General features: G+C 32.1%; 7 protein-coding genes and 1 non-coding gene across 14 annotated transcripts; 4 read left to right on the top strand and 4 right to left on the bottom strand.

Annotated features, from left to right (window-relative positions):
* Window positions 1-14,467: 14,467 nt before the first annotated feature.
* Window positions 14,468-44,755, top strand: LOC148622071 (uncharacterized). Of its 2 annotated transcripts, none has more exons than XM_088571586.1 (23): window positions 14,468-14,833; window positions 16,418-16,684; window positions 17,906-18,059; window positions 18,913-19,049; window positions 20,579-20,738; window positions 22,004-22,131; window positions 22,657-22,798; window positions 24,708-24,841; window positions 27,963-28,086; window positions 28,831-28,976; window positions 29,661-29,784; window positions 31,269-31,402; window positions 31,841-31,994; window positions 32,450-32,651; window positions 33,291-33,433; window positions 35,487-35,702; window positions 36,565-36,791; window positions 37,213-37,444; window positions 38,116-38,389; window positions 39,093-39,352; window positions 39,643-39,880; window positions 40,258-40,364; window positions 40,735-44,755. In XM_088571586.1, the coding sequence occupies exons 2-23, from the start codon at window positions 16,434-16,436 to the stop codon at window positions 41,527-41,529; spliced, it is 4,482 nt and encodes a 1,493-aa protein (XP_088427712.1). In that variant the 5' UTR covers window positions 14,468-14,833; window positions 16,418-16,433; the 3' UTR covers window positions 41,530-44,755. The 2 variants fall into 2 exon arrangements, with proteins under 2 accessions (XP_088427712.1, XP_088427713.1); XM_088571587.1 differs by lacking the exon at window positions 14,468-14,833 and adding an exon at window positions 15,034-15,295.
* On the top strand, window positions 24,870-26,420 carry LOC148622072 (uncharacterized). Its single transcript, XM_088573849.1, has one exon. The coding sequence runs from the start codon at window positions 24,870-24,872 to the stop codon at window positions 26,418-26,420; it is 1,551 nt and encodes a 516-aa protein (XP_088429975.1).
* Window positions 30,290-30,412, bottom strand: LOC148622073 (U6atac minor spliceosomal RNA). Its single transcript, XR_015921280.1, has one exon. It is a non-coding gene; the product is annotated as a U6atac minor spliceosomal RNA (small nuclear RNA).
* A 204-nt stretch (window positions 44,756-44,959) lies between the features above and the next one.
* LOC148622074 (uncharacterized) lies at window positions 44,960-63,892 on the bottom strand. Its single transcript, XM_088571589.1, has 23 exons — window positions 63,800-63,892; window positions 61,786-62,058; window positions 61,175-61,331; window positions 60,633-60,772; window positions 59,409-59,580; window positions 58,041-58,168; window positions 57,521-57,662; window positions 56,448-56,581; window positions 56,050-56,173; window positions 55,688-55,827; window positions 55,268-55,391; window positions 54,238-54,371; window positions 53,679-53,832; window positions 53,319-53,520; window positions 52,862-53,010; window positions 52,386-52,604; window positions 51,568-51,794; window positions 51,009-51,240; window positions 50,436-50,709; window positions 49,914-50,173; window positions 49,465-49,702; window positions 48,779-48,864; window positions 44,960-48,478 (listed from the first exon to the last, which is right to left on the bottom strand). Exons 2-23 carry the CDS (start codon window positions 62,025-62,027, stop codon window positions 47,906-47,908), a joined length of 4,251 nt encoding a protein of 1,416 aa, XP_088427715.1. The 5' UTR covers window positions 62,028-62,058; window positions 63,800-63,892; the 3' UTR covers window positions 44,960-47,905.
* Window positions 63,893-63,946: 54 nt separating this feature from the next.
* Window positions 63,947-75,590, top strand: LOC148622075 (pentatricopeptide repeat-containing protein 2, mitochondrial-like). 5 transcript variants are annotated; one of them, XM_088571591.1, is made up of 9 exons: window positions 63,947-64,166; window positions 67,443-67,535; window positions 69,686-69,806; window positions 70,995-71,133; window positions 71,806-72,015; window positions 73,040-73,156; window positions 74,058-74,135; window positions 74,579-74,686; window positions 75,140-75,590. In XM_088571591.1, the coding sequence occupies exons 1-9, from the start codon at window positions 64,163-64,165 to the stop codon at window positions 75,515-75,517; spliced, it is 1,248 nt and encodes a 415-aa protein (XP_088427717.1). In that variant the 5' UTR covers window positions 63,947-64,162; the 3' UTR covers window positions 75,518-75,590. The 5 variants fall into 5 exon arrangements, with proteins under 5 accessions (XP_088427717.1, XP_088427718.1, XP_088427720.1 ...); XM_088571592.1 differs by having other exon boundaries at window positions 63,947-64,108; window positions 64,907-67,535; XM_088571594.1 differs by having other exon boundaries at window positions 63,947-64,108; window positions 64,907-67,535; window positions 69,699-69,806.
* Window positions 75,591-95,825: 20,235 nt separating this feature from the next.
* Window positions 95,826-106,862, bottom strand: LOC148622076 (neuronal acetylcholine receptor subunit alpha-9-like). Its single transcript, XM_088571595.1, has 7 exons — window positions 106,466-106,862; window positions 101,444-101,577; window positions 99,185-99,229; window positions 98,852-98,958; window positions 97,200-97,735; window positions 96,742-96,947; window positions 95,826-96,362 (listed from the first exon to the last, which is right to left on the bottom strand). The coding sequence occupies exons 1-7, from the start codon at window positions 106,521-106,523 to the stop codon at window positions 95,979-95,981; spliced, it is 1,470 nt and encodes a 489-aa protein (XP_088427721.1). The 5' UTR covers window positions 106,524-106,862; the 3' UTR covers window positions 95,826-95,978.
* A 5,753-nt stretch (window positions 106,863-112,615) lies between these two features.
* LOC148622077 (neuronal acetylcholine receptor subunit beta-3-like) lies at window positions 112,616-119,156 on the bottom strand. Its single transcript, XM_088571596.1, has 7 exons — window positions 119,005-119,156; window positions 118,101-118,240; window positions 117,625-117,669; window positions 117,106-117,215; window positions 116,311-116,840; window positions 114,815-115,008; window positions 112,616-114,451 (listed from the first exon to the last, which is right to left on the bottom strand). Exons 1-7 carry the CDS (start codon window positions 119,060-119,062, stop codon window positions 114,143-114,145), a joined length of 1,386 nt encoding a protein of 461 aa, XP_088427722.1. The 5' UTR covers window positions 119,063-119,156; the 3' UTR covers window positions 112,616-114,142.
* A 9,114-nt stretch (window positions 119,157-128,270) lies between these two features.
* LOC148622078 (neuronal acetylcholine receptor subunit alpha-9-like) lies at window positions 128,271-141,167 on the top strand. 2 transcript variants are annotated; one of them, XM_088571597.1, is made up of 8 exons: window positions 128,271-128,481; window positions 130,671-130,943; window positions 132,842-132,886; window positions 134,155-134,264; window positions 134,721-134,941; window positions 135,479-135,805; window positions 138,308-138,546; window positions 138,987-141,167. In XM_088571597.1, exons 2-8 carry the CDS (start codon window positions 130,740-130,742, stop codon window positions 139,302-139,304), a joined length of 1,464 nt encoding a protein of 487 aa, XP_088427723.1. In that variant the 5' UTR covers window positions 128,271-128,481; window positions 130,671-130,739; the 3' UTR covers window positions 139,305-141,167. The 2 variants fall into 2 exon arrangements, with proteins under 2 accessions (XP_088427723.1, XP_088427724.1); XM_088571598.1 differs by lacking the exon at window positions 128,271-128,481 and adding an exon at window positions 130,171-130,294.
* Window positions 141,168-144,179: the final 3,012 nt, after the last annotated feature.

A 144,179-nucleotide genomic window follows, 5' to 3' on the forward strand; every position in this document is an offset into this window, starting at 1 on the left:
TAACTTAGGAATTTTATTTTGCAACGATTCTCATAAACGATGAACAACAGGAACAAGACGGTTTTCTGTTTACGCAACCGAGGACTATTTTTATACACTATCTACGTATACGCTCTTCTTATAAAGATCCGTGCAATGATTGAAATTATGGAAAAAAATAAAAGCGTAATTCAGGATTAATCAGCAAGATCCCAAACCATTATTTAAAACTTTGATACACTTTTTACAAATTAATTTAGGAATTTTATTTTACAACGATTCTCACAAACGATGATCAACAGGAAAAAGACGGTTTTCTGTTTATTGAATTCGCATTATCTAAAATGTGTCCAGATGCGAATTCAATTCGCCTTCATTCGGATATTCGCCATACGGGTGTTTGTTTGTTTGTTGGGGTTTAACGTCCGAGCAGCAATATTTCAGCTATATTCAGAGGAAGTGACCTGTAAATGAATTAGAATTTGCATTGATATATAATGCGATTAAATTGATGCGCATTATTCAATGCAAATTCTAATTCAGTTAGACTGTGAGAACACACCATCAAATTTCTACGACTGTCCCCCAATATGATGTACACCGACACAGCTTTAAAAGATGGTTTGAACCAATGAAATGACTATAACCACAACCACCTTGTAGGATAAAAATAAAATAAAATAAAATTGTCTTTTCAAATAGCTAGATTGGTGGCAGTGTTAATGTTTTAAAAGAATTGTAAACATTTGACAATATTGGCAATGGTAAACTGACATAATACTTTTCTTTTCATAATGTGCAATTTACAGTACGGAGAAACAAATACTAAGCAGATCTGAAAAAGTCATCCTTCATCAGGCTACTAATAATCTTTCTCTATTATACGTGCCACTTCATTCCCCTTCCAAAAATGTTTCCATTTTAAAGGTAACAGTGAACCATGACTTATAAAATAGAGAAAACATCACACTATGGCATCAGGCGCGGATCCAAGGACTGGCGTACCGGGCGTACACCCCCCTAAATCGGTAAGAAAAAAAATCACCACTAGTTTCACCCCATAATATTTTTTGCCGTGCTTTGTACGGCATTTAATTCAATTAACGCCCCCTAAACTCATACCCTGGATCCGCCCTTGGGCATGACATAAGAAAATTAAACATTATAACATGAAGAAGAAAGTGCAAAACGAAAATGAAAGTAGAGAAATTGCTATTTTTAGTTCAAGCCCCCCCATTATGATGGCGGAAATTTTCTAAACATTCTTAGCACAGGGGCTTGGTCCCACTATTAAATTTGCAGCCCCACTAGTGTGGTAACCTATACAAGGGTGATCCCAGATTTAGGGGTGCCTTGCTTCAACTCAATTTAAAAAGATAAATCAAATACATCACTATTTACTGCTCAGCAATCACTTGACAAATGATGAATCTAATGAATGATTTTTAGACGGAGAAGTACTTAATTGCAATAACAGGAGGATGACAAATTTTCCCACTCTTTCTTTTGTGAGTCTAGCGATGTTAAGGTTGCAATAGTTTCACTTTCGGTCCCAGTGATTGTAGATATATGGAGTTTGAATGTTCAAATCATTGTGTTGATTTAATTAGAAGTATTTGATGACGATTCATGTGTTTATTCATTAGATTCATCATTTTTGAAGTGATTGCTAAGTAGTAAATAGTGATGTCATGGATTTTTTTTTTAAATTGAGTTGAAGTGAGGCACCCAAAAATCTGGGATTACCCTTGTGTTGGTTATTACACTAGTGGGACTGCCTATTTGACAGTGGGAGCAAGCTCCAGTGTTCTTAGTATAAAGTGTTACATGAGTAAAAGTTTTATTGAATAAAATTTTATATTTAAAAAAAAAAATTCTGAATTTATATGCGATTCACAACAGATGTCTGTTGGAAAATCAATACAAGACTGAGACCAGAATGATGCCACATGTTTCTCTGTGACTGAGGGTTCAAAGTATGAAAAACTACATGTATATTTTTTTGTTTTTTTATTGTGCCCTGTTAAAAAATTTCTCTTAAAACCAGCATATAAAAGATGATAACAAAAACTCATTTGAGATAATTCAGAGCAATATATATTCTTGGGGGTGTTAATTATCAGTGATCCAGGCTCCAGTAGAGTCTTTTTACTACAAGGACTGTGGTTATTCTTTACAAAGTCATTAAAAAGTAGGGTCAATAGGTTGTCATTTTCATTCTATTTTTTTTCATTTTAATTTTTTTGCCAGGTTTTACCATTACTTCAACCAAAATCATTAGTATTAGAGTCAAATTTAATGGCCCCCTTCCCCATGGTATTGTTTCTATATGCTTGAATTTTATTATATGTCTATAGGTCTCAGTATCGTATTAATTTTCCCATAGACTTCTATAGTGAAGTGCATATTTTTAGGATTTTTTAAAAAATATGTAAATTGATTCAATAAAACTTTCACTTATGTAGCATTTCTAAGGACATGTGAAAAAATAATTTCCCGCAAAGAAAATAGGGTGAGTCCACGAAGATTGGACAGAAAAGTTGTCTTGAACTATAAATAGCCATTTTCCCTACTTTCACTTTCGTTTTGCACTCACCAAACCGACCTTTTCAGTGGAACATTTTTATGATATTATGTTAGATTTTCTTTTAAAAAAGTTCTTCATCTTACAGTGTGATGTTTGCTCTATTTTTTAAGTCATTGTTCATGTCTTTTGACAAAACATTAGTTTGTAGAGAGGCAAAAAGAAAATGCACTATATTTTTATGGCATCCATGTTTTGACGTACACCCGCTCAGGGATATGCAATACGATACTGGTACCTATTACTAATAAACATTTCAATATAATCCTAAAAGTTGTTGTTTTTCTGCTAGAGTATTCATTTCCATACTGAAAATTCAGAATATCATTGCCCTGCTACAAACATGAGTTTTCTATTAAAATTCTTATATAGGTACCCTATTCCAGGCATAAGACTAATATCTCAATGTTAGCCAGAAAATATTACTTTTGATAAAAAGCTGCTGCATTAATCAAACTAAGCAACTTTGTGGTTTATTCTGACATGGTAGATACATGAGCTGTACTATGAGTTCCAAATCATTATTTAATCCCCACTTGTGAGTTCCATATATGGAAATATTAATATCCGAACCTCCTTTTTTGTCTTTAACTCAAGGGAGCCTCTTGTTTAAAGTAAAGTATGATGACCGGTACAACCAACTGTTTTAAACTATAGATATGGTCATTTCAATTATAATAAATCCAGAAAAAATTATACCAATATCATAGTTTTAAAAAAATATAGCTTTTCATATGCAGAAAATACAGATTTTAAGCCATCTTGGTACCCCAGGCAGATACAAATGGACCTCATTGTGACAGGGAAAAGACTTTTTCTTTAAAACAGCTAGCTATGATGCAAGAAATATAGTTTACTGGTATAAATATTATAATAACAATTGTCTGCTTTAGATACTTTTTGAAAAAATTCAGTTTTTATATGAAAAAACACCATTATTTTTCTTGCATCATTAGAATCTGTCCATTTGAACCACTAAAAAAAGTCCACTAAAAAATTGGCTGATGACTTTTGTGACATTTCTGTGTTTAAATCAACCACACAGTTATATGGCAACTCATTTTAGCTATTTATTTGAAAGAAAAACAAAAAATAAAAAAAATATTCATTTTTTCATATATAAGAGGCAATGTATGGAAAATGACTATTTTCAAGTCCTAACCACATACTTAAAATGTGTTGTAACTTGAAAACTATCCTTTATGCAGGAGTATTACTTGCTTTAGGTTACCTGAATATAGATATGCTCATCATAAATAGTCAAGATAATAATTTTATTGAACTGATATCCTACAAATTCATGAAAACAAAATGCATTTCCAAATTTGGTAAAGATTAACCATAAATGCAAAAAACCTGAGCTACCATGAAAAATCAGGTTCAAAAGTTGGCTAATTCATCTTAAAAGTGTTACCTGTATTGGGGTACTACTTTTTCAGCTGGTAAAGACCACTTGCTGAATATCCAACTTTACTTGAAAAACTGGCTTACTAGGTCTCAGTATCGTATTAATTTTCCCATAGACTTCTATAGTGAAGTGCATATTTTTAGGATTTTTTAAAAAATATGTAAATTGATTCAATAAAACTTTCACTTATGTAGCATTTCTAAGGACATGTGAAAAAATAATTTCCCGCAAAGAAAATAGGGTGAGTCCACGAAGATTGGACAGAAAAGTTGTCTTGAACTATAAATAGCCATTTTCCCTACTTTCACTTTCGTTTTGCACTCACCAAACCGACCTTTTCAGTGGAACATTTTTATGATATTATGTTAGATTTTCTTTTAAAAAAGTTCTTCATCTTACAGTGTGATGTTTGCTCTATTTTTTAAGTCATTGTTCATGTCTTTTGACAAAACATTAGTTTGTAGAGAGGCAAAAAGAAAGTGCACTATATTTTTATGGCATCCATGTTTTGACGTACACCCGCTCAGGGATATGCAATACGATACTGGTACCTATAGCATTTGCTGTCATAATGACAAATTTGCTTTGATGATCAGGAAACTCAGTTTACTTAAATGCTCGATGAAATTAGTTGAAATGCACCTCTGTTTATATACCCTGCCACATATTTTTAATGTGATACCCCCTCCCCCCCCAAATATTATAGTTGTATGTACATTTGTCCGTCCCTTGAAGGTTTCCAGATGATAAATTTGATTGACAACAAGGATCTTTTTACACTAAATAAATAGAATAGTTATGGTATATATGTCAAAGATACAACACCCCATTGGAATGAAAATGTTTTATAGTATTGAGGATCATAAAATACAGATCAATTTCAAATTTCAGTTTATTCATAATATTAGCACCAAAGTTATGGCCATTACCCTAAATATTTTGATGTTATTTTGCGTTATCTTTCTTTGAATATTAAAGAATTGTGAAAGCAATTTCTTCTGGATATGATGGAGTCTATATATAATTCAAATTTCATTTTCAGATCGTTTTTCCACCCTAAATTTTCTTTTTCAATGGATTGGAGATCTTTGATAAAATATGAATAGATGAAGTTAAGTTTTTTTTTATTTATTGGAGTGATTTTTTCTTGAAATGCTTGTAAAAATGAAAAGAAATTTAATATAGAATTTGGAAAAAGTTTGAATATGAGTTTAATTTGTTGTTCTTAAGTGATGATTTGTAATTAAGCATGTGTCTATGGAAATTTGATACAGGAAAATTTGGTGGGGTATCACTTGTTTCTTTTTAACACGACAAAAAGTAATTTTTTTGTCAGTGAGGCGCTCCTTAGGAAAACAAAATATTTGGCTCTGCTGATTACCTTCCATATTATTTTATATAATAAAGTACAACTATTTCAACTGTTTCAACAATTATATCTTAAATACGTGTATATATAATTATAATAAGAAATGATATTTTTAATCAGAAAACTAAATTTGAACTGCATTTACAAATAAACAAATCAACAGAATAGTGTCATGACGTCACGTCATGTGACGTAGATATTGGTCATTTAATTGTGGTGGAAATGCCACGCTAGGTCTTTTAGATTAGTCTAATAAAATATTTGAATTACAGTCCACTGAAACATGTATCATTCTTTGTGAATGACATTTCAATGTTGATATGCCAGTGTTATCATGTCCTTCAATGCATCATCGAAAATTGCTGTGGCCAAAACTGTCATGTAGCCAACTTGTATTTTGGATGTGTTCATTGCCAGTGGTATTATATGGTTCTCAATTTGGTTCTTCTTTATAGTAAATTGTTTTTTTAATTTAAAACCTGGAAATTCATAATTAAATCAATCTTCAACAGTGGTACCAGTAATTAACCCATATGTATTTGCTTACTTATGCAAACAACACATTTTGCCTTTATGGGGGGGGGGGGGTCGATATTTTAGCCTAACATTTGACCAAAACATTAGGTATTTCTATGTGTTCTCGTGTAGTACTCTAAGATTGTAGTAGAATAGAGGCATCTTCTAAGAAGTATTATTGACTTTGTTGCTTCCATAATTAGTAAACAATTACAATCAATGAATACAATAAAAAGTGACTTGTTCATTACAGTTATTGCCCAGGTGCAAGCAGGGTTTTATCCTATTTAGAGACTTTCCTTGTTTACATAGTGAATGTGTCACATCATGTTAGAAGTCATATTCTTTTTAATTGCAGTTTTCAGGAATGTGACCTAGGTTTGCCTGAAAAAAATAGGGTCAGTCGGGTAGCTGTAAACAGACATATTTTTACTTCACCTTACCCAAAGGGCATTGGAAAGCTATTGTCTCCACTTGTTGTCCATTATTATACCCCATACAACAAAGTTGCATAGGGTATAATGTTTTTGACCCTGTCCATCAGTTCGTCCGTCAGTCCATCATCAATTTTCCAGACTTTTTTCTAAACATTTGTGGATATTGACATGATTTTTGGTGTATAAATTCACCATGATATGTTACAGGTCAAGTTTAACTTTCATTCCGCTCCGATGATTTTTACCATAATTACGGGCCTTGAACTTAGCAAAATTAACAGAAAATAAGTTTTCCGGACTTTTTTTCCACAACACTTGCAGATATTGACATGATTTTTAGTACAGAAATTCAACATGATAAGTTACAGGACAAGTTTGTAGTTGGTTCCACTCTGATGATATTTACCAAAATTACGGGCCTTGAACTTAGCTAAATTCACAGAAATAAACGTTTCTTTGACTTTTTTTTTCTAAACACTTGCAGATTATGACATTATTTTTGGTATATAAGTTCACCATGATTAGTTACACGTCAAGTGTATGTTTTGTTCCGCTACGATATTTACTTTGGATTAACTAAAACTCAAAGAAATCACAGTCTGGAGTTTGAAACTACCATTCAGAGTAACAGAATTTAGTTAGAAGATAAAGCTCTAAAGCCTAAAAAACACTCTTATTCCTTTTTTTATCTAGGTCCTTCTACATGTGTATCTCTTACAAACAAGTTTACAACATGGGGACGTTTGGGGTATGTGAGCACGCTCACTAAGGTTCTTTAATTATCATCATCTTTGATATTGTAATCTGTAACCTTTTCTTTACACTTCTTTTTCTCTGAAATTTCTTGACAATTTTTAATATAATATTCTGCACAAAAATTGTGTTTGGATTTTTGATTCATTGAAAAAACACATATGGCCACCATTTCTATTTGTTGTTCATATGAGTGAAGCAGCTTACTTCATGGTTTATCTTAAGAGATAAGAGGGATAGAGAAAAATGAGTGTGACTTCGTATTTCCGCTTAAAGACCTGTAAAAAATTCTCCATTGGTTTGAGGCCTTATTAGAGTTATTGCCCTTGAATGATGAAAAATGACACTTTTTTACAGTTTTAGCCAAAAACTTGTAAATCATAGTAGATAGAAAACAAACTTTTTTTATTGAATTAAAACTGAAGTATGGGCTTATTATAAAAGTTAAATACATCATGGAACCTGAAATTGTAATTTCTAGTATAAGAACTTCCCTCATTTTAATGAATTTCTTAAAACAGGATACACACTGACAATCAATTTCCTGCAAAAAAGAATCATAAACATTTAATATGTGAATAACACACAGTGTATATATTACATGCACATACACAATTTGGTACTGATTCATAATGAGGGTTGGATGGAGAAGGTACTTGTGCCTTTATACACAAATAAAAAATTATTGTGCATGATATCTTGATAATTCACAAATACTACCCCCCCCCCCCCCAGCCCCAGATTTTCTTTCACTTTTGGGTGGTGGTGGTGATGAATCATATGTCCGAGCAAATTACTCAACATTGAAAACAATGTGAAACCCTAAATAAAATAAATATGGAGTTTATGATCCACATTTATACCCCTTTTACTTGCATAACTATTGTTCAGGGTTTACAGATCGTGACAGGGTACTGCGAGGGTACCAATTTTTTTTTTTATATTTTAAAATTTTCTACTGGTAAGATAAGAATGCTTCATTTACAAAAGTACAGGCATTTTAATGTTAAAAAATCTTGACTGAGTTATTGAAAGGCAAATAAAAATCGTCATGGCAGTTTATTCACCACCTTATTACCCGCTTTGTGTTACCCTATGCAGTACGAACTGCGTATAAATGTTATTGAGTGTTTTAATCAGGAATGCCTTAAATTTGCACATGGACAAATCTGTCAGATCAATTTGTCTCGGAAACTGTAATAGATAGAAAAATAAATTTTCATAGATGAAATGATCTTTATGTTAAAGCCTATGAAAGTCTCCATGGGTCAAAGTTGTAGGACGATGCCTTGTTAGAGTTATTACCCTTGAAAGGTGAACAATTACATTTTTAGGAGTTTTTATATGACCGCAAAATATTGCTGTCGTAACATATTATGATGTTTTTGTAGTTAATGTGGTCGCTGTTGTTAGAGTCATTGGATGTTCTGTTGGCTAACTTAGCTGTAGTGAACGAGATGTCATGAAATTTTGATATATTGTTATTCGCTACTTAAGGAAGCATGCTATATTAAATGGGGTTTGGCCCCTACTATTCTGTTAAAAAAGGGGCAAAAGAGGTGAAATAAATATTTATTTATAATTGATGTAGCAGGCTTATTTATCATTTAATTTTGACAATACTTTTTTAGCTCAGCTGTCCAGGGCCATGAGAGCTATTGCCATCACTTGGCGTCCATCATTGTTATCGTCTGTTGCTGTAGTTGACAATTTTTCAAAACTCTTCTCCTCTGACACTACTTACCAATTGGAACCAAACTTGGTACGAATGTTTTTTGGGGTATCCTGCATAGAACGGATCTGTTGAAAAACATGGTCACTGTTACTAAAAAAAAACATAGGGGTCAGACAGTAGTTTTTTGTATATATATCTCCAAAATTGTTAGATTTAGCCAAATTCTTTCAGTTGCTGAAATGATTTTTATTATAAGGCCTACAAAAGTCTTGAGGGATCAAAGTTATCAGATGTCTCCTTGTAATATTTATTGCCCTAGAAAGGCAAATTTTAACAATGTGAGTGATTCAGGCTCTTGAGAGCGTCTTGTTTTCTGTGTCATTTTATGGCGTCTTTAACAATTTTTTCAAATCTGTCTAGCCATGTTGGAGTTAATGCCCTTTTTCAACATTTCTTTCCTATTTTTTATGTTATTTCTTTCAAAAATCTTCTCCTTTGAAACTGCCTCACAAATTAGAACCAAACTTGGTATGAATATTTCTTAGGGTATTCTGCATACATTTGATGTGTGGATTTTTGATCTGTTGAAAAACATGGCTGCTGTTACTAAAACAGTTCTTTCCTTCAAAATTCTCAACAACTATAATAGAGGACTGTATAGCATTCAACTAGCTCAAAACAAGAAATGTACATATCATTTCACTAGCCTGAATTAATATTTAATAGCCCCAGGCTAGTGGATGAAGACGAGCACTGCTAAAAATAGAGTAGAGGGGTCAGTCAGAAGTTTTTCTCATATATCTCTAAAACTATTAGGTGAAGCCAAATTTTTTTAATTGCTGAAATGATCCTTATCATAAAGCCTACAAAAGGCTGCATTTGATCAAAGTTACAGTTATTGCCCTTGAAAGATAAAAAATGACATTTTTTTACTGTTTTCAGCCAATGTCTTGAGCACTATAATAAATAGAAAGAAACTTTCAATTGCTGAAATGATCCACATGATAAGGTCTACAAAAGTCTGAGAGGATCAAAGTTGTGGGACAACTCCTTGTTAGAGTTATTATCCTTGAAAGGCAAAAAATGATGTTGTTTTCAGCAGTATTCAACCAATATACTGAAAACAATAATAGATAGAAAGAAACTGTCCATTGATGAAATGATTCTTTTAATAAGTCGTTCCAAAGTCATCTTTGAGTAAAAATTTTCAGACGTCTCCTTGTTATAGTATTGCCCATGAAAGGCAAAAATTTAACCAGGAGAGTGATTCTGGCTCCTTGGAGCCTCTTGTTTATTTCTTGACTGATTATGAAATTTTCTTTTTTCATTGGAGTCCGCAACCCTACCTGCATTTTTCAATCGGTATTAGAATATCTCTTACATTTGAGTTACGAGGGATCAAAAATGTCGTTTATCGAAAGACTACTTCAAAAATTTTCATCTGATTCTATCGATTTTTTGTAAATTGTTTCTTTTTTACAAGAGCTTAAAAAGTATGATAGCGTATTTACTCTATCATTACCAGTTTTTGAGATAATGGGGGGGGGGGGGTACAAAGTGATCATTGAAAGCACCCTGAAAGCAGTACTTTTTACCTAAATTGAATTTTAAAATTATTGTGGAATATTATATCCAAAGCAGTTGTTGTGTCCGTAATGAACTGTATATTCTTTTCTTTAAGTGTGTCAAAAACCATTATTGTGTCCACACTTACCCCAAGTGAACATGCTGTGGCCGTCTCATTCTGCCCTTCATGAAGCTCTTTATTTGTCCCATGTTACAATGTGAAGAAAGGAATGCTATGCCCTCATCCATCCATCTGTTCTTCTGTCACTCAGTCTATCTGAACATTAAAAGTGCTATTACACCTTCATTTCTTTCTGATTTTTTTATTATATTTATACTAGTGGTTGCTACCACCAAAAGGGCTGATCAGTCATTTTTATAGGAGTTATTTCCCTTTGAACTTATAAATCAATTATTTAGATGTTGAGGAATGAGTCAGGTGTTTGATGTGTACAGTTTTGAGTTATTCAGTAAAAAAATAAGAGCAAAATGACCCTCGGGTAAATTGGTTGAACATATTAGTGTTTGGGACCTTTGACAGCATTTTTTGTTTCTGTGTATAACTTGAATCTCTATAAAATTATAGCTAAAGGTTTTATATCACATTCCTTAGGCACAGGTTGATTTTGGGAGTTATGACTCTAATTGTTTTGCAGTAAGGGCAAAAAAGTATTGGCCAGTTTCTATGGGGTTTCATTGCACCAGGGTTCACATTTCCTGTCACCCATGGCAAATGCATTTTTGTGTCTGTAGAATTTCTGAAGTTTGAAAAGGAAAATTGGGTTTTTGGAAAGTTAGTTTGTTTTTGGAGCTTTCCATGGAATAAAAAATCATAGACAGTAGGGTTCTATGGTGTGCTCAATCTAAATGTGTATGTAAATTTTTTTATGCTTCTTTTTTTTCAATTCATCCAAGTTACAATAAAAAATTAAACTGAGCAAGTTTTAAACAAACTTTGCGGAAATAATAAAAGTGAGGACTGCTTCTTTGTTACTGCTCTATTAAACAAAATGTCAACCAGAGACCATCTAAGCTTTTTGATGATCAACCACAGGTGCAATTGTTTTGAAGCTTGATGGGGTTGTTAATTGCCTTCTTCAAATAATCTACTTTTTTGTGGCTCAGGTGAATTACCCAACTTCAGCAGGATTAACACCAAATGTGTCTATAAACAGTTCTAGTTTAAAAAGAATTTGAATGCATTGGGCTCTTTGCTATTGTAAATTTGGTCATAATATTGATTCCCCACCATTGTTATCTTGTTGATACAATGTGGCTAATATAAAACTTATGGGAAATTTGACATTTTATAATCTACCACTGTACTTAAATTTTTGGTATAAAGTCATAAGAGGTGCAGTGAACTGTGTTTATTTTGTATTAAAAACTTGTCAAACATTTGACAAAAATACAAAATATCCCTGATTCTCATCCTCTCCTGACCTAATTTTTTCCCCAATTTAGGTAAATGTCTTTCAAATTGACAGCATTTTTCACGTAAATTGATTAAAAATAAAAAATGAAATTCACCCCAATTATGAAAAAAAATTTGGATGATAATCTAGAAATACATTTAATAAAATTTTTATTTGGAGCTGATTCAAGATTTAATGTTATGTGCATACAGGGTATGACCTCTGTAGTTCTATCAAGCAGCACCCTGAAAAGAATTTTATTACGTTTTTAATACATTTATTTATGTAATTGTAGGAAGAAAATACTTGACTGATTACCCAGATGGAAAGGGAGGTAATTACATTCAGTTTATAATTGTTTAGTGAGGTAAGATTCTGAGGCTTGAGTTAATATTGAGCTGGTCCATTAATAAATTGACAATGTGTGAAACAATGTAGGATGTTTGATTGGTTTCTTTTTTATCAAATACTTTGGTGAGATATTTGTTTTAGCAAGAAAATAACAAATTCAAATCAGTACAAATGTGCAAAGGTAATTTTTTTATATATGATATATAGTCCTCTGCAGGTTAAAGTTAAGGTAAATTCCAGAGAAGCCATTGAATAGAGTGAAATTAGCATTGAAGCTTACGGGAAGTGGCATTAGTGGTTCCTAGCCTTATTGGTTGTGTTTAGTTTAACATTGCACAGCTATTTGAACTTAAGGCTAAGAATATCAGTCTCATATTGCAATTGTGAAATAAAGTCATAATCTATGGTCTGTACGAAAAAAGGACCATGATAGTTATGCTTTAAAGTCATGATTGACTATATTTATCATAACACCACTACAATCAGTACATGTAAGCTCATATTAGTATCACTAAGTCATATGTGTTGTGCGAGAAAACCAATTGAGTTTTATAGCATAAACATTGATATCCTTAACTTTAGAGGTATCAATTCAGAATTGGCAATAATAAAAATTTTGTCTATTGAAAAATAACAAATTTTCCATGTGCAAATTGTTTATTGCGGGTTTATCAGTAGACCAAATTCTTATAAATTAATTTTAAAACATATTTTTATATTTAAACATGAGAAAAGTAGCTCTGAATATAACTGAATAGGGACGTGTCAATATTTTTTTTATCCATTGAGATATTAAAAAATTATTTTAACCAATCAGATTACAGTATTTATCTCAAATTAATTTATTCAAAGATGTATAGAACACACAAAGATGACACAAAGGGTTCTTCTTTCGACCACCATTTCTTAGAATGTTATACCATTACAACAATTTGGATACTGCCATTAGAATGATGGAAAACAAAGTTTTACATGATTAACAATTTAATAAATTGTAAGGGTGTGTATACAAATATATGTTTTAATAATAGTAAGGATATGATTTAAAAGCAAGATAAGTATTCTTTTGAATGTCAATGTTAGGAGGAAGATACAAGCAGTAATATACTTTGCTTAAACATCAACAGTTAAATTGTTATGCTGATAACAAATACCACAGGAATTAGTTGAGAACTTCACTTCACCAAAGAAGTAAAAACATTATCTTTTGTAGATGAACTGAAAAAATAGGTGACTATTACTAAAAATACTGCTGGGTCTAGGGTAAGATAGTAATTTTTTGAACAACATAGTATTAATTTTACTTTTTTCAAGCAAACTGTGTCGAAGCTTGACAACTTGTTTTGACTGAATATATCTGTTCTTAATAGAAACAAGTGTAAAATAACAACAATCCCACTGGAATGAAAAATGTCAGCTTAAGGCCACCCATAGGTCTTCAATGAACAATTAAGAAACCCTCACACCACAGGGCTGGCTGCAGTTGGCCCCAAAACATCATTATACATAGGTACAGCAAAACAGTTGCTCTATATTAACTCCAGCAACATAAAAGTAAACTGGAAGTGAAAAGAAAACAAGACATACAGTCTTACAGAGGCCAGAAATTCCTGACTTTGGACAGACACAAAAATTGTGGATGGATTAAAGTACTCCAGCATGATCACAGCCCTCCACCTTTTAAATCTTGCCATTGTGGAAAAATATTACACAATTTAACACACCTAAAAATCTTTTCAAAGGGTCTGAGTCCCTTGTTTAAAAAAGGAATAAAGAAACAGATGATATGTTACATAAATGGACAAACTGTATAATGAAGAACTGCATGTGTCTACAATTTACCCTGGTAAATGAAGATGCCATAGACCTGGTTTGTCAATAGTAGTTAGCAAGCTGTAGTGATCCTGCCCAACAACAGGAGGGATTAGGGTACTTGTCAGTGATAGCAAGCTGTAGTGATCCTGCCCAACAACAGGAGGGATTAGGGTACTTGTCAGTGATAGCAAACTATAGTGTGTCTGTCCACAACAGGGATTAGTGATGTGTGTAGTGTGGTGGTCCCAGAACAGGAATTAGGGTATTTGTCAGTGATATCAGGCTGTAGTGTGTCTGCCCACAACAGGGATTAAGGTACTTGTCAGGGATAATAAGCTGTAGTGTGTCTGTCACATAACAGGAATATGGGTATTTGTCAGTGATAGCAGGCTGTTGTTTGTCTGTGATTAAATTGAACTACATGTGTATTTGATATTTGTGGGTTTTTATGACAAGGTATAACAAAAAAAAGTTATTTTCTCTAAAATCTAAAAACGTCTAGTTGGTTTGGTATCATGGATGAATATAGCATTTTATAAGTTTGATTTAGAGATTTTATTAGATCACACTGCCTGGATGTTATGTGTAGTGGTTTTTAAATGCTAAGTCAACATTTATTCCATTCTAACAAATATATATGTGTGGATCTTCTATACAGGAATGGGAAAACCATTGACTGAATTTCCTATTATAATGATTATGCTATTTTAAACGTGTTAAGGCTTATTTTTAATGATTTAGTTTATTTAAAGCTTTAGCCTATAAACGGAGACAACCAAGGACTCACTATTATTTTAAGTTTACCTTGAGCAATTTATATAATTTCATCTGAATCTAATGAAGTGTTGAGCTTCTATCATGTTTTCCAAATAATTTTATTTATTGATTTTTAATTGAATGGAAGTTTTTGACTTCATTATTTTGTGAATGAATATTTGAAGGAGATACAGTCTTACACTTAAAAGGTAAATATAAAATAGTATACATGTAGTTACATTTATTAAATTTATTTTTTAATAAATTTGTAAACATGCATTTAGAATTAATATTGTGTACAATGTTGAACAGATTGATTGAACAAGTACAGATGTTTTAAAAAAATAGTCGGAATTTCAAGAAAGTTATTGTGAATTCACTTGTGATGCTTAATATTGGTCAGTTTTATACATGTATGGAACTCTGTGATTTGTTATGAAGTTAACTATTTAAAGATAAACCCTTTTACCATATTTGTATTGACTATCAGTTACATATTTCTGATAAATCAATATCCTATTGAAGATATCACATAGAAACTGTTTTGTTGATTCATGACATAAATAGCAACATGTACTATATTGTACAGAAATAGATTTTTGCTGATTCCATTGATGCACATACCGGTGATAATTGTTCACATTTCTTGCTAGTTTAAAGGTAACACACAGGTAAAACATATTTTGTTGGTATAAGCAAGCTATCTGTACTGTACTTATTGTACAAAGTTATTGATTCCTATATTACCTATAGGTGTATAGAATACCAGAGGTATTGGCATTTAACATGTTTCATGTGACCTCCTTAGACTGAATTTTAAAAATCTTGAATAGATATTAATATTAGCATTTAATATATGTGTAGGTAAGCTAGTAAATAGTGTAGTTACAGTTAGATAAGTATAATCTACCCAATATTGAACTTTGGCAAAATGTCTGGCCGAAAAAAAAAAAATAACGAGGCCCAGATATAAGAAAGTTAACAATGCTTAAATAATAATTGTGACTTTTAAAGTTGCAACAATGTTATTTTCTTACAAATGCTAATTTAAATTGATGTTTGCTGGTTGTATGAAGTAGCTGTCTTTTGAATTGAATCAAGATTGAAAATCTGTATTCTTCAAAGGCATATAAGACACACTTTTCACACTTATACTTATGTGTTTCATAATTAGTAGAAGTTGAAAACAATGTATCCCAAAATATCAACTTCTATAATAGGCCAATATAAATGAAAATTCCTAGATTCTCATCCCCTCCTGACCCAAATATTTCACTCCCTGAAAAATTTTAATTAGATTTTTTTACCAATTTATGTCAATTTCCTTCAAATTTACACTTTTTTTACTTTAAATTTGCCAGGCTGCATGCCCACTCACCCCTAATTTTGAAAAATATTGGATGAGATTCTAGGATTTTTTTCAGATGGCCATAGTGATTCAATTTGAACATCAATACGTACAAGCTTTGGCTTCCTGTTTATTTTAACTTTCAGTGGCTTCCTGTTTATTTTAACTTTCAGTAGATATCAAATGCCTTTTCTAAAGTTATCGTATAGGTTTTTCAGAAATATTTGGTATGTTTTTTTAGATAAATTTAAAAAAAATTATTCAGTTAATTTCATTTATGGCATTTTTCATATTACATACTTTATTCCCCATATGTCAGCCCACAAGCCTGGTGGCTCTTATGTGCTAATACCAGTGACCTCAGGTATATAAAACATATTTGATGTTAATAATCTACATCTATGTATTAGAAATACTTACTCTGCTGTTTTGTTGGTAATTTCAGGGGCTAGTACTACAGAATGGATAAGATTATACAGAAATATGACTATGTTAAGGCCACAGAGGAAGACGAGCATGCTTTACAGGCAGAACTTAATGATCTTCCTACAGGGGACATTGCAGAGACAATCAATATTTCAGATGTGAAAAATATTATAAATATATTCGTACAGAAAATATGTAAGAAAGACTTCGTTGCTAAAGTACCAAGGTATTCCCCAGGGACATGGATGAGTAGCGGAACTGCTCAAATTCTTTTAGAGATAATTGAGTATGTATATATAAATGTATTTACCAGTTACTAATTAATTTAAGGTACTTTTGTACTTCCTGTGTCTATGTCTTTAGAAATCTGAGTATCATGCTTGTAATTGATAATAAAAACAAATGTATTTAACTTAACCTTGCAATTTTTTTTTATATTCTAGGCCATTTTCTACAGCTTCTTGGCCTTAGCTCTTCTTTGTAAGATTTTTCACTTGTATTAGTTTCATTATTTATGCATTTTACTATCTTATTAGCTCTTACAGAATAAGCTTTAGAATGTACATTGGTATGGTATTATTAAAATCAAAGACTGAAGTCTTAAAAGTCCCTAATTATTAAATATTCTATGCCACTGATTTTGACTTGCTTTCAACATCCAGGTGAATTTAGTGTTATACTAAACTTAGCTTCCAATTGATCTGTTATTTTCTCAATGCATAGACTTGGTTGAAAATTTAATAAATCACTAATTTTATTGAGTTGAAACTTGATGATTTTAGGTCAATTGATAATATACATTCATGTTCTTTTCCATTTCATATCTTTTGGCAAATTGGACATTTGTACATTTCTAGCAAAATAAGTGTATTCCTTTTTCCAAAGTGATTTATACTTGACATTTTAGAACGCTTCAAAGGTTACGTTGGTTTTAAAAGCTCATTAGAGCATAAGTTGTAATGTTTTATATGTATCAACTTTACTTTTGAGTTTTGAATATTTTTGTGTAACGCAACAGTTTGTCAATTGACTAAGATTGGGAAATTTCAAGTGAAGTTGCCATATGCTCTATTTAAAATTGGGTGACTCTCAATCAAAACAACTCAGAGACTAGGTGTTTCTCAGCTATATTACAATGCTAACTGTTACTAATTGACCATTTCATCTTTTAATGTAAACTTCCCACTCTCATACAAGTCACAAATACAATTAAAACATATGTACATGTATAGTATTTAAGAGGTACACTTTGATCTCGTATGAAGCTAGAAATGACGGTTCTATAGCACCGATCAGCAACATAATGTGGTGTAGTTATATATAATTATGCAAATCATATACGAATGTACAGTACTGAAATTATGACTGCAAGAAGTTGCTAACAATATTAGCAACTTAAAATGCCAGGAAATGATTCCAGTTAATATTTGCTGTATAAGTGGGGTATACCAAATATGACATCGCATGAAACTTCAAGTTTTCATCTGTTACTTTATTATCTTTTCAGCTATGCAGTAGATAATAACAGAATAACAGAATCTGAAGCATTAGATAGTATATTTGATTTATTAGTAGCTATAATTAGAACAACCCCAGGTACATCACATTATGAAACAATAGAGAAACTTGAGGAATATGGAGAAATGTCTAAATACCTAAAGGTAATTTATATAATGATTATAAAATACCACAAATTTGGAAATTAGGCCATCATAAAAAAATTCCTATATTCTCATCCAACATTTTTCAAAATTAGGGTCGGAAGGGCAAATTTTATTTTTTATCAATTAAAGTGAAAAATGCTGTCAATTGGGAAGAAATTGACCAAAATTGGGAAAAATAGGAAAATAAAATTTTTTGGGGAGGGTGAAAAAGTCCGGTCTGGAGTGGATGAGAATCTAGGAAATTTTTTATTTTGGCCTTATTGCAATGTTTTTACTGTCCCAAAAATGTGACTGAGTTTGAATTACAATGACTTTGAATTTTTAGATATTAAAAAATACTGACACCTGCTTGAGAAAAATCTGATAAGTCACGTTTTTGCCAAAAATGACAGTGGCATTAATTAATGCTTGCTATTTTTGTTTATTTTAACAATAGCGTGCATGTATAACAACCCCTTTTGAAATAATAATAATTTTTCAGAAAATGCTTCAATAATCTCATCAGCTTTCATATCATACATGATACATGGGAGTTGTTATTCTTTGAACGAACCATGATTAAAAAATGTTTCAAGAGAAACAAAAATCAAAATATCATTGGTTTGAAAAAATATATGGTTATAACATAATTATCTGATTAGAGTAATCAAGGGAACCAAGATTCTGGCGGAAATCAAAAGAAAAAGCCTTCAGTTTAAAATAGTAAAGGGACAATCATTTATAATATCATATTAACACAGTAATGGTGCTTAATCATTCACCAATATGTCTGGTTCCATGTATCCTTTCAAAGTGTTTATGGAGCAGGAACTAAAGTAAGTGAAATACCCCTTTGTTTTATGTATTTTAGAGTCTAACAGGTGAAAAACTAGAGCAATATGCATCAGCACTTAAGGCTCATGAATTTATCCAAGAAAACATGTCTTTGGAGGACTTATGTGGACTAATGAATTCTTACATGTCTCGACTCGTGGAATATATTGTCAGGTCAGTAAAATATTATGGTACATTATTCTGCTGATGTAATTTAACATGAGAAATAAGTTCAAAAAAAGGTGCCAAAGCTGTGTTATAGTTTAATCTAGCAATGCCAGAGGTTGACTGGTAAGCTATTTGCTGACTATATACCATCCTAACATTGGAATATGGATGAATGGAATTCCAATCTCTTCCAATGTAGGAAGATAAGTTGGTTCTGTTTTTTTGGTTTTTGATCCTTCTGGATCAAAATACCTTATGTTGTCAGTTCATCACTGGAACTTCCCTACTATTTCTGAACACTACACAAAAATATATAGGATGTAATTCCATTTATATCATTCAATACCTCCTTTATATCAAGTAAATATGTTTCTGGCAATTATTCAGCTTAATGATATTCTAATATTTCTGCAAATAAAATTAAGATCTAGTGTTCAAATCAACTGAAGATTTTAGGGACTCCTTTTTGGCCATGAAAGATATTTAGTAATAAATTTGCATTTAGGGAATTTAGTTCTTGCAGTAATGTGTCAAGAAGTATTAAGTACCAGTCCATATAAAATTCAGACAGTGTCATGATGAAGAAAAACCCAACAAACAAACAATGCTTTTCCAGTCTACATATGCTATATTTTTAAATAACAGTTGTCTTTTCCATATTCAGATCTGTACTTTTGAGATAATCATACATTTATTTCCCAATAAAATCAACCAAATTGAACAAAATCAAGCACGATAACTCTTGCAAAGTGCTAATTTTATGTACAATCGATATAAGTTTTATCTCAAAAGTACAACACCCAAATGAATAACATAATGACTGGTTATATGTTCTGTAACTGATTCTGAATAAGAAATAAAAGTGAATTTGATGGGGATTTGACATGCGTGAATCACCTCCTGTCTGTTTTTTTTTTTTAAAAGACTGCTACTTATATGTGTTGAGCCTATTCCATTTAACACATTTATCAGTAAAAATCTCCATTCTATCATTAATATTTACTAATTAATGAATAACAGTGATTTTAATCAAGTAAAATTGGTGGGAAAATTCAAATTGATAAAAAGTGTCTAATTTTTCAAAATCATATGTCAGAGACTTATAATTAAAGATATAAGAAACTTGTTAATTAGCCAGTTTATCATTAAAATTATCACACAGCGGGGAACAAGTTTTCCTGACCTTTCTACCTTTTTATCAAACTACTTTTTGCCCTTTTGATAAAATGATCTAAAATAATTGTAGCAGACACTCAAAAGACATAAAAATGGGAAACTGAAGATTTTATTCAATTATCTTTTAAAACAAAGAAGTTGCGATAGGTTAATGTGAAAATAATGAATTTAGTTTTGATTTATTTTCATTTTCGTAAAAATCTGGGGATAGGTAACACAAGCATATTTTCAGTTAAATAGTTTAGACAACAGGTTTAGCTATGAAAAGTCAAAACAAAAATGTTCTAAATCATTAGATATAGACTTACTAAGGGTTGAATTGATGGATTGTTTTGATTTGAAATCCTTTTTTTTTACAGGGATAGAGAAGATAGTAAAGATAAACACATATGGACAGTGTTTTTAGATCTTTATCTATTTTATATGCTACATACCAGTGATGTGCCAGATGAGCTGCATGAAGCTCTAGAATACTGTGGCAATGTGTTTTGGTACCACTATGACAGAAACCCATTTAAGGTACAAAAAGAGTTTTTATATGACTGCAAAAATCTTGCCATCATATATTGATATCATACTGTCATTATTGTCAGTGTCTTCATTGCTGTAGGGGTTTTCAGACAATAACTTAAAGCTGCATTAGCTGCCAAATTTGTTCAGTTTTGATTCTACCGAATTTTGCTGATTCAATGAAATAGGTTTGTAGTAATACAATTGAAGCAATAAATGTCGGTAATACCTACAGAATATTGTGAAAACAACGGTTTTTTAATCAGAGAAGATTGATAGCTCTGATCTAATTATTTTTCGCCATTACTTCCGAAGATTACCGACATGACGTCCACCTGGGTTAAATTTACTTTAACCTTGGTAAAAAAATAACAATAAAGGATACACAGGTAAGCATGTGTCTTGTTTTCAAATAAATAATGACCATATTTGTGCCACATTATATATCACAATACATAAATTTCAAAAGGATCCTTGAGTTACATTGGAACCTTTTTCTTTTACGGCTTATGTTTGTCGGTCTTCCTTGCCGTTGAATAACTACTTTCGTTTGCAATTAGATTTGTTATTAAAGAAGCGATCTTTATAGCACATGTGCGGATTAAGGTCACCAGAAGTCACATGCCTGCAAATTTATCTAGGTCAATTTTTTGTCTTGGAAGAAAATAAATATACAGACACCTATTTCATGTATTAAATGCATTTTAGTTGTGGATATCAAATAAAGTTATACAGAAAAAGTAAAATTTAGTAGAAATAATTCAAAATTAAGACATATTTCAACAGAAACAAAAAATTACGAAAATGACAGCTAATGCAGCTTTAAGAGACTTTTGATTCTGTCTTATTCTAGTTCTGTATTTTATGGCAATCAAAATTCAGAACTGTTTCAATCTTGCATGGTGTGTCCATACTTTTGCCTAACTGTTCAAGGTTCAACTTTTATGGTCATATCAAGCTGTGTTCTGTAAACCTTCTATTTTCAACCCGTTTTAAAAGCTGAGACATGAAAATATTCTACAAAAGAGCCATAAATTATATTTATCAGATATTGGAAAAAAACTCTTTTTTTTTATACATTAAATTTTATGACAAAGAATTCTTGATGAATGGTAACTTATGTTTCCTGTTTGCACATAATGTAATGTAAAAAAAGGAGGAGCTATAGATTTTTCATGATGGGTTATCAAAGAAAATTGATAAAAGAAAAATATTCAGTATTTAAGATATAAGGCTGCAATCGCCTATATGGTTAATTTATTTCTAATTTACAGGGTTATCCTGATACAAAAGTCTTAAGTCAACACATGGAGAAAATTGGCACTTTTATTATGGCTCCTGACTTTCCCAGGGGTAGACAACTCAGGGTTAAAGACTATATAGAATATCTTGTTGAAATAAAGTGAGTAGTTGCCCTTATATTTTACAATGAATTAGCCTCTTTAAAACAAAGAACTTTACATTAATTTTGATAAATACTGTTAAGGCTGATGTCTGGTTTTTGATGTTATTTTCTTTGCCAATCAAATTATTGCATGTCAGAACATATTTTTTCAAAACTGAGGTAATAAATTGTAAGACTATTAAAAGTCTATCGATTTCTTTTTGGATAACGATTTTCTTTACAATTTCTTGATCATATATGTTACCCCTGGTTTAAGATATACTTGGCGTGGATTTTTTTTCACTTTACTTCTGTCCTGACATTTATGATTTTTATACTATTGTATTGAGATAATTTGTTTGTACGTTTTTATTTTTCATAGTGAATTGTAATCCTGTCTTTTTATTTCAAATTGAGCTTAGACCACTCCAAAAAACCTATTTGTGGTCCTTTACCAAAATTTTAATGCAAAACTGTGAATATCTATACACAGATTTTTACTGCATTGGAAAGCAAAATTGGTAAAACATCCTCTTATTTCAGGAGTGACCAATTAATTGAAGTATTTCCTGAAATGATGGGTTTATTTAAATCCATTTGTTTGTCAAAAAAAGCCAAGGAGATGGAGAAAATCATAGGTACATTCAGACATATATTTGATAAATTGGATAAAAAGGCTTTGGAGGTGAGCTTAATTAAAGGTTTTAAGTTCTTTTTTTTTAGTTTTCAGACAATGACAGTAATAGTCCAGCTTTTAATAGCAAAAACTTATCATCTTTAATCATTTAGTTCAATAGTTAGAGTACTGTTAAAAAAGTAGTAGTTTAGGGTGTGTGGTCTGTAGGGAAATCTACTTGATTTGAAGCTCTGTTTAGGGATGTAATGATAAAATGTTTTTACATTACTCCATCATGAAATCATTGAAACTGCAATACTGAAATAGAGCTATTTTATGTGGGGTACAAATAATTATGGTTTTATTTAGCCAAAAATAAAAAAATACCAACAAATGGTAAAAAAATAATCCTATATAAACTGTGATGTCTATACAAAACCCATTAATTAAGGTTTTTTTTTAAAAAAAAAAAAGAAAAAAACACAATTGATACACACAAATATCTCTTCACAGTATTTCCTCACTTTTGAGACAAGGACATTCATATTTTTAGCCATACAGAGACTTTCTTATCTTACCCACAGGTGAGATGAAACACCAGATGTTTGTTAGGTCACAACAAAATGCTTTATTATGTCTTGTATATACAAATGAATAGTGGCAAGCATGGCCTTTTGAATTGGTGTACTTATCACAAAATTAATTTTTAGCTCACCTGGCTATAGTAGTAGTTATAGCAGTTTCTCCTATGAAACTACTGAATGGATTTGGATGAAACTTAAGATGATTGTACCATAGAGTATCCTGCACAAAAATGACCGTTTCGATTTTTGAGTTTATTCACCATCAGAAGATGGACCTTTGCCGAAATTTTCAAAATGATTTGTTGCCTGTTGTAGAAGTTGTGGCCCCTGAAACAGAATTCTGTTGTCGTTTTTCATGTGTACAACTCTATGAAACCCATTGCAACAAAATTTCATAAAAAGTTGGCATAATATTTTTTAAGGATTTCCTGCACAGCTAATCCTTCAAAATTTTTCGTCGGTCAGAAAACATAAAACACAAAAATAATAGAACTTATGGGTCAGACAGAAGTTTTTCACATGTATCTCCATAACTGTTATGTTAAGCCGAATTCTGACTGCTTAAAAGTGTTCAGTATGATAAGATCTGTCTAGTGAAATTTGTTTTAATCTGTTAAGCCATGTTGGAGTTATTATCCTTTTTTAATGTTTTTTTGATCTTTTAATGTTTTTTCTTTAAAAAATCTTCTCCTCTGACATAACTTGACCAATTAGAACCAAACTTGGTATGAAATTTCCTTAGGGTAACCTGAATAGAATGATGTGGGGATTTTTGATCCATCGAAAAACGTGGCTGTCTTCACAAAAAATAGAACATGACAGACAGAAGTTTTTCGCATACATATCCAAATCAGTTAGTTTATCCAAATTCTTTCAATTGCCAAAATGATCCTTATTATAAAGCCTACAGAAGTCTGCATTGGATCAAAGTTGTCGGAATGACTCCTTGTTAAAGTTTTTGCCCTTGAAAGTTGAAAAATGATGTTTTTAGCAGTTTTCAGCCGATATCTTGAAAACTATAATAGATAGAAAGAAGCAGTTTTCAAGATATTGGCTGAAAACTATAATAGATAGAAAGCAACTTTTAATTGAAGAAATGATCTTTATGATAAGTCCTACCTAAGTCTTTGTGAGTCAAAATTGTTGGACATCTCCTTGTTAGAGTTATTACCTTTGAAAGGCAAAAATTTAATCAGGTGAGCATTTTGTTAATTTTATGAAAAAGAATCAAAGACTAGTAAATTTCAGACACCATTTTAAAAGGTTTCAATGGTCACTTACTCAGTGGAGACTTGTCAGAGAATATGAAATCCGTGATTGTCTAGGATTTCTCTGAAGTGTTTGAGTCTTATATCACAGTTTGTGTTGTAATTACTTTGAATTTATACTTTTAGAAAAATCCAAAGATGTTTGAATCCTGGGCTACCAATATGATAGAAGTATTGGGGAAGATGAAGGATAAAATGTTACTGTGTAATGTTTTAGATAGGATGATTTCTGATATGATGGATACCTACAAACCTTCTAAGTAAGAATAATTATTCAAACTCGCAAGTATGGAAACACATACCAACCTTCTAAGTAAAGACAAACATTCAAACCTAACTAAAGACAAACATACAAACCTTCCAAGTAAAGACAAACATACAAACCTTCCAAGTCAAGACAAACATACCAACCTTCCAAGTCAAGACAAACATACAAACATTCTAACTAAAGATAAACATACAAACCTTTCAAGTAAAGACAAACATACAAACCTTCTAAGTCAAGACAAACATACAAACCTTCTAACTAAAGACAAACATACAAATATTCTAACTAAAGACAAACATACAAACCTTCTAACTAAAGACAAACATACAAACCTTCCAAGTCAAGACAAACATACCAACCTTCCAAGTCAAGACAAACATACGAACCTTCCAAGTCAAGACAAACATACAAACATTCTAACTAAAGACAAACATACAAACCTTTCAAGTAAAGACAAACATACCAACCTTCTAAGTCAAGACAAACATACAAACCTTCTAACTAAAGACAAACATACAAACCTTCCAAGTCAAGACAAACATACCAACCTTCCAAGTCAAGACAAACATACGAACCTTCCAAGTCAAGACAAACATACAAACATTCTAACTAAAGACAAACATACAAACCTTTCAAGTAAAGACAAACATACCAACCTTCTAAGTCAAGACAAACATACCAACCTTCCAAGTCAAGACAAACATTCCAACCTTCCAAGTCAAGACAAACATACCAACCTTCCAAGTCAAGACAAACATACGAACCTTCCAAGTCAAGACAAACATACAAACATTCTAACTAAAGACAAACATACAAACCTTTCAAGTAAAGACAAACATACCAACCTTCTAAGTCAAGACAAACATACAAACCTTCTAACTAAAGACAAACATACAAACCTTCCAAGTCAAGACAAACATACCAACCTTCCAAGTCAAGACAAACATACGAACCTTCCAAGTCAAGACAAACATACAAACATTCTAACTGAAGACAAACATACAAACCTTTCAAGTAAAGACAAACATACCAACCTTCCAAGTCAAGACAAATGTACAAACCTTCTAAGTAAAGACAAACATACCAACCTTCTAAGTCAAGACAAACATACCAACCTTCCAAGTCAAGACAAACATACCAACCTTCCAAGTCAAGACAAACATACAAACCTTCTAAGTAAAGACAAACATACCAACCTTCCAAGTCAAGACAAACATACAAACCTTCTAAGTAAAGACAAACATACCAACGTTCCAAGTCAAGACAAACATGCAAACCTTCTAACTAAAGACAAACATACCAACCTTCCAAGTAAAGACAAACATACCAACATTCCAAGTCAAGACAAACATACAAACCTTCTAAGTAAAGACAAACATACCAACCTTCCAAGTAAAGACAAACATACCAACGTTCCAAGTCAAGACAAACATACAAACCTTCTAACTAAAGACAAACATACAAACCTTCTAACTAAAGACAAACATACCAATGTTCCAAGTCAAGACAAACGTACAAACCTTCTAACCAAAGACAAACATACCAACCTTCCAAGTAAAGGCAAAGTGTAGTCAAGGGAACCAAGATTTTGGCAGGAATCAAAAGAATGTAATCCAGGGACAACGACCAGACATGGAAAACAGACAAAGAACATAAAATAACCAAAATGATACTTATAAAGTAACAAAAGTAAATGAGCAACTCTGACTCCGCTAAAAACTGGGAACATGGACCAGGTGCAACGGTAGTATAAGCCTCTTCTGCTTTTCTAGAAACACCCGCCAAGTTTCTCATAAAAAGACAAGTGCCAGGTAGAAGATAGAGGAAAAGAAAACTGACACATTGAACAAATCAGTTTTCACGATGCAGATGGATACGCCGTAACAATCCACCAGTTCATGATGACAACCATAAAACTTCTGTGGTGATTGTAAATAGGGTGATACAAAAAGTCTGTATAGTCAGGCAAGCTACATAAATACCTGCTTAGTAAGAGAAAAAAACATACTAACTTGCCAAGTAAAAAAAAAAAAAACATACAGACTTGCCAGGTAAGAATAAACATACAGACCTGCCTAGTAAGAATAATAGGATAATTAATTGGAAATAGTGAATAACCAAAATATGATCACTCATTCCACGCATGAGTTAAATCTTCATGTGTTCTTGACATGGGTGATCATGGTTCGTTTGTTTGTTAGTTGGGATTTAACGTCCGAGCAGCAATATTTCAGCTATATTCAGACGAGATCATGGTTTGGTTATTCACGATAACCAATTGATTATCCTATTTATTATAAAGATTTCCTCCATTATTCGTTGGTATTTTCATTATAATTTTATGAACAGCAGATTGATATTTGTGTAGTGATGTTTTTGGCAGGAGAAAGTGTGAGAGTGAAATTTCAGAATTTATCTAACAGTGTGAAATATCAATATTTTTTTCTCTTGAAACATTTGGTAAATCACTGCCATCTATATAATAATAAACATTTATCCTGCAATGAGTCATTAAAGGGCAAATAATGAGTGTCAGAATGGCTCAGAAGGGGAGTAACTGCTCGGCAGAGCCTTGCAGTTACTTCCCCTTCCTTAGCCTCATACAAATACTTTCTATATTTTTCTGTAATACTCTTATATTGTATACATATTTCTTTGACCAAAATGGGTAAAAATGCAGATTGTATTTTCACTTTGATTAAAAGAACACTACAAACAATATTATAACTATAATACCATTTTGTTAACATGGTACACCTGGAGGGTAGTGCTTCTGTCTCATGAATTTTTCACATCCTATATAGCAGAACTTATAAACTTGCGGAGTGTTACATAATAAATCAAAAAGCAGTGATAGGTCTGTGAAGGAGATAGGTTCAGTGTATGAAAAATGACTCTTGAAACAACTAAATTGCCGAACAATTAAGACATGTTCCAGAACAAATACCCATAGCAAGGAGAAACGAAAGAAAGAATTATATTAAAAAATCTAAAAAATGTTTATATCATATAGTATCTGCAAGAATGAGTCCTGTAATTGAAAACTTTAGAGAGTTGTGATTTAGAGTCCTGTAATTGAAAACTTTTAAAGGTTGTTTTTCCTGTGATTGTAGAGGAGACGAGAAGTACTGGTTTCCATTGGTAAGAGGTATGTTGGCCATACCAGATAAAAGTATACTTGGACGAGTCAAACATATCGTTGAAGAGAAAAAGTTAAGAAGAATGTGGAACTGGAAGGTAAATGAGAGATAACTATATATCTGGGTGAAACATCCCTGCTTGGATAATGGTATTTCTTTTCCCAATCTTTAAGTAAAAAAAATTAAGTCCTTTCCAGAGCTTGTGTCTTATTGTAAGATCCTGCTTTTATAATTTTTAATTCAACTGCATCAAATTCTTCCAAAACCTGCCTGTGGATTTGTGTTATATACTGAACTTCATGCATCCATTTGTGCAAGAGTTTGTTCAAGCAACAGACCCTTTTGTGGTAACTTTGGGATAGCTGATGAGCTTGCATGGAGCATGTCCAATATATGGTTCCATGAGAAAACTTTTGTTCTACCCAAGCCCTACCTTGTGAAGTGTTAACTTACCACAAAAGGATCAATATCAAGACCTTTACAGAGCATGCCAGGCCTTGGTATGGGTACCTGAGTGGCTTAAATATCAATATAAAGTCATAAATTGGTCATGTCAACATGTATGTATGATAATATAAGTACATGTAGATGGATAAATACTGGTAGCATATCAATTTTTGTGATGGACAGATAAGCCCAAGAAAAATTGACCCACAAAATTTATTTTTAACACTGTATAATGTCTCTTTTTTGATACGATGAAAATTGATACCTGCGAATGTGTCTGCGAAAATTTGCAATTGTGAAAATTAATAAGTTTACAGTATAATGTTTGATTTCTAAGTGATCTTAACTCCTAGCTGTCACTACAACAAGGTTTACAGAATAGTTTTTTCTTTAGGATAACATTGATGAAGCCAAGGCCTGGATAGCTGTGGTAGATAGATTAGACTTGCCAACAGAAGATACATGTGATGACTTTTGGCAAGTCAAGGATTGTGCTTCCAACTGTGGGGAAGTAATTAAAGAACTTATTGAAATGTTACAGTAAGAGTTTAGTCTGTAATTGAATGATATGTCTTAGACTTGACTTTGCTCTTACAATTATGTAGGGATTGTTCATTAAGATACACAACTTAGAAATGCATCATGCTATAGTAACCTGGAAGTCTCTGTAATATTTTCGTTCCATTAGTTTCTCTCAAATATAACCTCGGGTTGCCAGTGACTTCTTCTGTCTTTTGATTGGCTAAGCGAATATGACGTTATTTTATTTACTTTATACGTTCTAATATTCAAATTAAAAAAAAAATCTGTTTAAATATTTTTATCATCTTCCAATACAAATGCACAATAAATAAATTAATTAAGATAATTTCATCTTTGTTTATATTTTATTTCATAAGCGGCAGTTTACTCATATATTGTGCATATCCATCACAGGTGACCTGAGTCTATATTTTTGCGATCCTAGGGATATTGACGAGGGAACTAGATTAGATGCTATAGGAATAATGATGTGTATTGGTTATAGTACTTCTGTACTTTATAATTCATACAATCTGGGGGTTTGTTGATGAAATGTTTTGTCATCTTTTGACATCAAGTCTCATTTGCATTACTATATTGAAATACAAAAAAATAAAAAAAGCAAATGCGTTAGCAATATGCCAGAAAATATTTTTGAAGTATCACATTATTTTCAGCATTTTTTGTTGTTTTATTTTATAGGATAGTTAAACTAGAACATCTGATCATGCCAGAGATAGGAAGAATGACAATGAGCCACATGGAGAAGAAAATAGTTGAAAACAACAATATGGTAGATAGATACATTGGAAAAATAGATTTTGAGGTGAATATATAGTATTATTATTATAGGTAGCAGTTATTTATTGAATGTGCCCTGTGTAAAAAGAAGTCAATAATTCACCCTGTGAAATGAACATGGTAATTTCACTCTTGGACTTTCTGCCCCCAAAATGTCAACAGAAGAATATCAATCCGTTGTTCACAAAATTAAAAATTTACGTTGAAAATATCAGTAAATTATGGAGATAATCTATGTAATACATGGTATAATTAATTGGTTATCTTGAATAACCAAAATATAATCACTTGAACCAAGAACACAGGAAGACAAAACAGTTCTGCATGCTCATTAATTTTTGGCATTTTATGGCCCTTGTGATCATATTTTGGTTATTTACTCTTCCCAATTAATTATCCTATTTGTATTTGTTTGTTCTAATAGAACTATCAAGAGGAGAAAAAACCTATATAAAAAAATACCAGAAAAATGCTAGTTCTGTTTTTTCTCACAATGTGTTATGATATTTCTTCATTAACCACACTAATTAAAAAAAAATAAGTGCTTGCTTCCTAAGTAGGGAGGCAAGTGCCTTATATGTGTTGTATTGACCCTGGGGTCAGTTCCGTCCTTATCTAGGGGAGTGCTAACCTTCTCTCCTTTCTAACAACACATTCATTTGAGGAAGCTATTGATATATATACTGCTGAGGTTTGAAAACTGTTTTTGTTGAGGTTTTGAATTTAAAGTTATTCAACTAAAAAATGCACAAATTATTTTCAATAAGTATTTTATTAGTATTATATGATAGATTATAATCTGTTTATCATAATACTATTAAATTTGCAAGCTAATTAATTGTTGAATTGTTTATGAGTTACAATGATAGGATTTAAATCAAGGGAGATAATAACTTGAGAGTTGTTTTTATGAGATTTCTTATTGTAGTTGCATATTTACATAGATCAGTTTTCTGTTTATGGTCTTGTCAGTTGAATGTACTGTACTTCTTTAATATCTTAAGATTTTTTTTGGTTTTAAATCTCTGCACAGACCAATAAAACTTTAGTTCCTGTCCAATAATTCTAAATATGATTGTCCAATCTTGAAGGAATTTGTTTTATGTTTCAAAAATGAATACAAATTTTAATTCTAAAAAAACTATAATTTTTGCTGTCAGAACTTCCTTTTTAACTTTATTTGTGGACAGTACTTTTTACAATGTGCAGTTTGAATAAAGACTCATTAAAATCTCATTATGGAAGCAAAAATATTTTTTGTCCTCTTTATTTTTATAAAACATATAGACATTGTTGATTGGTATACCTCTTTTCCTGCCTTCACATGAATTCATACTTTGTTAAACCCTTTATAATAAGTTCATGATTGCATGTGCACTTTGAAAACAAAGGTTCATGAGTTTTACTCTTATTAAGTTTAATACATGTTTTGAATACAAACACTGTCAAGATTTTTAAAGTTAGACTGGGCAATGTCAATAAAAAAATGATTTTATTCTTTTTTTGTAGAAATGTACTGAGGTTGTTCCCGAGATTGCAAAGAGATTTGAGCCATTGTTAATGGATGAGGATTACCCATGGTTAGATATCACTGTGCGAATGAATGGCCTGCATTTGTTTGATTTATGTTTTGAACCATACAAGTAAGAGTTGTAAAAATATTACATGTATTTTTTGATAAAGTCATTGTTTTGTTTTAATTAAAAATGTGTGACGTTCTGTTTATTCTGGCAAAAACTTCAGAGAATTTATAATAATCAAAATCAGATACTGAAATGATTTCACTTTAAATCAGCGTTGGAGTAATTGTTAGGACTGTAAAAATTAATGAAAGTTTAATTGAGAAAGTGTATATTATACTCGGGACAGAAAGTCGAAATAAGTTTATAAGATACACAAATAAACTACTGGAGTTCATTATAACTGTATAAAGATGTCATGTAAAATAACTTTAGCCAACATTATAAATGTCTTCACAGTTATATGCTTTAGGTTCAGTGAAACATGGAGCTTTCATCACCAAATTGACAGTAATTACAAACATTAAATATTCATAATTTAATTACTGTGAGTTATTTCAGCAATTCAGAAGAAATTCCAAACGAAGTTAATGAGGTTGTTATGAAGATATTAGATTATTCAATGGACGATGACAGAGAATTCATCAATGTGGAAGATGGACAAGAAACTTTATTTGCATTGCTTATTGCTCATGCTGCTATTTTCATCACCATGGTATGATTTTAATTATTAGTTACGTTTTTTGCACAAGAAACAGAAACTTACCTACCATGCAGTATCTATAAAAGAATTTTTATGTAAAAGAAATCAACACTTGATTGATTTCAGTTTAAATGCACTTGTAATTTATCCCCCCCTCCTTATATTGAATGGATGGTATGTTGGAATCACCTTGTCTGTCTGTCTGTCCGTCCATCCAAATTTCTTTGCAATTATCTCTGCTGCTATTATATGGAGTCATTTCAAATTTGGTTGTGTCTTAAATATAGATGAGGCATGTGTTTTAAGCAATTTAGGATGCTGTCCGATATCAATTTTCTGTACGAGTGGGGGAACTCTTTGTTTATTTTTGTCACAACTTAAATGAGTGCGATACTGTTCATTACTTGATTATCTATTATCTTATCTATTATCTTACTTAATACATAATTTACTTCATATTTTCCTAGCATTGTTCTAAAGGGACAGGAAGATTAGTCATACCTGTTTTGAAGAAAATTTTAAAGTTTAGAAATTCTGATGAAGAATTTCTTCAAAAGGCTGCTCGTGATTCTTTAACTATTGCTGGAGCACTCAGTCCTGAAATTATGGTGGAAATACTTGATCCTCTGATAGATTGGTATATTGAGGATCAGCCATCAGAACTTTTGAGTTTGTATACAGAGTTCCTTTATATATATATTATGTGCAACTCCTTTGTTATACAATATTTTATTACATGCAACTGGAAAAATATTAACAACAGTTTCTTAGATGTAATTATTGTCTTCATTTATTTTTGTGAATTTGTTGATGTGGGGAAAAATGTGATTAACAATTAAAAAGATGCTTTTTCTCATTGCAATTACAATCCATTCAGTTCTCTTCTTAAACTGGGTTCAAAATAAATTTTTGATGGATTTATTGGTTTGTGTAAGTGCCTTGTAAATATTTGTCCAAAACTGAAATTGGTTTGTCTTTTTAAAAAACGGATGTAGGTCTGTTGTATGATAAACCTCTAGCAGATAGATTAAAAACGTTGTATGTACTGTATATTTGTTCTAATGTTCAAGGTAATATTTAAATAGCTACTTTTTGAGTATCATTTATGGGTAAATTATATACTGGTATGATTATAACTTATTGCTTCATAGAATACAGTAACTTATGGGAAATGATGTCAGTTGCATAAACTTTTCTTTTTTTAGAAAAAAAAGACATTTACAAAACATTCAGAATTTCGTGTTTCCATTCTGTTTTATTATGATTCCTAGGGACACTTTTTAATATTTATGATATGATTACTTTTAGGTATTTTCCCTAGGATTCTTGTTCTAAATCCTGAACCTGTAAAAAGAAAAATGGATGATTTCCTCACTGCTTGTAAAAAGGATTCTGAAAATTGTTCAAGTCATGTTACAACATTCTACACAATGGCAGAGAAACATCCTGAGGTAATAAAATCATAGGAATTCTGTTCTGATGGCATCCTCTTTTCTAATGCCCATAGATCAGTATCAATATCTATGGAAACCATAGTCAGATAAAGGGAGTTGGACATTGTGGTTGTGCCTTTGATTAAATATTCATTCTAGGAAATGGTATTTTAGTTGAGTCCAATCATGTTCTAATAACTACATATTATTTCTTTGACATAGTTTTTTATGGGGAGTTTGATCCTAGATTTCTAGATTTGAGTGTTATAGACAGGGGAGTATATAATATCATAATTAGGGAAGACAAAAAGGACACTTTGATAAGTAATTATTTTTAAATACAGAGCTGAAGTCTCTTTAAAAAGTGTCTCTTTTTACAGTTTGATTTGAACAGTAATACAGAGGTCACTATAAACAGTGGTTCTTTATAAAGAAGTCTCTCTTAACAGTGGTCCTGTTATACAGAGGACACTTTAAAAAGTGGTTCTAAATACAGAGGTGACTTATACACTCCTTGAAGTGTTCACATTTTCCATTTTAGTGTTAGTGCAATGTTTATGGTGCGTTTACACATCGTTTTGCGCTCGTTTAACTGCACGATAAACGCACACTAAAGGCACGATAGAAGTGTTTGTTTAAAGGCACGCTAGGAGCGTTCATTTAAATGCATAATTGAAGCATTCATTTATATGCAGGATATGAGCGTTTGTTTAAACACACGATAGAAGTGTTCGTTTATTTTTGTACTCTGATTTTTTCCTTGATTCAACAGTTATTTTTATATTTTTCGCTATTATTTGTCAATATTTTTATTTTTATATCGTTTGTCTATTGTGTGTTTAAACGCACACTATGAGCATTCATATATCATGCACTTAAACACACAATAGAAGCGTTTGTTTATGGTGTGTTTGGTGAGCATTTAGCATGCATTTAGGTATTGTGCGTGCTGGAAACCTAAACGTCTCAAGGAGTGTAACAGTGGTTCTCTGTACAAAGGCTGCTTTTAGATGTGGTTCTTAAAGAGTAATCAAGGGGACCAAGTTTATAGCGGTAATCAAAAGAATGTAATCCAGGGACAAAGACCAGACATGGAAAACAGACATACACAACAAAGAACATAAAGTAAATAAAATCATACATACATATTAACAAAAGCAAATGAGCAACTAGGACTCCAGTAAAATCTGGGAGCATGGACCAGGTGCACCAGTAGGGTAAGCGTCCTCTGCTTTTCTAGAAACAACCGCCGAGTTGTTCATAAAAAGTCAAGTTTGGGGGTAGACGAACGGGGAAAGGAAAACTATGACCTGTTGAATTAATCAGTTTTCATGGTGCAGATGGATACACCGTAACGATCCACAAGTTCATGATGATGACCATTAAACTTCTGTAGTGATGAATTCAATCTTGTAGCAACATAACCCTGTTCCAGAACCCTATTTGTTAGAGTTCTAGCTTGATACAAAAAGTTTGTGTAGTTGAACAGTGGTTCTATGTATAAAATCCACTTTTAGAAGTAGTTCCTTTATAGAGGTCACTTTTAGAAGTGGTTCTTATATACTGAAGTCACTTGTTAAAGTGTTTTTTAATACAGAGAACACTTTAAATAGTGGTTCTCTGTACAAAAGCCACTTTTTGGTACATTATACATTAGTCACTTTTAACAGGGGTTTCTTTTATACAGAGTTTACTTTAAAAGTTTTTTTTTAAATACAGAGGTCACTTTTAACAGTGGTTCTCTGTACAACGACTACCAATTGAAGTGGTTCTTTATACATAGGTCACTTTTAAGAGTGGTTCTTCATACAGAGGCAACTTTTACCTGTTTTTTTTTTGTTTTGTGCAGAGGTAATTTTTTACAGTGTTTCTCTATATAGAGGTCAACTTACTGCTAGAATGTAATTTATGGACCAAACTTCTATTGTCTTTTCTTTTTATAAACAGGTTTGACTGAACATTTAATTAAAAAATAAAAAAACAGATGTTTGGTTCATGTAGTTGTTTATTGGTGAAATTTTTTTATAAGAATGCAAATAATTTTTATTTTTTTTTTCAAATTTCTTCTTAGGTTGTAACAGCCAAAGTAATGGAATTTTTTATGACGGATTACTACAACAAACCTAACTGTAAACCCCAGATTCTGATGATAGTACATTTTGGTACCACAGTCCATCCAGAGTACTTTGAGCCTTACATTGACACAATTCTGAATGACAAGTCAATATCAAAGATGGAACAACACTGGGCAAACTTGGCCATTGTCAATGTGGCAAAAAATAACGAGGTATGTAATAAAGCTACATTCAAATAATTAAACCCATGGTCAGTTTTGCAAATAAATCCAAAAAAATGTGGAATGTCTTAGAACAAAACACAGGTACATTTCTGAACCAACAAAATAGTTAGATTTAAGGCATGTGGTCATGCCTTCCATTCCCAAAAAGTGCTACTGGAAAGTTAATGTGAGCTAATATCTTAGTTACTAATGTCCAGAATTATTCATATGATTCTTATATTGGATATATAAAAATTGCTTATAAGTGACATTGTATATCAGCACCTAATGTACTTTTTTCTTGTATGTTAGCTTTATATACATGTAATAAAATGGTTATTAACAGTTTATTGTACAATGTAGAAAATATTGTACTGGTTCATATTTAACTGTAAATCCATCCTGAAAACTAAATGCCTGCTGTAGCTTGTCCATAAAAAAACTCATTTTTTTTTAAACTGGTAAAGTTTAAAACCTGTAAATAGGGCTTGTAAATCTCCTTCTCGATCTATTTCTTGACCTGCTGTTGAAAGATTTCAAACTGAAGACTGATTGTCATTTAGTTAACTACTTATAGGTAGGTACCACATTACAATGCATAGTTATCAGAAAATCATATTTTATGGTATTATTTAACTCTTTGTGGTATATAAATAGGTTAAGCTTTATTTATTATCTTTTTATTTACACAAAGGTTTTGAATAGGAGTTTGGTACCCATTTTCATGAGTTCATGGGATCACATGATGAGACTTACATGACTCATAAGTTCATATATTACACAATTGATGGGAATTATAACACAAGATTGTTACATTTGTGTCGAACACTTTCTATCTTTGATTGTTTTTATTTGTGATATTTTTGTTCAGAAATTTAAACAACCTGTGTTTGACTACCTAATGAATGTGCTGAAGATAGCTAATGATGAGACTAGATATGCTGTAACACTAACAGCCTTACGAGATCTGTGTATAAGATATGGACCAGATATGTTCAGTCCACACAAGGAATATTTGATACAGAGACGTGATACAGAACAGAGTACAAATGTTCAACAAGGATTCGCTGCACTGATAGATCAAATAGAAGGAAGAAGGTAGGAAGTAGAATATCAGATGGAAAAATATATCAGAGGTTAAGTAAGAATCAAATTCCAACAACAACAAAAATAGACAGATAAAAATCAATTATAGTAGAGAATGTAGGACTGGAACAGATCAAGTAGACTATAGAAGGAAGAATAAAAATAATTGATATTTCTCATAGTGATTTCTCAATGAAAAGGTGAGGAATAGTGACATTACTGGCAAATAATGGTTACATGTCCACAAAATATTACATCTTCACAAGAGTGTTACAAGCGTTTCATAAATTGGTCAAACAGAAGGAAGAAAGTAGGGAGGTAGAAGATCAGATGGGAGATGGTAAACTTGTATCTTCATGTATATGTTAAGCTGTAACTTACATTTGTTGCTTTATTCTGTAACTTTATTAATACTGATGATTTTTTTTTACAGTTTGGAAACTGTAGAACAGGATGTGAAAGATACCAACATCGCAGTAGATAAGATAGACCAAAGGCTGACAGGAAATGAGGAAACTGTTGCTGTATTGTCTACCCAGGTGGAACAACAGGGTGCAGATATCCAGGAGTTAGGAGAGGGTCTAGATACAGTACAACAAAGAGTTGACCTAGCTGAGAAAGATATAGAGGAAACTAAAATCAAAGTTGAGGAAGTTGACATGAAGGTTAGTTTGTTTTTACACCCCTCTTAAAATTAGCATAAGCATATTGTTTAAATCCTTTTCAGTCCTTCCTTCATTTCATCATCCATTCACTATTCCATATTTTCATTCTGCAACAAACAGTGTATTTTCTGGATTTTTTTTCTGAACACAAATTGTTATAATATTGTGTTGAATTTTGGTGTCTGGTTATATCCTTATGTTTCTTTTTGTCCATGGACTTTGAAAATACATGTATCTTATTTAAACACCTTTCTGGACTTTTTTCTTGTCGATATTTAGATGACTTTCACATTTCAAGTTTTACATACCTCCATTAATGTAGGGGACATTTGTGTTACTCAGACACATGTAGTTGTTCTTAATATGATATCAACATGAAACAATTCTAAGGATTTAGAAGACAGAAAACAAGTCACTAAAATCAGAATAGCCAAACCTGATTAAATGGATACTTATGTATTTCTTTATTGATATTTTTTGTTAAATTAACAGAATGAAAAAGTTTTTTGTGAATGATAGATGATAGGTGCATCATCTGTTGCTTATATAAAAAGATGTAAGTTGAAAGATTTGAATTATTAAGATAATAATTTACAAGGATAACTTTGATTAAAGAAACAGGGTTTCATGTCATAAAAGAAATACTTTACCATTCAAACTCCTTATTTCAGACCATGACAAATGCACCAAGATGGTCAAGAGATCTTACTAAATTAATGAACCCCAAATCTGAACATGATTGGAGACTTTTAGCTCAGCGTTTGGGATACAGTAACGATGATATTCGAGCATGGGCATCCCAACATGATCCCTGTATGGCAGTACTCAGTGAATGGTATGCTACACATAAAACAAGGGAGGCAAACTTTGCTGTGCTAACTGCTCTACAGGAAATGAACAGACTTGATGGAGCTGCTATTGTGGAAAATGCTATGAAAGCTGTGGGTAAGATTTTTATTTGTTCAGGTTTAATTTGAAAATGTTTTGGCAAAATTTTGAGATTGTCAAAGTCAAGACAAGATTAAGTGGTGATATATATGCAGCATGCATAATTTTGAGTTTTCTATACAGGGAAAAACTGGTATAAAGATAAAATTAAACCTGTCTAGGTGACCACCTGAATCCAGAGATAACATGTCTTAAAAGATTAGTGGAAATAAGCATGCCAGTTAAAAACAAATCACTTAGTAAGGGAAGAAAATTTATTTCACTCTGAAGTGTTGGTATAAGTAATTTATTTGTAAATGTTAATGGATATACCTGATTGTTCTACTTCATGACTTTTTATCCTCCTCTCTTTAGTTGAATGTTAAGTCCTGTACTTTCTCCAACTGCGTACACTAGAACACATTTACTAATTCCTTACTTAGTAGTAAGCATTGCACATTAGTGTTACTGTTGTGATAATGTGTCAATTTGACAAATATTACTATAAATACTTTGAAACTACATTTTCTGTAAAAGGACTGTATTTGCTTTCAATGATTCTGATAGAAGGGAAAGACATTCACAGGTATTTTTAACAAGTTTCCTACATTAAGTCTTTACATCATGTTGTCAAAAATATTTTGTTCCTAGTCTATGTATGATATATATTAGAAATATGTTATTTTTCCTTTAATGTATCATTGCATTCATATTTCCACAGCTGATGTAGTAGAAGATGAGGAAGTTGATTATCCTTCTCCTCCTCCTGTGTTCTTAAGTTACCAGTGGGGTCACCAGAATGAGGTCAAACTGATACGGAATCATTTACACATGGCAGGATATGAATGTTGGATGGATATTGGACAGATGGGAGGAGGCGATAAATTATTTGAGAAGATTGACAATGGCATCAGAGGAGCTAAAGTTATCATTTGTTGTGTCTCCGAAAAATATGCTGCTTCTCCAAATTGTAACAGAGAGGTAAAGATTTAAATTACCCTTTAGTGAGGATCTTTGAGAAGGCCAACTCTTCAAAGGGTCCAATCCAATTATTGTTTGTTATTGAATGTGTTAAGACAAGTGATTGTAGAGTCTATTAGACCATCTTTTTTGAATTGCAATATCAAAACTTAAAATAAATTTTATACACTTTAGAAGAGTTTGAATCTATTCATATTATACAGAATTAGTACTCTGACTTCTGAACTGAATCCATCACAGTGAATCTTCGTAATTAATTATCAATATGTTGTTATATAAATTAATTTCAGGTAAACCTGTCAGTGAACCTGGGTAAACCTATGATACCACTTCTGATGGAGAAAATGAGCTGGCCACCAAAAGGATCTATGGGACCTATATTTAGCGAGTACCTCTTTGTAAGGTTTTTCCAGCGAGCGGGAGAAGAAACTGAAGATGATAGAATTTGGCCTGTCGCCAAGTTTCAGGAAATGTTGATGCAGCTGAATTGTTATAATATCAAACCTGATGAGAATCTAATTGATGACAGTGAGATTTTATTGTATAATTCATACATCTATACTTTAAATGTAGTTACCATAAAATCATTTAAATCTGGAATGACTGACAGTATGACAAAAAATTAATAAATGAATTCTTTATGTTACCAATCAATGGTAAAATGTATAACATGTAAATGAAAAAATGATATTTATCTACTTTATTGGTATTTAATATGATAGTTTTGCCATACCTAGAAAGGATGGAGCAAGGTCTCTTGCTGCTTTTTACATTATTCTTAGCATTATTCTAGTAGAAACAAATTTGAGACAATAAAATTTGTAGAATCTATTAAAAAAATAGAAATTTTGAACAAAATTTTTTTTTTAAGATTTGGAATATGACTTGTTTTGTCTCTGTTGTAGTGTACAAGAATTGGTGGATACCTGTACAGGAAATTATAGTTATTGACAAATCAAAGAATAATCAACAACAGGCCCAGATAAAACCCAAGCAGGAGGACTCAACTGAGGTATACACATCATTATATACTTTATTCTGTCCTATCAAAACATGATTGAGAATCATCAGGAGTATAAGACAGAAAACTCTTTCTGTAAACATAATGAATTGAAGATACCTTGAGATGCAACCAGTCTTGAATATATATTGGCAAGGTTTAAAGCATACTGGCCCAGGCACCACAAAACTAAAAAATAAATTACTTACTGAATTGTATGGACTGTTTGATGTAACTGATGATTGACGACTATGTTATGCTACAAAATGAATTAAAAGTTGGGAGATAAAGAAATGACATTTACATTAATTTTTCTTTAACAAAGAAACAATATTTGGTTGAATGAAGTCCTAAAAGTATTTTAATTGCATTCTATTTTTAGGAAAATAAATCCCCCGAAATATTTATATCCTACCAGTGGGGTAAACAGAAGCAAATAATAGCCCTGTATCAAAGATTGACAGGAATGGGTTTTAATTGTTGGTTGGACATTCATCAGATGGGAGGAGGAGACTCACTCTACGAAAAAATAGACTCAGGTGTGCGTGGATGTAAAGTGATCTTGACATGTATCACACAAAAGTACTCGTTGTCTGCCAATTGTCGGAGAGAGGTCAGTTTGGCTGATGCCTTAAAGAAACCCATGATTCCTCTTTTATTGGAGAAAATAGATTGGCCTCCCTCTGGACCTATGAGTATGGTCTTTACACAACTATTGTTTATAAACTTTTATCGTGATGAAGAAGTTCAGATGAGATGGGATGGTCCAAAATTTGATGAACTGCTACAGAAGATTGGAGAGCATGTGCCAATGATTCTTCCTGTAGATGAAGAGGGCCGAGTTGAAAAAGATGACAATATTGAAAAACAGACAGAAGAAAAAGGGGAAAGCAATGAAAATCCTGAGAATAATGAAGTTAAGCCAGTTAAAGAGGAGAAAAATGAAGAGAATGGTAATGAGAGAAAGACAAGTAATGCAGCAAGGCCTGTGAGTTCTAGAAACAGAAGAGGGGCCGGTGGTCCTCAGCCCACAGAAAATAGACCAACCTCTGTACTGCAGCCTAAACCTGTTTATACAGAACCTGTTGTGGCACAAAGTACTGAAAGGGCTCCAGAAACTGCTAGACAAGAACAACCGAGGGAAGCTAAAAAGTCCAAATCTTGTACAGTGCTGTAGAAGTACTGTTTGTAAATTCTTTTGTGCTCATTGCAAACTGGAAATTTTGTGTAGAGTTTAAGTAAGGAGAGTTTATAATATTGTCACTTGTCATTAGTGGATAATGGTTTCCAGCCATAAGTAACAACCTTGGTTCCCTTGATCACTCTTTCAAAACAATTAAGAACTACGTGGCAAGGTTTGTTTGTGTCCGCATAACTATTTATTAGCTAGTAACATACTAGGAATCTATGCAAAGTGATTGAGCATTTATTTGCTATTCAAAGAGTTTTACTACAGTAAAACATAACATCATTTCTTTTTTTTTCTATAACAATGAAAAATATCTTCTTTGATGCCAGTTGCCTTTTTGTATTATACAAAATTATATTAAAATCTTATTGTCAAAATGAATAAGGGTATGATCAGTTTCTAAAATGAGTGAACAAAATTAATACTTAACTAAAGGTTACACTTTATCCAAAAAGGTTAGCTTTAAAATCTGTTATTGTAATGTATATTGGTAGTCCATTATGATGCGTCCACCAATTACCTGTTTAGGTGACAACGAATCATTTATTTAAAAATAAAGAGCTTTTACAGTGCATACTAGGATGATTATCAGGGAACAGAGTTGGTCATCTCTTAATTGAATAACCATTATATGATGAAACATACTGCCCCTTCCCACAAAGTTTGGGAGTATATAGGAAACACCCTGTCTTGATGTCTTGTAAGCGCAACTCTTTGCAAACTGGCATTTTGATGAAATTTTATAGGAAGGTTGGACATTAGTTGAAGATGTTCATGAAGGGAAAAAATTTTGTTGAAAGGCTCCAGAGAAAGATTATCCAACTGAAGGGTTTTACATCTAAAACTTGACGATCAACATGAAGATTCTAACTTTCTATTGTACCATAAGTATTTTAATCTATACAATGTATCTAATAGAAAAATTAAATCTACTCGTCCGTTGTCCAGTTAATTACCCATGACCTTTTATCATGCATGCAGGTAATAATAATTCTGTCTAGGATCTTTGAAGTTAACTATTATATTTGTTGTAAGACAAGTTGACCAATAAGTTTTATTCAGTTAAATAAACAGTATTGTTCTAGATAAAAAAAATTACCTACTATGTTCATATTGCCAATTTCGATATGCTGTACACATGTTTCAAAGAGTAACATCTGATCAGCAGCAGAGGAATTACTTTAAATACTTAGTAAGTTCAAGGTATAGACGAGAAACGTTCTTAGTCAAAAATGATGTTTCTTAGGGGAGATAATCCTCTGTGTTCATGTCCATAGTCTGTGATATATTTAATAGTATATTCTTAGTCTTTTGTATATGATATTCTACATTTTATGTTTATTTAGGTATTTTTTTTATAAGCAAGGTATTAATACTGCCCCTTCCCACAAAGTTTGGGAGTATATAGGAAACACCCTGTCTTGATATCTTGCAAGGGTAACTCTTCGCAAACTGGCATTTTGATGAAATTTTATAGAAAGGTTTGACATTGATTAAAGATGTTCATAAAGGAAAAAATTTTGTTGAAAGGCTCCAGAGAAAGATAATGCAACTGAAGGGTTTTACATGTAAAACAAGCAAAACTACTCCTAAATCCCTTCAATAGATTTGATCAAACTTTATTTTGGCTTCCTATGTAGATGTGTATTAAGGAATATGAGTTTTGCCTGATTTATTCAAAGGGAGATTTTCCAACTGAAAAGTTTTCCATTAAGGATAACTTTGTGAGCATGACTCCTCTTTAACCTTGAAGGAATTTTTAATAAAGTTCCAAGACTGTGTGAAGATGTGCACATGAGGATTACAATTATTGTTCAATGCCTGCAAAGGAAAATATTCCTACTTGTAAATGTTTTAATACATAAACATGGAAGCAAAGAAGTAAGGTTGTTTTTGTGAGCTTGTAGGATAGGTTAAATAATACTTTTTTTGTGTTCATTTTTTTAAATTTCAAATAATTCTTGATTTAATTAATACTTTGTTTAAATTAATTTAAATGAAAAATCTGTGCCATGCATATGATATATTTTGCAATTCAAAGAGGAAATGTCTGTCTGTGATATTTTTTATTTATTTGTCTGAGGTTGTTTTATCTTGGTTATGGTCGTAATTACTATCAAATCAGAAATAACTGTAATTCATATGCTCCCCCTGTCAGGCTCTTCAGACTTTGGTAATTCATATGTTCCGCCAGTCAGGGTCTTCAGACTTTCTGGTCATTAGTTTTCTGATTACATCAGCTAAAAACATATATCACTAGGTCAATCATGTTTGGTATGCAATTTTATTAGTATCACTTCATCATAGCTCTGTTTGTTTTATGCAAATGCCCCTGCAGTCATGGTCTGTTTACTTTGAAATTTCTTTTGAAGATTTTAATGTAAAGTTATCTGATTAGGTCAGAATGGCACTGACAACCTTTGCTAGTTCAGTGGTTTTTAGTGTATAGTTACATTAGCATAACTACATTACAGTTCCATATCTATTTCATGCAATCACTATCTAATATTGAAGAATTGCAATGATGTGACACAGGTGAAACATTTCTCTGTGAAAACAGTTTATTTGTTTTTATATTTATATACATTGAAGCTTTTATCTACTTTTGACCTCATATGTCATCTACATCCAAACCATTTTTATATTTTTAGTATTCTTGCACTATGTACCAGTTTATAATTGTTTTATTAATTTGTGATTTGAGTGTCAACACATGTGAGAAGATTGTATCATTGCCATTGTAATGAATAGATAGTGCAATAAAAATAAATATCACAAATGAAAATTTTAATAAAAGTGGTAGAAATGTACTTCTTTGAACCCTCAATATTTTCTTGAAAGAGTAATAACCAGTTCCAAAAATGTATAATGTTTTAAGTGTTATGTTTAAATTATAGAGATTTAACACTTCTACAAGTGCATTAACTATTGTTCACCAGTATTTCACTTTAAAAAAAAATTATAAAAAAAATTGTAGATAAATTGATATGAACTTCTTACAAAGAAACAACTTACTGTAAGTTGATATAACTTCAAATGAGGAAAAACATACTACTAAGGGGGTGTTTAATGTCCTTGACTACCCTGTCAGGTCTTATACGGACGGCAGGACAGACATATTGTTATGTGCATTTATATATATCTTGACAGAGCAATGTCTGACAAATAATTTATTTTTGTGCATTAAAATAAAATTATATTTTTGATGATGTTATTTTGTTGTCTGTCTGTTGTGACTATTAAAGGTACATGTTTGGTAAGAATTAGGAAATACATGACATTCTAGTATTCTCTTAATCAGGCTGCCATAGATACGATAAACATCAGAATTCCTTAAGAACTTCGGCACTCACTTTACACTAACAGAAGTGTACACTGCATTCAGCACCCATCACATGCAAATCAAATATTGTAATATAAACAGAGAAATCTTTTAGGCAGATATCATTTATATCTAGCTTTTATTAAAATCTGCAAACAATTAAATAACTAACAAGTCAAACAAGCAAAAATAAGTATAAAATACAGGAAGACAATTTTCCTGCAGTCCTGAGACAATAATGTTGTAATCAAATACTTTGTATTATAAAGATGTTGTTAGTGATTATCACAGCATTAAGATAGTGCTATGTTTTAAGAGGTTCTGAGAAACTTGAATGGTTTGACCTCGGTCGATATATTTCGAGCAGGCAAAAAAAAGAACTGAAGTATAGTTTAAAATAATGTTAGCCCTAATTCAGCACCATCAAAAAATGGAAAGCAGCTATTCTCCCTCATTGGTAGTCTCACCGAGAGACCAGGAGGATTAACATCTCTGCCACGGCAGTTTTTTTTGTCTTGTGTAAAAAATCATTGGTTAATATATAAAATGCACTAAACTCCGGTAAAAACAAATATTCATTGCAGCTCATTAACTTAATGACAATATGAAATGTTTATTGGTAGTCATATTTTCCTATACGACCTTATAAAAGAGAGTACCATCATTTTTTTTTTAAAACAACAGTATTATTGTTTTGTTTACAAGCAATCAAAACATTATTAAATTGGATGTACTGTACAACAAGTGATTTTTTCCATGGTTTATCTTCATTCCATTTGGTGTATATATCCAGCAGTGAAAATTTGAATCTGAATGTTTCCATGCTTTAAGTACCAGTCATATATAATTCAGACATTCCCTATCGTAGAGGTGATACATGATGTAGAAAAACCCACCTAACAAATGATGCATTTTCAGTCTACATATGCTGTATTTTTTTGTAAAGATACTCCTTTCTGTATTGTATGTGTATTTTTGAGAAAATCATTCATTTATCTCCCACAAAAATAAAAAATCAACTGAATCAAACCAAATCAAGAACAATAACTCTTGCAAAATGCCAATTTTTCATCTCAAAAGTGCAACAACCAAATAACAAGCTAAGACTGATTATGTGGTCTGCTACTGTTTCTAAACTGGAAATAAAAGTAAGTTTGGTGGGTTTTTGACATGCATGAATCCATCCTGTCTAATTTTTAGCTCACCTGGCCTTACAGTTGTGTGAGCTATTGTTATCACTTTGTGTCCCTTGTCATTATCCATTAACTTTTTCAAACAACTTCTCCTCTTAAAACTACAAGACAGATTGTAACCAAACTTTGCATGAATGTTTCTTAGGGTATTTTCAACAATCCTTGTGTGGGAATTTTTTATCTTGGGAAAAGCATGGCTGTTGTTACTTAAAATAGACCATAGGGGTCAAATTGCTGAACTTTGCGAATAACTCAAAAACAGTTGGGTTTAGCTAAAATCTGGCAGGGAATTAAATTGCTCAGCATGATGGGATGGACCGTCCCGAAATTTTCAGAATGATCTATTGATGGATGAATGTTATGGGTCCTGAATTGGATTTTTACCAGAATTTGACATTTCCAACTTAGAAAATCTTCTCTTCTGAAACTACTGAATGGATTGAAACAAACTTAGCATAAATATTGAACATCTTTAGCAATCTGTGTGTGGGAATTTTTTATCTTGCAAAAAAAAACATGGCTGCCATTACTAAAAATACTACAAACCATGCTAATTGACTGATTGCTATGAAAGCTTTGACCCACTAGTATATAAAATAGATATTGTTTTAGACTGAAAACGCAGAAATCTTAAGAAACAACAACAGAAACAGACAATAACGGATGGCATACATATACATCACATTTTTTTGCCAAGTACGTTAAAGTACAACTCATAAATATAACATAAATACCTTAAAAATAAAAAAAAAAACAATATCTCTAACAAAAAATATGACAAAAATGTAACAAAACAATGTTATCACAGATATTTTGTATAAACGTAACTTCTATAAAAATACTATCAAATTATATGCAGGTAAAATATAATACAAACATTTATGGTAAACTTTTCAATGATCTCGACTATAAAGGAACTCTACAAAGAGTTGATTGTACCAGAAAAGTAATAAATAATATAAACATTTATGATAACTTTCAAAGATTTTGACTACAAAGGAATAGTCTGAAGATTTGATTCTTCCAGGAAACACTGTATTTTCTTCATATACAAATAGAACAATATAAATATAATTATTCCCCTTACACATCTTACAGAAAAGTAGTCAAAATGCAACTATCTATAATATCTATTCAGGCTAAAAGTTCCATCTTCAAACATGAATTAAGCCCAATTTAATGGGTTGAGGTATTAAATTTTGGTATAATACAAAAACATAATCATTTTGTGTGAGAAGAAGCAGGAAATTTTGCACCTTGCACAAAAATAAAACAATCCAGAGGTTTAATAAAAAAAGTTTTTATTATTCTTAAAATTTGAATGTATAAAATAAATGACTTTAATCTGAAAACTAGTGATGAATTCAATTTCAATTAATTATATATAAACATAAGTAAAGAACTCATCGTACTGTCTGTTTAAATAAAAATAAATGAATTATAATAAAAACATTGATAAAAAAACATGTGACCAAATAATCATATCCCAGTAAATGCAAAATGATGAATATTTTTAAATGGTTAATGAGGCTTTCAAAATTGAATATTTTTAAATGGTTAATGAGGCTTTCAAAATTGAACATTTTTAACAAGATTATTAACACAAAAAATTCCACAAGTGCATAGCTGGGCAATGAAATATCATGTTAAAACATTTTCAGAATAGAAGTACCACTAATACAACATATACACAAGGGGAGGTAATTCAAATATACCCTCAACTATAATGCCCTGGAATAAGGTGAATTTAGAAAGTATTCATTAACTAGATATTTTGTAAGCACCAATTTTAAACAAATGCATTTTAAAAGTCTGTCCTAATCACAATATACTACAAGATTTAGATGTTTTAGACTGGTCTATACCATCCTGACTTCTTCCTGACTTCTGAATTAGAACTTACTGAGCCACTATCAGTTTCACAGGCTTGGTTGGTCTTCTGTTCCTTCCTTTCTATTCTACTACTATCCCCATCTTGTTCATTAGTTATATTCAGTGGAATATGTTTCCTGATTTTCTGTAAAAGTTCTTCAAACTTCGCACCAGTACAATTAATCTGAAAATCATTATTACTAAAGCAGTCAATAAATGACTGTTGTGAGAAAATCCTATTCATAGGCCCAGAGGGAGGCCAGTCCATTGTCTCTAATAAAAGAGGAATCATTGGTTTCTTTAAGGTATCAGCCAAACTGACCTCTCTCCGACAGTTGGCTGACAAGGAGTACTTTTGTGTGATACATGTCAAGATCACTTTACATCCACGCACACCTGAGTCTATTTTTTCATAGAGTGAATCTCCTCCGCCCAACTGATGAATGTCCAGCCAACAATTAAAACCCATTCCCGTCAATCTTTGATACAGGGCTATTATCTGCTTCTGTTTACTCCACTGGTAGGATATAAAGATGTCAGCTGACTTTTCCTTAAGCAAAAATTAAGAAAAAAGTGAATAAACTGCTGATATAAAGCACATCATATAACTGTTCATCTTTTTTTCTGAAAGGTATGACTTTCTGTGGTATATATAATCATTGGGGTAAAGCTATTCATGCTGTAGAAACAAAAATAACCTCTTATATGTCCCTAAAAAATAATCAAGAAAAAAAATGCCCCTGATTACCTGCAGAATTTTTTTTTTCAAAAAGTTTCAAAGATACACTTAGAATACATTTTTCAAAGACAGGCATATAAAAAAAAGCTTACTTAATATATTCAAACCTACCAAGCTTTGTGACTTTATTTCAACTTTTGACCTTTGTCCTTTTACCATTGATTTATCTGTAATTGAAATCCACCAATTCTTGTACACTGTTGTAAAGAAGAAGAAAAAAGAATTAAATTCACTTTAACTCTCCTTGTCATGTTGCTCTTGGATGCAATCTAAAAGTTCAATCAAACAAATTTTTATTTTGATCAGATATAAATGAAAAGATAACTAAAACCAATATAACACATAACCACAGCACTGTCATGTACATGTGGCTTGTTAGATAACAAACAATACTGACAGCAAATAAGAATTAATGCATAAAGAGTAATCAAGGGAAATGAAAAGAATGTAATCCAGGGACAAAGAACAGACAGGAAAAAACAGACACACACTATAAAATAACCAAATTAATATGTACATAACAACAAAAGTAAATGAGCAACTCGGACTCCACTAAAAATTGGGTGCATGGACCAAGTGCAGCTGTAGGGTAAGCATCATCAAAATACACATTACATTTTTTGTGTATCAAAACAGCAATACTTATACACTAAGGACTTGCAATTAAAAATAAAAAAGGCATTTTAAAAAAGGCAATTTTAGAGGAGAAATGTGTTTTTCTGACTTACTAACATTTTTAATCAATATGGATTACAAGACAATATTTTAACCACAACTTCTGCAGTCTGAAGACTTACTGTCATCAATCAGACTTTCTTCAGGTTTGATGTTATAACAATTCAGCTGCATCAACATTTCCTGAAACTTGGAGACAGGCCAAATTCTATCATCTTCAGTCTCTTCTCCCGCTCGCTGGAAAAACCTTACGAAGAGGTACTCGCTAAATATAGGTCCCATAGATCCTTTTGGTGGCCAGCTCATTTTCTCCATCAGTAGTGGTATCATAGGTTTGCCTAGGTTCACTGATAGGTTTACCTGAAAATATCCAGATTATATAAATTAAATCCACATATGAAGAAAAGACTTTGTCCCTATCTTTTCAAACTATAATGCAAGTTCTATAATAAAGTCTTGTAAAAAACCTAAAAAGTAGAAATAAATTCAAAGTACTTATATCATTTTATAATTACTTCATAAAATGTAATTAAATGTTTAAACTTAATTAAATGATACCTGAAGTAATTACCTCTCTGTTGCAATTAGGAGAAGCAGCATATTTTTCAGAGACACAACAGATGACAACTTTAGCTTCTCTGATGCCATTATCAATCTTCTCAAACAATTTATCTCCTCCTCCCATTTGTCCAATATCCATCCAACATTCATATCCTGCCATCTGTAAATGGTCACGAATGCGTTTTACCTCATTCTGGTGACCCCACTGGTAACTTAAGAACACAGGAGGAGGAGAATTATAATCAACTTCCTCATTTTCTGCTACATCAGCTGTGGAAAAACAGAGAGTTCTATTTTGATCCACAAAAAAAAATCAATGAACTAGAACCTTTAATCATTGTTACAGGTTGTAATCTCAATAACCATCAGGTTTCAGTCAATGGTATTTATAAATCTAACAGAAAACAGTTGCAATCTTTAATAAATATATATCACAGTATTCAATAAATTTTTAACACAGACTTTTTTTATTTGAAAATCTTGTGCTTAAAGCCTATGTTCAAGATCAAAATTGTTGAAGAAAATGACATACAAGCAACTTTCATAGCATTTTCTACAATAACAGCTCCATCCAGCCTATCCATTTCCTGTAAAGCCATCAAAACAGCAAGATTTGCTGCCCTTGTTTTGTGTGTAGCATACCATTGGCTGAGTACTGCCAAACATGGATCATTTTTAGATGCCCATGCTTGGATGTCATCGTTACTGTACCCTAATCGCTGAGCAAGTAGCCTCCAATCATTTTCAGATTGAGGATTCATTATTTTGGTCAGATCTTTTGCCCATTTTGGTACATTGGTTATTGTCTGAAATAAACCAGGTATGTTAGGCAAAGTTTTCAAGGGTAAAAAGTGTGACTAAAAGCAGGAAATATACTTAAGTAAGAAGGTATAACTACAGACCTCCATATACCATGGCCTGATACTTTGAACAAATTAAACATGAATTTCTAGAAAAAACATAAACTCAAACTTCAATTGTCAAGACATATAGATTTTGTGCTTGCCCCATGAATTTAGGGTTGAATTCCAAGTTTCAAAAATCAGCATTTTAATTATATACCTTAATAAAAATGAATCATAAGATATCATTACAGAACACAAACCTTCTCATCCATTTCTTCTACTTCATTTTTAGTTTCTTTGATATCTTTCTCAGCCAGATCCACCCTCTGAGTGACAGTGTCTAAACCTCCTTCTAAATTCACAACATTTTTTTCTTGTTTCTTTACTTTTGTAGTCAGTGAGTCAACTGCAGCCTTATTACCAACCACTTTTTTCCCTACATTTTTCACACTTCCTTTTGTTTCCTTTACATTTTGTGTAACTCCACCCAAACTACAAGAAGACCACATGAATGACATAATCTATAAGAAACAAAATAATTTGTACATATACCAGTGAGATTTCAGGTCTATACCACAAAAATACAATCAGGAAGAATTTTGCTGAGCACGAGCTGTATTAAGTTATGTTTGCCAAAGGAAGTACCGTTATCTAAGACGGGCATCATCAAAGAGAAAAATGCTGTCGGTAATGAAGTGTTGTCTGTAAGAATTCAAATGAAGCATCATGAAAACTGCCAACAAAAAATCTATCACTAATGGTTGCAGTATTTTATAATTAATTAATTAATTTATGATCACACTGTGCATTTTTTAATACCTTCTTCCCTCCATAGCATCAACAAGAGCAACATAACATTGTTTGATATTAGAATTGGCTTCCACATCTCTCCTCTGTATGATGTAGTCTTTGTGAGGTTCTAACATGTCAGGACCGTAACATATACAGAGATCCCTGAGACCCGATAGAGTAACCATCATCTGTGTCTGATCATGTGACTTCTTCACTACCGCAAGGAGAAAATTCATCACCGGTATTTTGTATTTCTGTAAATGATAATGAAATAAAATTATAAAAAAATACAAAAAAGTTTGTTGGGCATCACAATATTTATCTACCATATTCAATTAAATCATTGAAGACATAAACCAGTCTATATCCATGTGGAATCACAACTTTCAATTTACTTCCATTATTTATCTTTATCACTTTTTCCAAGAAGTTTCGGTTTGATTGTGAATAGACTTTTACTGATTTTGCAGTATGAAGTGATCTCAACTGGATAGCAGTAAGATATGGTTTATGAAACATGACTAATGCATTTCTTTTTTCTCTTTTGGATGATGAATTCTCTCATTCTTACAGTATCATATGACAGTAGAAAAAATTACAGATATGGTGAAATGTAACAAATGCATTACCATATAACCTAAATACAAATAAGTAAAAAATCTTCAACAAGTGTAAACACACCTTAAAGTAAGCTATATGAAAGGTCAATATAATACTTGGAATAGACATTTTAATTGATAAGATACACACCTTTATTGATAGATCCAAGTCAGTTTACCATGGGGACAAAATGAAAAAAAAATCCTCTTTTTGTTTCTAGTTTATTTTCATTTCCTATTTATTACCTCAAACTTTTTAGCCACATTCACTAACACACCATTAATACCATACTGCTCCATTGGTGGTGCATTCTTACATTCCGTCAGAATCTTATCCATGTATTTGACAAATACATCAGGGTGTGTTTCTGTAACCTTCATTAGAATGTTAAATATCTGAACCCTTATAGCCATGTCATTGTATGGTCCTTTCATCATTAGATCTACAACCTTCTCTGTGAACAACTGAAATAAGAAAAAAAAACATTAAAAACCCAACTGATATAAAGTCTGTATCACACAAACAAGACCATATTATCAACATAAAAACAACAACAAGTAGATACTAGTGTAAACGTATTTCAGTATATGTAAAGGTATGAAAAATGGTACCCCTACAAAAGATGGCCACATGTACCTGAACTCATACTACAGCAATTCATCATATGAAATAGACTATTTGATTATTTTACAAATAAACCAAGTGCTATAGTAATAAGTACCTCAGGATTACTGCTAGCCATATTTAAATATATTGGAATCTGACAGCCATAGGTCATCTTGTCCTTGAGAGCAACTTCTGTAAATCTGGTCCATCGGTCTGTAATCTCATTAGAATTCTCTACTTTGTCAGCCACCAAATATAGAATACCTATAGCATACAAATGTATTACAATATAGTAATCATAATCTACACCAAAAATAATTAAGGCAGTTAAGTCTTCATTTTTCTTGTGTGCAATAGTTACAGTAATTCCAATTTTGAATGGATGATTGCATTCAGAAGAATTTATTAATTGAAAATAAACTAAAATTCAAAAGTAACTTTATATTTACATATTTCAAGGTATTAAACAATTCATTAATCAACCATTCAAAGGCAGGAAAGCCCCTGGTTACCAATAAGACTTTATTATCATCATTTTGAGGAAAACTAAAAATTATAATTATTGGACTCACTCATCAACTCCAGAGAAGGAGAATCAATGTACCAGTCCAATATTGGTCCAAATATGTGGGCACATATGTTGGGAGAATTTGCCCCTGCCCACTGTACAGTGTTTCTGACCACAGCTTGCATGTGATCATCATCAGAGTGACGGTACTTCACTAACAACAACCGTAACACAGGCACACAACCCTCAGTACAACTTTCACAATGCTAAAATATTGATCAGAATTTTAAAGTTAAATATAAAGTATTTCATCTAATATTTGATATTTTCAACTTATTTACTCATTTTACAATTTTGTATGGCATTTTGGTTCAATTGACAAAAATAAAGTAAATGAAAAACTGTACTAGTAAACAATACTTACTTTAAATACAAAAGTTGTACTATCTACACATAAGGCATGGTAAATAGTTTCTCCACCATCCTCTGGGCTAATTAGCTCTCTACAATCATCCATACAATATTCTATAATCCTTGTCACTGAATGGTTTACCTCATCTGGTATGTCTTTTCCACTCCTAATGATAAATCAACAACAGATATACAAGGATACATATACTTGACCAACTTCAAATATGATATTTGTGTTACCAGTATTCTAATTAATTAGTGATATTTGTGTTACCAGTATTCTAATTAATTAGTGATATTTGTGTTACCAGTATTCTAATTAATTAGTGATATTTGTGTTACCAGTATTCTAATTAATTAGTGATATTTTAAAAGCAAACTTTTCAAAAATTAGTACAATAGGTTATTACACCTTAATGGCTACTTTTTTGTAATATCTCAATTATCAAGATGCATGTTTTGTTTTGATATTTTCATATGCATCTATACACATTTATATTCAAATGCACTTCCTTTATTGGTCTTTAATATTTATGTGCGGCAAGTTACATAACAAATATCTTAAGACTTACTTGTATGCAGAAATAAACTGTTCAAACAAATGATGCCCAATCCTCATGCACTGAGCATTTATCCATGGATAATTTTTATCTAAAATTAGTACTTCAAACTTTTTGATCAACTCTGGCACAATTTCTTTCACTCTCTATAATGCAAAGCAAAGTGGAAATATTACAGAAATATTTGACACTTGCCACAAAAACAAATATTAAAACATCTATGGTAAACCACATAGTATGTCCCTCTTCCTTTGTATTTAAAGTCCCATGACGCTGAACTAAAGAAACAAAAAATTACACTTAACAAAGTTTCCTTCAATGAAGAAAACCAAAACAGTCATTAAAATACCTGACAATGTGTTTGAGTGATAGTAGGATGAGTGAACAGATGGACAGACAGAGAGACAATGGTATACCATAATATATTCCTCTATTCCTCTAGAGACAGCTGTGTATAAAAACATAAAGGTTAAATGACTTTTCTGCTACAAAATTATACTTTTACTACTATATACTCTTAGTAATGCAGAAATTAAAATGTCCATGAACTTATTTATTCTTTCGCCCCAAACGAGCTTACAAGTTACAAAACCACTTCAATTCAACCTTTTAATACATTTTTCATGTCGACTTACAATTGCAGTTATGGTATTCCATTGTTAAGCAGAAACCAAGTTCTGTCAGAGAAGTACGTACATACCATTTCCTGAACTATTTTGGATAGATTAAGTAAGTACAGGCAGCTTCAACGGAGTGTCTCTTAAACAGATTCCAGAAAACAAAAAGTAGGGTCACCCAAAAACCACCAAGAGTGAGACAATTGAGAAAGAAATGAAAGAGATGGGTATGACATGGAGCAAACTAGGAAATAAAGCAAAAGACAGAGAAGAGTGGCAAGGGCTGGTCCTTGTTTCATATGCCTCTAGGTGCAACAAAGACTTGGTAAATAGATAGGTAGCCCTGCAGATTACTTTTATGCCTGTCAATGGCCTAATTCACTGTCTCTGTATACATCTTCTCTTACAGAAAGATTTACCCTTACCTGGAGATTGATTTCTTTAATATACTGATCCACCATCAAGTTAATTAATTTTGATTTCTTTTCCATCTGTTTCAGGGTCATTTTACCAATGTCTTCCATGACAAGGTGATCTGCTTTAAATATTCTTCAAAGACAGGAACATCAAATGAAAGGATAAAATAAATATATATATTTTTTTATGGCAATATCATAATTTATACTGTAAATGTAATTGGTAGCTTAATTCATAGTTTGCATTCATAAGATTATTGAATGTAAATGGATAAATGACTTGATGTTTAGGATTTATTGATCAATCTGATATGAAAATTCTCAAATGTTTTCTCCCATTTACAATGTTGATTTTAGTTCCATAGAAATTAAGAATAGTCTTAAATTTAGACTTTCTTGAGACTTGATACTGCTTATAATAAGCCATACTGTAACTTCTTGATGAGTGCCTCCATACACTTGCCACAGTTTACATTACAATCCTTAGCATCATCATTGTTCACATCAGTCAATGGTAGATCTAGTTTGTCTATAATGCTGATTAGTTTTCTTGCTTCATCAATGTTTTCCTTCAAACATAATATATAGTGTCTTTATTTTTTAAGTGAATATCAGTACAGTTTATTATAACAGTTTGCTTTTACTACAAATTAAAGTAACTACATACACTCCTGGCTTAATTAGTGTGTGAAGTTTCATAGCTATATGGTTACATTCTGTGCTTTTATACCATATTCTTATATTTCACTTGATATCTATTTGTACAACTTGCTTGCAACAATTTACATTACCTTCCATGCCCACATCTTTTTGAACTTATTTCCAAGTAGAATACTCTTAGCACACTCTTGCATTTCCGAGTTGGGAACTGACACAATAATGTGCAGTAGCTGAAACCATTGCTCCATATCTTTACTTAAAAAAGGTAAAAAAAAGACAGAAATTTCAGCAACATTCTATAGCCATTTTTTAGCAGAGACTGCATAAAATGCCCAAACTATGGTATGTATAATTTAATCAATAAAGAAGAATTTTATACATATTTAAGAATAAAAACAAATATCTGATATTAATAAGTTTCATTTAAATCAATCAAATATTAGACATTGCATTACAAAAAGTAACAACCACTAGAGGAATATAAACAATATTTACATATTTATATGTAGCTATTTTGATAACAACTTACTCCTGTGGTTTGTATTTAGACAAGATATCAGACACCATTCCACAGACCACATGTCCTAATTCACTCTTGTTCTGGTTGTCTACCATACATTCTATAACTGCTGATGACCAGGCTGGGAAAAGGTTAGGATTTTTCTGTTCAGGAGGTACATAAAGTATAAATAAATAATTCTGTACACCTTTGAAAATGACTGCTTAAAGATTTATGTTCAAGTTAATCACTTCATTTTGGTGTGTTTAAGGCTAACATCGTTTTGCTATTTCCACCAGGAAAAATATGTAAGCAGTAACTGAATTAGTAATGTAGACGTAAGTTGTAAATAATTTGGTGATGTAGACGTAAGTTGCAAATAATTTGTAATGTAGTAAATTGTAAATAATTTGGTGATGAAGATGAAAGTTGTAAAAAATTTGGTGATGTAGATTAAGTTGTTATTGAATTAGTTATGTAGATGAAAAAAGTTGGAACTAAAGTGGTGATGTAGATTTAAACTGTAACTGAATTGGTGATCTAGATGTAAGTATTAACTGAATTGGTGATATAGATTAAGTAAGTATTAACTGAGTTGGTGATGTAGATTATGTAAGTATTAACTGAATTGGTGATATAGATTATGTAAGTATTAACTGAATTGGTGATGTAGATTATATAAGTATTAACTGAATTGGTGATGTAGATTATGTAAGTATTAACTGAATTGGTGATGTAGATTATGTAAGTATTAACTGAATTGGTAATATAAATGTAAGTTATAACTGAATTAATAATGTAGATGTTGTAAACTGTAACTACATTCAGATTATACAGTTGGTGAAAGTTCAATCTGAATTGGTAATATAGGTGTAAGTTGTTACTGAACTGGTGATGTAGATGAATTAAGTTGAAACTGAATTGGTGATGTACATATAGATATTGAAAGTTTCAACTAAATTGGTGATGTACATATAGATATTGAAAGTTTCAACTAAATTGATGATTTAGATTGGTGACATAGATGTAAGTTGGTGATCTAGATGTAAGTTGTAACCAAATTTGTGATTTAGATTAGTATCTATACAATTTTGCTCACTAACCTCATACTGTTTCCCAGTTAAGTTGCTTCCAATGGTAAAGAAAGATTTCACTATCTTCCTGTACTGGTTAGAGTACTTTGAAAGGCATAAAGATTTTAATAACAACATCAAATCTTGCCATACAGCTTCTTTCTCATCTCCGCTATAAAAATTAATGGAAAACTCATTAATACTTCATTAAGAAAAAATAAAAATAGCTGTTAATTTGTCTGGACAAAATAGTGAGTATTCTCATCACAGTAGAATACATGTACATGGAACAAATAATGTTACTTACATACATGTGAAACTATTGTTATGTTTGCTATGACTTATTATTTATATATTTTAAAACTTCATTTCTGTTAGTGAATAAAAATGTATTTATTTTGATCACCACATTTTTAAAAATTCAAATCAGAGTGATTAAGAACAAAATGGTTTTTCAACTAAATGTAATAGAAATATGTCAAGCTGCTAAAGAACCACACAGCACTAAATGAATATCATAAAGGAATTTTCAAGTGATTAACATTCTTACTTCATTAAGCACAAACTTTCCACCAAAAGACCAGTCCATCCTATTTGTGTTTCACTCAAAACATCAGTGGTTACCACCATTATTAACTTGGACACATGTTCCTTAATAATCTTTACATCAGAAAATCCCTTCAATACAATATAAATGTTCCATAACAATCTTTACATCAGAAAATCCCTTCAATACGACGTAAATGTTCCATAACAATCTTTACATCTGAAAATCCCTTCAATACAATATAAATGTTCCATAACAATCTTTACATCAGAAAATCCCTTCAATACAATGTAAATGTTCCATAACAATCTTTACATCAGAAAATCCCTTCAATACAATATAAATATTACTTAACAATCTTTACATCTGAAAATCCCTTCAATACAATATAAATATTACTTAACAATCTTTACATCTGAAAATCTCTTCAATACAATATAAAATGTTCCTTAATCTTTACATCTGAAATCCCTTCAATACAATATAAATATTCCATAACATATCTTTACATCAGAAAATCCCTTCCATACAATGTAAATGTACCTTAACCATCTTTACATCTGAAAATCCCTTCAATACAATATAAAATGTTCCATAACAATCTCTACATCAGAAAATCCCTTCAATACAATATAAATGTTCCATAACAATATTTACATCTGAAAATCCCTTCTACACTATGTAAATGTTCCTTAACAATCTTTACATCTGAAAATCCCTTCAATACAATATAAAATGTTCCTTAACAATCTTTAGCTCAGAAAATCCCTTCTATACAATGTAAATGTTCCTTAAAAATCTTTACATCAGAAAATCCCTTCAATATAATATAAAATGTTCCTTGACAATCTTTACATCTGAAAATCCCTTCAATGTTTCTTCGCTAATCCATAAAAATTGGTATCCATGAATTATTTTCACAATATATGGTGCTGAATTTGACTTCCTATTTCCATATTTTTGGTGCTTGGTACTTCTTGTTTATTATTTATTTTGGGTTTTATGTCTTCCATATGTATTTTATTCTAATGCTGCCAATGAGAGGTTTCCCATTGAAACACATGTACAACAAAAAAGAATTGTAATATCAGTATGATAGATATTCTTGTACTCACACAAGTAATATCCTTTCAATATAATATAATTATGGTTTATCACAATGAAGTATATGCAGATTGATCAACATGTTTTGGAAAATATCTTAAACTTACAGTTGAAAGAAGTTAAATAAAATGAAAATGTTAAATTATCAACATTCATCATCAATGTTTCTGAAAACAAACCATAATATGTATGTATTGAATTCAGTTACAATTCTTTTCCAATGATATTTAAATGCAAATGTTCACAACATCAATTATACTTACATACCTTATAAATATTCTTTTTATCATAAACTTCATAAAATACAGAAGCACAATTAAAAAGAACATCATGGAACTGCTGTGATACATCTTTGGTTTGAAGGAAGAAGAAAAATGACAAATCTAAATATGTAGACCATATCTCTGGGATCTTTATTGTTTTTGTATCTTCTTTGTCGCTAAAAAAAATGGCATTCAGATAAATGTATTTTTCTAAAGGTATAAAAAGGTACAGTCTGTACCAAATACACTGAAAATACTGCCATCTGTCGGCAATGATTATATATGGGACAGGAGCAAATTGTTTTTAACAATAAGAATGTATGAAGCCATGCAATAATCTATTTTTGTCTTTGAAATAAAAAAGTTGTATTAAAACCAAATTATTCTATCACAGATTTGTATTTAGCACAATGTACCTAAAACTTAAATTACACATTAACATTTCTATTTATAGTAACCTCTTCAATATTTTTATGAAATGACCCTTTTATTGACAGTTGAATGTACACTGAACTGTAACTTCACTAAAGTAAGAATGAAAAAAGAGAATGGCAATGCCAAAAGTAAATTCTCCACTTTGACAAATGAGTGTCATATTCCTTTTTCATAATCTCACCTTTGGCTTTTTTTAAAAGATTTTAAACTAAGGGGAGTAACTTTCTACACATTTGTCATCCGACAGACTGGTTTACTCTCAAACTGAGGCAATGGACAGCAGTAGACTTCAAATTAAAACATTCAATTTATTAGAGCCATGGTAAGTACTTGGCTTTTTAGATAACTTATTTAAAACTATTCAGGCCCCAGTGCCACAATACTTGAAAAATTACATAAGTATGAGAAAATTTATAACTGTTTTTGACATCATCAATTTCAAAGACTTTGATTGGCGTTGTCATGGAAGTTAAGAATGTTCTGAGACTTAAGTATTTTTTTAACATTTGTGGCACCAGGGCCAGGTCCTGACTGAAGTGAAAATAGTTTAAGTTTCCAAGAAAAATGTTAATTGTTTTCCCTTTCCCCAGTGAGACCGCCAAACAGGTTATAAGATGTTGGTAGGTTTTTTCCCTTTGAAAAGCTTGCTGTTTGAAAGTTATTCGACAGAGTTATTATTACTTAGTTTTTAAAGGGTAGTTTGTCATCCATGTTTTTGCTTATATACTTTTGGTTATCTTAATATACAAGTCTCTAAGTAGAGTGATACATATTCAAGTGGTAACATAATTACCAGACAAAAGTCTCAATAAATAATGGCATCTTTACTCTGGCAAAACTGGCAAATTCTTCCACAGTCCATCCACTTTCTTCTTTATATGTATACTGTTTGATTGCATTGGATAACTTTTTCAACTTTTCACCTTTAATGGCCTAATAAAAATTAAAAACATTTTTAATATAAAAAATATCTGTTAACATAAAGATGGATTTCATTGGTTGAATGCTTGAAATTTATAGTTATGTTTATTATGTTAACTCATATTCTCAATTCTTCAAACAAAAACACACAAAAGCATATAAAGGTTGTAAGAATTTACCACTAATTTGTTAATTCAATTTATTCATATGATTTATTCTAACAATAACAATACACTTTACACTTAAATTTATCACTTGTTTTATTTTTATAAGAAACACTGGGAATAATGGTGTAATGGAGCTTAGAGACAATTGCAAAAAACAATTCAATACACATTGTATTCCATGTAAGATATCATCTATAGATTTATCATCATAACTTGGGCTTTTTACACTTTTAAAATGATATTTTACCTTGACATAATCTTTCATGTTGACAGCATTGATCAAAGTTTCCATGGTATCATATAGTCCAGAACTGGGGCCAACACTGAACAAAGCTACCAGTAAATCAAACAGACAGTCCTGGCATGATGGTTCTGATACCTGTCTGTTGTTCTCTATACATTCACTAGAAATATACAGTTACATTGTACTGTAAAAAAACTATTAACATAAACAAAGAAAATTATAGCTTAATTTAGAACAGAATTACGTTGCATCACTATCAGTATACACAATGTATCTCTAGACATTTTCAACAAAAGGATAATGTGGATGAAGTATCAGTGCCGTCCTACATATACATGTAGATCCTCTGTCATAGCATGAATGGCTAAAAATCATTCTGTTGGAAGTGACGTATTTCAGAAGTGACCTACATTTAGGAGGTAATTGTTTGAACTTTCAATACAGATGTACATCATGTGTCACAGGAAATCTCCCATATTGCTGTTGGTCAAGACATCAGCAATATTTCAACATAATGTGTTAAAGTTAGATGTAATTTAAGTACAAAAAGCTTTGTCACATATAGGCAAAGCCTTAATTCATATTTCAAAATCAACTCATAAAAATGTAGTTACCTGAACATAATAGAAAGTCTTCCCATTGTTGCTGATGCCATCCATCCTCCTGGTGAATGCCATATTGGAAAACATTTGACACAGATCTTGCTTTTGAACACATTCACAATATTTTTCATTCCATTCAGGTCAAGGTTTTTAATTGAGTCATTCACGGACTGGGAGTTCAAATCTTTTCTTAATGCTTTCTCATCATCTACAGTGCCCTTGACAAAGTTGTACTTTGATAAAACTCCTTCCATTGTATATTGTTAAGCATGAAGCTACTTAAACCTGCATAATTAAAAGATTAATTCTACATGCAAAACTGGATAGTTTCGAAAGTAAAAGGAATTCTAAATTCAACTAAGAAGCTCTGGCTATGCATCCCAAATTTGGAACATTCAAAATTTTACATCAAATCAGTATGTAACATACACTGCAATACCTAGTATATTATCACTTGAGGATTTCTGTTCAAACCAACAGGATGGTTAGTGTACTTAGGTTTTGTTGGTAAGTAAAGATGTCCAGTCAATAAGGATCTAACAGTAGATACTTATTAGGGCTTGGAATACATGAAAAAATGTGGCAATTTGAAGAATCCTATCAATTAAGAAAGGATCTCTATAAAGATTAATGGTGTATGCACACACTTTCTCATGACCATCTGTTGATTGATCTCAACATCACAGGATAAAGACCTAGAAATTTATTTTGATAACATTTTATAACACTATTCCCTGTTGAACATTACACTAGTTTAATTGCTTTTCACAAGTAAATATTTTGGTTCAGTTGAACTTTAGAAAAGTAAGCCATTGGTCAGACTTAGAATTTTTAATGTTTTATTTATAATTTGCGGGAGGAGTATTTGGTGTGTTATATTCTGTGCATGTTTCATATCTTTAGTTAATTTAGTTTACCATCATGCTCTGCTCTTGTAACATCGAGTGTTACTTTTGTTAATTGTAAATTCTTGTACCATCTATATTATATCATAATAGACAATATATTTAGAACAGTGCATTAAATACTTGAAATAGTGGAATGCCCAGCTCCTGTTAATAATTTGGTTGACTTTTTCTGTCCCCACAAATGAATGGGTGTCTTTTTTCATTTTCAACATTAATAAATGGGGTTGGTCAAATCATTCCTGGACTATAAATAGGGGATTCAGTGTCAGAAGCTATTTTCTGATTTTGCCCTTACAAGTACCTTTCTTTCATACAAACACCAACATACACAGACACAAATTTACTTCTTACTATGTCAGAGTGCACAATATCATGTTGTTTTATACTCTGTTCCCATTATATCACAGGTTCCACTGTATTGTGGTATTGCTAGAACAAGAGCATGGAATGATGCATATATTCAGTTGTGTTTGAACTAGGGGCCATTTTTGTAAATTCTGGAAACACATATTTACAAAGTTCTCCTTAAGATAGGTAAATTTGAAGACAAAACTTACAATTTTGACATGATATTTGGCCATTTTCAAATTTTTCTATGGTCATGTTCAAAAATTTGCTGTCAATTTGAATGTAGATGAAATTGGGATTAAAAAGGTTACTATGATCCATTGAAAAGTTATTGAAGTGTGTCCCTACAAATTGTAATTGCAAGATTTTTTTTAATGAAGTGATTTAGAGAATTTTCTTTTTAATACAGAGATACAATGGAGATAACATCTTTTTCAGCAGATAATTTACCTTACTTTTTGCAAGCAATTACCACGATTTCAAGATGATCTATCAGAGAAAAAATAACTTAATAAGTTTAATTGATAGATTATATTTTGTACTAACTTCAGACAAAATAAAATTACACTTTCCAGGGGTCGCTTTTTTTGTTTGCTCAGCCTTGAAAACATACCATAATACAGTGAGACCCCAGTATAAATGCAAACATCTATATTGTTCTTAAAAGCCAGGGCCCATTATATCAATCAACTGATAGTCGTCTTAATGCGGGTAGAAAATAATGTTCTATAGAACCGGTTCAAATATTTTGTTAATCATATTTATTTTACCTCAGATTTTGCACATTAGAAACAAAAAATGTGACAGCGTCCATAGTTACTTCTTATCAGTCTACTTTCAATTACTGTAGTGGTACATCTTATAACCACATTCAATATTTTTGGTCTTTGGTCAAACCAATTCTATTTTCTATCGCTGCAGTCCCCATCATTTTTTCTCCTCAATGATCTGCACTGACCAGAATTATTTTTGCCAATCATTAGAGGAGTATACGTGGACGCTTCTCACAGTACTCAATATGATGATACTTAGACCATTGCTGAATCAACTGAAAATGAGTTATTGTACCAAACTTCAATGTAAATGAGTTACATTATTTTCCAATACTAGACCAGCTCAGACAGCTGAATACAATGAGTATATAATGTCATTATGATAGCAGGGGATGGGAAGGCAAGATTGTAAATATCCTTAAAAAATTCTGAAAATGGCCCCTTCTCTAAGTCTAAATTTCCTTCCCAACCACTGTCATAGTTTTTTAATTAATAAGATGTGAAACTGTAGTGCTAACCAACTGATTTTGAAATCTTTTGGCAGAGTGAGAATGCCAAAATCATGCGATACTAGCATTGTGTACATAATTTTATCACCAATAAGAGTAGTCTGAGATTGCTCTAAAGTCCAATGGCTGATTTGCGAGACAAGCTGGGGCCGTGGACATTAGAGCTCGTCCCATATAAAAATCAAGCACACCAACTTTGATGTGCACTTCGAGACTAAAATTTACTACTCTATTGGCTCTTGAAAAGTTACGACTAGGTATGTAATGAAAGTTTATACTATTAAGAATATTATGTTTATGCGTTTCTGTAGTACTTCATGTTATGAGAACAGAAATTGAAAATAATTAACAATTTAACAAGATATTGTGAAAAAAGATCATGTATTGACCAAATTGCTACCTTAAGATTCATTACAGAACAAATCATTGAATGGCAGACATCACTATAGCTTACATTTATTGATTTTGAGAAGGCATTTGATAGTATAGACCATCAAGTACTATGGAACATTCTCAGACACTATGGTATTCCAGAGAAAATTGTATACATCATTCGTTAGCTCTATGAAGGATTCATTTGTCAATTTTTCCACAGTGGGAACCTAACAGATCCTTTTCCAGTGTCTACAGGAGTTCGACAAGGATGTCTCCTCTCTCGTCTTCTCTTTTTGATGGTCATAGATTTGGTCAGCAAAACATCTTATAGTCAACCTATGAGAATTAAATGGACTTTACAATCATGTCTTGAAGACCTAGACTTTGCCGATGATATTTGCCAACTTTCACATCGCCACAAAGACTCGCAAGAACAGTCCTTCAACCTAGAATCAAATGCTAAAATTGTTGGACTATACATCAACCCAACAAAGACAAAATCTATGAGCATCAATGCTAAAAGTGAAAATAAAACCTAGATAAGAGGTTCTGAAATAGAAGATGTGGTACAATTTACCTATCTTGGTAGTGTCATTAGTACAAAAGGAGGGACAAATGAAGACATAGTAGCAAGGAAAAAGAAAGCACAACAAGCTTTTGCTATCCACAAGCCGATCTGGAGGAGCAAAAGACTAAGAACATCTACAAAGATTCGAATTTTCAACTCTAATGTTAAATTAGTGCTTTTATATGGATCAGAGACATGGTGATCAACAGTTGCATCTACCAAAATAGTACAAGTATTCATAAACAGGTGCCTAAGGAATATCCTTGGAATAAAGTGGCCAAATAAAATCAGCAATAACAACTTATGGCAAAGGACCAAACAAGAACCAGTCATGCCAACAATTACATCAAGAAAGTGGAGGTGGATTGGACACATGTTGAGAAAAGGAAGTACAAATGTTACGTCAGAGCAATCTTGGACTACAATTTGAAATGCATGAAAAGGAATAATATTCTTTGAAACTATTAATTTATGTTTGAATTGTGAACAAATTTTAGTTTTAAAATGATGATAAATGATTTATGGATAGTTTTTGCTTATTGCACTTAACTGAAAATTTAAAAAGGCAGTAAGGTTCATTTTCAAGTACATGCCAACCATAGATGTATTGCATGTCCATTCATTAACTTATGTATCATAAAACTTTTATACTCCTTGGTTTGAAGTCCACATTAAGTCATATGTTTGTCATAAGTGATCGAAGAAATAGTTCATTTTTACATTCATGAAAATGATGTTTTAATCTCCCAAAGATATATGTTTAAACTTATGTACGATGTACTGTCAGAAGGAAATGAAGTGTTTTGTACAATGTATCATCAGAAACAATATTTTTTTCCCTGGTCTGTGTTCTGTAAATATTTGGATAATATTATGATTGATATTTTGTGGCAACTTAATACCATGCTTGTGTTCAATATAACTTTTTCAACTATGAAAGAAACTTCATCATTTATGGTTGAAATTGCGGTAACAAAATTTGGATATTGGAAACTTGACAATTTTATGTCAATGTCACCAATGGTCCTTGAATGCAGGGGGTGTATGTTAAAGGAGATTCTGAGAAGACTACTGTGAAAGTACTTTCATTCATGGATACCAATTTTTGTGGATCAGGGAAGAAACACGAGTTAGTGGATTCTTGAATTATTGGTTTTGAAGTTTTCAGTATACACTTTAATGGGAATCTACTTTTCATTGGGAACCAAATTTCGTGGTTTGACTTACCAATGAAAATCACAAAAATTGGTACCCCACAAACAATAGTACTTTCACTTTTATTGTGCAAGTCATAAAGTCAAAACTAATCTCTTAAATGTTCATGAAAATTACAAATTTGTATTGAAAAGAAATAATTTCCTTTTCTTAACTAGTTAATCGTGATTCAAAATTAGAGATTTTCAATTGCCACGCCCATGGGCGCCACCATGATTGGTTGAGCTGTTTCATCTCAAAATCGATTTGTAAAGTGAAAGTAAGTAGGTAATTGATTATAATGTCAGAGGAAAGTGCTAATTTAGGACTTTTCCCCATAATTTCAACCTAAAATATAGAGAAGAGATTTAGGCACAACATGTCCGCAAATATCAGACAACATTCAGGAACAACTGGGTTGCTGCTAGAAGACTAGTATGTCTGAGGAAAATCTAATGCAGTAATGGCTACTTTATGTTGCTGGTAAAAAAAAATATTTGTGCAATCGTAAGCTTTTCAAGACAGCATGATTTGATGATTAAAAATACAAGATCGTAGAAATATTAACAGAATATTCTTTGTTTACGTATCAATATGCAGTACTTGTATCAGTACCAAATTGACTTAGTGATGTCACAAGCCAATCAGAATCTATCGGTAAAAATCAATAAAGTCTGCTTATTTTCTTCCTTCAGTTTAATGTTGACCAGTCATAATAAAGTAATTTTTTTTATATGTGAAGTACATGATATCCCCAACACATTGGTGTTAGGTAAAATTTGTAGACTTAGTTTAATTAGTGTTCCATACAGACTGTTTGGGAGGCAAGAACACCCTGCCCTTTTTCATGGATTTTATAACATGTTAGTGCCCTACCAATTTTTCTTAGATGTTTTACTTATGTGTACTTAGTGTGATCAGTGTTTTCTTAATGTTACAGACATTTGTAGTCTATAAATCATATCAGTAAAATTATTACACATTCTTTTTCCAGTCAGAAGATTGTTAATGTGTGATGAAACATTAGGATTAAAGAGATTCAGGAAAAGTTGTCAAAAGATGCAGGGAAAGCTATTTGCTTTAAATGGTAAGTTCTTCATACAAAATGTCACTTCATGTCATTTGTGTATAACCTAGAGGTATCACTAGAACAATGAAGCCTTTCACAGACAGTAACCATTCAGTGATTTTGTTATGTTGAATTTACCTTAGAATATAGGGTGTTTCTTCTAGCAAAACTATCTAAAAATCATGCAAAATCCCCCCTCCAAAATAAATGACTGTTTACTTCAAGTTTTTAGGTTCCAAATTGATTTTATTTTCTTCCAAATTCAGAAGGAGGGGTACTTTTGAAAAAGAATTACAAAGTCACTGCCATCATTCAGTACCAGGTGGTATCTATAGTGGTCATTCTTCACCATGAAGCAATAATATATCATGCTTCAAGGTGCTAGTAAGAAACCGAAATAGTTGTGTACATGTACAGTCAAAATGATGCACTTAATTAAGTGTAAATTCAGTCATACATGTACATGTAAGTCATGATGCCAATATAGAATTGCCTTGTTACTAGGACACTTGTGGTTGATTTTATGCTTTTGAATTTTTTGTTGATACCACCAGTAAGGATAAACAAGTTTTAATTAAAATAGTGTAGAAAACATACATACGATATTTAGGCCAGCTGCAGCCTGCTCTGTGGTATGAGGATTTTCTCATCATTCATTGAAGACCAATTGGTAGCCTTGTGCTAAAATTTTCATCCTGGTGGGTTGTCTCTTTGACACCATACATATTCTCATAATATATATAAAACTTCTACAGGGTATGACTTTAAAGGTTATCCTATTGCCTAAGACACATGAAACTTTCATTTCTAACACTGATAAGTCTTCCATTAAAGTTTTAGTGGTCTAGATATCATACTTCCATGGTTTGATGAATATCCATCAATTAACAATGTGTGTGACTGCTTATGGATCATTTTAGTAAAACTTCAAAGTGTGATGATCACTGGTCAGTATGGCACTCAGGTGCCAATTTATACATGTAATTTTAAAGACCAATATGGAAGTCATGTTTTACTGACCTGTTTACAAAAATTGAGTATGAGTGTCTAATTGAAACGCAGAGCGTCCATCTGTCTGTCGTACCGTCCGTCCCCATTTTTTGCACTTTTTTGTTATGCTTTTACCAAATAAGTTTGGTATGTAGCCTTATTATGAAAAAGTTACAGATTAAGTTCAACTTTGGTTACGGTTGAATGATTTTGACGGATGTTACGGCCCTTGGCCTCAGAAAATTTCAGTGAATTTACAGTTTTCTGCACACTTTTTTGTAATGCTTTAACCATTTGATTTTATATTTTGTATGTAGTCTAACTATGAGAATTTGCAGATTAAGTTTGACTTTGGTTACGGTTAATTGATTTTTATGGAAGTTACGTTCCTAGGACTTAGAAAATTTCAGTGAATTTACAGTTTTCCACTTTTTTTTGTAATGCTTTTACCAATTGATTTTATATTTTGTATGTAGTCTAACTATGAGAATTTACAGATTAAGTTTGACTTTGGTTACGGTTAATTGATTTTTATGGAAGTTACGTCCCTTGGACTTAGAAAATTTCAGTGAATTTACAGTTTTCTACTTTTTTTTGTAATGCTTTTACCAATTGATTTTATATTTTGTATGTAGTCTAACTATGAGAATTTACAGATTAAGTTTGACTTTGGTTACGGTTAATTGATTTTTATGGAAGTTACGTCCCTTGGACTTAGAAAATTTCAGTGAATTTAAAATGTTCCACACTTCTTTTTTTTTGCGGGAGACATGGAACGCTGTTTTTTTATTTTTATTTGGTGGAGTTTTAAAAAATTATGCCAAAAATGTTGATACATCGCCCAAATAAATTAGAACTTGATCAAGTTGTCAGTGAAATGCATCTTCCCTAACTTGTACCAAAATCAACAAAAAAAATGTAGAGTAAGAGTTTGAAATTAGGCTAGTACCAAAATGCATTATCTATATATATTTGATCAAATATGTTATTAAGTGAAGGTGTGAGAGCATTTACAATAATGTCACCTGCATACTTGCATGAACTTCCACATGGGGACAAAAACAGTTTTGTAAGTTTTGGTAATAAAAATGTGACGGTAATGTTCTCTTCATCGTTTTTTTTTTATTATAAACATAAAATCACATTTTATTGACTTAGATTTTGTATTATTTTTTTAGAAAATCTTTTTAGAAATATTGATGAAATAAAAGATGAAGACATTGGTTCAAGGGTGATAGATATGATATATGTAGCTCAAAATGATGACCAAGTCAAACAGTGTGTACAGCTATACAAGAGGTATCTTACTTGATATTATATAAGAGATTGCGATACTTTCCAAATTAATCTAGTAAAAAGTCTGTGGTATATTGTTGTAAATGTAAAAATTGTTGTGAGTAACGATATCACAAGTTTATTTTCTATCATGACATCTCATAAACTGCATAAACTCTCAAAGACTTTTTGTAGAATCAACAACAGTAATGCATAATTCAAGGCCTAAAAGATCAGTTGTATACTTCTCATAGACTTTTTGTAGAATCAACAACAGTAATGCATAAATTCAATGCCTTAAAGATCAGGTGTATACTTTTCATAGACATTTTGTAGAATCAACAACAGTAATGCATAAATTCAAGGCCTTAAAGATCAGGTGTATACTTTTCATAGACATTTTGTAGAATCAACAACAGTAATGCATAATTCAAGGCCTATAAGATCACTTGTATACTTTTCATAGACATTTTGTAGAATCAACAACAGTAATGCATAAATTCAAGGCCTTAAAGATCAGGTGTATATTTTTCATAGACATTTTGTAGAATCAACAACAGTAATGCATAATTCAAGGCCTATAAGATCAGTTGTATACTTTTCATAGACATTTTGTAGAATCAACAACAGTAATGCATAATTCAAGGCCTATAAGATCAGTTGTATACTTTTCATAGACATTTTGTAGAATCAACAACAGTAATGCATAAATTCAAGGCCTTAAAGATCAGTTGTATACTTTTCATAGACATTTTGTAGAATCAACAACAGTAATGCATAATTCAAGGCCTTAAAGATCAGTTGTATACTTCTCATAGACATTTTGTAGAATCAACAACAGTAATGCATAAATTCAAGGCCTTAAAGATCAGGTGTATACTTTAACTGTTCAATGGAACACGAAAGTATGAACATTATTATTGAATAATAAAAGTTAAAGCTAAATTCAGTTCAAATTTTTTGTGATATCAGGGAAAGATTTAATTTTGTAAAGTAAAATATAATTTCAGAATTTTCTTTGTTGTTTTTAAACCAAACATTTCTCACCATAATAAAGACATCACTTTCTTCAGTGAGCAAGTCTACTAACAGATTGATGGATAAGGTAGTCTTAACTAGCTGGACAAGGCTTACAACAAGATAGTCATACTTTCAATCTGTTCAGAACACCCCCTGAATGCCAATAGCCACAACTTCATCTTGTTCTTTCAGGTATCTTTCCACAAATAATAAAATGACCAATGAAAAGGGAAGTAATAAGGATAACCCATATCAGTTTGGACCATTGTTTATGAGGATGTTGCATAATTTACAAAAGAAAGATATTGCTATACAGCTGATGGAAGATAAGGTAAATATATAACACTATTTTATTAAAAAAAAACATCAACAGTAATAACAACCACTTTAAGAACAAACTAATTAAGTAAAAGACAATGAATAGTATGGTTGTATATAATGTTATGTGTAGTTTATATACCCTGGTTCTTATTTAATCTAAAGAAATGACTTTGCTTTGAAAAAATGTACTTGTATATTGATAAATAGCTTTCAACCACCTTCTTAGTCTCCTGGTAGCATGCTCGCTTCAAATGATACCATGTGTACTCAATCCCAAGTCACACAAAAGATAGTAGAATTAATAAACACTACATCTCTGTTAAAGACAAAGCATGTAGGAGATATGTCATAGGATATAAAACCACAATCAATCAATCAATCAATTCATTTGAATAGCTCTAAACAGATTTGTATCTTAAAAGGGCTAAAAATTAAAATTCCCAGTTTGACTTTCAAGTATGTAGTTTTTATTTAATTTGACTGAATGTCTTTCATCAGTTGCAAGTAAAGTGTGAAGTACCCTAACCACTTAGCCACCATAATCTATTAAACAAATATAGTTATAGTCTTTCCCTCCCTTGTTTTGAAACATACTAGAAGCATGAAGACAGACACAATATTATTAGTATGGAGGACCTTGAGATTTTTCTGAGTATGAAACATGGTTTATGTTTGTTTTAAGGAACTCATGGAAGATCTGCATAAACCAACTGCATCTTTGATTTACATGGACATGCTGTATAAAGCTGGGTTGTATGCCAAAGTGATGGAATTTTATGAGGAATCATTCTTAGATCTTTTCAACAAAGCAAGGAAAGAGAAGCTGAGGGTTGGCATGAAGTTATTTGACATGAATCATACAACATTAGTAATGGCTGCTCTGTATAAGATGGTAATGTAAATTTATTGTTATTACCCTGTTATACTATATGTTAATAAATATGTAATTTCATATTGGCCCTGTTATAGGTTTGAGGTCTGTCATATTGGTCAAGGCGGTTGTATTGGTCCCAAAATGGCGGTGCCAAACGACCGGAAGTTGTGATGCCGTATTGGCCCTGTTTTGATCCATATTGGCCTTGAATAGATGCCCGGTTTGAATTCATATCAATTGGTCAGTTTTTGAAATATTTCAACGTCTTTTGGTAGGTGGTTAATAATGGTCGATACATCCATATCATATTGTTTGATGAATACTGGTAGATACATCCGTATCATATTGTTTGATGACTACTGTTAGATACATCCATATCATATTGTTTGATGAATACTGGTAGATACATCCATATCATATTGTTTGCTTCCAAAAAATTGCAACATATATTTAGGACCAATATGGATACATTTGTCTTTGTGCTAATAATAGCACATGAAAACAAAATCAAACAAAAACTGTGTTCTTTTCATATATGATGTCATATGTGAAACATGTAAATACCATTTGATATCTTTTTTTCCATGTGTTACATGAATTAGCTCATTAGTCCCAGACATGTTTTTAATGTTGGTCCTGAAGAAATAAAAACATATGACAAATAAATGTTTTTTATGTGTTTTAGAAAATGCATGATAAACATATGTTGTAATTGTGTATTAATGTAAGATTAGAAAAACAGTTTGTGCAGAAAAAATAGAGGGCCTCCTTCGATAAAAAATCCTAGAACAAGGACATTGTGTAGATATATAAGCTCTACTGTAGGATCTATCATCAGTATGTGATCTATTTCATTTCTATTTTATGTATTATTTTCTTTTAGTGAATTTTTCCTTAGTCTGAGACTCTGGGGATATATGAGCTTCACCTTTTTGGTCATAGTGTAGTTTGGTTTCATTAGAACCTTTTCTTTATTGCACTATTTTAATAAGTAATTTACCTATATCAGTAAATAACACAGTTATTTTCCTTTCGTTTACAGAACACATCTGAATCTTTGAGTAAAGCAGTAGAATTAGTCAGAGAGAAACACCATAATGAAAATGAATCTTTGTCCAACAGAACAAGAGCCTATGCTGCTGCGTTAGCACTGAAACAGGTACCAGTACAATGTTATTTTATATACTAAATGTTTTAAGGTAATTATCATTTAAAAACTACAGAAGAAAAGAAGTAAAAGAAAACAGCATATAACTCTCATTTTTATCATTTTTGAAGAAAGTTTACTTGACCATCGTGCCATTTGGTTTCAGAATAATGTCTTTTTGTAGTTGTATGGAGTCAAAAGGAAAATGACAGAAAATTTGTAACTTTGCCAGCACTCCACAGTATTGTAGAACTGCCTAATTTTGGTCTTGTAATCTGATGCTTTGTAACATTTATCACTTTAAAAAACTGTCAAGCATCTGTAAATCTATATATCTAGAAATAGCTCAAGCCAAGGCCTTCAAGGTGCAGTGAAAATTTTCTGGAAAAAAATTACCCACAGCAAATAGGGTTACCATAGAAACCATGCAAAAATATGCAAAAATTTGCAAAAAAGTTCATAAAATCAGGTTTAAAATTATCAAATTTCCTGCAAAATATCTTAAATTTTTATTTCATGCCCTGAAACTCTCCAAACTTTTTCTTTCGAAAATCTCTTCCTCATAATGGCATCGCCAGTTAGAATTTGAGCTGTTTCACTTTGTAATCCACTTATTAAATTTAGCATGGTAAAACTAAACCATGGAGTGCTGGCTTTAATTGCATTCCCTGAAGAATGGTATTAGTTATTACTAAAAAATATGGAGAACACGTATTTGACTTGCATTACAGAGAGATTCAGGTGGAATGATATGTTTTGCATGGCTGAGGTCTATGTTGAAATGTGTACATACAAACTCTTGATAGTACCCAGTCCATTCTACATTAATGAGTCTAAATCTAATCAATACTCTACTTGGACACCTTCTTGACATCTAAATGTCACGACTTTCTTTTTTTTTTCATTAATGTAGGAGTCCCCAGCCATTGCTTTAGATATTTTAAATCTGGAATCAGAAGGACAGATGCCAGTTTTTAATATTAGTTTGAAGGTATGGAAATGATATTACTGTTGCAAAGTATGATATTGAAGTTAATAGAAGAAACAAAGATTTGGACAGCCCCTTAACAACTAACCAGAAATAGGAGGGATGTGTTTATATTTTTTACTCTTATCTTGCTAAAAAATGTAATGTTTATATTCAGAATAAAAACCAGTGTAAGTACTTTATTTTCTCAAAACTATGAAATCAGTACACTTATAATTATTTGTACCTTTGTTTACACTAGTTTTGAACTTCCTCATGTTAATTTGACTATGTGGTTATGACATTTGTTTTGCCTTTCCCTGTTGTGTGTTGAAGGTTTCTACTTGTGCTTTTGATTTTGAAACCTCTGTACCTTGTTTACAGTAACTATTAACATTGATGGTTTCATTGTTTCTGACAATCATTTTTTTTCAATTTCATATCATTTGATTCTTTGTCACCCACAGATAATTATATTGTCACACCTTGACAGACCAGATCAAGCAATGTCACTACTGGAGTTTTTTACATTAGATAGAGTGGAAGAAAGAGAAATGTTTGTTTGTCCAGATTGTGTAAGCAATTATTAAATACTTATACTTTGAATTATGTTTTTGAAAGCATGTTTCTTTGTGATTAAAATTATTTGCTTTAGTCCTGTTTAAACATCTTGAATAAAAAATGTCCTGTATCCATCAAGTCATAGATTTGATCTTTTTGAGAAGCTTGACGAAAGTACATTGTACAATTGTAATCATACAATTGTTTCATATTTCCATTAATTTTCTTGGTGGAATGAGTTACTTTAAGTTTATCGAGTGTACTATATCACATGATACATGTGTAATAATCTAGAGTACTAAGACCAATACAGTAAAACTGCTGAAATTACATTTATAATTTTATGTAATGGCACATTTTTAAAGTTAGATACCCATTTCTGACTGTTGACTATAGTTTTACTATCAACAAATATTGTTGTTTTTAATCTCCTGTGATGTACTTGACACACTTGTTTATTCTTTCAGCTTGAAGCTTTGAATGATTCTATTACAAGATCTGGATGCAATGAATTAAGAAAAACATATGAAGAATATTTGAAACATTTTAGAAAGAAATCGGTAATACGAAGTAAAACCTTATTTGACAATCTTGACGGGATCATGTATAATTCTCCAAAAGGAGCACGGCGGTATAGATATAAAAGACTAGATGACAATGTCTCTGGTCGAGACAATACAATTATCAAGAAAAAGACAGATAATGACGAACGTTTTAAAACAAGACAATCAATACATCAAATTAGACGTCTCAGGTTTCAACTCCTGGACATCAAACAAACTACCCAAGTGAAAAAGTTGCCCAGTTTAATGCCTAAGGTGCCCAGTTTAAAAGATAGCAGTTAAGTCAAAAGTCAATTTTGCTATATTTTAAATCCTGTCTTTTTTTATTAGATGATATAATTAAATTTTATTGATAGTTTTGTACATTTCTAAATCTTTTTTTGCCACATACAAGGTATCTTATAGCAATTGCTGTGAATAATTGGGTGTGATAAAAGAGTAAGTTAAGAAAAAACATTGATTTATGCCCATGTGAAATATTCTTATTTATAGAGAACAAAGTCTGTGTGAGTTTAGAATAAACCTTTGACCCCTTGAACAAATGCCATTTGACTCCTGTCTGAATGGAAGTAGAAAATCAGGAAATGTCCATATTTAAAAAAAAATAAAGTATGTTTCAGGACTTCATTTATTTGGCTCAATCTTAAGTAGTAGTTGTTCTAATCAAACACAATATGTTGTTCATAAGTATTTGAGACAAACACACATTATGACTTTCCTTACAGATTTCATATTCCCCATATTACTGCTGTAAACCTATCAGTAAATCATCTGTCCTTCAGAACAGATTTTTAGCATACAAACATAAGAGTGTGCTGACTAGAAATGAAAACAGTATTTAGATGAGGCTTAGAAAGGAGGTAAATGCATTTTTAGAAGTATTATGTAGTTGTATTCCTAGTATGTTAATTGTAATTGTCCTTACACTGCATTCGTAATCCTTTTTTAGCTCACCTGGCTGAAAGGCTATGTGAGCTATTGCCATCACTACCGTGGTATTTGTCTTCGTTGCCCATTAACTTTTTCAAACATCTTCTCCTCTGAAACTAATTGATAGAATGTAACCAAACTTTGCATGACTACTTCTTAGGGTATTTTTAACAATCCTGTTTGTAAGGATTTTTGATGTGGCAAAAAACATAGGTGCTGTTTCTATAAATAGACCATAGGGGTCAAATTGAAGAATTTTGGAAAAAACTCATTAAGAGTTGTGTTTAGCTATAACCTGGCAGTGGGTATAATTGTTAAGCATGATGAGATTTACCAATGCTAAAATTGTCAGAATGATCCGTTGACGAATGAATGAGTTACAATTCCTGCAATGGATTTTTTTCCTGAATTTTACATTTCCCACTTTGAAAATCTTCTCTTCTGAAACTATTAGATGGATTGAAACAAAACTTAGCATAATTGTTAATTAGAATATCTTTGACAATATCTAGGGAGTTAAATTGTTCAGCATGATTAGTTGAACCTATGCCAGAATTTCCAGAATGATCCATTGAAGGATGAATGAGTTGTGGGTCCTGAAATGGATTTTTTCCAGAATTTTGTATTTCCAACTTTGAAAATCTTTTCCTAAACTACTGGATGGATGGTAAGAAAACTTTGCATGAATGTACCTTACAATATCCTTAACAGTCTGTGTGTGAGGATTTATGATCTTGCAAAAACCATGGCCAATGTTACTAAAATAGACCATAGGGGGTCAGATGGAAATTTTTTGGAAATAACTTGTAAACAAATGAGTTGAGCTTATTTCTGACAGGGTAAAATTGATCAACATGGTGAGACTGACCTATGCCGAAAATTTCATAAAGATCAAAATTGTTGACCAATGTCAGAGTTCTTGCTCTTGAAAAGTAAAAAAAAATCAATGAGAGATTTGTTTTTTAATATTAAAACCAGGTAGATAACTATAATATATAATGTTCTCTATTGATTAAATGATTCTTGTGACAGTAGTACAATAAGGTCAAGAGTCCATCTTAAGAAAGCAAGAAAGACTATTTTTAACTAGATGAGCAATTCAGGCTCTCTAGAGCCTCTAATTTTTAAGAGGTTTGACGTGTGTTACTTTTCAACCTCTTTTGGTGGCCCCTGATATTGATGCTTATTTAAACAGGTTGTTTATACAGTGGTGGTAAAGTAGGTAGCTATTAGTTAATTAACAGTTCTGAATTTAACAATCAGTAGATAATTAAATTTAGATATGCACTGCTTAGGTCAGCATGAAATTGTACGATTGAAAAAATGTTACGCAATATTACAAACGGTTATAAACAGAAGGTAACCTCTGGTACATTGGATTTCCGTGTATAACTTCTGGTACAGTCAATTTCATTGTTTGTTTGTTTGTTGGGGTTTAACGCCCGAGCAGCAATATTTCAGCTATATTCAGGTGATGAACATGAAATGGGTGTTAAAATGAACATGAAATGATGATGATGGTGATGAAATGAAAAGATGGATGGGACACAAGGATAATAGGGTCGACAAATTTTGATTGCCACTAGAAAAAAGGAGGGAGTCAATTTCAATATATAACTTCTGCTACATTGGATTTCCATATATAACTTCTGGTACAGTCGATTTCAAAATATTACTTCCGGTACAGTCGATTTCCATATATAACTTCTGGTACAGTCGATTTCCATGTATAACCTCTGGTACACTGGATTTTCATAGACAACTTATCGTACGTTGGATTTCCATATATAACTTCTGGTACATAGGATTTCCATATATAACTTATGGTACAGTCGATTTCTATATATAACTTCTGGTACAGTCGATTTCCATATTTAACTTCTGGTATAGTCAATTTCCGTGTATAACTTCTGGTGCATTGGATTTTCATACACAACTTCTCGTACATTGGACTTCCATATATATAACTTCTGGTACATTGGATTTCCATATATAACTTATGGTACAGTCGGTTTCAATATATAACTTCTGGTACAATCGATTTCAAGATATTACTTCTGGTACAGTCGATTTCCATACATAACTTCTGGTATAGTCGCTTTCCATATATAACTTCTGGTACAGTCAATTTCCATGTATACTTCTGGTACATTGGATTTTCATACACAACTTCTCGTACATTGGACTTCCATACATAACTTCTGGTACAGTCGATTTCCATGTATAACTTCTGTTACATTGGATATGCATAGACAACTTCTCGTACATTGGATTTCCATATGTCACTTCTGGTACACGGGTGGATTTCCATATATAACTCCATAATAAAATGAATTATTTTTCTCAGTCTTATTCTGTCCTTTTATCCTTATGGTGAAACTAAAGAGATACAACTTGATACAGTAATATGCAAGTTTTTTAGTTTTTTTTAATTTATATACTTTTTAAAATGCTCCAATATTTAAGACAATTCATGAAGCCACATCAGAAGTAAATATTTTACTAAACTATGAATTTGAAATTGTGTATACATTTTAATGTACCTGTGGCTTATTCTTAGATTTCTCATGTATTTCAAAACCTAAAATGCTGGAAATTATCCTTCCAATTTGTCTGAAAGATTACAGCTAACGATCACCGTTTTTTATTGATGGTGTTTTTATGCCTCCCGATTTGAACCTGCTAAACCTTTTATGTAGTCTTTTTTTTACACTACTTAGTTCATTCCATACGTATCAAAACGAAAAAAGGTTTTATCCACTTTAATACGCATTTTGGTTAAGTTATATTAATTGATACGATCAGGTCTTGGTCGGAGATGAAATTAATGATTTGATGAAAACAGCGTGAAACTGAGTGCCATTGAATCTTATAACTTTATAATGTAATGTAAACCTGATTAGATTTTATCTGCAGACTTCAATATTCCAAAGGATGTTGGTTCTTTTGATTTCCAATTTCAATAGCCCATTAGGTAACTCTATTTGTATTAAATCTCATTAATTTTGAAAATTCCGATATTTGTAATAGGATATTAAGAATATTACTAATTATCAAAATGTGGTAGCGATCATATACCCATAAGATGAAGCATTCTATATTTGTACAAATGTACTTGGAGGATATAGAGGCAACTATTTTCTGTACCTGTCTATGATGTTGTTTTTGGGGCTAGCTGCAGCCTGCCTAGTGGGATGAGGGTTTCATCGTCGTTTATTGACGATCCATGGGTGGCCTTGAGCTGACATTTTTCCTCCCGCTCACGAGTGGGGTTGTTGTTTCTTTGGCTTATCCACCATATCCATTTTCCTTTTACTTGTATGTTTGAAGTGCAAGCTGCGAAGGCCACCGTACAGTGATATTGTTTGCTTTAAGTTACCTCCGAAATAAGGCTGTTTTCCCAGATGAAAGTTTCCCAATTTGTCCCAAAAAATGTTAAATAATAATCCCAAATGAGCTAAACAATTTCTCAATTGGTAGTCGAAGGGTAAGATATGGTATTTCTGTTCAAAATTACACTTAATATATTCGACTTGTGTTTTTTCTCTATGTAATCAGTTATTTTAACTACGAATTCAATGTTTTGTAAGGTTATTCGAAGTTTCCCTATTTGAAAAAAAATTACGCATATTTTTCTAATAAAAAAATAGATAGATTTGAAAAAGGCCAACAATATCACTGCTATAAATGATCATACATATCGGTTGTATTTGTATGTGTCTCAGTTTGCTTCAAGTATTGGCACAAGTTTATTACCGATGAGTTAGTTTCTTTCACAACGGTATAATTAGTATTAGTATTTTCAGTCACAGTGTGAATATAAACCGACGATTAATGGAACCGTGTTGTATTGATAGCAACATCTGCTTTATCATGTGTTGTCCTTTTGTGCAGTAAATTAATATGGCAATATCTTTTGATTTATTCGGTGTGCGAGTTGGCAATTGAATAACAGTTCAAGTGCCCAAAAAAGTATTGCTGGAATTTAGCTTTCACCACTCGGTACAAATGGGTTGTGTGCCCCAGGTGGTGGAATGGCGTGTTACATGCTGGGGTTGTCAGGCTATAATACAGAAAACCTGACCGCAAACCATAGTGGTGCACCGTTTTGAGAAAGATTCCACATTCCTCGCACGATACAGAACCCTACTGTGGTATTCTCCCGGAGTAGGAACCATTTGGCTGCGCCACAGGAGGCTAAATTGCCCGACCTTACCCACCTCTCCTTATTTCCAGTGGCAATCAAAATTTGTCGACCCCATTTTCCTTGTATCCAATCCAATTTTTCATTTCATCGTCATTTCTTGTTCATTTTATCTATCAGTGGCGGTTCGTGTCATATTAGGGATATTTCTATCGGCTTTCTTTTCAAAAGTATCGGCTTACTTTTCAAAAGTAAGCCGATACTTTTGATAAGTAAGCCGATACTTTTTTCATTCGTGTCATAATCAAACTGACCAATAAAAAAGGTCGTTATAAATTAATAGGAAAGTGATTCTACATAAGTCTAAATTCAGGTTACAGACCACCAATTCAACCAATGAGCATTTGGAACGTACGCAAAAATAGTCCTACGCAGAAATTACCCCTGTTCCTCATAGTGCTGTGAAAAAAGTTCTCATCTTATTTAAAAAATTTAAACAGTTTCTGAAAGGAAAAACATTTCTGTACATTTTATAGGTGCATTTTGCTTCTTGTGATGTGAAGCCTAATCTCCATAATGATTTTTAAATATACCCCTATCTTGTGAAAACACTGGGATTTCCCATGCTATTTATAGACCCTTCACTTCCGGTGACCAGTACTGCACTGCAAGTCTGCTAACCCCACATGCCATTCTGAGGGTTGTGAGCTGACATATGTAGAATCATGCTGATATATAGTCATCTGCAGGTTAAAGTTAAGGTAAAGTCCAGAGAAGCCATTGAATATTGTGAAATTAGCATAGAAGCCTATGGGAAGTGGAATTAGTGGTTTTTAGCCTTAAGATGAAGCCATGGCAAAATGAAAAGTTTCTTGAAATAGCTTTAAACTACTTGAAGATCTTGTTAACTTTGCCATGAGAGGAATACACTACAAAAATCCTTCAAAATATGCATTTTTTTAAGTTATAGGTCCAAATTATGGAAAATTGGTCTTTTTGGCTGATTTTTATGTCCTATCTTGTAAAAAGTGTAGAAAATTTAGTAAAAATATCAAATATTAAACTTTGAGGGCTATATTTACCTAAATATGGTAGTAATAAGCACTTGAAATCAAGTTTTGTGTAGATTTGAGCAAAAATTAGGTTAGAAATGAGGAAAAACTCACTTTCATTACTGCGGTTAAGGCCATATAAGCATTCCCCTATGGCAACATGGAAAATCCATTATTGAGCACTTTTTTTGCTTTAGGTGCCCTTTACTGGTCATGTTTTAATGTGAAAACACTGTATTTACAAATTTAATGCCAAATATATCACCTTTTGTGAAAATTTAAAGATTTAGGATTTTTGGCATGTGATCAAGAAAAAGGGGGAGGCATGTCAGAAATAAATTTTTAAAAATAGACCAATTTCTCAGAAAATGATTACTTATAAAACTATTTCTTCATTAATATTGTTAAAAAAACAAGTTGTGATTGATATTTTTTATTTGAAAAGTCAGAAAAAGTTCTTTGCAAATATTTAATGCATTTCAGTATGGTAGAATATTTTCACTTTTTTGCTGGCACAACTTGGTTACCCTATATTTAAAAATCAAATATTTAAAAAAGTGCTTGTCACATTTCACTGAAACTTTGCAAATGCATTCAGTATGTGTGTAGGAAGATACCTGTATAGTTATTTATTTTTTCTAAGACAAAAAGTGACTCTTTAGGTTACAGACCACCAATTCAACCAATGAGCATTTGGAACGTACGCAAAAATAGTCCTACGCAGAAATTACCCCTGTTCCTCATAGTGCTGTGAAAAAAGTTCTCATCTTATTTAAAAAATTTAAACAGTTTCTGAAAGGAAAAAAAAACATTTCTGTACATTTTATAGGTGCATTTTGCTTCTTGTGATGTGAAGCCTAATCTCCATAATGATTTTTAAATATACCTCTATCTTGTGAAAACACTGGGATTTCCCATGCTATTTATAGACCCTTCACTTCCGGTGACCAGTACTGCACTGCAAGTCTGCTAACCCCACATGCCATTCTGAGGGTTGTGAGCTGACATATGTAGAATCATGCTGATATATAGTCATCTGCAGGTTAAAGTTAAGGTAAAGTCCAGAGAAGCCATTGAATATTGTGAAATTAGCATAGAAGCCTATGGGAAGTGGAATTAGTGGTTTTTAGCCTTCAGTAGTAGATTCCGCAACCAGCAAACATCCCTTTGACCTTATTTTACTGTATCAAACCGATAAATTAATTAGATACATAATATGATAAAAGAGAAAAGTTCTCAATATTATCAAATCAAAAAGGTTATGAAGATCAAATGGCTTTTTGGTTGAGATCTGAAATTCAAAAATTTGAATGTATTGCAATGATTTTCGAGATGGTTTTCCCCGTGAGAGAACCGAAGATCTTTCGATTCATCGCCTATTTATTTATTCTTACATAATGATTATTTTGCTGTTTTTTCTTTCTTTCTATACCTCGTTATCCACCAGTTTCGATATTAGTACAGTTCTGAGTCAGCAGACTTTCTTAGTTGCTAAGCCTCGAAGAGACTCATTTTTTTTTTTTAGAAAACTTCGAGAAAACATTTTGTTTTGTAATTTCCTCAATTAAATTATTTCTGTGAATCAGTCACAATATATCTACATGTATATGTATATAAATTAGTATTGTATATTCGGATTAAAATGTGTATAATGTTTGCCTCTTGTTACAATATATATTACTGTCTAAGTGTATCTATTAATTATTGGATGTTAATTGACTGAGGGCTGATAAAACCATATAGTGACCATATTTAATGGATGAGATTTAATTAGTGGTGCATGTGGGTGATGAAAATGGAAAACAAACTAGAATTTGCAAGATTTACATAATCATATAATAACTGAACGACATATTTCTTGGTAACGTCCCCTTGATCCATAGAAATATTCCTAGCCAACCCTTCATCATCATTTCCGTTAAGTGAATTTTACTTGGATGCAATTCATGTAATATATGCAATACGAAGATATTGTTACGCAAGTAGATACAAAGCATATCAATTGACAGGTGGAACATTCAAGATCGTTAGGGGGATGGACCCCATTTAGATATACCGGTTCATTATGTAAGAGGATTTTTTCAGACTTCGTATCAATCGATTGCAAATAAATAGATGTATTTCCTATACAAATTATCAGGTTGGACGATTCTTGTGAGATTTACAGCACCCTGCCCACTTCGAGAGAAAACTTATGTTATGGGAACCCCTCCTTGACTCTCCGTGTACATTTCATAGACTGCAAATAATTCTACACGCTTTCCCATACAAAATGGTGGTTCTCAAACCAGGATGAATACCGTGAATCCTTACTTCCGATAAGAAGTAAAATGATCTTTAATTAGCGTAATAATATTCGTTCGAATATTGATACTCAATCGATTTATATAAATAACATTTAAGTAAGCACTTCGTTTGTGTGGGGGAAAATCACAAGATAAAAAAAAACAAAAACAAACAAAAACAAAAACAAAAACAAAAACAAACACAAATAAAGCTGAAGGAAAATTACAATGTGACTGAGAGAAAAAAAGGAATTGTCAATATTTATCGGCTGTGGGGATGGGTGCGATGCATATTCTCTTATAAAAAAAACCTTTTCCTATCTTTTAAAATTACGAAAAAGTTAATGTCCTTTTTATGTGCAATAAAAAGTGCGTACCCTATATCTTATATATTATAAATTACTTTTAGACGTGGTTTAAAGCATGGAATCAGTTAGTATTATTGTTAATAAAACAAGTAAATTGAATTAAAATTTGAGAAAAAAAACTTCTTAATTTAGGTGTTGTTTTTTTTTTTCATCAATACATTTGTAATACAAAAGTTAATAGCCCCGTGCAGGTCCGGGTGTTAAAAGAATAGGCCTGCAGCAGCGCTAAGCTTGTCGTAAAAGGCGACTAAATAGTGCTCAGAACCCTAGCCGGGGGCTAGGGCGCTCTGCCCACAGAGCAACTGGGATGTGTGCCCCAGGTGGTGGAATGGGGTATCCCTGGCGTGTTACATGCTGGGGTTGTCAGGCTATAATACGGAAAACCTGACCGCAAACCATAGTGGTGCACGTTAAAGAACCCTACTGTGGTATTCTCCCGGAGTAGGAACCATAGGGCTGCGCCACAGGAGGCTAAATTGCCCGACCCTACCCATCTCTCCCTATTTCCAGTGGCAATCAAAATTTGTCGACCTCATTGTCCTTGTGTCCCATCTCTTTTTCATTTCATCATCATTTCATGTTCATTTTATCATCAATTTCATGTTCATCGTCTGAATATAGCTGAAATATTGCTGCTCGGACGTTAAACCCCAACAAACAAACAAACAAAACAAAAGTTAATAAATGTTCTATCAGTGTTTAGCATGACAATACACTTGGAATCCTGTCAGAATGTACGGAGGAAAAGCATTTTGCATCAGAATCAAGGTTAACATTTATGCATGAAATAACCTAAGGCTTACATTCCCACTTACATTGTGATGCGATAAAGTGACCTGAAAAGGAATGTGGTGACACGTTTTTTTTTAAATTTATTTAGAAATCAGAAAAGAAAAATAAATAATCCTGTAAAACTTATGGAAGCGGATATTTTATTTATTGTCCCTCATTGATGTTTCTTAGTCGCCGTTCGAATCCCGGCTTCCTTGATTTTAATTTTATATGTGGTTAACTTGGCGTTTTGTTTAAAATGTTTTAGAACTGATGGTCTTGTAGTCCCGTTTTGATGCAGTGATAAAACTCAACTTTTAACCAGTTCTTACTGTGCTGTAACGAGATACCGTTATGCTCACCATCTAGAATCGATATCACCTGCCATATCTTTACGAACTAGACACCAACGTAGTTCATAACAAGGTTGTGAAAGCTATAGACTATATATTGACCAACAGCTTATTCTCAGTCACTTCTTTTGTGGTGTGACAAATTTCAAACTCTATTAAACCTTAGGGAAATATATCAACCCTGAACATTTTGTTATAAATTTCCATATTTTTCAAATATTCCACCAAAAAGAACTTTGTATTCACGTAGATTTAAGTGTCAGCAAACATATACCGGTAACTAGAAAGCAGGTTTTTGCGTCAAATAACCCAGAGGTTCTGAGTGCATATGGGCCCCATATCCCCGCTTAATTAACTGCTTCCTGTTTCATCGGGACATCGAACCTGAATATCACGCAAATCGGTGCACTGCTACCATGCATCATCAATTTGTGTGTGTGTGTTTTATATGTAATGTCCTTTGTAATCAGAATGGTGTATTCAAAAATATATCAGAGTTCAGTATTAATCATTTAAAGCAGTAATCTTGTTTTTAGATACGTTTGAATGAATTCGACCCCTGTACTTTCCTATTATCCCATATTTTTACAATCTGACGATTATTTGAGGCGTAAAATTTAAACAATGGATATAAATTTTTTTTATTTAGTTTTTTTTTTTGTGAGATAAAATACATCCAGGAGAGGCATAAATGATGCTCTAAAACGCTATCTCCGCGGAGCTTCGGGGGGCTTCGCCCCCCTGGACCTGTTGGGGGCCTTTAAATCCCATTTTTTTGCAATTTTTGATCAATTCTTTACTTTGAAAATAGACACAAGTCATCAAAAGAACCCCAGAAATATTAATTATGATAGTACTAAATAGAAAATACTAAATAAGTCAAAAGAACCCCAGAAGTATTAATTATGATAGTACTAAATAGAAAGTACTAAATAAGCCATTTTTACTGAAGTATAATTACTTAAGGGGTTTTAACACTGAAAAAAAAATGTGTCAATTTAAGCGATTTTTCGATGGGGTAGGTTGTACGTATTTTTTTAACTGCGACTTTTTGGTACCAATGGAAAATACATTTGGCTGTCTAACAAAGTGTACTTCGATTTGAAGAAAATAGAAGTTAGAACAATCCAAAAACAAAAATATTGGATTTTTGCCTCTAAGAGGTACAAAAAGTGCTAAAAAATACAAAAATACTTCAGTTTATTTTTGGCGATAAAATGATTTGTCTATGAAAGGTACACGGGTTCCTGAAAATCATGTTTTGGTTAATGAGTGGGGTGGACGGAGGTTATATCAGACCATGCACTATTAAAATTTGTATATGCATGTAGGTAGCTTCACAGTATATAACATCTAAGTCGGGTTGGTAGAACGCACCTCCATTTCATGAATATTATTTGGAGATCAATTTCCTACAGGATATTTCCAATGTTGGACAATATTCAGTGATATCTTTACACTAATTAAAAATTCAAAGCTGCATTTATTCAGCTTGAATTGTGTGTCCATATTTGCCCCGTCTGTCATGCAGGGTTCTACCTCTACGGGTGTATCTAGCTGCATTTCTTTTTATATTTCTGTAAGAATTTCTTGTAACTTTTTACTTTAGCTATAGACTACAAAAGACCAAAATGCATTTTTGATTATATATTGGAGTAAGTTCCAATGTGTTTCATTATCGCTCTCTTTAAATATTTTAAACCTGCATTCAGTAAAAGGTTCTTATTGTTTTCTATTAATGATTTCACTGTAATACATCATTACTTTAACATACGAGTCTCAGAAGTTTTCAAGTATGATTTTTCAAATGTCTAAATTTCGGTATCTACTTTTGAAAGTTTTTGAATGCACCAATACGTCTACACGGTTAATTATGCTCCCTAAACGTAGCGGGGTAACAAGTTGTTTTTGTTCCAACTTTACTTGGCATAGTCTGTTACTTTTGTCCGCGGAACTCCTCTGAAACGGCTGAATGAATTTAAACCAAACTTGGCACAGAAATAGGGACCATATATAAATGTTCCCAAACATTTTGAAATTTCAAACCTGGTCACCGTTTAAAGACATGAAAAATAATAAAAAAAAAAATGGAGAGAAAAAATGTAGAGACTTGATATTTGGTTTAAAAGAACTTCCGATCAGCAAAATTTAAAATTTTGAAAATGGCTGCAGGTCGAGAATTTTTTAAAGAAAAAAACAAACAAACAAACTAAATAATTCCTATAGCCGTAAAAAGCTGATTTTGGGATTCTCCTGTGACAATAGGATCTGTATTGGTGTCCAATACAATTAATACTATACTCGGCGTCACATAAATAACATACTGTTAAAATTTGAATAAAAATATTTTCTACGACTTTATTGACACCAACCGTCGTTTAAATTGTCTTAAATGACTTGCTCATTCGTTTAGCCAAACAGCTTCTCAAAAACAAGTCGCTTATAAGCTTAAATCATGTGTAACAAATCCTTACGGGAAAATCCCATACTAATATCCGCCATGTTGGTTTTTACGGGACGATTTGTTTACAAACGAAGTTCGTAAGTTCCCGTCGAACTCCGGTGACAATCGTCTGCTTGATCAACTTCTCGGTATTGTACGTTGTTCGCGTAAAATAAATCCGAGATATCCGAAATAACGCCGAAGTGCATTCTGGGTTCTTCGGTTTTTGGACAAACCATTTAAACGTAAACAACATCTCCTAGCAACCCGATCACTGTAAACATGGCCGACTTTTTACAATGTAAATATTGGCACCTAGAATTAAAATCTGACCGGAATTTAACGATTCAATGTTTAGGGAGAAGCCGTTTGGCTAAACGAATGAGCAAGTCATTTAAGACAATTTAAACGAGGTAGGTGTCAATAAAGTCGTAGAAAATATTTTTATTCAGATTTTAACAGTATGTTATTTATGTGACGCCGACTATAGTTTTCGTTCTGTTTCTGAACGTGGCGAATTATAGTCTCGCCTTTTATAAAGCCTTTGAATACAACATATGGGTGTGAGCTTGACCTTACAAGGTACTGGAAAGTCTCTTCTTTGTATATTGTTTTATATCTAAGATGTAGCTGAGGAAATCTGTCAAAAACAAGGATATTCGAGAACGACGAGCACAACTGACCAAAAAGCTGCATCTTATTTTAGTCCCTGCTCAAGTGTCAACATATGTATTTTAAAAAAGATCAGTTTTAAATGAAACTGTTGAAATAAACTTGGGATCTCTTGTAATTCGTCTTCCCAGTAAGGTAAGTTAAATGCAAATGTTACTTGAAAATCATGAATTCTGAATATGTAAAAGAGAATAAACTTAAAACCATTTAACGGAAATAAACGAAATCCCGAGGTATAACAAAATGTTTCCTTTCTATTAGTTCAGCTAAATGATCTACATTTTTATGCATTACATTATCTAACTGATCCAAACTCAAAAGATTAAGACATAGGCAAGATGTTATAATGTACTGACGGGATCGTGACGTGTAAGTAGAAACTTAGCTCTCCCTCACCATTGCAAATGTATATATAGAAAAAGAGGGGTAAAAAAATGAGGGACGATCAAGAAATCGTTTTTCTGTGTATCATTCCTTTATTCGATTGACGTAGGTATATCCCGATCAACAAAGGACTCAAAGTCCTTCGAAAAATAAATTCAAGAAGAAACCAAAACAAATAAGAACAACACTAATCGTTATAAAATTTGAAGTCTAAACACTCCCAGAATAACGTAATTTTTATTTCATTTAGAAAATTTTCTTGGAAGTCTGTTATCAACAATATTGTGACAGTGCAAAATGCAATTAGTTATGTTCATGTCAATGTATGCGGCATATATATTTATATGTTCTGCTTCAACATTCGTACAAAGAAATGACATTGATATATTGACGAAGCCATTTTCCGCTTAATGAAAGACCGAAGACTTCTATTCCTGTTTATATGTACCATGCATATGTTCACTCATTTTAAACATTTATGGAGATTTCAGTAGGTTTAGTAGTATTTCATGGTTGTTTTGGGCTTTGTTTCCCTGTCTATGCTTATAATAATTATTTTCTTGTCGTTATCTTTTGATTCTTTCCAAACCGAAGCTGTACTGACTATGATATCAGTTCTAAGAATGGTGAAATCGGCCACATCTTAGATAAAGGTTTGAAATATATAACGCTCGTACATTTTTTCTCAATTTTATACACCGTCTTTTGTTAAAGTCTAACCATGAAAGGAATCTCAGACATAAGGGCTATCTGATTAATCAGGAATTTAATATTGCATTAATATACTAGTACACTCCGTGGATTAATCCAACGAGAAAATGACCGCAGAAAGGTTATGAGAACTATTTTAGGTATATCTCCCCCGTCTCTTCTACGAAAACGCCTTCTATACCTGCAAGGTGCTTCGGGGTGTAGGGGGGGGGGCTTCGCCCCTGGGACCTAATGGGGGCACTAAGCAATCGCTATAACCCCTACCTTAAAAGGTGTCTAGATCCGCCACTTGTGAATATGTGTGTGTCCCAATTTGACTTGAAAAAAAAAACTTCTATTGTAAGTTGCCAATTATAGATGAAATTGAAGAAAATATGAAACTCTGAAAATTCCTCTTTTATGAAAAAATACGCACCTGAAATAGGAAGACGTGTGTGGAATACATCGATGATTAAAACAATAGTACCTAACATGTCTATTGTGTACCGTTTATATGCCAAAAATCAACATTGTAGTTCATATTGAGGCATTTTTATCAAGGGTAATGGTAGTAATTTTCCACCTAGCTTGACTTGGAAAAGTTCAAATATTTATTATTTGGGCTTCTCTTGAAGTTAAGACACTATATTAATGAACCATATCACACAAAAGCTTGTTTAAACTATAGTATTGTGAAAAAATGACAATATCGGGTGATATTGTAGAAAATTCGAAAGTTCTGAAAATTCCCATTTTTCCTATCCTTAAAGTACTGTCACTCCAAAAGGATAATCTACGCCTAAATTGATCAGATATATTAGGGACATCATTACCCTAATCATGAATGCCTAAAATGTAAGTTCTACAATATCAGTATGCTGTGAATTAGAATTCTGTTTGATACTGAGACCAGTTTTCTAGGTATAGGCGTATTATTTTTAACAATTTTTGAAAAGCCATTCTTAAAAATTACTTTTTCGTGGTTCATCTATGTAGAAAATTAAATTAATTATCAAATGATACCAATTTTTTAGACGTTTTAGTTGAGTAATAACTTGTAGAGTTGAATTTATGTGACTTCTGACCGAAAAATCGAAAATCTCATTTTTCGCATTTTTGATAAATTCTGACCACGAAAATCGCCAAAATTCATCAAAAGAACCCCAGAAGTATAAATTGTGATAAACTAAGCAGAAACTAGCAAAAAAAGCCATTTTTATTGAAGCATTAATACCCCAGGGGTTTTGAAATTGAAAAATATGTCAATTTAAGCGTTTTTTCGGCGGGGTGGGAGTACATTTTTTCCCTTTTACCACAAAACCGTAAGTGTTACTGAAATTTTCTTGGTACCATTGTAAAGCTGATACATTGGGCTATACGATTATTTCTAAATTTGTTTAGTTTGTTTATACATGCTAGGCCGGTAAACCGGTACTTTTGAAAAGTAAGCCGATACTTGTTGAAAGTAAGCCGATAGAAATATCCCTATTTTGACATGATCCGCCACTCATATTTATCATCCACTTCATGTTCATCGCCTGAATATAGCTGAAATACTGCTGCTCGGGCGGTAAACCCCAACAATCAATCAATCAATCAGTAACCTCTATTGAGAAGTAAAAAAAAAATAAAGACTGAAATCTTCAAAGTCGCTATATAGCTAATCGTCAAATATTCACTGCCGCTTATTTTTATTGCAAGCCGTTGTGGAATTTATTACCTATTTATTGATATCAATAAATAAATTATTGATATTTATGATAAATTATTGATATCAATAAATTGTCATTTATTGATATCAAGAAATATAACATATTTATTCACATGTTAATAAATAAATATTAATATCAATAAATGATTATTAACCCGTTAATAAATATTTATCAACGTGCTAATAATTAATTATTGATATCTTTGAATTGCACGATTTATCAACACGTTAATAAATATTTATTAACATGTTATTAAATCATTGATATCAATAAATAGATGAATTATTAACGTGTTGATATACAGGATGACACAAAAGGTGGTTTAATCGAGGTCAGACAAGTGTTTGTAATTGCTTATTTTATTGGATATTGCTCAGCATGCATAATCCGGAATAAAATTTAAATAATAACACGTGAACTAGAATTAACATGATTAACATAAAATTCGTTCAATTTATTTATATCAATAAATGATTTATCAACATGTTACTTATCCATCTATTTATTGATATCAATAAATCATTTATGCACATATTGATAAATATTTATTAACATGTTATTAAATTTTTATTAATATCAATAAATGGGGAATAAATTCCACAACGGCTTGCCATAGATTTTTGGCTTATTTTCAACATCCGAAATGGCTTGAATGCGATCTGCTCTATAATAGGGTGACTTCCGCTAGAATCTTGGTTCCCTTGATATGATTGCGTACTCTTTCGTTACCGCGATGACCTCAATGTTTTCAATCAAAACAACAGGTTACCAGGAACCAGATTAAACCGATTTGTGGTTTTTACGGTCTTGACTATCCTTGCGGACCTCCCACGACCGCCCCTTGCGGGGATTATGTAAGTAGATGTCTGTTAGTAGTTGAAGGTTGCGGATCCCAGCCTTCAGGATACCTGACTGAAGAAGTCGGAGTATACCCTGCTAGCGGCGCGGCTGCCCTATGGACGCTCTGGCCTACTCCCAGACCCCACGTGGGTCCGAGAGCGTTTCCCCACTCTAACTGGTCAAATAGTATTTTCGGATCACAACGATCTAGACAGCTTACACACAGTCAACAGGTCTTGGAGGTACGCTGGAACTGTATCACTTAACGATTTAAAGACATACTAAAAGTTTTAACTGACAGCGGAATTTAATTGGTAACGAATGTAAGTCAATTAAGACGGGTGTGATATTGTAATATTTCTTCTGAGATACTATTAAACGAGCAGCCGCATTCTTTGTAATCTCGCTAGTGCAGAAGAATTAACACCGTACTAAAGTACATTACCGTAGTCCAATCTGGATGTAATTAACGGACATACAAGTATTTTACATGCACTGTCATTGATATAAGACCGAAGTTTTCCAATGGTTCTGGTTTGGTTGAAACAAGATCTAGATACGGCGGAAATATGATGTTCCATACCAAGTGTTCTGTCTAAAAAAATACCAAGATTTTTAACACACGTAATATCTGTCACTGTATTACCATCGAGAACAAGTTGACACTTTTGTAGATCTTTCACTCGATTGTTTTGCGACAATATGATGAGCTCTGCTTTATCTTGGTTTAGCTTCAGTAAGTTGACTTTCATCCAAGAACAGATGCCTGAAATACAGTCCTCCAATCATACGGCAATGTCAGTCCAATTATCTAATGGTTCAATAACCAATTATACCTGAGAATCGTCCGCGTAGCAATGATAAAGCATGCCGTGACGTTTGCAGATTTCTCCTGTAGGTTTGGGAACATATAATAGAACATAGGCCTTAAAACGGATCCTTGCGGAACACTAAAGCTCAGCTTGATCGAGTCAGATTGCGTTAGACCAATAGCAACACACTGTGTTCTGTCTTTCAAGTACGAAATAAACGACGATAAAGCAGATTTTTTAATTCCAAAAGAGTGTTCCAGCCGTCTAAGGAGAATAGGATAGTCTTTCGTGTCGAATGCGGTGGATAAATCCAGCATTAATAACACTTCTCAACAGTTCTTATCAAGTGCGAGTGTCAAATCTTGATAATGCAATCTCTCTTGAATGGCCAGTTCGATAGGGTGATTGCACCTTGTCATACAGCGAATTCGATTTTAAATGTGTTTCTAGACGAACGACTACTACCTTTTTCTAAAATCTTTGACACAAACATTAAGTTTGATACGGGGCGGTAATTCTTTAGTATTTCCGGTGCAAGTCCCGGTTTTTCAATAGTGGTCTGACGATTGCTTTTCGAAATGATTCTGGTACAGTGGTGTTAACGATTTCAGTTATCACAGGAAGAATGTCATCCATGGACTGTTTTATGAGTGAAGTTTCTAAGCCACAAGACTGAGTCAACGTACTCAGGTCATTCCGAAAATAGTTTATATTTTACTGATGAAGAACTTGTTGAATTTCATACTAAGACTAAACAAAAACATGGCTACCAACTTCTCGTCAAAATACCAAATTACTTAATATACCAATATATGAATATTATACATTAATGACGTCGACAATTTGAGAAAGAACAAATATATGAACTGATACAATCCTGGTTATGCTTATAGTTACCTTATATGTTTAGGTTGAAATTACAATTAAAAATTAACAGATTCTGGAAATGCACATAAAGCTAATTTGAACAAAACACTTAAGCACATCTATTATTACATACTAGTATAGTATGTTACAGATTTGCAACAGGATAGTCATGTTATCAAGAGTGTATCATTTCAATTTATGCTTACGTGTAACATAAACTGCTAGATAATTTATAACAAAATGGAAATAGTTTTTGTTATTTGAACATCGATTTCACAAGTACACGAGTTTTTGTTGTTGTAGTACACTCCAGTTGTCAATAACTGAAACTCCCAACAGATATTTTTTTCCATATGAAGGAAAAAATCTCCTGCCTTCAGCAGTTTAGCTGCTAAGTGAATGTGTCTATTTAAATAACCAGAGAGTAAGCTACATAATTACTTATTCAATAGATGAAATGTTATCTACCTTGGGCTATTCCAGTACATCATGGTCAGAAATAAGGATCAACTCGTTTTAATTATAAACCGATAAAGTCCGAAAGCTTCTAGAAACCGAAACTTTGTTGTATGAATTCTAAAATATGTTAAACCCCAATAATCAATCCATCAATCAATCTTATTTACAAAAGGAGATTGACGATTTTGACCTTGTAGCTCAATCAAAATAAAGGGATAATTTTTTTGCGAGTTCTTTTTTAAACTGTTTGTTTTGAAAGTGTAATCCTCTGTAAGAATCAGGTAGTAGGTGAAACATGGCATGAAACCCCCACCATTTCGAAACTGCCATTTGGCTATTTGCACCAACAGAATAAAGAAAACAGAAAAGGTTTTCCATATCATTTTGGTAAATTGAGTTATAATTTCATTGAAATGCACTAAAATGAGCATTTCAAAGGCAGATAATTTTGTCCTAAACCTCATTTTTCTAACATTTCATTGAACAATTTCTGAACTAATCCAGTCTTGCGGAAATCAAATAATGGTCTTTTCAAATAGAGGAATCATCCTTGAGTGAAATTATATTGTCAGATCGGTGATTTTTTGACATGCGTGTTTCTGTTTTTCCCACTTTGCCTGATTCTTACACAGACTTACACTTAGATTATTGAATGAAATTGGAGTCTTTGTCCCTGGATTACATGATTTTGATTTCCGCTAGAATCTTGGTTTCCTTGATTACTCATTCCTTTTCAATTCACTGATTACACAGAGGGCAATTGTTCATTATATACCACATTCCATCATCGTGTTTCAACTGGAATTTTTAAGTTGTAAAATCTTAGCTTTGCAATTTGATAAAACCCTGTTTTACAAAAAAAAAAAGTAAATCGTTTAACAGTTGAAAAATAAGACTTATCAAGATAGTTTCATGTAACGCGATTCCAAATGAAGTATGGCCAATGTCATTTTTTGGCAAATGATAGCCACTTTGACGTTTTCTGTGTAAAATGTAGGCACAGCATGACTGTAAAAAAATAGACGACAGCTCATTATCATCTTTAAAAAAATCTAGTACAATATCAATTGTCTTTTATAATTTTCATAATGTGTTTTCTAGCTTAGTGATATATTGATTTTAACATGTCCTTGATTGCCATACTACCCTACATTTGGCTAAGTTAGGATGTACAAAACGGTTATTTAATTGTTTCGCAAATAAAGTTATCTAATATTTTAGTATTTGATTGGTTTTATTGAGAACTTTGGTTCAAATAAAATGTCTATTTATACTAGGATGTAGAAAGCTGAAGTAGTTGCAATTTCGAAACAACACAAACTTTGTTCTTTCGGAAAAAAATGTTATGACCTGCAACCCAAAGTTACAACCCCATAGGACTGTTAATATGGCTACTTTGTAAGCACAAAAAGTTGATAAAATAAAACTGATAATTTCAGTTGTTACCAGTTATGAGAATTGAGTAACTCACGTTTATAAAGCAGTTGTGAATCGATGTATTGAAAAAAATATCTGCCTTAGATTTTAATGTTTTTTTTTTGTCCATTGTTTTCGGGGGATTAACAAGTCTTTTGCTTGATTTTAAGGATATGAGTAAGTATACGTTCTTTTTTATATTATTTTTCCAATAAGGCACTCACAGAAGCTTCATTTTATCATTGTAACTAAAATGAGACATCATTTAGATGCTTTTTAGTGTGTAATGAAACACATTTTCATATGTGTTCGTTGGGGATGAACACAAAATCATATGAATAACATGTTGTGCGTAAAAGTAAATTGATTGGAAATATTTATTTCTGCTGCAGAGGTTCGATGACAATACTTATAAATCAAAAGTCGGTCTTTTTACATTTTACTATCGCAGCTAATTCGCTTACTGTTTTGATCAATTGAATAGAATGACAATAAATTGTTCATTCATTTAACAAGACAAATTACTTGATGAGTTAAATAGACACCTAATTACTTGTTGTCTTGAGTAAAATAGCTAATGTAGAGATGACCATAAATATGAAGAAGAACATCAAGAACACCCTATCTAACACTACAGCTAATAGCTGCCATTCTTCTATTATTCCTTCTATTCTCTTCTTGTCCTGCAAGTTATGCTCAATGTTTCTAATGATGTTTAATTGTTTTTGTAGAGCTGATATGATTTCTGAATTGGTTGATTCATTATAATTGCCATCTTTCTTTGGTTCTTTTTCTGAAATGGAGTCGTCAACTATTGTTGTAATTGACAGTCCGCTTTCCAGTTCCCGCCCCCCGCCATTTACCCGGTTAATTCCATTTGGAATGTACCCATCGTTACTGTACAGGAACATAGGTGAGCGGTACATTGGCTGAAAAATAGTATTTTCATTGTTACTGTTATGTCAGAATACTTTTCACCAGATAAAAAACAAACAAACAAACAAACAAAAAAACAAAAAACAAAAAACAAAAAACGCTCTTTTTACACACACCCTTCCATCTGTTTAAACATTTGTAAAAATAACGTTCAACTTTTCATTCGTAAACTTTGAACAACCGCAACACTTTTGTCTTACTACAGTCATACGTTATACTCTGAACCAAATAGCAATTATACCAGAAAACAAATAATGTGATATCATGTGAAATTTATATATAACACATTAGTTTCTCTTTGACCATTTAAATAGTTCAATGTCTTTGATACAAATACACGTAATGTTAAATATCTCTTAAAAGCACACTCACCGACGACGGGTGTATGGTAGAACACCTTCGGGCCCTCTGGCGTACTTTTTTCATGCAGACAAATCCAGCAATGAAGTCAAAGAAAATGGTTCGGACAATCTGAGGCATTTCTCTTCCATGCATGCCTTTGTAATGCATACCGAGTATTACAACAGTCATCAGGCACGAACAGGATACCAACAACATGGAGCAGGCGAAGTACACACCTAAAATTTTATTCTCAGTACATTAACTCGCTTTAGTGTTGGTATTATATAATTGTTGTAGAGCAAGATATCATATGAAACGACTAACCCACATAAACATTATTGTGTTGCTAAATTTACAGACGGAATTTGAGAGCAAGTTGAGTGCTAATTATACACATTCAGTGAGTATCCACATATTTTTGTCCTCGTAGTATCTGTAATAAATTTAAAACATTATGCTTACTGGACTATAAACACTACAAAACTTACCAATGTATGGGAAGTTCTCTGATGAAGGCGGCATAGTTTCAGACACAACTAACAGAAATACAGCCAATGATAGGAGTACGGTGATTTCAAGGGAAACCTTCTCACCGGAGTCTGGTGGTAGCAAAAATCCAAGACAGGCAACAGCTGTTATCAGCATGCATGGGAAAATCAAACTCATCATATAAAACAATGGTTTCCGTTCTAAGATAATGTGGAAGGTTATATCCGGGTATGGTTCTGGACAACAACCATAAATAAAAACGTTCCGGACGACAGGTATCTTACTAACAGCCCATTCAACGCTAGGAACAAATGAAGTTAGGTCACCACTCATTGACTTATTAGTTACATCGACATGAAATCCATGATATGCCCAGGAACCAAACTTCAGCGCACATGTCTGGGTGTCAAACGGGAAGTATGTCACATCAACAGGGCACATGCTGGTTATAACCGTTGGGAAATTGTAGATGACATCGCCGTTGCTTTTTACTGTAGGTCTGTAATCCTTAAGTCCAACCAGTGTGTCTCCGACGCTGATTGATTGCCAAAAATAAATGCTTAGATAATCATTTATTTCATGAAACAAATTATCGGAAAATATTGAAAAAAATGCAGAGACTGAAGACACCTACAAGTACTTGTACTTATAACGCTTAGATATCATAGGATTCAATGAATCACAGTGGATGCATGTTGCCATGGGTCCAAGGTACCGAATAATTTGTTTTAGCCGGGACCATCCTAATATGTTTTTTTTTCAGGTTTTAAGTACGAATGGTCTGTATTCGACGACAGAAAAACGAATAGGGTGAAGCTTAACAATTTCATCAGTGTATAACCTAAATACAAATTAGTAAATACTTTCAGGGGTAAACACACCTATAAGTAAGCTCTGAAAGGCCCCGACAAAAAAGTAATAAAATCCATGGAAACAGAACGACGAAAATTAGTAGGTTACGGAGCATTATTTTGAATGACTACCGAACATTGAATTTCGAAAAATTATCATCGATTTTATAAGCAGAGGAAACACTTTTCTTAAACGTTCACTGTATCAACACAAAAAAACAGTGTCTTTTGTGGCAAAACAAAAACGCAATTAAAGGCGTTAAACGGATATAATTGAAATCATCGATTCTTCACCAGAACAAACCCACTCCTCTCGACACGACAAATTTGCTTGACGAGTTGTGAAAGAGATGAGTAAAGGAAAAAAATATATTTAAGTAGATACGACATGAGACGTTGAAGAAGTAATAAAGAACGAATACTTGAACGCTCTCTTTGTGTTGTATTGATCTTTCTACAAGCACATCAACCATTACTATTTGTATGAGGAGGTGTGAATTTGATGCTAATTTGAAGATATCTTTTCTTATTAAAATGTGATGTTTTTTCTGAAGTATTTTCTATGATAGATTTTAAAGATTGTTGTCATCTTCAACTGTCTCGGAAAGTAAAATCATTTCGAATGCTCGTATTATATCTTATACATGTTTATCTTGAACGTATTTTATCATTAGTAATTCATTTTCAGCACCACCAATATTAACCGTCAGTTGTTATTAATATTCCAGGTATATTATAAGTCTTTCTATTTTATCGTTTGAACCGTCCAAATTAGATAAAATAACATAAACGAAACATACTTGTCATACAAAGTAATATCAGGAACCCAGATTTTATCGAAAGGCAAAATAATGTTGTCTATTCCATACTTTGAAGCATTCCATTTAAATCCACAGTCATGCCATCTCTGAAATTGTCGAAAATTGTTGGTAGGTGAAATTCTTTTGGTTATTGAAAGTGATAAGGGGACATTTATTTTCTTAGTAATTACCCAACAGTAGTTAAGGTTATACGACAAAGGGCAGATAGGACTTCAATTTTAGTACTATTTAAGAAGTATTTAATCAAAATTTTCATATGTCTTTATCAGATAAAATTAGTAGAAACGTAAAATCTTTTAATTAAGGACTTACCAATCGAATCCATGCATTGATTTCTAATACCTGACGAGGTTCGTTCTAAAAAAAAAGAAACATCACAGATATTAGGTTTTTATGATGGGGAACATAAGTTGTAAGTATTACCCAAGACACATAAAGGTGCTGAAAATTATTTAAAACATAGAATAAACGTTTCATAGAAAAGCAGAGGACGCTTACCCTACCGGTGCACCTGGTCCATGCTCCCAGTTTTTAGTGGAGTCCGAGTTGCTCATTTACTTTGGTTACTTTGTATGTATAATTTTAGTTACTTTATGTTCTTTGTTGTGTATGTCTGTTTTCCATGTCTGGTCTTTGTCCCTGGATTACATTCTTGTGATTACCGCTATAACCTTGGTTCCCTTGATTACTCTTTCAAAAGTTAAGAGAGGCGAAATGTAAAACGCAAATGACGGAAATCATTGCCACATTTACCATTTCTATATATAGTATGTAATAGATGCTATTCATTTAATTGTCGAACAATAAGGAATCTATATAGCTAAACCAGAATTCAGCATTTGAATGCATTTCCTTTGCTCATTATTGTACCCTGCAAGATTGGGGAATAATTGTCCAATCTAGTCGTCCGTCTATCCACATTTCTGGCCATCAAAACTCTCCTAAAATGTTCACCATTTAGGTTATGTATTATGTATTTTGGAAGCTTTGCAGATTTACTCTTAGACTTTTTGATGTATTTTGATAGCTTCTTTTATCGTAGTTTTTCTTCAAAGAGTAATCAAGGAAACCAAGATTCGAGCGGTAATCAAACGAATATGTATTCCAAGATTAAAGACTATACAGGAAAAGTAGACATACACAACAAATACCATGAAATAATAAAAAAAAATAACATGTACAAAGAAATAAAAGTTTAAATGAGTAACTCGGACTCCACTAAAACTTGGAGCATAGACCAGGTGCTCTGGTAGAGTAAGCGTCCTCTGATTTTTCTAGAAACAACCGTAGAGTTGCTCACAAAATGCCATTTTCGAGTAGACGAAAAAAAAAGAAAAGAAAACTGTGATACAGTCAAGACATCGGTTCTCGTGGTGCAGCTGGATACATTCGTTACATTTCACTTACATAATAAAACGTGGCAAAACGTATGAGTTGTGATATAAAGACTCCATATATATGCAGGTGCTGAAGGGATATTGCCACAGACGAAAGATTGAATAAAATATTGACAATACGGAATGAAAAGTCATCAAGTTTGGTCTTGAATTCCTTTTTTCTTCGGCCTTTAAAGTAGGCCAAACACGAAGATCCTCAAGAAGACAATTTTTTTCGGTGTAGGCTTTTAAGGAAAAGCTTGTTTTTTGAAATGTTCAAGTCATAAGAAAGCGGAGAAACCCAATTGTAAGCCTGATCATAATATTTTTTTATTCATATAATTCATAATAGTATTAAGAATACGAAAATCTATGATGTGTAGTTTTAAAATGATTTAATCGGTTTCAAATTCACAGCTGCAAAAAACCCGATTTTGGTAAATTGTGAATATCTAATGCATTGAATATGTCTTTGCTAGAGCATTAAGTCCTTTACTGCAGTATTAAGTATTAAGTCCTTTACTGCAGCATTCCTTTGTATTTTCCTAACCTAGATCTCTTTTAATCGGCAATTATATACAAATGTTTTTTTTTACAAATATGACTCCGAGCATATCACACTTTTTGATTTATATTCGTAATATTATCATAAGACCACATTAAATTTAAAATTAATATATATATATGTTTTTTGTTCTTTTTTTATTTAAAATTTATTTTTTGAGGAAAGTATTTATTCATCGGACCCAATCCATTATTAGCAGAAATTATTTCCATTGCGAATTTTGTATTTCACGTTAGTAGTCGATAAGAAAATCAGATAAGCAAGTATTTGTCATGGAATAATTTTAATGTTACTTCCTTATACATGTAACATGTATTTAAATGATTCAACTATATCTTATTGTAAATTTTTGTAGTCAAGTTTAAAATAGTTTTTACAACTTAATGTAAATCTAAAGAGTATTATTACCAACAAAAAAAAATAATATTCACCAGAATTGGAAATCATGATATGTATATAGTAGATCACTTAATTTGATTTGAATTTTGCAATACATTTTCTTTCTGAAGCATGATATGTATAGAAGACTACTTATTAATAATTTGAATTTTGCAATGCAATTCATTTTACTTCTGTTTTACAGGGTTGCAATCCTGCGGTATTTGCTTAATTTTACTAAATTGTACTCACAAGATCAATAACCTGTCGAAGCGCCATTCCAATTTTAACATTGACAACAGACCCGTCATCACAAATAGGACGAACATCTTTATGGTAGTTCTTGAAAAGTTCAGTCAATAGTCCGTCAACGTCAACAGCTTTACCTATAACAGAAAATGATTGATGAAACAATATTTTATAGCATGTTTGCTTATTTTATTTTTTCATGCTCATGGTGGACCATTTTGGAGCAAAACCAGATCAAACTGCAAATATTAAATTTGTAACGTAATAGAGATCTAATCAAGAATGAACTAGAGTTATAGCGAACACAGCTCTTAACAAAATATAACCAGCTTCAACAAGTGAAGTTTTCTCTTTAGAAGTTTTTAATCCTAAAGTTCAGGTAAAATATGAAAAATCTTATTTTAATTATAACCTATATAATAAGTTCATGTTCTGCGAAAGGAAAACTGATAAAATTATAAAGGTCAGTGCAAAACAATGGCATTGCGATATGACAGTTCTGCATAAGACATCTGATTGGTTATTTCTGCTATTTAATGATATCCACTGAAAAATTTTGGAAAGGAGGTATGGACAGAAATACGGACATAATGTTCGATATATTACATCTGGTGTTAAGTTAGGATTACACATATACAAAATAAAAAAATATATCTCTTAAATTTTGTTTGGTATAACCATGAGTGCTGGTCGAGATGCAAATCACGCTTAATCAAAACTAAAATTTAATTTGATTAAGTAAGGAAGGCTGACCATAGCAATTACGTCATTATTATTCACTTTGAGGGGGAGGCAAAATTAATCAATTAATTAAACAGCAAACAAAAAACATAAAAACAACGACAAAACCCAAGACAAATAACAAAAAATTGGTCTTTAATCAGAATTCGATAACTGAGAAATCAGATTATTTATAATTGTTTGGATTGAATTCACACAATTTAAAGTGCTTTAACCACCGCGTGTTCTTCATAAATCACTGCTGTTTATGGGGAAATGAATTGCTTTGAATTGTTCGCATTCAAGATGATTTAATTAAAATATCAAATTCTTGAAAATGAAAATATGGAGATTTTATCATTAAAATTGTTATTGATTTTTTACGAAACATAATGATTAGAGACAAAATAATGATCAAGCTCTTTTTAGAATTTATGACCAATGTAATTAATTCTATTTTGGGAAAATTCTTGTTTTAACTATGCAGGTTTCATTCATGATTATTGAAAAAAAAATCAAAAGTTAGTCCATATTTTGTTCAGTAAAAGCTGAATAAAGGAAAGTTTTTAAAATGAATAGTTTTAGGGGAACAATTGATACCTAAATTCGATCAATGGAATTTTATATTTCTTATCTTATGCTTAATTGTTTTGACTATCTTGAACTGTAATGTCTAGAAATTTCAACCATGACAAATGTAACCACTATAATACATGAATCAACTACCTAACGTTGTGCAAATAAATGTCTTGACTAAGAGAAGAGAACAATAATATAACACTGTTCGCAAATTATGACTGCGTTTGATAACGCGACAGACGGTCCAAGATGTTAACAAAGTTGCTTTGTAATGTTATTGTCATTCCGTTACACTCATCACTTGAAAGTGCTGGACAAATTGTGTACAGCCCTATTGTTGTCAATGTTACCAGTTAAATATAGTTTTGTACGACGATTGAATATTTAGCATTACCTTTGTTAAGGTTTCTTTTTTTATTTTTTTTTAATGCTTAAAATTGTCATTTTCATAAAACCTACAGGTATCTGGGCGTCTGTCTATCTTTCGGTCTGTCATTTTTTCACTCCTTCTTTCCATCACACCTCCTACTTCAGTGAGACTTTCACATAATCTTTATGACATGTTCCCAATGTGATCTTCTATTGAAGATTTTGATCAGAATCAATTTGGGGTGTCACATAGCAAAACAAAGATTTTTCATTTGTGAATATGGTGACATGGAAGAACCCAGGTCTTGTCTGTTACTTCTCCTATACCAATGAATGTAATTGAATGAAACTCACAGAATTCAGATTATATGTTCCCAGGATGCACCTCCTATTAAAGATTTTAATCTGAATCTACTTAGAGGTTTCACATAGCAAATCGTGGACTTTTTCATTTGTTGATACGGGGACATAGGGGGGAACACCTCTTATATGTTACTCCTTCTATACCACTGAATGGAATTGTATGAAACTTTCACAGAATTCATATTACATGATCTCATTATGCTACTTTGGTTTAGATTTCGATCCGAGGTTTCACTTAGCAAAACATAAACTTCTTTATTTGTGAATATGAATGACATGGAAGGACCCATCTCTTATCCGTTAATCCTCCTATACCACTATACCATTTTTTTGGAATTGAATGAAACTTTCACAGAACCTTTATGACATGTTTCCATTGTGCACTTCTTATTTAGATTTTGATCCAAATCAATATGAAGGTCAAAAGATGTGTGTTTTCAAATGGGGGAGTGGGGGTATCAAGTTAATGATTATTGCTCACAGTTTTTGTAGTTTAAATACTGGTTCTTTTAGTTAAAATTGAATAGCAAATGATATTTGCAACCTTACTGACGGTACAATCCTTGTAAAAATACTACCCTATTCAAGAGTGGGAATAAATCCTTACCTATAAAACATGTGGTTTGTATGCACGAAAACAAGAATATTTGTTCTAGTCCTCTTCGTAGGTTTCAATAAAAAAATGTTTGATTTGTTCTTTAATTTCTAGACTTTTTCTCTATACTGAGTATGACCCCAAACAAAAAATAAATTCAAATAAACCACACAAAAATCATACATAACTAGTAAATTGTGTAGAGTTATTGCTGTGAGTTTATTGTGATTTATTAAGTGGCTCATACCAAGCCTATTAGATTTATTACTAGTCTATGTTCAAGCTCATGAGTTTTCTAAGAACTATTTTATTAATTGGATTTGAATATGGTTTCTTACTAATGTTATAATGCTTAACTTGAGTTTCATATAAGTTATTAATTTCATAAATGTCTTGAGTGGTAGTTGCATACAATTTATTAACTTGGTACTGAATGGTTCTTGATTTTTATATACGATATATGATATCATATAGTATTACTGCAGATGCTTGACTGGTATTAATAATATCATTATAGTAAAAAATACGAATACTTGTTATAATGTTAAAATAGAGTAATTTGAGAAATTGTAACATATGTATTATGCTCACTTCTTCTTGATTAAACAAGTGTTGATAATGTAATTACAAGTTACTAGGAACTGAAATGATGAGTTGTTTATTAACATATGAAGGTAGTTATGAATGACATATTTAGTCAATATCCGAAAAATTACTTAATCATAAATAAAATAAACGTGCAACACGTCAAACTACTTTTAGTGTAAATAAGAGGAAATATATTTTATGAGGATTCGTTTTTCGATTATTTGTGTTTACCTTTCTTCTTCTTTTTTTTTGTTTGGGAAGTGGGCGTTAAAGCTGATCCATGAAAATCAGATTTTCAACTTCAATTAATCAAATAACTACAATAATAACAATTCCCAGAAAATAGTGCATTTTATTTCATAGAATAAATATGAGCCTTTTGAAATGGTAAAAAACCTAACAAATACAGTTACTTTGGTTAAGGTTATTCTTGCACAGTATAATGACTTGAATGTTTTTTTTTTTTTGATGGAATAATTTTTTGTACAGCTTTTAAAAGTTGTAGGTAAGTTTTTTTAAACGAAAACAGTCCTTGTAATAAATAAATATATGTTAAAATAAAAAAATATATAAGTGAACTCACTGTGCTTACATACATATTTAGAACACAGTTCTCTAGAACATAAAAAGATTATCAAAACATCATCTATTAAAATTCTGGTTGGACGCAAATATTCTCTGTTAGCTCAGTGCCAGTGCACACTTTCCCTCCGACAGTACAGTTATGTTTTAAATGTAAACGACTAATATTTTAGAATTAAAGTATCCACTTTTGTAGGCATATTGCGGTATTAGAAATACGGAAATAAATTTTAATCTATTTTTGAATTGTTGTCGCTTCTATGACGCTTACAAAATATATTTTTAAAAGAGTAATCAAGGGAACCAAGATTATAGCGGTAATCAAAAGAATGTAATCCTGGGACAAAGACCCAACATGGAAAACAGACATACACAACAAAGATTGATTGATTGATTGTTGGGGTTTAACGCCCGAGCAGCAATATTTCAGCTATATTCAGGCGATGAACATGAAATGGATGATTAAATGAACATGAAATGATGACAACAAAGAACATAAAGTAACTAAAATCATACATACAAAGTAACAAAAGCAAATGAGCAACTCGGACTCCACTAAAAACTGGGAGCATGGACCAGGTGCACCGGTAGGGTAAGCGTCCTCTGCTTTTCTAGAAACACCCGCCGAGTTGCTCATAAAAAGTCAAGTCCAGGGTAGACAAACGAGGAAAGGAAAACTATGACTCGTTGAATAAATCAATTTTCATGGTGCAGATGGATACACCATAACGATCCACGAGTAAACGTACTAATTTTCGCGGTGTACTAATTTTTGCTATTTTAGCGGTGGATACACCATAACAATCCACGAATACATGATGACGACCATAAAACTTCTGTAGTGATGACTTCAATCTTGTAGCAAAATAACCCTATTCCAGAAGCCTATTTGTTAGAGTTCTAGTGAGATACAAAAAGTCTGCGTAGTTTCGGCAAGCTCTGGCATAACGTATGAGTTGTGATATGAACACTCCATACGCAGGTGCTGAAGGGATGTTGCCACATATGAAAGGAAACTTGACAATTCTGAATGAAAAGTCATCACGTTTGTCATAAAGTTTGGTCAATAGTTTTCTATTCATAAACTTGCTCATATATTTTTGCATTAACAAAAATAATAATAAAGAACATTTAATTAGAAAATAGAAAGAACACTTACATAAAAAAAAAATACAAAAAAAACCCAAAAGATAAACACAACACAATTAATGTAGTTAATAAATTCATACCTTTATTTGCGATTGTCACTATTGTAAAAACCAGTAGCTTTAAAGAAAAAAGTTCCATGTTTTGTCATCAAGCTGCAGAATTGTATTTGTAATGGTAGATTCTTTCAATTAATGTACTCAGTGTCAATATTATTTAGCGTTATTTGTAAATATCCGATCCGTTTACATCATATAATTACAACAGCTTTTTTCTTGTGGCTTTTAGTATTCATAGTTCTTACACTGGGCTTATAGGTCCAAGTGACAAGTGTCATCAAACGATTTTAAGTCATTAGATATTTGTTTCGCGATGTTCAGTATTAAACTTGTCATTAAATATTTAAGCTGGTGCCGTTTAATCTATGATAGCTATTGAAGCTTAGATATCGGCAGAATAATTAAGCCATCATTTACCTAAATACTTAGCATGAATATTGAAATTTTTGATATTCCCAGTAGCATCATTTATTTAATCTACCAAAAGAATAACAAGAGCTTTCGTTGGACTATAAACATTCAATGTGATCTTCATATGATTAACAGTCTCATTCAATAATAAAATTGATTTAATCTTTGTTGACAAAAATAAACAAAAATCATATCGATTTCTTTTTTTATTTTGTTTGTAATAGTCGTTTGAAATAATTGCGTTAAGATATGTTTCTTCCCCTGCAGACTTTCTGTTGTTTAAATGATATGATCAATAAAAATCAATATTATCAGAAACAGGAGAACATGTTCACGTAGACTTGTTATTAGTAAAGTTTTGTTTTGAAAAGAGTTTTACACATTTTCGAATCAGTGAAAGAATAATCAAGGGAACCAAGGTTATAGCGGTAATCAAAAGAATGTAATCCAGGGACAAAGACCAAACATGGAAAACAGACATTCACAAAAAGAACACGAAGTAGCTAAAATCATACATACAAAGTAACCAAAGCGAATGAGCAACTCGGACTCCACTAAAAACTGGGAGCATGGGCTAGTTGCACCGGTAGGGTAAGCGTTCTCTGCTTTTCTAGAAACACTCGCTCATAAAAGTCAAGTCCGGGGTAGACGAAAGAGGAAGGAAAACTATGACACGTTGAATAAATCAGTTTTCATGGCGCAGATGGATATACCATAACGATCCACGAGTTCATGATGACGACCATAAAATTTCTGTAGTGATGACTTCAATCTTGTAGCAACATAACACTGTTCCAGAAGCCTATTTGTTAGAATTCAAGCGCGATACAAAAACTATGCGTAGTTTCGACAAGCTCTGACATAACGTATGAGTGACTCCATACGCATGTGCTGAAGAGATGTTGCCACAGATGAAAGGAAAGTTGACAATTCTTAATGAAAAGCCATCACGTTTATTGTAAAGTTTGGTCAATAATTTTCCCTTACCATCGATTTCTAAGTGTAGGTCAAGATATGAGGCTGACTTCACAGTTTTTGTAGTATCCTTTATCTCAAGTTCTTTGGAGTAGATGCGATGTATCTAATCCCCGAAGTTAGGATTGTCTAAAGATAATACGTCATCTATATAGCGGAAACTGAGATTAAAGGATCTAGCTAAACGATATAATTTCTTCCGGATTAGATCAGCTATGAAGTCAGCCTCATAAGAATGAAGGAATAGGTCAGCAAATAGAGGAGCACAATTTGTTGCCATTGGAATGCCGACCGTTTGTTGAAAAACACGTCCACCATACTGGACAAATATGTTGATGATTAAAAATTCCAGCATTTTGCAAACATCTTCCTCTGTATATTTGGAAGATGATTATTTCTTACAAAGTATGAGGAATCTCTACCAAGAATTATATATTTGTATCGAGGTGTACCATTTTAGTCGGGATTTTTACTGAGTATGGGGAATAGAAGTATACACTGCTGAAAAATCATAGGTTTTAATGCTATTATATTCTGATAATAGTCTTGAACTGATTGTCTCTGAAGGATCTTTCGAATTTTTCAGGATCCATATTGAATTAATACCACTACGGGAGTAACAAGTGTTGTAGTAGGACTGCATAGCCTCTTTGACAGCTGTGAGCATGGAAGTTAAGTAGCACTCCAGCTAAGGATCATGCAAAATGTGATTCATGGGTAAAAAGCCTACATATTTTTATTTTTGATATTTTGTTTGAAATGTCATAGTAAACAGAAAATAACATATGGCTTTTCATATAATCCGTGCTCTTAGGAGATACAAATTACATAGAATGCACTGTAGACTTCAAAATTAAGGGAGATAACTATGTAAATGACGCTCAAATACAATAGAATCTACTGGATTTTCAATATTTATTATCTTCTAAGAGCAGGCAGATTTGAATGAATAATTACTCAATTCATAGTATAGAGCCATAAAACAATTTAATTACAAAAATAAAAATATGTATCCTTTTTTTGGGGTGTATCATATTTCTCAGATTTTGCATGATTCTTACAAAGACACTACTTAAAAGTTTTGAAAGAGGTTTAGTGGTACATTTTGCAGATCCAGCTATGTAACGTTGTTCGTATGGATTCTTGTGGAGTTTAGAAATCCAGTACATGGACGGTAAATCACAATCATCGTCCTTAGTAGAGAGACCATAAGAGGATAGCACAGATTTATGGTTTTCCACAATCTCTTAGCAGTATAGGTCTTATCACTGCTATAAGCGAACGTTTCTATAATACAAAAGTATGTCAACCCTATTGTTACACCTTACCATACTACCAGCTGATTTTTAAGGTTCAATTGTTATTTAATATAGCAATTTAAATTTTTCAGCAACTTTTTCACATTTTATAAATCGATTCATCTCTTGGTTCTTGCAGTTAATAACAAAAATCTCCAAAAAGATGAAGAACTGAAAATGTCTATCCAAGCAAAATGAAAGGTAGTACTTTACATTACAGCCGAACATTCTATTACCTAAACCGAATCAAGCAGGGGATATAACTGTGTTAAGAACATTTTAAAATATGAGGTCCCTTGAAAAATAACTGATACTGTAAAAGAGTAATTAAGGGAACCAAGGTTATAACGGTAATCAAAAGAATTAATCCAGGGACAAAGACCAGACATGGAAAACAGACATACACAACAAAGAACATAAAGTAACTAAAATCATACATACAAAGTAACAAAAGCAAATGAGCAAATCGGACTCCACTAAAAACTGGGAGCATGGACCAGGTACACCGGTAGGGTAAGCGTCCTCTGCTTTTCTAGAAACACCCGCCGAGTTGCTCATGAAAAGTCAAGTCCAGGGTACACAAACGAGGAAAGGAAAACTATGACTCGTTGAATAAATCAGTTTTCATGGTGCAGATGGATACACCATAACGATCCACGAGTAAACGTACTAATTTTTGCTATTTTCGCGGTGTACAGAAAACCGCGAAAAATAGTACCCATGAAATGGATTTGTTAACACTATATATCGCTAACCATTTTTTGATACCGCGAAAAACAATACCCACGAATATGTTAAGAATCCGCGAAAATTAATACGTTTACAGTATTCTTTCCATAATTATAATTTAAACCAGCTGTTATGATGGTATATGCGAAAGTCTTCTAACATACGTTCAAACATCTAAGCAAAGCATCTAGTGGGGAATTTTTTAAACAGAATTATTTTAACTCTACCAAGAAAAAAACTTAGGATTGATATATAAAGAACTGAGCCCCCTTTCAGTTCCTACTTCAAAAACCTTTTATTTTTTTTCTTCAAACATTAAAAACTTCTTTGAAACAAACATTTCGGGTTAGTTTTCATTTTCCGATATCATGGAACATTTCAATTATATATATCACGTTGCATAATCTGAAAGTATTTACTATTTTGTATTTAGGTTTTACACTGGTGCATTTGTTACATTTTACCATAATCGTCCATTTTTCTATTGATCGGTTCCTAAATACTTTTGGTCATCATATAACAGAAGAAGAATGTTAATTAAATAAATGTTTTCAAAAGCTTTGTGTGTTAGATCCGTACTTTAGTTCATTATTCAAGAAAATTCTTTTTTTCATGTGTATAATTCTTTGAATACAAAGACTATTGCTAGAGAAAGCCATTGAACGTCTACACCACTGAAAAGATTATTTCGGCAATAGCAGTTCACGTGACTTCTATGATACATCATCATGGTGTATGACCTTCGTACGTTACTGGCAAAAGTCCAAAAAATATTCCGTAATTACTGATTCCTAAAACAATTACAAATTAACATTTAATTAAAACGTTAACGAAATCGTGGACCAAAAATCTAATAACCGGAGCTTATATTTATTGTGAAGTATTATGATTAAATATGTCAATGATGATGTATGCTTGTGTAAACAAGATGAGACGCATTAATTCACAGTTTAAATGATTCAATTGTGTGTTTTTCACATCGCTGCAGTGTCAATACATCTAATTCATTGATTGAAATTATGAATCCTACCCTAGATTTGTAACCATAGCAGTCATCAATAAAGTAAAAATGATGAATTGAAAACTGAGTAATTATCTTTCGCAAGGAAAATTATATAATTAACACTATGCATCATACTATAACCCTTGTTAGAGTATTGTTAGGAGTATGAACTGCTAACCCTTCAGAAGCAACTACATTCACTCTACCCCCGTTTTTAATAGGAATTATATGCAGTTCGTATTTTATGTGTGTCTTATAGTCCTTTATTTTGTGCAATTTGTTCTTCGTCTTTGTTCTTTTAGTTCTCATTTAATTGCATTGTCTATGGATTTCCCTTAGTTTGCACCTTCAGTATTGACACTTCTTCTTTCATAGAAATCAAAGGAAGGAGTACAGCTCATGATGAACTCGTGGACAAACGCGATAATTCTTTGATTTATATCATATCAGCGATTTTCTTTTTATTTCAAATTATTTTTTTAATTGATCATGTGAATTTTGCTGCATTTCACCTAGTATTTCGCATATAAAAACTATAGTTAACTTTCGAAATTGATGATCATCGTTATTATTATTGTTTTTCGATTTGGTATCGAGTTTTGCAATTTGTCAAATAATATAGACACGTAATTTGCTAACGAAACAAGGAGCTACATTTTCCTACGAGTTGCGGGGGAATAATGATTTTGAGACATCCGTTCGTTTGTCCGTCAATTCATTCATGCGTCAGTCATAACTTATGTCATCTGGAAAGCGCGTACTTACTTTGAACGTTAAATTTTAGAAGCTATTTACGTATACATGGAATAGAATTTTTTCACCAACAAAGTTTCCCGTTGGTAAATTGTAAAAAAAAAAGCACCCTCGAACCATCGTTCATATTGTTAATTGCGTCTATCGGCCACTTCTATAGTTTTTTACGATAATGTAGGTTTTTTTTTAAATTTTGTTACTGTCGCGTGTCATAGAATGTAGTTGCGTGACTCTAAAGGAGAATTTCAGTTAACTTTTTGTTAGTACCAAACCTAGTTGTTTCCTTATTGATTACGATTAAATTATACCGTTGGTAGAATAACTTTAAACTTTACATATTTACAATGATTGAATTTTCGTTTATTTGAGATAACGTTGTAATAGGAAGATTTTTAAGTAAGTACTTAAACAGGTTATTGTTTACATGTAATCGTTTTTTTTTCTTTAAATGGTGGTGTTTATTGACAGTGTCTTGTTTGGTTCGATGTAAATATACGTTGCTTTCAGATTTATCTCGCATGTTAACATTTAAAAATCATTCATCAAAGCTAGAATCAAAATTTCCGGGTTAAAGCCGTAACAAATGTCTTACGCAAATACCTTATCTCACGGTTTTGCTATAGCACTTCAGAACATCAACAGAGTTTGATGGCTCACGCAGTTACTAAATGAAGATCTCAACCTGACATGTGTATACAATATAAATATTTATCAGTGCTTTAGCAACCCATCCCTGACTTTACATGGCATATATTTGTAGGATTCAAGAAATCCTGTAACGATAGAAAATATTTTTAAACAGTGTAGATTAGAATTTTAATTTATCCTGGAAGAAATTGGAATTCCAATTTGCACTAGGGGGATTCTAGATCCTACTGGCTTAAAGTTTGAAAATATCAAAGATAAAGATAAATAGTATTTTAAGGACAATTAAAATACCTTTTTTTTCATTATTTTATTTCCCTTTTCATGATTTTATCAAACCAAGACAGTTCAATTTATATTTTTGTGTATTTCAAAATATAATATTTGTAAACCAATTTTCTCGTATGGTATATTATGGAATTGGATTAACCTTTGTGTCCAATCCTTTGCACATAGATCAAAAGTCATTAGATGAAATAACCCACATTTAAAAAGAAATCGGTTTGTAAACCAAGACTGTCAGCCGCCTGCATCTGATTGCAGCTGTAAAGGAAAACATCTAGCCTTAAACTTTCATTCCGAAGGTCAAGTAACACTTGCCCCACAAAATATCACAAACAAAACATAAAATATGTTGTAATAAATGAGATGTCAATGATCTGATATTTTATTTATTTAGTTTTTTCATTGTAATATTTTAAAGTTTGGTGTAATAAATCATAGTTCATTGAATAAAATATGTCCAAAATGTAATACAAGTATGTCCAACAACATTCAACATTTTCATAAATGTTTCACTTTCAAAATGTCCAGTTATATCCGGAATCCCCCTGACCACTCAATCTAGTATGATTCCAGATCCTACTAAAATTTAGTGGTATCCGGAATCCTCCTGGAGCAAATCGAGATATCCCAATATGACAAATCAGAATTCCAATTTACACTGATTAAAATCGAGGGCAAATTGGAATTCCAATTTGTCCTAAGAGAAATTCGATTTGGAATTTGCGCAAGGAGGATTCCGGATCTTACTGGATTTCAATTAGCCCTGTAGCATATACTTATAATACCACCAATGAAAACCCTACCATTATTAAAGATCCCCAATTTGTTTTCAAATCTGACAACACTTCTATTTTTGTTTACAACAACAACACATTGAATTGAAAAAAGTCCTAAAGTTACCATTTTTGTTATTAAAACGGAATTGTATCTTGTAAAAAGGGAAATTCTATAAAACAAAGAAATCCTGATTTTTCAACGTAATATATTTTGGTTGAATTAACAAATTCAAATATTGTTGGTCATCGACGTGGTTAATTGACATTCAATATTTTGTTTTTTGTTTGTTGGGGTTTAACGTCCGAGCAGCAATATTTCAGCTATATTCAGACGATGAACATGAAATTGATGATAAAATGAACATGAAATGATGATGAAATGAAAAAGGATGGGACACAAGGACAATGGGGTCGACAAAGTTTGATTGCCACTGGAAATAGGGAGAGGTGAGTACGGTCGGGCACTTTAGCCTTTTTTGGCGGAGCCCTATGGTTCCTACTCCGGGAGAATACCACAGTAGGGTTCTTTAATGTGCGAGAAACGTGGCATCTTTCCCAACACGGTGCACCACTATGGTTTGCGGTCAGGTTTTCAGTATTATAGCCTGACAACCCCAGCATGTAACACGCCAGGGGTACCCCATTCCACCACCTGGGGCACACATCCCAGTTGCTCTATGGGCAGAGCGCCCTAGCCTCCAGCTAGGGTTCTGAGCACTATTTAGTCGCCTTTTACGACAAGCTTAGCGCTGCTGCAGGCCTATTCATTTAATCCCCGGACCTGCACGGGGCCATTCAATATTTTGAAACAGTCGCAATTCGCTTCTCAAGTTTGTTTTATTAGCGACGGTGCAGTAAGAATCAAAGCTACAGCAATGGTGCACATCAAATAGATAAACAAGAATAGGCGATCAAAAGCTTGAGAGAAGACATTCCACCATTTCTCTACCTCTGAATGTTCTTTTGTGTTATTGAAAAAGTCATTAATTCGTCCGATATAGTACAGGATGCTTTCCAAATATGCTAGCATCTCTTTATCTTCTCGTTGAAACCCACCTCCATTTTCTAAGTTTGAGTTGGCAGAATCCTGTCTTTCTGCATTGTTCATCGGAATGCTGTATATATTTTTCGTTTCCTTTGAAAGAAATTTGGAAAAATTTATATGTATAAAATAAGTTTTAAGAGAGTTTTATATGTATTTGTAGTTGAACTATATTTATCAATAACATTTAGGGTTATCCTTGTTAGCATTTCGATTTATTTTCTGTATGAACAATGTTGTCTAACTGTAAGATGATAAGCTCAGAAAGAATACAATTATGATTTTTTTCTTGATATTGTAAAAAAAACTTTTATCGTTTTTTTTTTTTTTTTTTTTTTTTTTTTTGAAATCTCGGTTTATTATCACTTTTATGTTTTATTTACCCCATTGATGTTGATAAAATCATAAAAATGTTATTAAAAAATAACAGAAAAATGCAGTAGATAAATAACATACTTGTGATATCATCGGTTGAAGAGAATATTTTTGCAGATCTATAAAGGTTAACTTAGTCAGTGGCACTAAGACGTATTTTCGTACTCTTTCATTTAGTTTAACGCCATATTTGCCCTTGAAATGAACCCTGAGGACGATAACGGTCAGCAAGCACGATATTGCAACTATCAACATCGAAAAAGTAAAATAGAAACCTGAAAATAAATAGTTTGAAATATTTTCAATTCATCTTTTATAATTCTTTTACAGGTTGCAGTTTGCATTTTTTGTAAAATAAGAATTTACAAATAAAAACAAGTTTGAAAGCATGGCAGGTAGTGCAAAGATTTAAACAAATGGAATGATATAATGTTTTGTTACGTAACATTTCCAACCATCCTATCGCATTTTACAGGTACAAAATACCATTTATTCATACCATCAGAACAGTCCGAGTTGCCCATTTGCTTTTGTTACTTTGTATGTATGATTTTAGTTACTTTATGTTCTTTGTTGTGTATGTCTGTTTTCCGTGTCTGGTCTTTGTCCCTGGATTACATTATTTTGATTACCGCTATAACCTTGGTTCCCTTGATTACTCCATCAGATTACAACTGTTTGTTGATGATGATAAAAACACATATCACGTTCTTAAAGGTGTATCAAAGGGATTAAATATACGCATTAAGCCCATTTCATGAGTTAAGTATTATCCTAATGTCGTACGGAATATTTGAATCTTGATGATGGTTTCCGATTTTGAAATCATTGATTGGTTGTTGGGGTTTAATGTCCGAGCAGCAATATTTCAGCTATACTCAGACAATTTTTTTTTATCAAAGTAGATAAATAAAATACATAAAATAGTGCATAAAATATTGATAAACATATATAGTCAATCCTGACAATAAAAATGTTCATATCAAGGATGTATACATGAACAAACTTGATAAGGAATTTCATAATAATAAATGGTGATATAATGATATATAGTACAGCTGATCAAGCCTAAATTGAATACAGCGTTTACAAATAAAGCATCTAGAACGAATATGTTCGATATCTAATTCGTCAAACTGTAAAAAAATCTTTCTATTGGTACTTTAATTGACTGTTTCGTCATGTAGCTTTAATATTTTTGCATTGTCCTTTGTTTTGGTACGAATATCTCTTTACATGCAATTAAATATTCAATTATTTGTTGATGTTCCTATTTGATACTATTAATCTTTCAATGATTAGAATTGATTGAATTGGTTGCTCTTAAAAACGACCATTTTATTTCCCAAATGGCTATTGTTGTCCGGTAGTTAATACTGGAGACGAACTGATGATTACGTAAAGCAAGATAACATCTCCATGTACAACCAAAAACAAAAAATGAGTAATTTGTCCACAAAAAATATCTAGTTTTATGGGTTTAAATTTCGTTTATCTATCAGTGATTTTAGATATTTTATTTTATATAGGGCCCAGTCAACAAATACTTATTAACATATAAACGTTGAATGACTTACTAATGAAAGGAAACGTGTCACCAGATGCTGGGATCATATCCAGGATGACTAACTGGAACACGGCCAGAGACAACAATACGGTCACCTGGAGGCTGATCTTCTCACCAGAATCAGGGGGTAAAAGGAAGCCAAGAACAGCAACAAAGGTAATTAATAAACAAGGAAATACGACATTCAACATGTAAAACAAAGGTTTTCGCTTGAGTTTAATGTGAAATTCAACTGTTGGATAAGGTACCCCATTGTACAAATCATTGTGTCGTGTAATGTATGCATCTAAGAGGGCCCATTCACTGTTCTCCAAATATGATCCTAAACCTATTTTATCCTTTCGCTTTATGACATTTAACTCCCAACCATTGTATGCCCAGGATCCAAGAGTGAGAGAGCACTTTTGTAAGTCAAAGGGAAAGTATTGAATGTTCAAAGCACAAATACTGAGAATCAAGGAAGGGAAGTTGTATTTGATTTCCCCGTCGCTCGTCAGATGAGCTCTGTAGTCTTTTATACCTGATAAGGCTGTTTCTATACTGTGAAAATAAAAATTAAATATTAGGGTAAATTCGGTAAACAATAACCAATGGTTGTTTTGTATGATCAAATTACCATAAAAATGCATTTCAAAGTATTATATAATACATAAAATTTGATCATATAAGTAATTTATTGCTTCGATTCCACAGATTCGTGCATAGAATGTTTTCGACTGAAATGATAGTACAGCGGGTCGGAAAAAAAACTGTCAGTAATGATAAAAGATGCAATATATAATTTTTATTATAATAATGTGCTTACTTATCGTATAAAGTTATATCCGGTACCCAGACATTGTTATATGGTACTATGAATCCGCTTATATTCCCGAAATTAACAGGGTTCCACCTCAGTCGACAGTCATTCCAATGCTGTAATTAATTGTGTTTACTTGATTAGACAAAAAATTATTTTGCCTCTAAATAACCTCTATGTAAATTTTTAAAAGAAGCATATTCTATAAATTCAAATAATAAGGAAAGGCAAGCAATACAAAAATCAATTCAAATAAAAATCTTAAATTAAGCACATTCTCCTTATATTGTCCATTGAAGGGTAGTTTGCATGTTGGCACGACAGCATATTAGTAACAAATGATGAATATATTGTTTTCAATATCACTTTATCCTTAAATATTCACATGTGTGTGTCGACTAAAATAGTTTAAAATGTTCCCACTTGAGAAAGAGACAAAGTTGTTTTCAAACATCGATCTATGAAGTTCATATCAAATAACTGATCTGTAAAATACAAGCGGACAGGTGAAACAATAGCACCTACCATATTAACCCAAGCATTCAGCTGTATTTTTTGTTGTGGCTCATTCTAAAAAGATAATACTTAGTTTTACAAGACTAGATGGTAATGAAAACTTATATATCATAGTAGTATTTTTTGCATGAAAATGGTAAATTTTACATTATTTTTCACTTAAAAATGATTAAAAAGCAAGTATGCTAGAGGACAATTAATTAAGTATTTAAATAAATATTTGCATCAAAAAATGGAAAACGTAATTGCTGTAGAGAAAAAACTGTTTTTGTAATAATCCCTTCTACAAGTATGTCATACAAAGATTAGAAATCTAATTAACTTTTGCTAGACATGTTTTCGTTAAACAAAAACATATTTCTCTGTGGAAATCTAGAATAATTCACCATTCAAGGGCATTTACAATTGTCTACAAAGCTACGGGAATATTTTGCTTTTAAAGCATGTAAATATTTTAGGAGTGAAGTCATTAACACTAATCTTACAATGTCCAGTATCTGTCTAAGGGACATGTAAAGTTCAACTGTTGTTGTCTCATTAGAAGACTGACATCGTGGTCTAATAGCTTCGGTATAGTTAGAGAATAGAACATCTAACAATTCATCGATAACGTAAGATTCCACAGCTTCAGAATAAATCAATAAAAATAAAATTCATTTGTATAATTTGTACGAAGATTTTTGTTTGAAAGAGTTTCAATGTTTTGATACTGGAAAAGGAGGCATTTTTATTGTATATTAACGAAACGCATTTTGATCAAACTGCAGTGGAAAGAAGTCAAAGAGTTAAAAATGATACTGTTCGAAATAATACTAATGAACTTATCATTATTAAAAGAATTGTCCGAACTGCATTAAATCACTTAGTAATCCATTTGAAATAACACAAGACTAAGTATTATTATCTTAGTTGATATCCAAAGTTATTGAAGTAACTACTGCCTTTGTCCCTTATTCTTGTTTATTAATGTGTGCCTATCTGCGTTTATGCATTTTAATTGTTATTTTACGCAATTTATTCATTTTAGTTGCATTTGTTTAGTTGACTTTGCTCTAGATATTGCGAATTTATCGCTAAGTTTATCAAGTTTTGTCAGGTTCACGTGTTTTCATTGGGAAAAGAATTACTGAAAAGTCATTAATTTTTCCGTGTCATCTCTATGAAGTTATACCAATTAATTGATATATTTCATAAGAAAAGCTCTAAGGAATGCCACAATCTGCTCGAATTCAATAAATTATTTATGTAATACATAAATGTATATATGGTTCATATCATCCTGCTATTTCAGAGAAATCTCCTTTGCTTACTACTTTTTGACCTCTTGTGCTAAACATTGCAATTTATTAATAATGAGCTACATAATAATAAAAGTAAAAGGAAACTTACCAGCGGACTGAAAATTGACCAAAAATAAGATTATCAGTGTTAATAGAGGCACGTCCATAACTCATCTCTATACCAAGCAATAAACTAATTCATTTAATTGTTTACATAAGGCAAATCCTACAAACTCGATGGTTAGTTCAGCTTCCAAGAATAACTACTCTTTCTACATAGTATTCAATACAATTAGAACTCAATTACGACAAGGTAAATGATTGGAACATTGGATATTGTTGCCCGGAGATTGATAATGACTTCAGCATATAGGGTTATCTTTTGAACACAATTTAATAAAACTTCAGTTGTGATAGACGACATCTTTCATATTTTGGAAGAATTTCATTTATCACATAGGTATTGTAAGAAACAAACTAAGATATGCATAATTAACAGTAGTAATCGAAAATAAAGATATGAGTAATTATTTATGGGTGAGACCACTCATACCATCAGTCCTGCATGTTATCGACCTTCACTGTCTCTTTATGCATTTTTCGATGAGTAATTGATAACACATTTATAGAAACATAGCGTCGTTTAGTAGGATTTTGGATTATAAGAACATATCAGATATATTTTACATCATTTTTATTGTGAAAAAGAACATCATTTATGCAAAATCAAATGTAAAACGAAATTAAGGGTAAGTCCAATGAAAATTCGAAAAATGAGTCAAATCAAAAAAAGGAACAAATGATGGTTACAACCTGAATGTTAACGTCTTTTTCTGACGAAACTTAAAACGTTGATTTCAGAATACTGTTACAAAAATGGAAATCTCTCTCTCTCTTTTTTTTTTTTTTTTTTTGGGGGGGGGGTGGATTGGTAATGCTATGACTACGTTGAATAAATACTTTATAAGTACTTACTAAGACTTCTAAGTACTTTTTAAATTCATGAAATCGAGTCTAGAATTTTTTCTATATAATGGAGGTTTTTCGTTCTTTTCCTTCCAAAATAATGCACTAAAATTCGCAATCATACAGTGACAGTACCTTTTTTCAGGGTATTTACCTACTTTATTTCCATAATTAGCGTCTTTTAAAATGTTTGATTAACTGTATTTTTTTTTATTCAGACCCGTTCTCAAATGCAGTCTGAAAACAAAAAATCCGAACGTTTCAAAAATTTTGCTAGTTTGTTTATTTGATTTGTTTGTTATTATCATTTTATACAATTTTCATGAAGTAAAACTAAACATTTTTCATGGTTCCTTAGTAAAAAGATGTCGTTTTTTAATATTTACACAGAAACATTACGTGTGTCTTGACGTGACAGAAATTTATCAATTAAAAAATAAATGTTCTTGTAAACTCTAGATGGTATGTCAACACAAAAATAATTTTAAGTATTTTGTTTTGTTTTGTTTTGTAAGAAAGATTGATTTTTTATTATCGCTGAACAAGATAAATACTTTCTTGTTAATATATAAAAGGTTTTTTTGTAAAACTACAAAAACTGTCACGTACCAGTAGTCTAAGATTCGTACTATCGTAATGAGAAGATTTTTAATAAGATTAATATTTTATTAGAATTTTAAACGGTTTAAAAGAATAAACAAACGTTGATGACCTAAAATAACCATTTGTATGAATAAATACATATGAAATGAACTAAATAGATATAACTATTTTGTAAAACATTTTGTAAAACAACGAATTCTTACATACAATAGACATATCTGGTTTGTCTTAATTGCTTAAAATATTTTGTTGCTGAATTGGTGGTATTGTCTGTAACAAAAATATCCCACAGCGGTGCGAGTTCGAGTCCCATTTGAGGAAACGACCAAAACTTTGATTCGTAAATTTGACAGTTCTAACATCGTTGGGAATTTTCAGACATGATAAAACATCTTTATGGCAGAAGCTACAATTGAACTTTGCATTATGAGTGGCAATAATTCATGTCAAAATAACGATACTAGCATCGAGATAGTTTTAACATGTATACGATGTTTTTGACAAGCACTATACTACTTGCTCAAAGTATTACATTGCAATTCAACTGACAAAAGTAAAGCATCATGATGGAAGTCAAAATATCTAAAGGTTTTATATTTATTTTGATACGCAGTTTAAGCTAAGTTATACGTCTCATTTGATTACACTCTCTTTACAAAGCAAGTTTTGACCCTGTCTCATCTTTAAACGGACTCGTGGATTTTTGGTTATTGGTTTCCACAGACTCTTTAAACAAGTTCGTGTTCAAGGTCAAGTTGAAGTCAAACATTTATTTCTTCCACTACCTTTGTCAACAAAAGTATAGATGCAATAGATTTGGCTAACATCCTCCGTCTCAAGAAACGTCACGAACAAAGTTCTGCCGTATTGAAAGACAAATCCTTACCGACTATTTCAAATTGCTATACCAAAACTTTACACTATATGTATAAAAGGATATTGCAGGACTTCCAGGCTAAACCACCTGACTGTTTTTTTTTCCAAAAAACTCTACATTCAAAAATGGTCTTTCCAGTTGCGTCATTACGGGAAATGTAAATATTATAGAAAACGTAAGGTCCTCGATAAAGGTCTAAGTACCGTGAACCACGCACCATAAATTGAAATTGAATGAATGGACGAATTCTTTATTGCAAAAGCATTAATTATGCTATGGCAAACAAGTCATATTTACACAATTTGGCAATAGCAAACTGCAGAGACAAGAACAAAAAATAATAATCATACAAGTATATATATATAGAATATATAAACAGTGTATAAGTTGCTCATTTACTTTAGTTTCTGTGTATGTTTTATTTTTGGTTATTTTTTGTTCTTTGTTGTGTGTCTATTTTCCCTATCCAGTCTTAATTCTTGCATTATATTCTTTTGATTTCCGATCGATTCTTAACCTATCTTACTCTTTCGACATGCATGCTTCATGTGGACATTCAGTCTTATTTCAATACAATGTTCTAAGAAAGATAATCCTATATTTTATTACGTAGTGTCAGCTATTCTTTTGAAATAAAAAATAGTATAAAAATATATCTTTCAATACCAAGTTGTGAAGAAAATGCAAAATTGTTACTTAATTTGAATGACCAAGTTACATTATGATGTGATTAAGATGATAAAAGAAACTTAAACGTCAAAGAAAGTTTTTATACAAAAAAACCTTCATTCATATCTTTGATTCGACTGCCAATATTTGATTTGATCCTTTAAGTAGAAGTATTCATAAAAATCAGACAGGAGGTAATTCACGCATGTCAAAAAACCCACCGAATTTACTCTTACTTCTTATTCAGAATCAATTACAGACCTCATAACCAGTCTTAGTTTTTCATTTAGATGTTGCACCTTTGAGATAACATATGTATCGACGGTGTATGAAATTTGCGCTTAGCAAGATATATCGTGTATGGTTTTCTCAAAAGTTCAAATATGAATACAGAAAACACTCTTGTTAAGTAAAAAGAGCGAAACAATGTTTGTTTGGTGGGTTTTTCTACACTATAAATCACCATTACATTAGGCACCATCTGAATTTTATATACACTGGTACTTAAATATTAAGTAAAATACATTATTTCAACCTAACATACATTTTCATACCGATTGTCTTACCTCCTAACGTGCCCCTCGCCTGAACGCCAAAAAGTTACTTAAGTCTTATAATATTCTAAACGCTCATGGCAACTCAAATCAAACTATTTGAAATTGATGACATCATAAAGAGTTAAGAATATTTTCTCAGGTACTGGACTGATTTGATCTTACATATCCGAAACTTTGCTTTAACGATGTATAAAGTTATTATCTCTACCGAAAATATACACTTTTAATTGTATTTCTGAAATCAATCAAGCTTCATTAGACAAACACATTAAACAAGTATGAGTGTTCAAGAGAATCAAGATTATAGCGAAAATCAAAGAATGTAATCCAGGGATTAAGACCACACATGGAAAACAGAACAAAGAACATGAAGTAACTAAAATAATATATACAAAGAAACAAAAGTAAATGAGCAAAACGGACTCCACTAATAACTGGGAGCATGGACTATGTGCACCGGTAGGGTAAGCGTCCTCTGCTTTTCTAGAAACACCCGCCGAGTTGCTCATAAAACGTCAAGTACGGGTTAGTCAAAAGAGAAAAGGAAAACTATGACAAGTTGAACAAATCAGTTTTCATGGCGCAGATGGATACACCATAACGATCCACGAGTTCATGATGACGACCATAAAACTTCTGTAGTGATGCCTTAGATTTTATATAAAATTCTGCGTAGTTTCGGCAAGCTCTGGCATAACGTATGAGTTGTGATATGAACACTCCATACGCAGGTGCTGAAGGGATGTTGCCACAGATGAAAGGAAAGTTGACAATTCTTAATGAAAAGCCATTACGTTTGTCGTAAAGTTTGGTCAATTGTTTTCTCTTACCATCGATTTCTAAGTGTAGGTCAAGATATGAGGCTGACTTCACAGTGTCTTTAGTATCCTTTTTTGGGGTAGATGCGATGTATCAAATCCCCGAAATTAGGATTGTTTAAAGATAATACGTCATCTATATAGCGGAAACTGAGATTGAAGGATCTAGCAAAACGATATTCTTCCTTTCAGATCAGATCTGCTATAAAGTCACCCTTTCCAAAATAAAGATTCTATAATAATTTAGTTTGTAGACAAGTTGCCAGTGAAAAACTTTGTCGAAAGCTGTCGCAAAATCCATTATTATATCAGTTTATGTATTTCTGATGTTTCCATTGTGGAGTTCTTTGACAAATATAAAAACTTTGGTTTCGCATGAGCGATAATTAAATTATCAGATATTGTGCTAAAGAGAGAGTAAATAAACCATGTTGCTGTGTTTGACTCTACATGTTTCAGAATGTGTGAGGTGACAAAGTATTCAATTAACTAGAAACAAATATAAGTTAATAAAATATGCCTGTAATTTATTGGTTTATGTTTATTTCTTTTTTTGTAGACGGGGCGACATTTGCATGTTTGAAGTCGCTAGGTGTATCTCCAGATACATGTGATATTGTAAATAGGAGACAGAGAATAGGTGATGCATATGCATATCTTTCAGAAGTTTTCCACATATGTTACCGGGGCCTGTTGCCTGATGAGGATTGATTTCATTTAGTAGTTTCTTGAGTCCAGTTGTCGTGATATTAAATTTGTTAATTATTGGGTGGGGACTAGTTCCTTTTTCTGGTACAGATTCGTAAAAAAAAAAACCGATTGAAACTGCTCGTTTAAAAGGTTCTTTATTGGCATCAGTCACAAGATTACAGTCTTTTTAGTGCAGTAATACCAGATTTGTCAGTTCTGATTGACTTATGTACTGGAATATTTTAGACTTGCAATAACTTAAGGTGGTTGTGTCTGGAATATTAACAGTAGATCACATTTGAGTTTGCCATAATATTCATGATAGTTTGTTTCTATGTTCTTTATGTACGGTTGCTTTGGTCTTCCTATATATTACTGTATTTACTGTTTTTCTTTTTCAAATATAACTTATTTTTCTTATTTATAAGCCTTCTTCGTTGGTCATTATCCATGGTAGTCTTTGTTTGCTATGTTGTACTTTAGATGGTATAAGCCAGCTAGATTTATTTTGAAGGATTCCCAGAGTGTGCTGATGTCTGATGAGTCAATGGTGGTAATTGTTTCTTTATGGATGTTAGCAACATCTGTTTTAATACCTTCCCAGTCTGCTTTATTGTATTCAAAGTCTTTTATGGGCGCTTCTCTTATTCTCTTGAGTCAAATGTCTGCCTCAGAACAGACAATGTCGTCGTTTCTTGACAATATATGTGGTCAGGTGGTAACTTTGTTGATACAAGTTCGGTTGATGATCATGATCAGATCTTAGATACAATCATTTCTACTTGGTGTATTCACTATCTGGTGGAGGTTTATGTTACTTATCGTGTCTAGCCATTCTAATGTAGTAGTAAATCTGGTATACTAAAGGAATGACTGTTATATTTTTTTCGGTCTATGGAAATAACTTCAATTACGTGGTGCACACAAATTAACCTGTGTAGCAAGTTATTTTTTAAGTGTGCACCATGGTTATTGAGGTTATTTCAAAAAGACAGAAAAAATATAACATTCTTTTAATTTAATTTTAAGGTCCAAGTTTAAGGAATAAAACAGCAAAAAAAGGTTGATAACGTCAAAGTCACCTTACAAATTTGGTCTGAAATGATGGTCAAAAGTTTTTATCCAATCAGACAGTGTGTTACATCTGAAATTATATTATCAGGTATTGTGCTAAAATCTGACCAATATATAGGGGCTTAGAATGAAGTCTCCAATTATGACGGTTGAATTTGATGTTGTTAATACAGTTTAACGATTGGTGTAGAAGAAAATACGAAAATTCTAAATCTGATAATGGAAAATATAATCAAAGTTGCTCTTTTTGAACATTAATTTTTATCTGAGCTATCTGCTGTCAACCTCATTAACACTTCTTTCATTCTACCCTCTTGTAAATCACATTACATGTGATACACTTCTTGAGACGTTTAGGTTTCCCGCATGCACAGTACGCTAAACGCTCACCAAACGCGAGATAAACGAACGTAGGTTATCGTACGTTTAAACGAACGCTCCTGTCGTGTGTTTAAACGAACGATAAACGAACGCTCCCAGCGTGCGTTTAAAGTCGCGATAAACGAACTCATAGCGTGCGTTTAAACGCACGACAGACGAACGATAAAATATAATAATATTAATATAATGACGAAAGAAAAAATAGAAAATTTAATTAATGAAAATATTTGAATTAATAATAGCAAATCATATAAAAATAACAGTTGAGTAAAGGAAATAATCGAAGTACAAAAATAAACAAACGCTTCTATCGTGCGTTTAAACGAACGCTGCTATCGTGCATTTAAATGAATGCTCCCAGCGTGCGTTTAAACGAACGCTTGCATCATGGGTTTAAACGAACGCTCCTTGCTCCTAGGTATATAGTTTTACTTTGGTATCATACGATTTAAGTTTCAGAAGATTTAAAACATTGAATCAAGTCACAAAATGTTTACCAATTCAAGGGACGACCATAGATTATTGATTTTTCAAGTATATAAAACGCGTGTAAAGATTGTCCACGGAACTTCTTTCCAAAGACAATCACAGGTAGACACCATTCCGAATCAAAGCTGATGTCCTATCGGAGGTCGCACAATCTGTTGGATAAAAGATATTTCTATAGCGTATTGAATATCTCAGCCTAACTAAGTTGGTACATCCGGTAGAAAAAATAACTGCATTTAAAATTGCTTATAGGGCTGGCTACCCAAGTGTAGAAATTAAAGTTAAAATACATGAACTGTATGAACCACGCAGACCTGTGTAGGTTTGGTATGTAAATTACTTGATAAAGATCCGTTAGTAGAATAGACTAATTTGCGTATAAATGTAGTTGGTTAAACCGTTACTAAAATAAGACTAGTGTTCTTTGGAATTATAACAATGAAATTGTGGTCATCACAAACAATCAACAATAGTTCTAAGAATTGTTTAAATTTGCTCCATTACCTTCTGTGTTAAGGTATCTTTAACTTAATTGTTTAACTGATGAAAAATAACATGTAGGCCTAAGAATTAATCCGAAAATTTGATTCATATTACTTAATATGTAAGCCCACACATCGTAATACACTTTTACACCAAATGACTTAAACAGTAATTTTAATTGCAGATGGTTTAAATTAAGGTGTTTTACTAGTCAAGATAGAATATCTCTAATTCAGATGTAAGTCGATTCAGAAAATTTAAATCAAATATTTTGGTGTTCTTTAAAATGTCAGTAATTTGATAATTTAAAAAAAAAAACACCTAAAATTTAAATGGTTTAATCACTGGCTTTAACCACACGGAGATGTGAATAGGATATTGAAAGATTTATTAAAAAATGAATTTTGATTTTAGGTAATTTTGGAAATTTAATACAAAATATATCTCATTTATTGTATTTTGGTTTGGCTTCATATCAAGTTGGCAATATTTTATTGATGTGTGCAGGTCGTGTTGTATCATGTCTCTGTAGGCCTGCATAAATAATGGTTTAGCTTCAGGTGATATCTTGATTGTAAAAGTATTTACTGTGGTCTCCGTTTAGATACTGCTATACAACTAATGAAACCTTTTCTTTTCCTCTGTTGTATGTCACAGAGTTTAGACAGTAAAACTGTAGCTATAAACGTAGATTTATACAACTTGCTTAACATGATCCAATGTTAATTAACATAGTTGCTCTTTCTGTTCTTTTTTCATCCGAAACTGATTGTTGTAACGTATGCGTATAATTTCAATCTGTAGTTTTGAGTAAAATTTAAAATTTAAAAAAAATTGATTTTCTGAACACGCTATAACTAAACTTTCACTGTGATAAACGTTACTTTTAGAATATTAATTTCAAAGACAACATACTTTTTAGGTGTCCTGTATTTGTGTGTGTGTGTGTGAGTGTGTGTGTTAGCGGATGTCCTACTTAAAAAAATTTGAATGAATATTAGTTTGACCATTTAAGTTTTCTTAATTTTGCAGCTCGATGAAACGATTTTAATAATGTTTTGTAATACTTCTTTAAAATGGAAGAAAAAGAAAACCCAAAACGTTTTTTTTTTATTTACCATTGTGTGGTTTACATTATGATCAATAGAAATAGAATGGTCTCAAAAAGAAGTTTCTCAAGAAGACAAGACTTCTTTAATAACAATTCATGAAAAATACTCAGTTGAAAGAAAATGTCTTCTTTCTTTGCCTTATTTTATAAACAGTATGCAAAGTCATTTATTAGATGGTCTATTTAAAGGGGGCTAAATTTACAAGACTGAGTATCTATTATTATCTATATCTGTACATCTTTCAGAGCTAGAGAGGAAATGGTAATGAGATAATATAATTGCTCAAATTGTCTTTGATGCTTAAGTATTACTCAAGCACCTAATTCAATTGTTCATAACCATTTTCCGAATTTCCCATTTGTAAATGAAAAATTACATGTCAAGTTGATAATTATAATGTTGACTTTCCACCTGCAAATTTGATTAAATCATGCATAATTTATAACCGTAACATTTTTCTCTAGGTGAAGTCTATTAGACAGGGTTGACTCATAGCTAGTGACCATGGCCTCTCCTTTGGAAAATAACATATATTAGAGATAGTTTTCATCATCATTGATGATTCTATTACACATACAAGGAAATCAAAATATTTATCCAAATTATAAACAATTTAGTGTTTACGTTAATTCTTAACTTTATACCCGTATATTTGTGGGGTAAACCTGTGTTTATATATGCTTCAATGATCGCGAGTCTCCAGTAATGTACGAAAAGTGTCATTTAAACAACTAGGAATGTTACATGTTTTAAAAATTGGTTAGAAGGGAAAACTTTTATTGCAAATGAGAAAAGATTTCTATCAATCATAACATTTACTTGTGTGTATTTGTAAATTGGATTTTTGCACAGTGAAAAAAAAACGAAGTAAGTATAGTACACTTATGTTTTTCAGTGGACTTAGCTCTTTCTGCTCTTTTTTCATCCGAAACTGATTGTTGTAACGTATGCGTATAATTTCAATCTGTAGTTTTGAGTGAAATTTAAAATTTAAAAAAAAATGATTTTCTGAACACGTTTTAACTAAAATTTCACTGTGATAAACGTTACTTTTAGAATATTAATTTCAAAGACAACATACTTTTTAGGTGTCCTGCATTTGTGTGTGTGTGTGTGTGTGTTAGCGGATGTCCTACTTAAAAAAATTGCGGGACAAACACTCGTGACCTGCTGGTAGTTAGGCAATATTCAGTTCCCAAAATTTAAGTATGACAGTAAAATATTATTTTAAAGGCTAAATTTCGTTGGAAAGGTAAATAGTTCAAATATCTGTTTAATTTGGTTTTTATACCGTCATTGTTGCTGTTACTCTTAACAATGTTAAGCAACTCTGTCACTGGTCGGTTCCACCTGCCTTGTGTCTAAATCAGAGGTGTATCTTACAATGTACCCGTTAACCTATAACATTTTTTTTTCTTTAATTTTCCAAACTATGCCAAATGTTTGTTATCTGGGGGGTTTTTTTGTATGTTTTTTTCTGTTTTTTGTTTGTTTGTTTGTTTTTTTTCTTTCTTGTTTTTGACAATTACTTATCAAATGAGTAGTATTATAACATTTTAATGCGAGTTTAAAGGATTGGCTATTGTGACGAAGTGATGAACGACTTTTTTTTAATCCTTTGCTTATTAGTACTAAGTATGGTAAACCCAAAACAGACAACCCATATGTTAAAGTTGTTCATTCAGTCAGTATGATATAATTGGTGGAAAGTGGGACTGCAAGGTATCTGTATCAGATATTACATGAGGCATGGAAAGTAAAATAGTTCACTAACAGCTGTTTAACGAACACTTAAGTCTCCATGGTTAATGTTCGATCTGATATTGAAGAGCGCGGGTCGAGAAATATGAAAACGATTTTCCTTGTATGTTTAGCGCATGAAAAATTATTGAACTCTTTTGCTGCTACAATCTCGGTAAATCATTTTGTGCCATTTTTTTCTTATATTCTGTAGTAAATTCATTTGATCAAGCAGGTTTTAACCTTTTTACTGCAGTTACCTAGTATGACATTTAATAGAGCGTGGGGATTCGGATATGGGGAGTCGTATTTTATACTTCAGTGATTCTCGTTCATGTCGCATGCTGTATGTCATGTTGCCAGTAAATCTCGTTTCAGTTGTTTTATAAATACATAACTTCGTGCATGGGATCCATTTTCTGTTCAATTTCTGTCTCGTCCCTTTATCTATTAAGAAAAAAAATAAGCATGACCGGAAAACATGCCGTAATATCTATTTTATTACTCATATTTAAAAGATTTTATTTAAGTTTTCAACTGTTTGACATTTTGAGTCCTATGTAAAAGATTAAAATAGTGTAAATCTGAAAATTGAAAAATTTATGGTGCGTAAAATAACCATTAAAGTTCAAATCACGAAAATAGTTTATGTACACATGAATAAGATTGATAATTGTACTTTTAATTGCTATAAGGTAGTAATATTGTTCTGAAAATTAATCATTCTCTCGAAGACAAGTCAAAAGGAGATATTTTAAGGGGACGGAAATTTGTTCAGCGTTAAAACTTCCTTAAACTTTTTAAAAAATAAGTATTCGGTTTTTACCATGATACAAGGAACCAATTCAATCATCAGTCACAGTTAAGTCATCTACAGTCAATAATAATACATGTTCAGATATGGTGTTGGTTCATTGAAACATTAGACAAATTCCAGAAGGTCAGAATATAACTCTACTTCTATTATTTAATTTCTACGAAGCGAATCGAAACAAACCAGATACATCCTATCTAATATGTTCAACATAGGAAACAAATGATTCTCCATTAAATCCTTATTTACGGAAGCTGATACATGAACATTGGAAACAGTATGAATTATAAATTTTAAATATATTCCTATTTAAAAATTAAATTATCAATAGTATATACCCTAGACATATGACGGTTTGTGACAATAGTTAGTCATGTTCTGTTCCCACATGACTATATATAAGGTATAACAGCTTCATCAGAAACGACAATCAGTACTACAACAATCTATAACATTGATTATATATGCCGTTCATTTAAAAACTGTTTTGAAATTTGTTCAGGATTATACCCGGCGCAAAGACCACTAAGCAAGTCAGTAGAGTTAACGATTATCTGCTGTTCGGGCAAATATGAAGGACCAAGCTCATCTCCTGTGGACTATCCTCATTGTTTATATTGGAATAGGGCCTGTCAATCCACAACTGATAACATCACAGTTGTATACTGACTTGTTCATCACAAACAATTATAACACCAACTTGTTACCGGTTTGTCAAAATGGTGGAAATGTGACGGTCAAACTGAACACAGCATTACGACAAGTTATGGACGTAGTGAGTTATCTTTCAATATCTTCTTTTGTTTTTCTTATATTGAAAACACCATATTCAATCTAACAATGACGGATGAGAAAATATAGTGAAGGATTTATACTTACTTGAAATATTTTTCGACACATTTTAAACGGAAATACCTTTAATATCGAATCTCAAAATCATTTATTTGGACAACATAAGTATTTATCATTTTGGGATATTTCATCATTGAACACGGGGAAAATAGGAAAATCTGTTGAAAAAAGAGATTTTTTTCTGAGTAAATCATACACATTTTACCCGCCGTTTAACAGCTTACACCATTGAATTTGTATGTGGTTAAACAAATATTAATGTACATCACATATTTAGACAAAAATATCCTTTTTTCAGAGGTATAGCACCCTAATCTCGAATGGTACGAGATGCCTTGCTATGTGTGTACTTGTTTAAAGCAGTTAACGAGTACTATACCATGCTTTTTAATTTTTTGACAAGACGTTTGGGTACGCCCCTGCTTTTTGAATATTTTTATATCAAATTTGAACTCTCCAATCACAAACATTAAATGTTAGTGATTGAAGAATTAAACATTAATTATAACATATACATTATAAGCATTTGGTTAAACCCTATATCATTTACCCTATTTCGCATGCCATATATCACACTCCTTGATTTTTTTCTTTTCACATCCGGTATAGCAGAGCCTACATAAGCTAGCGTAGTGCTTCATAGTAAATCGGGAATCGGTTAGTGGTCTGTGGAAGAGATTGATAAGATGCTTCATGACGATGTTCATTTGTGAAATAGCAATATAAAGAAACATTTTTTCAACACGAATTTTGTACTCTAATTACAATTAAAATCTTAATGTGCATTGAACCACGAAGGGTTTTCCGTGACGGGTGCGGTAAAACTCAATTAAATGAATCTGCTGAAACATTGAAAAAAGTTATACCCAAATGGCTTCACCTATTTTCATGCGCAGCCATCTATACCAACATTTGTCATTAAACCAAAAAAAATAAGCATTCCTTTGGGAAATACAAATCTAAAGAAATGAAATTGTGCTTTGTAAAACATCGATAAATAGTCTTGTATCATACATATGATGATGATTGAAGCCGAATACATTAACTTTAAGGTGTTGCCTGGCAAGTCCTCAAAACATTTGTTTCATTTTACAAATGAACATCGTCCTGTCCTCTTTTGTCTATCCCGGACCTTTATGGGCAGCTCGGCGGGTGTTTCCAAAAAAAAAACAGGATGCTTACCTTACCGGTGCACCTGCTCCATGCTCCCAGTTTTTAGTGGAATCCGGGTCACTCATTTCCTTTTGTTGCTTTGTACGTATTCTTTTGGTTAATTTTGTTCTTAGTTGTGTGTGTCTGTTTTCCATGTCAGGTCTTTGTCCCTGGATTGCATTCTTTTGGTTTCCGCTAGAATCTTGGTTCCCTTGATTACTGTTTGTAAAAACGGGAGGAAGGTTATTCAAACGTACATCCCTTACCAGATTAAAGATCACAATACCTGAATCATGGTTGAACTCATTATTACTTTGTACTTCAATATCGAAAGAAATATCGCAATAGTCATATTTTGTCAACAATAACAGGTCGTTCGACTAATCCACAGGGGCTTGCTCCCACTATATAATATGCAGCCCCGCTAGTGGGTCTCCATATTTAATAGTGGGAGCAAGCCCCTGTGCTCTAACCAATAACTATATGGGACACAATATCACTGAAACGAGTTGAAGTTTGCCTAAGATGCTAACAGAACACCTTGATCGTGGAAGCGGTCTTTTCCAACTGCTTATATATAGAACAATTACCAGCATTGTACACTGTATTGGTAAGTGTGAAATCTCGTCTAAAGTTATTATTTATGCATATTTCTTTTTACATTTATAGAATGAAAGAGAACAAATAGTTACAGTGAACATATGGTTCAGAATGGTAAGTAAAAGAATTCAATATAGAAAACAACGACGTGGAAAACTTTTATTTTCACTTTTAAGATCATGATTTTTAAATAAGATAATAATACATGTACACATATATTCCTTTACACATATACAAAATATGCATTTAACATGATGAAAAATTAGAACTACAAGAAAACTTGCACAATATCCATATTACACATGTAGTAACATTAAACTCAATTCCTCATAGTTAAAATTTCGGATCGTGAACTTGATACGAGTCCATTTGTAGCATAGTACACACTTTAGTGAATTCTTTTTATGATACTCCCCATCACGCGTTGACCGTTTTGACAAAGAAAATGACGAAAACACAGCTGTAAAATGTCATTAACATGCTTTTTCTTAGGTATAGATATTCAAAATGTAAACATTTTTTTTAAATCGAAATTATATACCAAGTCAATTCAATTTCGGATGAGAAACTCATGAAAAAGCCTTATAAAATAATGACAGAACTTTTTGCAGAAAAATCATAAGTCGATGGAACTATTTTTGTGAAAGCCCGAAGGGAAAAACACAAACGATCGCACGAAGTAGTGGGCTTTACAGATTTTAAATATGTATAATAATTTTTTTCTACTTCTGTTATTTAACTGTAACGTATGTTATAAAAATAAAGGGGGTGTTACTATATCTTCCTAACCATATATATATATATATATATATATATATATATATATATATGGTCTCACTAACCACTTCTAACGTTTCCATTACTTTACATGTTAAAAAAGTAATTTTCAAAGTCTCACTGTGAATTCCCAGGACAAATGACATCTTAAAGCTGCATACCGTTGCGAAGCTTGGAAAATAAGGCTTCCAAAAACATTATGCTAATGGTACGATCATAGTAGAAATTCTTCACAAAATTTACTTGAATAAATAATACTGAAAATCCACATTTTTACCTGTTCTGCTAACTGACAGCATGGAGGCAAATTACTCACACATGTAAACAATATTCATACACTTTTGTAGTTAATTACATATATGATTTTAAAGTACACATTCTCAGCTTTATTTTGACTACTTTTAATCATAATACACACAAATAATGCACTTACAATGCATATGTCTAGGTTCAGTGTGTTTTTGGTACTACATAGGGGGGGGGTGGCCATTTGACCCGGAAGTGGTTAGTGAGACCATATATCTTCATATAGTCCATAGATGCTTTTAACGTAAATAAGCATTGATGAAATCATTACTTTTGAAGTACGATAAATTTAATTTCAGAGATGGAATGACTGTCGCTTTGTATGGAATGCTTCAAACTACAATGGCATAACATATTTCAACGTCCCCTTTGAGGCAGTTTGGGTTCCTGACATCACTTTATATGACAGGTAAGTACACTTTAACTACGTTCTGTAATGTTGCCTAAGTTTTTAAGTGCTTTCGAAAGGTAATAAAACATGGAAATGGAACACCCGGAAATAGAATTCAAAAACATCGGGTTTTATTTGTCTGTGAAACTTTATATTTTGTTTGAATTGTATCTTTCACACACTCTATTATACTCTGAACAATGCTCCTTTCATCATTATGCAATATGCTAAATATGATGAATAGTCTTCGATAACTCTACATTTACTAATTTAACTATTGATGTGATAACAATGAAGTGTTCATTTATAAATAGGAGCTCCTTTATCGACAAAAAAATTAAATCAAGTTCTACTCCAGCAACTGCCCATCTGCACGTATCGTAAATATAAAAAAAAAGCTCTAATTTGGGTCCATTTTGTAAAGATGTTGAGACAAAGACGAATTTCAAAGCGCATTAAATTAATATCTTACAGTGCTGCTGACGAAGTGATGATGCCAGGGAGGGAGAATTATCGAGCCACCATAAAATCAGACGGTTCAGTATCTTATAACTTTCCAACAGTTCTTAAAAGTATCTGTCGGATCGATGTGACCTACTTCCCATTCGATACTCAGGTGTGCCGAATGACTTTCGGATCCTGGTCTCACCATGGTTTTGAACTTGATTTGTTCACAATTGGCGGAGCGACAAAAGGTACAATGAAGAAATCAAAAAGGAAATCAACAATTGAATCACGAATCAAGACGTAAATGTAGTCCAACTGCTCGACTATAAAACAGTAGTATAATATATATGGTTTCGCGAGAGAATGTGACCCTTGCGTAGAAAGTGGAGGTTTATAGAGTGTAGACTGCAATCCTATCAATAACAAAAAAGCACTAATGTGTAAAAAAGGATAAAAATATGCTCCATAGCTATTTCTAAACAATAAGATAGTTAAGTAATAAATACAAAATAGAAAATTATGATAATTACCTGAAGTCGCAAACTGAAAACAAATCAGTTTTCGGCTTGAATGCTTTAAACAGAAGAAATTCTACAAAATGGACCAAAAATAGATCCAAAACAAGATTTGCAAACTCAAGGTTTCAGAAACAGATTTTCTATGCAACAAAAATATACATTACAGGGAACTCGATCAGTTAAAATGTTTATACATAAAAAATAATAGGTGTTAGACTTTTTATTGTGTCATTTGTCAGTAGTATTTTTTATTTGTTTTGATTTCAGGAGATTTGGATAGTTACATTGAACATAACGAGTGGGAAGTTGCAGCTTTTCCTGTAGTCCGGAGTGTATTGCATTATAACTGTTGTCCGGAACCTTACCCAGATGTTACTTTCTATTTGACGTTAAAAAGGAAGTCGCAGTTTTATGTTTTGACCGTTTTATTCCCCTGTATTTTGACTGGTTCTGTTGCTGCTTTAGGGTTCGTATTACCACCCGAGTCAGGCGAGAAGGTTTCATTGGATGTTACTGTGCTACTGTCATTAGCTGTCTTTCTATTAATGGTGTCTGAACAACTTCCGGCATCTTCTGATACATTTCCATACATAGGTAAGAATGATATGTATAAAAAGTACAAAACAAAAATTCGCTGTTGATTCTTAGGTCATACATAGCTGATCAACTACAATAATAGCTTTTATCATTGCAAGTTAAAATATACTAGTTTATAAGGTTTTAAAAAAGAAGAATTTTACACCCCCTTCGAAGCCTGGGGTTTCATGTTATAAGTATCAGCATTCATCTATATAAACAACCTCTGGAGGTATCCAAACAGATTTCATTATTTCTGTTTACAGTTTTAACTATCAAATAATGTTGTTATCTTTTTGATAAGTTGTAGGTAAGTCCAACGGAATAATTATGCTTGAAATAATTTGAAATAAAATCTAAACTAAGTGCTTAATGCAGCTGCATGCCTTCCTATACATACGACTAAGACTAATTCGTTCACTTCTTTTCCAATTGCCGTGATATATTGATAGGCATTCCTATTGTTGCTTCCATTTTTTGTTTATAAATATAGAAGTTAGGCAATTAAAAATGATAAAATCAATCCCAGTACAATCATTGTTACTTCTAAAGAAATAGTGAAAAGATGACTCGTTAAACCTCTTGTTTAACACCTTTATTGGAGACAGACTATTTATAACAGTATGAACCCTTATTACGCGGAAAGTGTATTACCTATCTCTCCTTTGTTGGTTTTTATAACACTTTATAACGTGTAACAACACTAAACTTCAAACCAATAAGAGTAACATTAGTCCGAGGACGATATATTGTACAGTATTCTGTATGCTGATACTAATAGGATAAGACTTCAAAACATATCACGACTGTGATACCAGATCTTCGTTACTTCTCGTAAGATTAAAAAAAAATGTGACAGATTGTAGATATAGGCGTCGCCACCAATTTCAACATTGCTTGATAATTGTGTTGTACATACGATATTTTAACTGATACCTGACATTTTGCTTCGACTGACCTAATAGTTAGCTTTGAATGACCTTTGAAGTCAAAGCGACAATAAAACATAAGTTCCTACTACCAGTTAATCTCGGAGCTTCTTTGTCCGATAAACTCTTTTTGTATTTATGACATTAGGAAATCACTGGAGTTGAAGTAAAATCTCGAGTCCTCTTTTCGTGCACTTCATACTTGATATAACCAAGTCGAGTACACAATTACGATCACGTGATAATGCATAGACTACCAGTAACAGGTATTGGCGTGGTGTTTTAAAATGCCGATCGATTGGTCGCAGAAATGGATTTCATTTAGCTTGTATTTCTCTCCTGGACTCTGTGCTCATTAATTTTATGCTCAGGAATAAAGTAAAAACAACTTGATACAAAGTTATATATCAAAATTAACTTAATCTTAGCACTGATTCAAATTTATACATTTTCAACTGAACAGTTTGTGGTGAGTTTAATGCTTTTCCACCATTTGTTTTTTTTTCTGTGATTATTTTAAAGCGAAGTTAGTACAAGAATGTAGCCCTACATGTCATATATATGTTGTGCAGATAGTTTGTTAAATGTTTTAAGCTTTATGAGATGTCATGCACTTTACAAGTATAACGAACACCCAGGTTATAGTCGGGTGTCACCTTATTTCTAGCACATATATCAACTAAATCGAGAAACGCATACAACTGTTAAAAAGTTTTCAAGACATGAGAAAGTACTTGTTCTGAGAAGTTCAAACAAATTCTATGTTAAGCTTGCTTTTTAAAACCTAGTGGAGCAAAACGCACGTGAAACCTAATAGAGCAAACTATTTGTAGCACTTATTGGAGCAATCTTTTTGTAGCACCTAGTAGAGCACTGAATTTGTAACATATAGTAGAGTATATTATTTGTAATAATACCTAAATGAGCCAGTCTTTCTTTGTTACACCAACATTTGTAACTGCATTATCATTATCCTTATTTCGTATAGAAACCGTCTTGTCAAAGCATGCAGAGCACATTATCCTTATTTCGTATAGAAACCGTCTTGTCAAAGCATGCAGAGCACATTATCAAGAATATACGTTTTGATATTTTAGAGCGACGAATTTTTCATCTCATCTGTACTTTTGATACACTTTAGACTAAAAAGCGCTTGTAAATATTTTAACATTTATAATGAAATTAACACTGTAATTGATCCATTCAACTCACCATGGAACGGCGTGAAAATGTATAAATTAAATATTCATCACTTTAAGTGGTACATGTATGATTGAGTATCTTAGTCAACAGAGGCTAGTTGATCGATAGTAGAATAGAACAAAACAGACGAGGAATGGAAATTAACATACTTACAAAATAAAATATCCTAGAAAGTGTTTTAAAACAATTCTGCACATCACAAGTAATTTTCCGTTTTCTGTTTCCCCATTTAAGTAATACGCTAATTTTAAGAAGTTGCATTTGGTATTGAAAATGATGGCCGATATATGTATAGATTTTAAATAATGTTAATATATTCATTTTAATTTAAACTATACCGTATATGAATGGTTCATCTACATGTATGTATTTTGTTTCTATTTTCCAGGAATGTATTTTGCATCATCAATGACTCTAGTAGCTCTTTCCTGCTTTATGACAGTTATGGTTCTAAATATCCACTTCCGGGGAAATAACGGACGAAAGGTTCCACGATGGGTTAAATATATTGTTGTAGATAAGTTAGGGTTTTTCGTTTGTAGCCGTAAAAATACCGAAAGATTCTATCGGTCACACAACTCTGCTAAACGTAACAGTACTAAAATCAACCCAGAAAAAGGTTTTGAGGTACGTAAATTACAATGTTATGGAGGTAGAGAAGACAATATTTTTTTTCATCAAAAACTACAATCTTAAAAGTATCTGGTCAAGTCAAGGACTGACAAGTAGACAAGTTATGCACATCATCCTGTATGTTTTACTATTGTAATACTCTATTAGTTATGTGAATGTAACATTTAGATAAACCTTATCCAAATGACAACATGCAGTGACGGGTCCAGAGTAGGAACCCCCTATTTTGTTGAAAAAAAAATCGACAATTTCGTGGAGAATTTAAGCAAAAATGAGTACATTTTAAACATTTCTTGAAGAGTTATAATTATGGTGTTTCATGTTTTATTGATTCTATTTTAGACGAAAGGGTTAACTGTATTTCATAAGGTAATCAGAAAATATCATGTACCCTACAGATATGAAATTCTTGTATTATCTGTATTATTTTTAAGGAGATAAAAATAGGAAATGGTAACCTTCATAAAGGAGAAGCGGAAGCAAATGGTGGTAGACATATCGTTATGAACAGGTCAACAAAAGATTTGTTATTACAAAGTAGGGATCCAATACCAGGTTTACTGAGGGAACAATCAGTAGTTCTCAGTAAACTGGAGAAAAATGCTGATAAAGAGATAGAAGAGAATGACAATCTGGCAGAATGGCATGAAGTAGCATTCATTATGGACAGGATATTTTTGTTCTTCTATGTTTTTGCAACACTTCTTACATCGATTATATTCTTGGCCAAAATGACAAGTGACTCACAGTGATCAAAAATCGGAACATTTAATTGTTATGAAGTTTGAAGTAACTGCAATGAAAGCTTAGTTGACTGGCTTGCTTAGCCATTAACTATCGTATCAATGCAAAAACATTCATTGAAAGATTCATAGATGATGATGCTCAAGGATTTATTTTATGATTCTCATCTTCATTGTGCCTTTGACTTGTGATGCAAAGTATCGAAAATTTGAACTGTTTTCGACATAAGATATAATAAGATTTTAAGCCTTGTTAAACGTTGGTATATAGGAGAATAACCTTGGAATTGGATAATTCGCAAAATTGTATCTTCACTGAAATGTCGATTACATTGATGCTACACACTTATATGCGATACAAATGGCATTCAGAAACTTGCTAAAGCAATTGAGTACTGGTATATCATGTGTGTTAGTTAAATACCACAAATACCATAATGTACAAAGTATTATCGATTTTTACCATACAATCGTCGTAAGGGTCATCTCAGGGTTTTTTTCACTTTCCATTTTCTCTTATGTCTCTAAATTATCGAAATTATACTCGCATGTATTATCACGCAACTGTAAGATGATGTATCATTTTATTCCAAAGTTACTGATCGTGACATGAAGGGTGGAAAGCATCCGATCTAATTTCCTGATCACTTGTAACTTTTTAAATCTTGGAAACCGTAAGTACAGCATCGGCAGTACATTTTGTTTTTAGAATCCCACAGAGAGTGCAAAACAAAAAATATCGGATACCCATCGATTAAATTCCTAGTTCTCTGAAAAAAGTTCCACTTGAGAAGATTGAAAACTTATCTGATGGTTTCCAAGATTTTCTAGTCTTACATTTTCTGGCGGTGTTTGATTTTTTTTTCCTAACTTTCAAAATACTAATTAATCCAGAATGCCTTGGCTGCCGCCAATACTTTGTATTAACAAAACGCCATAAAACGTTTTATTGTAAGTCTTTTTATTTAATTTTATCCTTGGCTAAAATTAAGAATATCCCTGTCTTATAAGTGAGAATAACATACAATATGCACAACGACTACATTGCCATCGTAGAGATACATGTAGTTACAGGTAAATAAGTTGGCCTGTTTTGTACAATTATTGTAAAACGCAACATTCCAGCGTGTTTGTTTCAAAAGTATCTTTCTATCAGGTTGTTAAGAATTACTGAACTAAAAATATATGTACAGTACCTATAGAAAAAAAAAGACATGAAACATTTTTTTAAATTTTCACTCTTAACCTTACGAGCAGCTATTTTCTTAAGTGTTAGCGAGACTGATTCAGAATATGTACGAAGTCCAGAAATGTAATATTTTTCACGGATAGCGAGAATATTTTACACAAAGGTAAGAGTGGGGTGAATAAATGCACAGAAGTTCAGCTTTGAATAATACAATCGGATCGATATTTTCCGAAGCGGATTAAGTTCTTGAACATCAAGTGGAACAGCGGAGAAATATGTGTAAGTATCATAGAAACTTTCCCGATCTTTAAACAAAGTCAACGAATATATATTACATGTATGTGACAGGAAAAAGAGAAAGGTAGTGTAGATATTCAATATAAAATTTCCATTTATTGATCGTGATTAATAGTGTGATTTTTTTTCTTGCTGCGTTCTACCGAAAGTGTTCATGTTTGACTGATATGAATAACTGAATCATTATGGTGCAACTTGTAATAACATTATGTATATATAGAACATGAAATAACAGCCAGATTATGATACACTGACCTATCATTCAGAATTACCTATCGCCAAAAAAATTAGAGAATATTATCATTTAATCGTTTCAGATAAATGTTTAAATTTGTCAGTTGGTTTAAAGAAAATTTTGGCGAAGTCTAATAAAAATTTCGCATCTGTCTTGTACTTAGTAACACAGGCATGCATCACCAAAGAACAGTCGGTGAATTTGTAAATGGTGGCCAACGTCTGGAAATACTCATATGACTGTGGGAACTCGGAGTAACGTTCACATTCAATAAGTTCAATGTTTCTCGTCTTCAATACACCCAGAGTCGCACATTTTACATATTTTCAGTGTAATGTTTCTAAAGCGACCTTGTTCAGCACCGTTTCATTGCTAATGCAAATCTTTGCGGTCTACTTAATAATTTTGGCACATACGGCCCAACACAGAATCTTGACTTCAAAAGCTGGTATGTTCGAGTATGTCGAAGTTTCGGTATATTGTTTTATCCCTTAAACGTCCTTTCACAATGACAAAAGTGATAACTATCAGTTGATGTACAAACATGTTGCTGTTTAAGTTCAATTTTTGTTCGCTATAATGGTTTTTGTCCTCAAAGTCATCCTAACGACAACACAATGGACATGTGTGGTTTCCTTAAGTAATATCTTGCCATCAACCAGTTTCTGTTGACGAATAATTACTAAACGTCCTAATCTAATTCTACAAAAAAGGAAACATAATTGTGTCAGTATCATCTAATTCTCAACATAGTTGGCTAACATTTAACATGGAATGGAGTCGACAGTCAAGAACTTTTGAAGAATTTCAATAACCATATATTCGTCATTTGTGTGTTTTCTGTCCGTTTCTATTTTGTAGTTGTATTCTGTTTCATTTTATATTTTCTGAAGATTGTATGTGCGTTTTCTCTCGGTTTCTATTATGTCGCTTCTGCCTGCGTTGTCTCCGCTTTGTCCTGTTGTCCCTAAATGTCTTTATCGCATAATACCGTTGGTACCGTGATTTACTGATATTTCACAAGTTCAATGAACATTATGGGTATACAATATACTCCTTCTCCATACCTGTTGTAATGGACATTATGGATATACAATATTCTCCTTCTCCATACCTGTTGTAATGGACATTATGGGTATACAATATACTCCTTCACCATACCTGTTGTAATGGACATTATGGATATACAATATACTCCTTCTCCATACCCGTTGTAATGGACATTATGGGTATACAATATACTCCTTCACCATACCTGTTGTAATGGACATTATGGGTATACAATATTCTCCTTCTCCATACCTGTTGTAATGGACATTATGGGTATACAATATACTCCTTCTCCATACCTGTTGTAATGGACATTATGGGTATACAATATTCTCCTTCTCGCAGGTGTTTCTAGAAAAGCAGAGGACGCTTACCCTACCGATGCACCTGGTCCATGCTCCCAGTTTTTAGTGGAATTTGTGTTGCTCATTTTTATGGTTTACACCATATGATAATCACGTGGCACATTTGCCTGTGTATGTTTTGAATTTATTTTCAGTCACGTGGACATGTTGATTTAAATTTTAAAAAAAAATGTGTGCCCCTCCTTCCCAAGTGAAATGTTTTTGCTTGTAAAAAAATCCCTTGTAGTTAAATTTATGGAAGAAGTTTGAATGAGTCTGACGGATCAATTATAGGCGATGTGCCTTCTTACTAACTGATTTGATCCCCACCATCATTGGATCAATTAAGAACACATTTTTGTGGGGAACAAACAGACAGGCAGTACAATAATATTCAATTAGAAGGGTGAGCGTGAAATAAAAAGAAAAACGATTTAAAAGAAAACAAATTCAAGAAATAAAAACAAAATAAACTGACACTGTAATAACAAACAAGATATAGAACCCATATTTAAACATAGTCCATAAAAACTGGGGGATAATTAAAGTACATTCTTAAAATCTTGGCTGTAAATTATAGTTCTACCAACCAACAATCAAAAATAGTCTTGATAACAGAATTACAGTCGGTTTGACAATGTAAACATTTCATGCAGGATTTAAAAGTCATCTGATTTACACAATTCAAATTCCAGGAAACCATCGTAAAGAAATTTCTAAATAATTCATTTCAAGAAACAATTTTCAGTGCATTTCGTCAGTATTGGCTCTTCAGAGTCTGCAAAATAAATAATAAAACTAGTGTACTAAAATGATATATTGTTTTATAACAAATGAATGTGTAAACGTTGGGACCATCAATGGGTTCACACCATCTATTTCCATATGTTGTAGTTTTGTGTTATAAATTCCCCATACACCCAGTGTCAATTGAATTAGTAATATTATACATGGAATAAACAAATAATATTTGGAAATGTATACATGATATATCCATATAGTTAAAATATAATTTGGATTATATGTTTGAATTTAGTTCAAAATGTACTTCAATTTAATTGATAGAAAATATTACTCTGGTATAATAAGGAACATACCTCTGTATTGATCTGTGTCAGATGGTTATCGTGAATAAACAACATATGATCACTCGTGTCAAGAACGCATTAAGATTTAATCGTACAAAAAATCGTAGAAAAAAGATTGTTTCAAAGGCAAATTTATGAAGTACACAATACTAAATTTATACCTCATATCACAAATATATTCGACCTTGTATGGTTTCAGAGGAGTTGCGGCTCAAAGATATTAGTCTCTTCCTTTAGTAGTATAGATAGATTGGTCGGCGATGAATTTCACTACCAATATGTATGTACAAATGTTGTACACCAACTACGTGTGAAATTTATACCAACCTACTACCATAGCAATCCTTCTCCGTCGAAGTTGCAGGGCATGTTGTCGTTAGGTAATTGTCACTGTTCTAAATAACATTTCCTTATTTATTGACAACACTGGCGAACATTTTACTTGAGTGGACATTATTAAACTAAATGTATTAAATGCATTTAAAAGTTCCTGTAGGCCTGTAGCGGACTCTGCCATCAGGTCAGTTTCGTCGGCGTACAAGAGGATATTAAAAAGTTTCAGAAAAAATATCTAATTTGTCGTTAAGGCAACTTGAAATAGTATCTAGTCCTGATAAATTTGCATTTTCCAGAAATGTTTCCAATCATTCAGATGAAGTGAAAAAAGAAAAGGTGAGAGGT

This window comes from Perna viridis, chromosome 3 (genome assembly GCF_037379345.1).
Source record: "Perna viridis isolate PV_CMFRI_1.1 ecotype Kerala chromosome 3, ASM3737934v1, whole genome shotgun sequence".
In the NCBI taxonomy this organism is placed as follows: Eukaryota; Metazoa; Mollusca; class Bivalvia; order Mytilida; family Mytilidae; genus Perna; species Perna viridis.

What these genes read in the sequence shown, in the direction of transcription:
- LOC148622075 (XM_088571590.1), top strand. Translation starts at nt 63,973, where the DNA reads ATGATCTGCACTGACCAGAATTATTTTTGCCAATCATTAGAGGAGTAT. An exon ending in TTATTGTACCAAACTTCAAT is followed by an intron (nt 64,109 to 67,442) that starts GTAAATGAGTTA and finishes TTCTTTTTCCAG; the next exon opens with TCAGAAGATTGTTAATGTGT. An exon ending in TGTGTACAGCTATACAAGAG is followed by an intron (nt 69,807 to 70,994) that starts GTATCTTACTTG and finishes TTGTTCTTTCAG; the next exon opens with GTATCTTTCCACAAATAATA.
- LOC148622077 (XM_088571596.1), bottom strand. Translation starts at nt 119,062, where the DNA reads ATGGACGTGCCTCTATTAACACTGATAATCTTATTTTTGGTCAATTTT. An exon ending in GGTCAATTTTCAGTCCGCTG is followed by an intron (nt 118,241 to 119,004) that starts GTAAGTTTCCTT and finishes TTTATTCTGAAG; the next exon opens with CTGTGGAATCTTACGTTATC. An exon ending in TTAGACAGATACTGGACATT is followed by an intron (nt 117,670 to 118,100) that starts GTAAGATTAGTG and finishes TTATCTTTTTAG; the next exon opens with AATGAGCCACAACAAAAAAT.
- LOC148622078 (XM_088571597.1), top strand. Translation starts at nt 130,740, where the DNA reads ATGAAGGACCAAGCTCATCTCCTGTGGACTATCCTCATTGTTTATATT. An exon ending in AATTGGCGGAGCGACAAAAG is followed by an intron (nt 134,942 to 135,478) that starts GTACAATGAAGA and finishes TTTTGATTTCAG; the next exon opens with GAGATTTGGATAGTTACATT. An exon ending in TGATACATTTCCATACATAG is followed by an intron (nt 135,806 to 138,307) that starts GTAAGAATGATA and finishes TCTATTTTCCAG; the next exon opens with GAATGTATTTTGCATCATCA.
- LOC148622074 (XM_088571589.1), bottom strand. Translation starts at nt 62,027, where the DNA reads ATGGAAGGAGTTTTATCAAAGTACAACTTTGTCAAGGGCACTGTAGAT. An exon ending in ATGTGGCTAAAAAGTTTGAG is followed by an intron (nt 51,795 to 52,385) that starts GTAATAAATAGG and finishes TATCATTTACAG; the next exon opens with AAATACAAAATACCGGTGAT. An exon ending in CTCCTAATTGCAACAGAGAG is followed by an intron (nt 49,703 to 49,913) that starts GTAATTACTTCA and finishes GGATATTTTCAG; the next exon opens with GTAAACCTATCAGTGAACCT.
- LOC148622072 (XM_088573849.1), top strand. Translation starts at nt 24,870, where the DNA reads ATGGAAACACATACCAACCTTCTAAGTAAAGACAAACATTCAAACCTA.
- LOC148622071 (XM_088571586.1), top strand. Translation starts at nt 16,434, where the DNA reads ATGGATAAGATTATACAGAAATATGACTATGTTAAGGCCACAGAGGAA. An exon ending in TGGATAAAAAGGCTTTGGAG is followed by an intron (nt 22,799 to 24,707) that starts GTGAGCTTAATT and finishes TTATACTTTTAG; the next exon opens with AAAAATCCAAAGATGTTTGA. An exon ending in TGAGAATCTAATTGATGACA is followed by an intron (nt 39,881 to 40,257) that starts GTGAGATTTTAT and finishes TCTCTGTTGTAG; the next exon opens with TGTACAAGAATTGGTGGATA.
- LOC148622076 (XM_088571595.1), bottom strand. Translation starts at nt 106,523, where the DNA reads ATGGAACTTTTTTCTTTAAAGCTACTGGTTTTTACAATAGTGACAATC. An exon ending in AGAGAACTTCCCATACATTG is followed by an intron (nt 96,948 to 97,199) that starts GTAAGTTTTGTA and finishes ATAAAATTTTAG; the next exon opens with GTGTGTACTTCGCCTGCTCC. An exon ending in CTACCATACACCCGTCGTCG is followed by an intron (nt 96,363 to 96,741) that starts GTGAGTGTGCTT and finishes ACTATTTTTCAG; the next exon opens with CCAATGTACCGCTCACCTAT.